Consider the following 144,179-nt stretch of genomic DNA (forward strand, 5'->3'; position numbering starts at 1 on the left):
CAATTAAGTGAGTACTTGCAAGTATAAGTCCTGTACATGTATAAACCCTGGGTTGGGGTGTAAGCTGAAGGCTGGCAACCTGTCATCCCTCTTCCTTTTAATTTGAAAGGTTTATTTCCCATTTTAAAGTTGGCTAGTCAGGATAAAATCATACTGATAGCTGAGTGATAGGCCAAGGTGCTACTTGTGAGCATAACTTCTCTCGGTGTCACCCTAGAGTTGTTCAACTCTTTTACGTTTCTCAGTTTCTCCCTTCTGCAGTCTAAAACCACGGTGAATGTTGAGAGCATTGGGTGTCCAACTTTTTCTGCAGGTCCCTGTGAAAGATTTAAATCTTAGGCAGGCAGTCTCTTTAAGGTGTAGATGAACATTCTCTCTCATGCTTTCCTTAATCCTTGTTCAATAATGTATCTTGCCTGAGAACTGGCCTTTCCTTAGGTCTGGAACTAATGACCACAGAGCACAAGGTCTTACTCATGGAAATGCTTTTCTTAGGCTCCATGTTAATAATTATAATTGTAACAAATTTTGCCTGGGAGCCTGTTTCTCAAGACTTGTACCCCTGATTACACAGCAACAGTATATCTTGCCCAGAGACATTGACCAGAACCCATTCTCCCTGGCCAATCTTGTGCCAAAGTAATCTTAGGATGTATGCCCTGGGAAAGGCTCTGGTGGAACTCTTACAACCTTGAGATATTTTTTTTTTATCAATTCTCAGCAGCAAGTTGAGAAGTATATAAGGTCCTGCTTAAACTAGTGAGGCGGGTACTCTTTCTACCCCCTTATGGTGTCTATGTCAGAAGCTTTCTCTGTCCTGTCACTCTAAGTAAAACTTTGCACACAAAGCTCTGAGTGACTGACTATCTTTGGTTCCAGAGTTAAACCTTCTGCTTCAGATACCACAAATCTGGTGGTGCCATTCACTGTAAGCTATTATCTGCAGAAGCAAATTTTAAATTAATAAATGAGTCTCTCTATGGGACCACGTGCATTCATCTCACATGCTAGTAAAGTAATGCTCAAAATTCTCCAAGCCAGGCTTCAGCAGTACATGAACCGTGAACTTCCTGATGTTCAAGCTGGTTTTAGAAAAGGCAGAGGAACCAGAGATCAAATTGCCAACATCTGCTGGATCATGGAAAAAGCAAGAGATTTCCAGAAATACATCTATTTCTGCCTTATTGACTATGCCAAAGCCTTTGACTGTGTGGGTCACAATAAACTGTGGAAAATTCTGAAAGGGATGGGAATACCAGACCACCTGACCTGCCTCTTGAGAAATCTGTATGCAGGTCAGGAAGCCACAGTTAGAACTGGACATGGAACAACAGACTGGTTTCAAATAGGAAAAGGAGTACATCAAGGCTGTTTATTGTCACCCTGCTTATTTAACTTCTATGCAGAGTACATCATGAGAAATGCTGGACTGGAAGAAACACAAGCTGGAATCAAGATTGCCAGGAGAAATATCAATAACATCAGATATGCAGATGACACCACCCTTATGGCAGAAAGTGAAGAGGAGCTAAAAAGCCTCTTGATGAAAGTGAAAGAAGAGAGTGAAAAAGTTGGCTTAAAGCTCAACATTCAGAAAATGAAGATCATGGCATCCGGTCCCATCACTTCATGGCAAATAGATGGGGAAACAGTGGAAACAGTGTCACACTTCATTTTTTGGGGCTCCAAAATTGCCACAGATGGTGATTGCAGCCATGAAATTAAAAGACGCTTACTCCTTGGAAGAAAAGTTATGACCAACCTAGATAGTATATTCAAAAGCAGGGACATTACTTTGCTGGCTAAGGTCCGTCTAGTCAAGGCTATGGTTTTTCCTGTGGTCATGTATGGATGTGAGAGTTGGACTGGGAAGAATGCTGAGCGCTGAAGAATTGATGCTTTTGAAGTGTGGTGTTGGAGAAGACTCTTGAGAGTCCCTTGGACTGCAAGGAGATCCAACCAGTCCATTCTGAAGGAGATCAACCCTGGGATTTCTTTGCAGGGAATGATGCTGAAGCTGAAACTCCAGTACTTTGGCCACCTCATGCGCAGAGTTAACTCATTGGAAAAGACTCTGATGCTGGGAGGGATTGGGGGCAGGAGGAGAAGGGGATGACCGAGGATGGGTTGGCTGGATGGCATCACGGACTCGGTGGACATGAGTCTGAGTGAACTCCAGAAGATGGTGATGGACAGGGAGGCCTGGCGTGCTGCGATTCATGGGGTCACAAAGAGTCGGACACAACTGAGCGCCTGAACTGAACTGAACTGATGGGACCACTACCCAGTATGTGGACTTGCCTCCAACACTCCCACCAGTTTCTTGGCTGCCTGAGAAAGCTGTCATCAGTTGGAAGATTTGTTTCATTTCTTTGAAGCTGGGAGCTCTCATTTGGTATCTATAATTTTTTCCAAAAAATTCTATTAAAGTAGCTGAATATAGGAAACACATCATCTCAGCCTCCTATTTAATCACTGAATCCAAACTACCCCAGTGTCTCTCAACTGAGCAAAAATCCTTGTAACTTTAATCCTTGTAAATTTTAATTTATATTTTAATTGCATTTTAATCCCTGTAAATTCCAGGGTAACCAGGGATCTTTTCTTGAAGTTAAATCCAAGGAAAGCCTACTCCTCAAAGTTAGTTTATCCACCGCCAAGTAATACTTAGCAATGTCACCAATTATAGAAGATCCAGGGCACAGAAGGCTTCCCCTTTTTCCATCCTGAGTTCTCCTCAGGTGCACCAATGGTGGATAGCTTGATCCTTGTAGTACTGAAATAGCAGTCAATTTTTTTTTCTTTACAGTCAACTTTTAAGATAAGACCACCTGAGGCTACAGATGATCCTTTTCAGGCATCTTTAACTCCTTGGTCAAAGGCCAAACTATAGGCTGTAGTTAAAGAATTCCTTAAAACCAGGATCCTCAAGTTTCTGTAAATGGACAACTTCCTCAGATTAGTGACTAAATATATTTTAAAAGTAGAAAATAAGATGAGAGGCAACTAATCTGACTAAACTCATGATCACAGCTGATATTCAGAAACTGGTAGAAATTGTTTTAGGCCACCTCTCATAAATTAAAATAGAACTATATATCCAGAAGGAAAAAAAAATGGAGATTGAGAATGATGTAGTTGAAGGCCACATGTTTCTAGATATTATAAAATGTATTCATAAATTTGTTAATCTAATTAATTCTGGTATGACAGACAGTTCATATGCCTACTTCTTAGTTTTTATTAGAAATTAAGGTTTCTAAAAGTTCAGAATTCTAACTAATGTATTTAATTAGGACTACTGGAAATAACAGAAGAAACAACTCTGCAAGGAAAAAAGGATGTGTCCTTGGCTAAGAAAAGTTATGAGATATGGGGATGTGATTTTGCTAAAAATAAAAACAAACAAAAGCCCCTCCTCCCCCTGCAAGTATTTGTTTCAGGATGAAACAGAGAAGGACAGATCACAGCATGCAGAACAGGGGGCAAGAAACTCACTATGAGTGGTCAAGCTGGCTAAAATTAAGTGAATTTGCACAGGTGCAGGAGGGCCTACATGAGCTATCCCACGTTGAAGGTCAGGAAGGGCGGCAGTGAAGAGATACCCCTCATCCAAGGTAAGGAGCACTGGCTGTGCTTGCTGGAGCAGCTGTGAAGAGATACCCCACGCCCAAGGTAAGAGAAACCCAAGTAAGATGGTAAGTGTTGCAAGAGGGCATCAGAGGGCAGACACACTGAAACCATAACTAGTCAATCTAATCACACTAGGACCACAGCCTTGTCTAACTCAATGAAACTAAGCCATGCCCTGTGGGCCCACCCAAGATGGGCGGGTCATGGTGGAGAGGTCTGACAGAATGTAGTCCACTGGAGAAGGGAATGGCAAACCACTTCAGTTTTCTTGCCTTGAGAACCCCATGAACAGTATAAAAAGGCAAAATGATAGGATACTGAAAGAGGAACTCCCCAGGTCAGTAGGTGCCAAATATGTTACTGGAGATCAGTGGAGAAATAACTCCAGAAAGAATGAAGGGATGAAGCCAAAGCAAAAACAATACCCAGCTGTGGATGTGACTGGTGATAGAAGCAAGATCCGATGCTGTAAAGAGCAATATTGAATAGGAACCTGGAATGTCAGGTCTATGAATCAAGGCAAATTGGAAGTAGTCAAACAAGAGATGGCAAGGGTGAACGTCGATATTCTAGGAATCAGTGAACTAAAATAAACTGGAATGGGTGAATTTAACTCAGATGACCATTACATCTACTACTGCGGGCAGGAATCCTTCAGAAGAAATGGAATAGTCATCATGGTCAACAAATCAGTCCGAAATGAAGTACTTGGATGCAATCTCAAAAACGACAGAATGATCTCTGTTCGTTTCCAAGGCAAACCATTCAATATCACACTTATCCAAGTCTATGCCCCAACCAGTAACGCTGAAGAAGCTGAAGTTGAACGGTTCTATGAAGACCTACAAGACCTTTTAGAACGAACACCAAAAAAAGATGTCCTTTTCATTATAGGGGACTGGAATGCAAAAGTAGGAAGTCAAAAAACACCTGGAATAACTGGCAAATTTGGCCTTGGAATGCAGAATGAAGCAGGGCAAAGACTAATAGAGTTTTGCCAAGAAAATGCACTGGTCATAGCAAACACCCTCTTCCAACAACACAAGAGAGGACTCTACACATGGACGTCACCAGATGCTAAACACTGAAATCAGATTGATTATATTCTTTGCAGCCAAAGATGGAGAAGCTCTATACAGTCAACAAAAACAAGACCAGGAGCTGACTGTGGCTCAGATCATGAACTCCTTATTACCAAATTCAGACTTAAATTGAAGAAAGTAGGGAAAACCTCTAGACCATTCAGATATGACCTTAATCAAATCCCTTATGATTATACAGTGGAAGTGAGAAATAGATTTAAGGGCCTAGATCTGATAGATAGAGTGCCTGATGAACTATGGAAGGAGGTTCATGACATTGTACAAGAGACAGGGATCAAGACCATCCCCATGGAAAAGAAATGCAAAAAAAAGCAAAATGGCTGTCTGGGGAGGCCTTACAAATAGCTGTGAAAAGAAGAGAAGCAAAAAGCAAAGGAGAAAAGGAAAGATATAAGCATCTGAATGCAGAGTTCCAAAGAATAGCAAGAAGAAATAAGAAAGCCTTCTTCAGCGATCAATGCAAAGAAATAGAGGAAAACAACAGAATGGGAAAGACTAGAGATCTCTTCAAGAAAATGAGAGATACCAAGGGAATATTTCATGAAAGATGGGCTCGATAAAGGACAGAAATGGTATGGACCTAACAGAAGCAGAAACTATTAAGAAGAGGTGGCAAGAATACACAGAAGAACTTTACAAAAAAGATCGTCACAGCCCGGATAATCATGATGGTGTGATCACTCATCTAGAGCCAGACATCCTAGAACGTGAAGTCAAGTGGGCCTTAGAAAGCATCACTACAAACAAAGCTAGTGGAGGCAATGGAATTCCAGTTGAGCTGTTTCAAATCCTGAAAGATGATGCTGTGAAAGTGCTGCACTCAATATGCCAGCAAATTTGGAAAACTCAGCAGCGGCCACAAGACTGGAAAAGGTCCGTTTTCATTCCAATTACAAAGAAAGGCAATGCCAAAGAATGCTCAAACTACCGCACAGTTGCACTCATCTCACACGCTAGTCAAGTAATGCTCAAAATTCTCCAAGTCAGGCTTCAGCAATACGTGAACCGTGAACTTCCTGATGTGCAAGTTGGTTTTAGAAAAGGCAGAGGAACCAGAGATCAAATTGCCAACGTCTGCTGGAGCATGGAAAAAGCAAGAGATTTCCAGAAATACATCTAGTTCTGCCTTATTGATTATGCCAAAGCCTTTGACTATGTGGGTCACAATAAACTGTGGAAAATTCTGAAAGAGATGGGAATACCAGACCACCTGACCTGCCTCTTGAGAAATCTGTATGCAGGTCAGGAAGCCACAGTTAGAACTGGACATGGAACAACAGACTGGTTCCAAATAGGAAAAGGAGTACGTCGAGGCTGCATATTGTCACTATGCTTATTTAACTTCTATGTAGAGTACATCATGAGAAACGCTGGGCTGGAAGAAGCACAAGCTGGAATCAAGATTGCCGGGAGAAATATCTATAACCTCAGATATGCAGATGACACCATCCTTATGGCAGAAAGTGAAGACGAACTAAAGAGCCTCTTGATGAAAGTGAAAGAGGAGAGTGAAAAAGTTGGCTTAAAGCTCAACACTCAGAAAACAAAGATCATGGCATCTGGTCCCATCACTTCATGGCAAATAGATGGGGAAATTGTAGAAACAGTGTCAGACTTTATTTTGGGGGGCTCCAAAATCACTGTAGATGGTGATTGCAGCCATGAAATTAAAAGATGCTTACTCCTTGGAAGAAAAGTTATGACCAACCTAGATAGCATATTCAAAAGCAGAGACATTACTTTGCCAACTAAAGTCCATCTAGTCAAGGCTATGGTTTTTCCTGTGGTCATGTATGGATGTGAGAGTTGGACTGTGAAGAATGCTGAGCGCTGAAGAATTGATGCTTTTGAACTGTGGTGTTGGAGAAGACTCTTGAGAGTCCCTTGGACTGCAAGGAGATCCAACCAGTCCATTCTGAAGGAGATCAGCTCTGGGATTTCTTTGGAAGGAATGATGCTAAAGCTGAAACTCCAGTACTTTGGCCACCTCATGCGAAGAGTTGACTCATTGGAAAAAACTCTGATGCTGGGAGGGATTGGGGGCAGGAGGAGAAGGGGACGACGGAGGATGAGATGGCTGGATGGCATCGCTGACTCGATGGACGTGAGTCTGAGTGAACTCCAGGAGTTGGTGATGGACAGGGAGGCCTGGCGTGCTGAGATTCATGGTGTTGCACAGAGTCTGACATGACTGAGCGACTGAACTGAACTGAACTATAAAGCTTATGAAATTAAGCTTTAATATTAATAGTATATTTAGGTAAAAATGAAACTTTATTTCTTTTTTACTTTCATCTATTAAAGGACAAAAGTTTTATGGACTGTTGGACTGCTTCTGAAAAGATCCTGAAAGATTTTCCCCCCTTTTAAGTAATCCACTTAGAGAGCCAAGGTGTCGTGTTTCATCAAAATAATTTTGCCTTTATCAGGTGTTTGACAATTTTCAGAAAACTAAGTCTTCCTAATATTAAGAGAGCTAAGTTTTGCTCACAACTATGCAACCTTTTGTATTTTCCTTTGAAATTTTTTTGTTGTCACGTTGGTCAAATAGGTGATTACGTATTGTTTCATAATGATCTGTCATCCTAGTTAATCAAATATCCTTACCTTTTTATTTTTTTGACAAGCTATCCCAAATCAAATTATATGTGAAGTCCTTTTGACCTCAAGTTTATCTGGGGACTTTTCAGAGGTCCCCAAAACATCTCAGAAGATTTTTGCTCTTTATGTAAAGAAAGATATTACATGAAGTAGCCTTATTTCACATGTTAAGTTATATTGGGGAGACTGTCAAATAAGTCATGCTAAAACTTCCTTAGATTATATTTTTGTCGCTTTCTTATTGGTGGTAGGGGAGAAGATCAAGATGGTGGAGTTAAAGCATGTGATACTCACCTGCTCCCCTGAACATACGAAAAATATATGAACATATGGAACAGTTCTCACTAAAAACTTAACTGGAAACTGACAGAAGAATTCCTATATAATCAAGCCTATAAGAAAGATACACACATAAGATACACATATAATTGAATAGGAAAGGGAAAAAAGGTGATGTGGTCAAGACCAACGCCTGGGAGGGGACTCAGAGGAAAAGTGAGATTGCAGATGAGAGTCCATGCAAAAGGAAATCAAAGAAAGTTGGGATAGTAATATTCATATCAGAAAAAAATAGACTTTAAAATGAAGATGATCACAAGAGACAGGAAAGGATACTACACAAGGATCAAAGTATCAATCCAGGAAAAAAATATAACAATTGTAAATATATGTGGACCCAACATAGAGGCACCTCAATAAATAAGGCAAATACTAACTGCCATCAAAGGGGAAATCAACAGTAACACAATACAACTGGGATATTATAACACCCTACTCACACTAATGGATAGATCATCCAGACCAAAAATTAATAAGGAAACACAAGCCTTAAATGACTTTTTAGATCAGATTGATTTTATATTTACAGGATAGTCCGTCCAAAGACAGCAGAAATTTACTTTCTTCTGAAGTGTACATGGAACATTCTCCAGGCTAGATCACACCTTGGGCCACGAGTTATGACTCGGCAAATTTAAGAGTATTGAAATCATATCAAGCCTCTTTTCTGAACCACGTCACTGTGAGAAATCAATTATAGGGAGGGAAAAACTGTAAAAACACATGAACGTTTGGAGGCTAAACGATATGTTACTAGACAACCAAAGGATCAATGAAGAAATCAGAGCAATTAAAAAAAAAAAGTACCTAGAGACAAATAACAGTGAAAACAAAATGATTCAAAACCTATGGGACACAGCAAAAGTAATCCTGAGAGGAAAGTTTATAGCAACACAACCTTACCTCAGGAAACAAACAACAACAACAAAAAATGCAAATAAACCACCGAACCTTACGCTTAGAGCAACTAGAGGAAGAAGAACAAACAAAACTGAAGTTAGCAGAGAGAAAGAAATCATAAAGAACAGAGCAAGAATAAATGAAATAGAGATGAAGAAAACAATAGCGAAGATCAATGAAACTAAAAATTGGTTCTTTGAGAAGATAAACCAAACTGATGAACCTGCAGCCAGACCCATTAGGAAGAAAAAGGAGAGGATCCAAATCAGCAAAATCAGAAATGAGAAAGGGGAAGTTGCCACGGAGACCTCAGGAACCCCAAGGGTCATGAGACTACTATGGACACCTATATGGAAGTAAAATGGGCAACCTAGAAGAGATGGATAAATGCTTAGAAAAGCACAACTTTCCAAGAGTGAGCCAGAAAAACATGAAAATATGAACAGACCAATCACAAGTACTGAAGTTAAAACTGTGACTAAAAATAGTCCCAACTGTTGACTAAAAACATTAGTCACAACCTGAAAATAGAGAGTTATTTTATTTGGTGGGAATGTTAAGGACTCTGATCCAGGGAGGCAGCATCTTAGTAGCCCTGAGAAAACTGTTACGAGGAGTCAGGAGAGGGATTCAGGCTATATACAAGTTTGCAACAAAGGGGGAAGGCAGTATGAGCATCAAAGATTATTGTTGAGGAAGGAAAACCAGACACCAAGCTAAGAAACTTATCTGGAAACCCACTCCAGTACTCATGCCTGGAAAATTCCCCATGGATGGAGAAGCCTGGTGGGCTACAGTCCATTGGCGTCGCAAAGAGTCGGACACGACTGAACGACTTCAATTCACTTCACTTCACTTCTATGTGTGGGAAAATGCAAGCCTCCAGACTCACTGAATTCATTCCTTTCATATGCACCTCCAGAGCCAAATCCTTGATTGTTTCTTGATTGTTCCCACCCTTAATACTTTGTTCACCAAAGAAGTGAACTCACTCACTTGTGTCCGACTCTGTGACCCCACGGACTATAGCCTGCCAGGCTCCTCCATCCATGGGCTCTTCCAGGCAAGAATACTGGAGTGGGTTGCCATTTCCTTCTCCAGGGGACTTTTCCCAACTCAGGGATCGAACCCAGGTCTCCTGCATTGCAGGCAGACTCTTTACGGCCTGGGTGGATGGCTGCTGCTTGTATTCCCCTGAATTCCTCAGAAACCACCATGGGGGTGGGGATGGCAGCGTCTGTTGGATCACAGGCATTGTTTTCCACTTGGGGAGACCTCATTCACATTTGGAGGTGGCTGTGACATTTCTTGCCTGCTGACATGGCAGGAAATATTTCACACAACAGACAAAAGTCCAGGACTAGATGGCTTCATAAGTGAATTCTATCAAACTATTAGAGAAGAGTTAGCATCTATCCTTCTCAAACTATTCTAAAAACTTGCAAAAGGAACACTCTCCTCTTTGTGTGAGGCCACAATCACCCTGATACAAAAACCAGATAAAAAGACCACACACAAAAAAAATATATATATAGGCCAATATAACTGATGAAAATAGATACAAATATCCTCAACAAAATACTAACAAACTGAATCCAACAACACGTTAAAATGATCATATACCATGCGCAAGGGTCATTTATCCCAAGAATAATTGATGAAAAAAATCAAAGATGGCACAAACAGCAGGGAAGATATCTCATGTTCTGAGATTGGAAGAATCAATATTTTCAAAAAGACTATACACCCAAAGTAATCTACAGATTCAATGTATTCCCTATCAAATCCAATAGCATATTTCACAGAATTAGAATAAAACACTTTACAATTTGTATGGAGACCAAAAAAGATAGTAAATAGCATGAACAACTTTGAGAAAGAAAAATGGAGCTGGAGAAATCAGGCTCTCCAACTTCAGACCATACTTCAAAGCTACAGTAATCAAGAAAGTATGGTATGAATGCAAAAAAAGAAATACAGATCAATGGAAGAGGGTAGACAGTCCAGAGATAAACCCTTGCACCCATAGTCACCTAATCTATGACAAACAAAACAAGAATATTCAACAGAGAAAAAACAGTCTCTTTAGTACGTGGTGCTGGGAAAACTGAACAGCTATATGTAAATCAAAGAAATGAGAACACACCCTAACACCCTACACAAAAATAAACTCAAAATGGATTAAAGACCTGGATGTAAAGCCAAATATTATAAAACTCTTAGAGAAAAACATAAGCAGAACACTCTCTGACATAAATCACAGCAAGATCCTTTTTGGTCCACCTCCTAGAATAATCAAAATAAAAACAAAAATAAACAAACAAGGCTTAATCAAACTTAAAAGCTTTTGCATAGCAAAGGAAACCATAAGTGAAATGAAAAGACAACCCTCAGAATGGGAGAAAATATTTGCAACGTATGCAACAAACAAGGGTTTCATCTCCAAAATACACAAATACCTCATGCATCTCAGTATCAATTAAAAAAAGAGCCACAATCAAAAACTGGGTGGAAGACCTAAATAGACATTTCTCCAAAGACAACATACAGATGGTTTAAAACCGCATGGAAAAGATGCTCAAAATCACCAAACATTAGGGAAATGAAAATCAAATGGCTGTTTGAGGAGGCCTGGCAAATAGCTGGGAAAAGAAAGGACCCAAAAGCAAAGGAGAAAAGAAAACATATACCCATTTGAATGCAGAGTTCCAAAGAATCGCAAGGAGAGATAAGAAAGCCTTACTCAGCGATCAATGGAAACAAATAGAGGAAAACAATAGAATAGGAAAGACTAGAGATCTGTTCAAAAAAATGAGAGATACCAAGAGAACATTTCATGCAAAGGTGTGATCAATAAAGGACAGAAGTGGTATGGAACTAACAGAAGCAGAAAATATTAAGGAGAGATGGCAAGAATACACAGAAGAACTATACAAAAAAAATCTTCACGACCCAGATAATCACGATGGTGTGATCACTCACATAGAGCCAGACATCCTAAAATGTGAAGTCAAGTGGGCCTTCAGCTCAGTTCAGTTCAGTTCAGTCACTCAGTTGTGTCTGACTCTTTGCGACCCCATGAATTGCAGCACGCCAGGCCTCCCTGTCCATCACCATCTCCTGGAGTTCATTCAGACTCACGTCCATTGAGCCCGTGATGCCATCCACCCATCTCATCCTGGGTTGTCCCCTTCTCCTCCTGCCCGCAATCCCTCCCAGCATCAGAGTCTTTTCCAAAGAGTCAACTCCACATGAGGTGGCCAAAGTACTGGAGCTTCAGCTTTAGCATCATTCCTTCAAAAGAAATCCCAGGGTTGTTCTCTTTCAGAATGGACTGGTTGGATCTCCTTGCAGTCCAAGGGACTCTCAAGAGTCTTCTCCAACACCAAAGTTCAAAAGCATCAATTCTTCAGCGCTCAGCATTCTTCCCAGTCCAACTCTCACATCCATACATGACTACTGGAGAAACCATAGCCTTGACTAGATGAACCTTAGTCGGCAAAGTAATGTCTCTGCTTTTGAATATGCTATCTAGGTTGGTCATAACTTTTCTTCCAAGGAGTAAGCGTCTTTTGATTTTATGGCTGCAGTCACCATCTGCAGTGATTTCGGAGCCCAAAAAAATAAAATCTGACACTGTTTCCACTGTTTCCCCATCTATTTGCCATGAAGTAATGGGACCAGATGCCATGATCTTGGTTTTCTGAATGTTGAGCTTTAAGCCAACTTTTTCACTCTCCTCTTTCACTTTCATCAAGTGGGCCTTAGGAAGTATCAAACTAGTAGAGGTGATGGAATTCCAGTTGAGCTATTTCAAATCCTGAAAGATGATGCTGTGAAAGTGCTGCACTCAATATGCCAGCAAATTTGGAATACTCAGCAGTAGCCACAGGACTGGAAAAGGTTAGTTTTCATTCCAATTCCAAAGAAAGACAATGCCAAAGAATTGCTCAAACTACCGCACAATTGCACTCATCTCACATGCTAGTAAAGTAATGCCCAAAATTCTCCAAGCCAGGCTTTAGCAATACGTGAACTGTGAACTGTGAACTTCCAGATGTTCAAGTTGGTTTTGGAAAAGGCAGAGGAATCAGAGAGCAAATTGCCAACATTTGCTGGATCATCAAAAAAGCAAGAGAGTTCCAGGAAAACATCTATTTCTGCTTTATTGACTATGCCAAAGCCTTTGACTGTGTGGATCACAATAAACTGTGGAAAATTCTGAAAGAGATGGGAATTCCAGACCACCTGACCTGTCTCTTGAGAAACTTCTATGCAGGTCAGGAAGCAACAGTTAGAACTGGACATGAAACAACAGACTGGTTCCAAATAGGAAAAGGAGTACGTCAAGGCTGTATATTGTCACCCTGCTTATTTAACATATATGCAGAGTACATCATGAGAGGAAGCACAAGCTGGAATCAAGATTGCCGGGAGAAATATCAATAACCTCATATATGCAGATGACACTACCCTTATGGCAGAAAGTGAAAAACTAAAGAGCCTCTTGATGAAAGTGAAAGAGGAGAGTGGAAAAGTTGGCTTAAAGCTCAATATTCAGAAAACTAAGATTATGGCATCTCGTCCCATCACATCATGGCAAATAGATGGGGAAACAGGGGAAACAGTGTCAGACTTTATTTTGAGGGGGCTCCAAAATCACTGCAGGTGGTGATTGCATGAAATTAAAAGACGCTTACTCCTTGGAAGGAAAGTTATGACCAACCTAGACAGCATATTCAAAAGCAAAGACATTACTTTGCCAACAAAGGTCCATTTAGTCAAAGCTATGGTTGTTCCAGTAGTCATGTATGGATATGAGATTTGGACTATAAAGAAAGCTGGATGCAGAAGAACTGATGGTTTTGAACTGTGGTGTTGGAGAAGACTCTTGAGAGTCCTTTGGACTGCAAGGAGATCCAACCAGTCCATCCTAAAGGAAATCAGTCCTGGGTGTTCATTGGAAGGACTGATGTTGAGACTAAAACTCCAATACTTTGGCCACCTGATGCAAAGAGCTGACTTGCCAGGGTCCAGCCCCAGTGGATCCAGGGAATTCGAAGCGGGAATGGCGTTGAAGAGGGAAAAAACTTATTTATTTATTAATATAAGACTAGATTAGGAAGAAATAGTGTAGTAGGAAAATTAAGTGGAGAAAAGAGGCTGAATAACTTGGTTTACGTGGAAAGCCAATAAGGTTCCAGACAAGGAGCTTGCACCATCTACATTAGGCCATGGGTGTCCATTTGAATATCGGAGAGTGCCCCGCTTGGGCTCTCTCTCTTACGGATCTTAGAAGCTGGGACAAGTAAGTAGACATGGCGAGCCTCCATGCCCCAGATGGGAATTCAGCCTGAAATTAGAGTAAAGAGGAGACACGGGGGAAACCAGTCCTTCCAATGACTGGCCCGGCCCCTATTGTCCAGAAAGGCCTTTTATACCTTTTTTTGTACATAGACATCAATGGATAATATAAAATTATGCAGTATCAGCAGCCCTGACTGTTATCAAAACCAGGCTTTCTTTCTGCATACCTAGTTGTATACACAAGTCTTAGGTGATTTACATCATCTTCTGGCCAGAGGGCCAATTAACATTTTACGGCCCTTTTCTGATAAGGGTTTGTCAACCAGAAGACTTATTTGTATTGTTCTTCCCAAAGTCTGGCGCCACTCTCAGAAAGCACTACATAAAGTTACATTCTTACATAGCAAAGATACAGCAATTTATAACAAGTAAAAGGAGTACAGTGATTTATAACAAAAGAAAAGTAATTAACTCAAAAGTCTAGTGTTGCTAACATCAAAACTACTATATATCCTAAATTGTACATAATGAAAGATACAGAGTCATGCAGGGGCTGCAGTCCTGACCCTTTCTGTATATCTTTTTGTATACAAAAGGTCTCAGGTGATTTACATTATCTTCTGGCCAAGAGGCTTGCTAACACTTTTTGGCTCTCTTCCTTAATGAATGTTAATCTCGTTTCCCCTGAAGTGTTTTTCTTTAATCTGCATCTCCTTAAAGCACTAAAGTTACATCTCTATAGAACAAAGGCTCAGTGGGTTAGCAAAGAAGGTACTTAACTCAAAAATCTAATGTTGCTACTTGTATTTTCTATATATCAACTATATCAACAAATAAAAGATATGAAAATTTGGCAGCAAGTATTGGCTCAACAATGAAACGCTTAATCAGTTTTATTCTAATGATCTTGACACCTCGGAAGCCCCTGCAATCCTAGGATTTTTTAAGCTTCCTATGCCTCCTGCGGTCAGGAGGCCTCGAACAATCATATGCGCAGCTGTACGAGTCCTGCAGGCAGGCTAGAAAGCCATCAGAGGGGTTTTTGGATTGAAACACTCGTATTATGCCCAGGAGATTTATTATCTAAAAGCTCTAATTTAATTTTTTCCAGAAAAAGGTGGTGGGAGGACAGCCCCCTGTTAATGACAGAAGAGTAGGTGGAAAGCATAACACAGTAAAGCAGGCAGACTCTGGTCTTGGTGGGTGGATGCTCAGGAAATTCCAGGGGAAACCCCTGAAGCCTGATCACATCCTTGCGTTTTGCCAGGCTTCCTTCCGCATGACTTTGTCACTGGTGGGATTCCTCACGCTGGCCCCCGGCACTGATTCATTTGAAAAGATCCTGATGTTGGGAAACACAGGAGGCAGGAGGAGAATGGGACGACAGAGGATGAGGTTGGATGGCATCACCAACTCAATGGACATGGGTTTGGGTGGACTCCGGGAATTGGTGATGGACAGGGAGGCCTGGAGTTCTGCAGTTCATGGGGTTGCAAAGAGTCGGACACGACTGAGTGACTGAACTGAACTGAACTGAAGTTAAAACTGAGATATCACCTCACAGTGGTAAGAATGGTCATCATCAAAAAATACAAACAATAAATTCTGGAGAGGATGTGGAGAAAATGGTACCCTCCTACACTCTTGGTGGAAATGTAAATTGGTACAGCCACTATGAAGAACAATAAGGAGGTTCTTTAAAAATTTAGAAATAGAGCTCCCATGTGATCCAGCAATCCCACTCCTGGTCATATATCCAGTGAAAGTGAAAGTCACTCAGTTGTGTCCAGCTCTTTGCAACCCCATGGACTATACAGTCCACGGAATTCTCCAGGTCAGAATCCTGGAGTGGGTAGCCTTTCCCTTCTCCAGGGGATCTTCCCAACCCAGAGATCAAACCCAGATTTCCTACATGACAGGCAGATTCTTTACCAGCCTAGCCACACCAGAAAAATATACAATTTGAAAAGAATTATACACCATAATGTTCATTTCAGAATTATTTACAATAACCAGGACATGGAACCAACCTATTATATATTCATCAACAGAGGAATAGCTAAAGAAGATGTGGTACCTATATACAATGGAATATCACTTGGTCATAAAAAGAGAAAACAATGCCATTTGCAGCCAACATGGACGGACCTAGAGATTGTCATACTGAGTGAAGCATGTCAGACAGAGAAAGGCAATGTCATATGGTATCACATATGCGTAATCTAAAAATGGCACAAACGAGTCTATTTACAAAACAGAAATAGAATCAGAGATGTAGAAAATAAACTGATGACTGCCAAGGGGGAAAGAGGGGAGAGGGGTGAATTGGGAGATTGGAATTGACACATACACGCTACTCTATATAAAATAGATGACTTACTGTATAGCATAGAGAGTTCTACTCAATATTCTGTAATGACTTATATGGGAAGAGAATCTAAAAATACTGGATATATGTGTGTATATACATATATATGCAAATACAAATATATATATATATATATATATATATATATATAACTGATTCATTTGCTGTATTGCAGAAACTAACACAACTTTGTAAATCAACTATACTCCAATAAAATTTTAGAAAAATATCAGCAAGAATCAATTACAGGAGATTAAATGATTCAGTGAGGATGACTATCATTTTTATGATTCTTTATGCTGGTTCTCTAATATTTTTTCTAGATATAAGGAAACTTTTCCTCTTAAGTTAAGTATGACTTAAAGTAATTTGGTACCTTCTAACTTTGTAGGAAGAACTGAAACATTCATCTTATTCTCTCTATCTGATCCTTCCAGAATTTGGAAACTCTTAGTGAGTATTCTTATTTTTGTGGCAATATAAGTATTTGAATAATTTCTATAAGATTCGATTTTGTTTATAACAGAACATAATTGAAAACATTTTTTGTAGTGCCAACACTTTGGTTGGAATACCCAGTTTGAAAATGTTCATAAATTCAGATATAAATAGACAAACTTTAAGGAACTGACTGATGTTATGGGAGCATAAATGTCCTTAAAAAACTAGTCCTTTGCCTATAGGTTTCTCAGTGGCTTTAGCAGATGAGTAGGGAAGGTCACTTCTTGGTGGCTGCAGGAACCTCAGGATATTTAGGAGACCTCAAGAAGAGAGCAATTTGCTCATATCTTTAGGCATTGAAGATGAGTCTGATGGTAATCTTTGGCTTGGCTTCCTGGCAGCAAGAGGCCTTTAAAAGTTCAATCTGAGACTCCTTATGAAAAAGTTTCAGCAAAGCAGATTTAAAAGACCCTATACGATAGTTCCAGATGGCTCACTGGTAAAGAATCTGCCGGCCGATACAGGAGACATATCAGATGCCGGTCTAATCCCTGAATCGGAAAAATTCCCTGGAGGAGTAAATGGCAACCCACTCCAGTATTCTGGCCTGTAAAAATCCATGGAACAAGGACACTCGTAGGCTATAGTCCATGGGGTCACGAAGAATTGGACATACATGGGGAAACAGTGTCAGACTTTACTTTGGGGGCTCCAAAATCACTGCAGATGGTGATTGCAGCCATGAAATTAAAAGACGCTTACTGCTTGGAAGGAAAGTTATGACCAACCCAAACAGCATATTGAAAAGCAGAGACATTACTTTGCCAACAAAGGTCCATCTAGTCAAGACTATGGTTTTTCCAGTGGTCATGTATGGATGTGAATGTTGGACTGTGAAGAAAGCTGAGCACTGAAGAATTGATGCTTTTGAACTGTGGTATTGGAGAAGACTCTTGAGAGTCCCTTGGACTGCAAGGAAATCCAACCAGTCCATCCTAAAGGAGATCAGTCCTGGGTGTTCTTTGGAAGAAATGACACTAAAGCTGAAACTCCAGTACTTTGGCCACCTCATGTGAAGAGTTGACTCATTGGAAAAGACTCTGATGCTGGGAGGGATTGGGGGCAGGAGGAGAAGGGGACGACAGAGGATGAGATGGTTGGATGGCATCACCGACTCGATGGAGGTGAGTTTGAGTGAACTCCAGGAGTTGGTGATGGACAGGGAGGCCTGGCATGCAGCAATTATTGGGGTCGCAAAGAGTCGGACACGACTGAGCGACTGAACTGAACTGAGCACTCACATACATACATATGATCTTTCACTATTCCTGTTGTGTGTAAGTCACTTCAGTTGTATCCAACTCTTTGTGACCCCATGGACTGTAGCCCACCAGGCTTCTCTGTCTACGGGATTCTCCAGGCAAGAATACTGGAGTGGGTTGCCATGCTCTCCTCCAGCGGATCTTCCCAACCCATGAATCAAACCCGCATCTCCTGTGACTGTGGCATTGCAGGCAGATTCTTTTACCACTGAGCCACTTATGAAGCCCTTTCTTGCTGCAATTATGTCAATAAAGAGGACAAATTTGCTGAACTAAGACTTAACTTGCTAACAAATTAGTCTTAATTTGGCGATCTTTGGTTAAAAGGGGGCTACTTCCAGAGAGAAAAATTACATTTTAGTAATAAACCTTTGTGGCTATTACATTTAAATGCTGTGCACAGTCTTTTAACATTTTGTTTTCCACCACTAACCTCAACTGGATCATGAATTCTAGTTTCCTCCTATTTGAGGACAACTCTTCAAACTAAAATTTTGAATTTTTCTCCCACCCTTCTGACATGGAATCATTAAGAACTAGGACTTCCCAGGTGGCTCTAGTGGTAAAGAATCCTCTTGTCAATACAGGAGATACAAGAGGTGGAAGTTTGATCCCTGCTTCAGGAAGATCCCCTGGAGTAGGAAGTTGCAACCCACTCCAGTACTCTTGCCTGGAGAATTCCATGGACAGAGGAGCCTGGCATGTTACAGTTCAGTTCATTTCAGTTCAGTCACTCAGTCGTGTCCGACTCTTTGCTACCCCATGAACTGCAGCACACCAGGCCTCCCTGTCCATCACCAACTCCCAGAGTCCACCCAAACCCATGTCCATTGAGTCGGTGATACCATCTAACCATCTCATCCTCTGTCATCCCCTTCTCCTCCTGACCTCAATCTTCCCTAACATCAGGGTCTTTTCAAATGAATCAGCTCTTCGCATCAGGTGGCCAAAGTATTGGAGTTTCCGATTAGATATCAGTCCTTCCAATGAACACCCAGGACTGATCTCCTTTAGGATGGACTGGTTGGATCTCCTTGCAGTCCAAAGGACTCTCAAGAGTCTTCTCCAACACCACAGTTCAAAAGCATCAATTCTTCAGCACTCAGCTTTCTTTATAGTCCAACTCTCACATCCATACATGAACACTGGAAAAACCATAGTCTTGACTAGACAGACCTTTGTTGGCAAAGTAATGTGTCTGCTTTTGAATATGCTATCTAGGTTGGTCATAACTTTCCTTCCAAGGAATAAGCGTCTTTTAATTTCATGGCTGCAATCACCACCTGCAGTGATTTTGGAGCCCCCCCCCAAAATAAAGTCAGTCACTGTTTCCACTGTTTCCCCATCTATTTGCCATGAAGTGATGGGACCGGATGCCATGATCTTAGTTTTCATAAGATTGCAAAGTGTCAGACATGACTGAGTGACTGTGCACAAACACTCCAAACTAACATTTTAAATTTTTTCTCCCACTTTTCTGATGTAGAATCACTGAGAACTAAAACTGACCTTTTTAAAAGCTGTTCAGGGTAATGTTGGACAAATTGATGTAAACTGCCTAGAGATCAGCATAGTGGTTCATGTGTGGACAATCTTTGTGCCTGCTGCTGTGCGGCTGCTCAGAAAGATGACTGGAGACATTCCAATTACAAATTAACAACACCTATCAATATGTCATTGTCTCCATGTCTTCACTCCATCTGAATGTCCTTTGAGCTGGACATCTAGAAATCTTGGCTGGTTTTCTTCAGAACTCAGAAACCAGGATTATAATTAGCTCCAGTCACTATTGTTCTCCTTTAGTTTTCACAGAAATGCTTAGTTGCTCGGTCGTGTATGACTCTTTGCTACCCCCATGGACTGTAGCCTGCTGAGCTCCTCTATCCATGGGATTTTTCAGGCAAAAATACTGGATTGGGTTGCCATTTCCTCCTCTAAGGGGTCTTCCCTTCCCAGGGATCAATGCCACATCTCCTGTGTCTCCAGAAATGCAGATCGATTACTTGCCCACTGAGCCATCAGGGAAGCCCTTCCACAGAAATGTCTCTTATTAAGTACCTGATTACTTGTACCACAGTTCTAACTTTGGGAGCCTGCCTTCATCCCCACCTCTTGAAATGAGACACAGCCATTTGACTGAACTGAACTATTCTGGGGACTAAGAGACTGGTTCAATAAGATGAAGCATCTACCAACTCAACTTCTGGACTGTGAATTTCTTGGAGAATTTTCAAAGGCTGGACTGAAGGTGATCAGAACAAGCCTCCACAAGATGTGCCACTTTGCATGTGGATTATTTTGAGCTAAAAGCTATCAAGACCCTGTAGGCAAGAGACACTTACACCCCTCACTTAACTACCTAAAAGAATTGAAACTGTGGGATGTGGGGCAGCGGGTGGGGGGGGTGGTGGGTAGTGGCGGGGAGTGGTGTTTCTCAGAATAAGAATCACTGCCAGTGATAAATTTTATCTGAGTGACCTATCTGTATAGCACGTCACAGATCTCACTAACAAACACTTGTTCTTCTTCCAATTGTCTTGAATATCTCCCTTCGAAGCCCCAGGTCTCTTCCCAGTCCCCTGGCTCAGAAGGACATGTATACTTTATTTTACCTACTGTCATTGAACTTCTGAAGTATGCAGGGTTCCTGATGTCTGAAATTATTTTCCTCCTCTTATTTGACTGTTAGACCAGCTGAAAGAAACTTTGAAGGGTGGAGAAATCTCTTCCCAACCTACTCCGGCATCTCCTCCCCCCCCCCCACACGCCATGCCCCCCTCCCTTGATCTCCACCTCCTGCCTGTGACTCTGCTCCAAGCAGGGGATGGGGAGTATGGGGCACCTGTCAGAGGACAACTCCAGGGTTTGGTCACAAGGTGATGGGGAGGGTGGAGCCTTGGATCCCAGATGACAGTGCTCTGCCAAGTAGTCACTGTGACCACTTTTCCAACACTCAGTTACTGTATCATGTGCCTATTTATGATTTCCATCTCATGGAGAAGACACTGAGGTGAGGACAGTGAAAAACAGAACAGCTGGCCAAACCAGAACTCAAACTAACTGTTCCCACCCAAACATAATGCCTGCTGGGGATGGGGTTACAGTTCTCCCCACCATGATTTTGGCATAATCTATAAAGTGCAGCAAGGATTAGGAAGGCAATTAAGAGGAGGGAAAATAGAGGTACCTCAGAGTGATCCTGAAGGCCACGTGGTGGACTGCCTGTTCCCAGCTACCTCATTTAACATGACAGCAAAAGTCTATCATTCAAGACACAAATGTACCTAAAGTGCTGGGGTGGATGGACTTGAATACATTTCCTGCCCCTCCTCCAGCCTCAATAAAGAAGAGAGGAGATGGGCAAAGCAGCTGGCCAGCTTCAGCTATAAAGAGAGGAAGGAGGAGCACAGGGGCAGAAAGAGCCTGCAAGACCCAGCCTCACCCCGGCTCTCCTCCAACACCCTGGCCCAGGACCAGCCATCTCCCCAGCATGCTGTCCCCTCCAAACCTCCTCCAGGAAGCCCTCCAGGGTCTTCCAAGCACCTCCAAACCACCAGAATAGATTCCCATGTGGTCAGAGCCACCACAGCCAAGTCCTGTTTCCCCACAGGGACATCCTGGGGGCAGCACAACTCTTGTCCCATCACCTCCAGCACAGAGCCTGGCACAGAGTCAGGGTTCAGTAGCTGTTAACTGATGAAAACTTGAGAATGGGGTGCAGGCAGCCTTGCAGCCTGGGGTGGGGTGGACCTGCTGTGTATGAGGAGAGTTACCTCTGTGGTCAGGCACTGGGCGGGGGGCGGGGGGGGGGGGACATATACATCTCCAGCAGCTTAGTATCCAAACCACCCTATGGACAGACCTATGAGAACCCACTGTGCAGGTCAGGAGCCCGGGGCTCTGAGTCAGGCTGTCAGGAGGTGTGCACTGCCCTGCTCCAGGAGTGAGGGCCTCGTCACACAGCAGGTGGAGGCGGAGTTGGGAGGAGCTGTTGAGCTGAGCTCTATATGCTGTGCTGTGGGTATCACGCATGTCGTCCATGGTAGAAGGCGGCAGCCATGTCCATGACAGTTACATCCCTGAGTTCTTTCCCTCAAAAGATCAAGAGGTCCTGCTTTGTTCCTGGAGCTGATCCAGCAAAGGACATAAGGGACCCATGTGGACCAAACACACAGGTTAATACAGAATAATATTCATCAGTAAATGCTATGGAGGCTGGATGGGAGGCCCACAGAAAATCTCTCAGAGATGAGGCGACATAAAGGGGGAATGGCACCTGCCAGACAGGAAGTGGGCGAAGATGCTTCCCAGCAGAGGGAGCAGCACCTCAAAGGGCCTGACCCGGGAAAGGGCTCAACCTGCAGGCAGGCCCTGAGCCTGCAGCTGTGGTGCTGGGAGGACGGGGCTCCTTCCAGGCCAGGAGCACAGAGGCCAGGACTCAGCAGAGGAAAAGGGTCGTGAGGATGGGGGGCAGCGGAGCTTCCAGCAGCTTCAGGGTGGACTGAGCAGAAGAGTGGGTGGGACGTGAGGCCAGAAAGGCAGAGGGAGACATGTGCTGGAGGGCCTAGGTGCAGGCTTCGGGTCAGGCTCCCAGAGGGCAGACAGGGCAGCCATGGAAGGCTGGAAGCTAGAGGATGCCGGGGCCCTGCTGCTGTTGGGTGGATCTTGGCACCGGGTGTAGCGCAGGCAGTCTGTCCATCAGGGCATCCTGAGCCCCCAGGCTGGTCACACACCCTAGAGGACAGACAGCGCTATGTCACAAAGAGCGCATGGAAGTGGTGCTGGTGGGCCCATCTTACAAACTCCCACGCAGCACAGAGGAGGGTCGGGCCGTTCTTTCTCTGGAACACCCAGCACGAGTCATGCTTCACGCTCTCAGGATTCACTATGGCCCAGATCAGGAAGAGGTCACAGGCCGCACACCCATGTGTGACACTGGGGACAAGCTGGCACTGCTGTGGGATCCTGCCAGGACCATGTGTTCTCATGGTGCCCGGGCTTAGTGTGCAGTTCCTGGTGCATCTCGTTGGAGCTGAACACATGTGCACCTGCCCTTTCGCTTGACAACACTTTGCTGCCAGGAACCAAGGTCATGTGTCCCAGAACCTCAAGTAGCCTCTTCCACTGGACCACTCAGCATGACAGAGCCTGACCCAGAAAGAACCGCTCCTGTGCCGTAGCCTGTCCCTGCAAGGAACCGATACCTTCTCTTGAAGTGTCTTAGTCACTCTGTCATGTCTGACTCTGTGACCCAAAGGACTGTAGCCCACCAGGCTCCCCTGTCCATGGATTTCTCCATACAAGAATACTGGAGTGAGTAGCCATTCCCTTCTCAAGGGGATCTTCCCTATCCAGGGACTGAACCACGGTCTCCTGCGTTGCAGGCGGATTCTTTACCATCTGAGCCACTTACTGGTAAAGAACCTGCCTGTCAATGCTGGGGATATAAGCAATTCAAGTTTGATCCCTGGGTTGGATAGATGCCCTGCAATAGGGCATGGCAACACACTGCAATATTCTTGCCTGGAGAGTCCCATGGACAGAAGTCCTGGAGTCCATAGGGTCCCCAAGAATTGGACTTGACTAAAGAGATTTAGCAAGCACCCAGTGAAGCACAGTGAGCCCTGAGGTTCTTACAGAAGCTGCCCTAAGCCCTAACTCTCCAGGAGCCTTCTGGTCTCCAGATCTGTGAGATAATACATGTCTGCTGTTTAAGACCCTCAATGGGAGGAAAGTGCAGGTCAAATCAGGTCAGGTGGGTACCAGGGAGGGGATGGGAGAGAGAGGATGGAGACCTGCTTGGAGACCGTGTTCTCCACATGTATTTGCTGAGGGAGAGGACACGGTGGCCAGAAGGGACAGTGAGTCTCAGGTCTGGCAGCGGTATTAAGAGCCACTCAGGCATTTGAGTGTCAGACAGAAGAGCCCACTCCCTTGCTCCTGAGCGAGGGGTACAGAGACCCCCAGGCAACACTCTGGCCCCTGCAGGTGCACCTCCGTACCAGCTGTCCTCCAGTAAGGAGATCCTGTGGTTGTCATCTCACGTGCATTCCCTCATGGGGCCCCAGCTCCTGTAAGGGCTTCCCATTTTACAGATGGGCTGCTGAGACCCAGAGAGCTTAGTCTTCTTCCCAAGGTCACTATCCCTGATCCAGATGTAATTTTGAGTTTCAGGCCTTTTTGCTCCTCCACTAGCTGTGCAACCTTGGGTTCAGTTCAGTTCAGTCACTCAGTCATGTCCGACTCTTTGGAACCCCATGAATTGCAGCATGCCAGGCTTCCTTGTCCATCACCAATTCCCAGAGTTCACCCAAACTCATGTCCATCGAGTCAGTGATGCCATCCAGCCATCTCATCCTCTGTCATCCCCTTCTCGTCCTGCTCCTAATCCCTCCCAGCATCAGAGTCTTTTCCGGTGAGTCAACTCTTTGCATGAGGTGGCCAAAATACTGAAGTTTCAGCTTTAACATCAGTTCTTCCAAAGAACACCCAGAACTGATCTGTTTTAGAATGGGCTGGTTGGATCTCCTTGCAGTCCAAAGGACTCTCAAGAGTCTTCTCCAACACCACAGTTCAAAAGCATCAATTCTTCAGCACTCAGCTTTCTTCACAGTCCAACTCTCACATCCATACATGACCACTGGAAAAACCATACCCTTGACTAGACAGACCTTTGTTGGCAAAGTAATGTATCTGCTTTTCAATATGCTATCTAGGTTGGTCATAACTTTCCTAACAAGGAGTAAGCGTCTTTTAATTTCATGGCTGCAATCACCAACTGCAGTGATTTTGGAGCCCAAAAAAATGAAGTCTGACACTGTTTCCACTATTTCCCCATCTATTTCCCATGAAGTGATGAGACCAGATGCCATGATCTTCGTTTTCTGAATGTTGAGCTTTAAGCCAACTTTTTCACTCTCCTCTTTCACTTTCATCAAGAGGCTTTTTAGTTCCTCTTCACTTTCTGCCATAAGGGTGGTGTCATCTGCATATCTGAGGTTATTGATATTTCTCCTGGCAATCTTGATTCCAGCTTGTGTTTCTTCCAGTCCAGCGTTTCTCATGATGTACTCTGCATAGACGTTAAATAAGCGGGGTAAAAATACACAGCATACTTGACATACTCCTATTTGGAACCAGTCTGTTGCTCCATGTCCAGTTCTAACTGTTGCTTCCTGACCTGCATACAGATTTCTCAAGAGGCAGGTCAGGTGGTCTGGTATTCCCATCTCTTTCAGAATGTTCCACAGTTTATTGTGATCCACACAGTCAAAGGCTTTGGCATAGTCAATAAAGCAGAAATAGATGCTTTTCTGGAACTCTCTTGCTTTTTCAATGATCCAGCAGATGTTGTCAATTTGATCTCTGGTTCCTCTGCCTTTTCTAAAACCAGCTTGAACATTAGGAATTTCACGGTTAACGTATTGCTGAAGTCTGGCTTGGAAATTTTTGAGCATTACTTTACTAGCATGTAAAAATCTCATGGACAGAGGAGTCTGGTAGACTACAGTCCATGGGGTTGCAAAGAGTCGGACTCGACTGAGTGACTTCACTTCACTTCACTTACTAGTGTGTGAGACGAGGGAAACTGTGCGGTAGTTTGAGCATTCTTTGGCATTGCAACCTCGGGTTGTCAGGTCCTATTTGTGGGAGCCCACTTTTCTCCTTAAAAGGGAGATAACAATTGCTATTGCAAGGCTCAGTCTGGGGTTTCATGTGAAGGAGAGTGTATCACGGTGGGCATCCTGGTGGTGGCAGGCCCCACACTGAGTATTACGTTTTGCAGGGCAGTGTCAAGGAGCCAGTCCAGTGGGTTGGGGGCAGGGAAGGGTAAGATGTCCAGTGGGAAATACCAGGAGAGGCCTAAGGGAAAGGCATGAGGACTGGGATGAGGAGAGCCAGGCCCTGCCAGAGGGAAGCTGGCTGTCCCCCCAGGGGAGGTGGCATTTGGGGTTTGTCTAAAGGCGTGTGGTCAGGAAACCGCAGATGGGAGCAGAGCGCTGCCAGGCAGTGAGCGAGTGCCACCTGCCTGCACTGCTCAGGTGACAGCATCTGTGTGGGCGTCACTCCTGGTTCCCTTCCCACTGCATCCACCAAAGGCTGAGGCCCAGTCAGCTGGCAGGAGGCCGGGCCCTGCAGGCAGGCAGACGTCCTCCAGCCCCTGAGCTGGCCGAGGAGATGGAGCCGCAGGGCTGGCTGCCTCTGCTCCTGCAGTTGGGCCTGATGTGGCCCCTGGGGGCTCTTTCTGAGCCCCGACTGAGGGTATTTGTGGTTCCCCACAGCCACATGGACATGGGCTGGCTGCACACCGTACAGGTAGGTGGCCCGAGTGACCCCTGCACACCTCTTGAAGCTGCGGTCCTTTTTCCATCTGGACTCCAGAGTGGGTTTGTGTCCTGGGTCTCTGCCATCAGGAGTCTCAGCCTGGGATCCATCACTACTGGGCTATGGACTGGCTGAGGGCTTCCCTGGTGGCTCGGATGGTAAAGAATCTGCCTACAGTGACAGAGACTCAGCTTTGATCCCTGGGTCAGGAAGTTCCCCTGGAGAATGGAATGGAAACCCACACCAATATTCTTGCCTGGAGAATTCTTTGGACAGAGGAGCCTGGCGGGATATAGTCGATGGGGCCACAAAGAGTTGGGCACAATGAGCAACTCACATGGGCTGGCTGTGGGCAGGGGTGAGAATGTGTCCCCTGCTGCAATGGGTGGAAGGTGTTCCTCAAATATTCCTTGAGTGAACGAATGAAACAGAGCAGAGGAAAAGAGGTCAGGACTGATTTCCATAAGTTTCTGGGGCAGGTAACTGAAATGATTACCCAGGCCTGCACAAGCTCTTTTCTGGAAGGAGGGAGGAAATAAGTGAATACGACCACTCTGTGATCGTGGATACAATACTTTCCATGAGACGTTAATAAGTGAGTCGCTCATTTTAAAGGGAGTTGGGCAGCAAGAGGCCCTGAGGCTGAAGGTTGAGTCTGGTCCCGGGTCACTGGGCAGCTGCCGGGGTCCAGCCCTGGTGGATCCAGGGTGATTCGAAGGTGGGGACAGAGTCAGCGTCCTTGGAAATAACTTATTTAATTACAGATAGAAAGGGATTAGAAAATTAGCAGAGAAAAAGAGGCTGAATAACTTGGTTCACATGGAATACCAATCACCATCTACGTGGGTCTTCCCATTCTCCCAAAGGAGAGGAGGCACTGAGGCCCCCCGGTCTGATCTTAGAAGCCCAGGAAAAATTAGGAGGCTTGGTGGTTACCCATGCACCAGATGGGAATTCGGCCAGAAAATAGTAGGAGAGAAAAAGAGGCTGAATAACTGGGTTTACGTGGGATACCAATAAAATTCCAAGACAAGGAATTTGCACCATCTACGTTGGGCCACCAGTGCCACTTGAATATCGGAAGGTGCCCCTCCTTGGGCTCCTTCTCGCGTGGGCTTGAAAGCCGGGACAAGTAAGCAGACATGGCGAGCACCCACGCTCCAGATGGGAATTCAGCCAGAAAAAACGGGGAGCTAGAAAGAAAGACACGGGGGAATCAGTCTTTCCGGAAACTGATCTGATTTCTTTATTTTTGGGTTTGCTTATATACCTTTTGTTACACATAGGGATGAATACAGAGTCACGTGGGGGTCAGCAGTCCTGACCTTTATCAAAATCAGGTGCTTTACATAAAAAAAGATCTTAGGGGTTTTACATCATCTTCTGGCCATGAGGCCTGCTGACATTTTACGACCCTTTCTTTCTGATAACCAAAAAACTTATTTTTTCCAAGGGTGTTTTTTTCTTAAACCAGGCACCACCCTCCAAATAAAGTTACATTCCTATAGGGTGAGGGTGTAGTGAGTTACAATCAAGAAAGGAATTTATTTAACCCACGGTTAACATGATTAATCTTAAAAGTTAATACTTATTTCTCCTATATGCTTAAAGGTTAATACTTATTTCTCCTATATGTTAGTTATATTCATTATAAGGGCAGGGAATATGGAGATTTAGCAGCAAACATCAGCCCAACAAATGAAAATCCTTTCACCAATGTTCCCCTTAAGATCTATTTAGTCTTAAGATAGTGATAAAGATACATTTTTACATAACAAGGACACCGTGATTTATAACAAAGTACAGTGATCTATTACAAAAGAGAAAATTCATTAACTCAAAAAGTCCAGTATTGCTAACCTTAAAAACTACCATATTTCCTTTTCTATATTCCAAATACATTGATTAATATATTCCCAGGTGCCTAAGGATATGGAGGCCTGGTGGCAATCATTGACTCAACAATGAGAAAAGTCCTATGCTAATTAAGATTCTCAAAATACTCCAAACTCTCTGTGCTGTTTATGGTTGAGAGGTAGTAAACAATCATGTGCATAGTGGCAGGAGTATGGATAATCCTGTCACACAAGCTAATTTGCCAGCAGAGAGGTTTGACCTGAGACACCCTTGTCACACCCAGGGCAGGGAATTAGCAGCAATTATTGGCACAACAAATGAAAAACCCTTCACCAATATAATTCCTAACCAACCCACTATACTAATAATTTCTAACTTCCCAAAAGAATTTGCCTTTAGTAAGTCTAAAACATCTCGTGCCTCTCAAGTTGGGAGGCTGTAAACAATCACATGTGGCCAGACGAGCCTATACAGGTGGGCTAGATAACCTTCAGAGGAGTTTGTAAGTTGAGACACTCTTGTCACGCCCAGGAATTTTTATTGACTTGGAGCTGCACATTTACTCCTTCTCTGAGAGAACTGGTGGGGAACAGCCCCCCATAAAGTCAGGTGTAGGTGAGAGCATGAAACAGTAAAGTAGATAGACTCTGGTTTGGGGGCAGATGCTCGGGAACAGGAGGTTTCCTGAGGCTTGATCACGCCTTTGCATATGCCAAGCCTCCTTCCTCATGACCTTTGCCGTGGGCGGAGTTCCTCATGCTGGCTCCCGGCAGGGAGCCTCTGTGGGTGGTCACCCACCTGTGTGTGGAACTGCTAACGTGTGGGGAAGCATGCTCGTCACCCCCAGTTTAGAGAAGGGACACTGTAGCCTGGGCTGGGGTGCTGCCCAAGTCAGCACACATCGCCGCCTTGCCCGCTCACCCCCTCCCAAGGCTCCTTGCATTCCTTTATCAGCATCTCTTGGAACCATGTTGAGCCAGTCTGATCCAGATGGGAGCAAACAGAGCTCCATCCTGGGAACTCCCACCCTCCGGGTGCAGGGGTAAATCGATCCAGAGAGATGCTCAAGCTGTCAGCTCCTCTCAGCCTCAGCCCTTGACACATGCTTCCCCATCATTTCATCCCAAGAAGGCCCATCAGGGTCCCTGGACCTCACTCCCAGGGCCCTGTTGTCGACTGGTCTGTCCTCCAAGGCAGGAGTGGTCAGCAGGCCCCTCTGGGCTGACCCAGGGCCTTGGCTGGACTGGCACGACCATCTGTCATGTAGAGTGTCTGTCTCCTCATGACTCTCCTCAGGGGCAGGCTCCCATCAAAAGTTGTCTGCCTGGGTCCTTGTCTCAGTGCAGGGCTCACCATGTGTCCATCAGAGTGGACACCAGGCTCCCTTGTTTGAGGAGCAGGGGCAGCCAATTGCAGGGCCTGGACAGGCTTGGGGGGAGCGCCAGTGGCCCCCAGACATCATGTCTCCCTGGACGTTCCTCCTCGGTCCCTGGTCCACGCCCTGTGGTTTCCCCCACGGGTCTGGAGTGATGGTCTCTCCCCCTCCCCACCCCAGGAGAGCATGCAGGCTTATGTCGCCAATGTCTACAACTCTGTGGTGGAGGCACTGACCCTTGAGAAGAAGCGCAAGTTCATCGCCGTGGAGCAGGAGTATTTCCGGCTGTGGTGGGATGGCGTTGCCTCGGACGGGCAGAAAGGCCGGGTAACGCTGCCCTCAGGGCGTCCTCACCAGGCAGATGAGAGCGGATGCCCTGGGGGTCCTGGGGACGACCCTTCAGGAAGCTCCTAGGTTGTGCTCCATGAGTCCAGGGTGGGGCTGCATAAACCAGGAGCCCCCAACCTGGCGGGGCTATACCCAGGGTTCATTTAGTACAGGTTTGTGGTCAGCCCCATGCCCAGGGGACAGGTTTGTGTTTGATCCTGCCTTTCCGGTTTTTCCTGAATAACTGAAGCTCTGGCAGCCCAGCGAGGCACTCAGCTGGTGTGAATGGGGTCACCTCTGACACTACGCGCTCTGGGGTGACCCTGTGTCCACACCTTCTGACTTCATTTGTGGATCTGCGTGGCCCCCATGGGCACAGAGCCCAGGACCTGCCAGGGGTGAAGGAATCCCTGTGGATTAGCCTCTGGGGCTGATTAACTCCACATCACAGGGGGTCAGAGGCCCTGGTCCATGGACGGGCAGCCTGGGGCCAGGTCCTCCCCGGTCCCTGTGTGATCACAGGTGGGGCAGGCTCTGCAGCTGCTGGTCCCACATCTGGAAGCAGGAGTGTCCTCCCTCCTCAGAGAGGCTGTGCCCAGAATGTGCCCAGGATGTACACACCTAGGGTGCCTGGGGCGTGGTCCCTTCCAGGCATCACCTGCCCTCAGAGCAGTCACTGATGGTAAAACTCAGAGGCCCAGCCACCTGCTCAAGGCAGAGAGCTCAGACGGTCAAGCCAGGTGTCCAGCAGGTCCCCAGAGGGGATGTGACCCTGCAGCCTGTGGAGCCGAGAGGATGGGCCTCCCATCTGATGGGCTCTGCCGTGGGCCAGGTGTGGGCTCAGGTTTGTACAGGTTACTCTAGTGACTCCTCCCCACAGCCTGCAAGGTGATGACCCTTATCCTACTGCACAGAGCTAGTCCAGGTTCAGAGAGGGCAGGCATCTGGCTCAAGGTCACACAGCTTATACCTGACAGGTGGGTTCTGGGTCAGTATTGTTAATCAAAGCATAGCTCTCTGGTGTCCACTGGGCAGTTCTTCCTTCTTTATATGGACACGCCTGGACACAAGTCCCTTAATCCTCCTCTCACAGCTAGGTGTGCTGGCTAAGACCTAGATAGGAAATTCAATAATATGTCCCTGAAAGTGAAAGTGAAGTCACTCAGTCGTGTCCGACTCTTTGCGATCCCATGGACTGTAGCCTACCAGGCTCCTCTGTCCATGGGATTTTCCAGGCAATAGTACTGGAGTGGATTGCCATTTCCTTCTCCAGGGGATCTTCCCAACCCAGGGGTTGAACCCGGGTCTCCTGCACTGTAGACAGATGCTTTACCATCTGAGCCACCAGGGAAGTCCCTGGAAACTAGCAATTTTCCGTGAGTTGTGTGGGCTGAATCCAGGTCCTGGATGGGGCCCAACATGAAGCAGGTAGGTGCACATTTGAAACAGTACACAGCAGGTGTCATTCCACATTTCTCAAATGAATGGTCTCCAAAGACAGTCCTTTCAGATCAGATCCACGCCACAGTCTGCCAGGAGCATGGTGTGCTCAGTGTCACGGTCTCTGACTGTATTTATGCTTCCACTCTTCCCTTCTTTCATGGATATACTTTATTTTTGTACCATGAGGTCTGTGGGTTGTTAGCTCCCTAGTTAAAGTAAAAAGGAAAGCAACTCAGTCATGTCCAACTCCTTGCAATCCCATGGACTGTATCCTGCCAGTCTTCTCTCTCTGCTGCTAAGTCACTTCAGTCGTGTCTGACCCTGTGTGACCCCATAGATGGCAGCCCACCAGGCTTCTCTGTCCATGGGATTTTCCAGGCAAGAGTACTGGAGTGGGGTACCATCGCCTTCTCCACCAGTCTCCTATGTACATGGAATTCTCCAGATAAGAATACTGGAGTGGATAGCCATTCCCTTCTCCAGGGATCAAACCTGAGTCTCCTGCATTGTAGGCAGATTCCCCACCACCTGAGACACCAGGGAAGCCCAAGAAGGGATCAGAGTCACATCCTCAGCACTGAAAGTGCATCCTACACACTGAAGTCCCAGGAAATTTCCTTCATTCCTGTATTCTAAAATATTTGCTAGGCAGGCATGTGCCAAATGCAATTTGAAGAGCATTCTACAAACGTACTAGCCTGAAACCATAAAAAATATGAAACAGAAATGCTCAGGAAGTGTTGGAAATTAGAGGATAAACTCCAGTATTCTTGCGTGGAGAATCCCATGGACAGAGGAGCCCAGTGGGGCACAGTCCACGGGGTCGCAAAGAGTCGGACATGACTGAGAACCTGAGCATGAATGCATGCGCACGTTACTAACGTGAAATAGCCTGAGTTGTGATCATTCTAGAGCAGTTGTAATGATCTTTTTCTTTCAAAAATGACCTGAACTATTCAGATAAAGGCATACAGTTGCTAACTTGTACTTTCAAATGGCTTAGAAAAAACTTACTGTGTGTAGTGACACAGGGGAGTGTTAACATAAAGAGGTAAAAAATATTAGCAATGAGATAATCTGGAAAAGGATCTATGGGAGTTTTTTGGTACAGTTCCTGCAAGTTTTCCATAATCTTGGCATCATTCAAAAGCAAAAGCTGTGGACATATGTACCAGTGTATACGCCTGATGAAGCAGCAGCCAGGGACGGGTGCTGTTCTCGGAGCTGGACACAGTGCTGACCAGGACAGACAGCGTTCTGCTTTTGCAGAATAAATGAGGCTATGGAGTTTGAAGGAAGGACCAAGAGATGCTATGGGCATATGCCCAGAAAATACAACTGGCTCAGCCTGGGAGGTGTAACCTGGCCTTTTCTCTCTGCCCACTATGCCAAGGTCCGCCAGCTCATGGCCGAAGGTCACCTGGAGTTTGTCCTTGGAGGCCAGGTCATGCACGATGAGGCTGTGACTCACTTTGATGACCAGATCCTCCAGCTCACAGGTTCGATTACCCTTTTGCAGATCAGGGTCCCTGTGGCCTCCTTCGGGGCTGGGACTGGGTGTCTGAGCCCTCGTCCTGGAGTCCATCTTCCCCTCTCAGCGGGAGACTGACCAGTCAGCACTGTGACTGCTGGCGCCGTGCCCATGTGTGCCTGAGTGCAGGGGCTGAGGGTGTGGATTCTAGACGACCCAGCCTGGCTGGTTCCTGACTCTGCTAACTCCCAACCCTGTGACCCTGGCACGTGATCCAGCCTCATTAGGGCTCGGTTCCCTCCTCTGTGAAAGTGCTTGATGGTGATGGAAGATCTACCTTAAAGGGGTGTCATCGAGATTCATTTCAGCTCAGTTCAGCCGCTCAGTCGTGTCCGACTCTTTGAGACCCCATGAACTGCAGCATGCCAGGCCTCCCTGTCCATCACCAACTCCCGGAGTTCACTCAAACTCACATCCATCGAGTCGGTGGTACCATCCAACCATCTTATCCTCTGTCTTCCCCTTCTCCTCCTGCCTCCAATCCCTCCCAGCATCAGGTTATCAAGATTAAATTGGGATAATTCCAACAGAGCACATAGTGTATGGGGTGTGGGTCCCTAGTAAATGATCAGTAAAGGTCAGGTGCCATCTCTGCCATCACCTCACCCACCAGCAACACCACCAACACCACCACTAACAGCTCAGCACGTCATTGCATCACTTCTAACACCAGCACCTCCAGCACCATCACCATCACAACCATACCACCAACATCACTATCTACACTTGCACCACCTCCAAACCAGTGTCACTACGACCACCAGCACCACCACTATCACCATCATCCCCTCCATCACCACTCACACTGGGGACTAATGGGCACAGTCCTCTCCATTTAACAAATGTTCTCTACACACATCACCTCACTCACCACTAAAGGCAGGGTGTGCTGGGGGCACCATGGCTTTCAGGCTCCTCTGCAGAATAGAGTATAGAATAGAGAATACAAGCAGAACAGAGAATACAGGAAGGACACAGAGTCAGTGGATGAGCCAGGATTGACTGCAGTGTGTGCTGAGCTCTACCCACACTCACTCCACTAAAGAGGGACTGTGTGTAGGACATCACGATTGCATTGGGGTTTCCTTTCCTCCAAATGTGTTCCTTTTTATGGCTGAGTAATATTCCATTGCATATATGTATCACAACTTCTTTATCCATGTCAACAGATATCTAGGCTGCTTCCATATCCTAGCTATTGCAAATAGTGCTACAGTGAACATTAGGGGTACATGTGTCTTTCATTGTTAGGGTATAGGAGTGCAAGGGATTTCAGTTTATTAATTTTATATCCCATAACTTTACTATATTCATTGATTCCCTCTAGTAATTTTCTGGTGGCATCTTTAGAGTTTTCTCTGTATATTATCATGTTATCAGAAAACTGTGAGAATTTTACTTCTTTTCCTGTCTGGATTCTTTTTTTCTTCTTCTTCTCTGATTGCTGTAGCTAAGACTTCCCAAACTATGTTGAATAATAGTGGCAAGAATGGGCACCCTTGTCTTATTCCTCATTTAGAGGAAATGCTTTCAGTTTCTCACTGTTGAGGATAATCCTTGCTATGGCTTTGTCGTATACATCCCCAAGTCCAAGGTCAGGGGCAGTAGCCGAGAGGAGCTACCCCACGTCCAAGGTCAGTGGTGGCGGCCGAGAGGAGCTACGCCACATCCAAGTTCAGTGGCGGACCAGAGGAGACACCTCACGTCCGAGGTCAGTGGCCAACGGGAGGAGCCACCCCACGCCCCAGGCCAGGGGTGGCGGCTGGGAGGAATAACCTGAGGAGCAGTGGCTGCACAGGCATAGGAGGGCCTAGAGGAGCTATCCCACGCTGAAGGTCAGGAAGGGCGGTGGTAAGGAGATATCCCTCGTTCAAGGTAAGGAGCAGCAGCTGTGCTTTGCTGGAGCAGCCGTGAAGACATGCCCCACGGCCAAGATAAGAGAAACCCAAGTAAGATGGCAGGTGTTGCAAGAGGGCATCAGAGAGCAGACACACTGAAACCATACTCACAGAAAACTAGTCAATCTAATCACACTAGGACCACAGCCTTGTCTAACTCAATGAAACCAAGCCATGCCCTGTGGGGCAACCCAAGACAGGAGGGTCATGGTGGAGAGGTCTGACAGAATGTGGTCCACTGGAGAAGGGAATGGCAAACCACTTCAGTATTCTTGCCTTGAGAACCCGATGAACACTATGAAAAGGCAACATGATAGGATACTGAAAGAGGAACTCCCCAGGTCAGTAGGTGCCCAATATGCTACTGGAGATCAGTGAAGAAATAACTCCAGAAAGAATGGAGGGATGAAGCCAAAGCAAAAACAATACCCAGCTGTGGATGTGACTGGTGATAGAAGCAAGATCCGATGCTATGAAGAGCAATATTGCATAGGAACCTGGAATGTCAGGTCCATGAATCAAGGCAAACTGGAAGTGGCCAAAAAAGAGATGGCAAGAGTGAACGTTGACATTCTAGGAATCAGCGAACTCAAATGGACTGGAATGGGTGAATTTAACTCAGATGACCATTATATCTACTACTGCGGGCAGGAATCCTTCAGAAGAAATGGAGTAGTCATCATGGTCAACAAAAGAGCCCGAAATGCAGTACTTGGATGCAATCTCAAAAATGACAGAATGATCTCTGTTCATCTCCAAGGCAAACCATTCAATATCACAGTTATCCAAATCTATGCCCCAACCAGTAATGCTGAAGAAACTGAAGTTGAACGGTTTTATGAAGACCTACAAGACCTTTTAGAATGAACACCCAAAAAAGATGTCCTTTTCATTATAGGGGACTGGAATGCAAAAGTAGGAAGTCAAGAAACACCTGGAGTAACAGGCAAATTTGGCCTTGGAATGCAGAATGAAGCAGGGCAAAGACTAATAGAGTTTTGTCAAGAAAATGCACTGGTCATAGCAAACATCGTCTTCCAACAACACAAGAGAAGACTCAACACAGGGACATCACCAGATGGTCAACACCGAAATCAGATTGATTATATTCTTTTCAGCCAAAGATGGAAAAGCTCTATATAGTCAACAAAAACAAGACCAGGGGCTGACTGTGGCTCAATCATGAACTCCTTATTACCAAATACAGACTCAAATTGAAGAAAGTAGGGAAAACCGCTAAACCATTCAGCTGTGACCTTAATCCAATCCTTTATGATTATACAGTGGAAGTGAGAAATAGATTTAAGGGCCTAAATCTGATAGATAGAGTGCCTGATGAACTATGGAATGAGGTTCATGACATTGTACAGGAGACAGGGATCAAGACCATCCCCATGGAAAAGAAATGCAAAAAAAGCAACATGGCTGTCTGGGGAGGCCTTACAAATAGTTGTGAAAAGAAGAGAGGCGAAAAGCCAAGGAGAAAAGGAAAGATATAAGCATCTGAATGCAGAGTTCCAGAGAATAGCAAGAAGAGATAAGAAAGCCTTCTTCAGTGATCAATGCAAAGAAATAGAGGAAAACAACAGAATGGGAAAGACTAGAGATCCCTTCAAGAAAAGTAGAGATACTGAGGGAACATTTCATGCAAAGATGGGCTCGATAAAGGACAGAAATGGTATGGACCTAACAGAAGCCGAAGATATTAAGAAGAGGTGACAAGAATACACAGAAGAACTGTACAAAAAAGATCTTCATGACCCAGATAATCATGATGGTGTGATCACTAATCTAGAGTCAGACATCATGGAATGTGAAGTCAAGTGGGCCTTGGAAAGCATCGCTATGAACAAAGGTAGTGGAGGTGATGGAATTCCAGTTGAGCTGTTTCAAATCCTGAAAGATGATGCTGTGAAAGTGCTGCACTCAATATGCCAGCAAATTTGGAAAACTCAGCACTGGCCACAGGACTGGAAAAGGTCCATTTTCATTCCAATCCCAAAGAAAGGCAATGCCAAAGAATGCTCAAACTACTGCACAACTGCACTCATCTCACATGCTAGTAAAGTAGTGCTCGAAATTCTCCAAGCCAGACTTCAGCAATACGTGAACCATGAACTTCCTGATGTTCAAGCAGGTTTTAGAAAAGGCAGAGGAACCAGAGATCAAATTGCCAACATCTGCTGGAGCATGGAAAAAGCAAGAGAGTTCCAGAAAAACATCTATTTCTGCTTTATTGACTATGCCAAAGCCTTTGACTGTGTGGATCACAAGAAACTGTGGAAAATTCTGAAAGAGATGGGAATACCAGACCACCTGACCTGCCTCTTGAGAAACCTGTATGCAGGTCAGGAAGCAACAGTTAGAACTGGACATGGAACAACAGACTGGTTCCAAATAGGAAAAGGTGTACTCAAAGCTGTATATTGTCACCCTGTTTTTTTAACTTCTATGCAGAGTACACCATGAGAAACGCTGGACTGGAAGAAGCACAAGCTGGAATCAAGATTTCTGGGAGAAATATCAATAACCTCAGATATGCAGATGACACCACCCTTATGGCAGAAAGTGAAGAGGAACTAAAGAGCCTCTTGATGAAAGTGAAAGAGGAGAGTGAAAAAGTTGGCCTAAAGCTCAACATTCAGAAAACGAAGATCATGGCATCTGGTCCCATCACTTCATGGCAAATAGATGGGGAAACAGTGGAAACACTGTCAGACTTTATTTTTGGGGGCCCCAAAATCACTGCAGATGGTGATTGCGGCCATGAAATTAAAAGATGCTTACTCCTTAGAAGAAAAGTTATGACAAACCTAGATAGCATATTCCAAAGCAGAGACATTACTTTGCCGACTAAGGTCCATCTAGTCAAGGCTATGGTTTTTCCTGTGGTCATGTATGGATGTGAGAGTTGGACTGTGAAGAAGGCTGAGCGCCAAAGAATTGATGGGTTTGAATTGTGGTGTTGGAGAAGACTCTTGAGAGTCCCTTGGACTGCAAGGAGATCCAACCAGTCCATTCTGAAGGAGATCAGCTCTGGGATTTCTTTGGAAGTGTGATGCTAAAGCTGAAACTCCAGTAGTTTGGCCACCTCATGTGAAGAGTTGACTCATTGGAAAAGACTCTGATGCTGGGAGGGATTGGAGGCAAGAGGAGAAGGGGACAACAGAGGATGAGATGGCTGGATGGCATCACTGACTCGATGGACGTGATTCTGAGTGAACTCCAGAAGTTGGTGATGGACAGGGAGGCCTGGCGTGCTGCGATTCATGGGGTTGCTTAGAGTCGGACACGACTGAGCGACTGAACTGAACTGATGCTCCTTCTATGTCTACTGTCTGAAGAGTTATAATAAATAAGTGTAGAATTTTGTCAAAAGCTTTCTCTTAATCTACTGAGATGACCAGGGACTTCCCTGGTGGCTCAGAGGGTAAAAGCGTCTGCCTACAATGGGGGAGACCCGGGTTCGATCCCTGGGTCGGGAAGATCCCCTGGAGAAGGAAATGGCACCCCACTCCAGTACTCTTGCCTGGAAAATCCCATGGATGGAGGAGCCTTGTGGGCTGCAGTCCATGGGGTCACAAAGAGTCGGACACGACTAAGTGACTTCACTTTCTTTCTTTCTTTCTTTCTTTCACTGAGATGACCATGTGGCTTTTATCTTTCATTGTGTTAAGATGGCATGTCATATTGATTGACTTGTCTCTCCTGTAATGGTAATATTCTGTACTGGAGAATCCTTGCATCCCTGAGATAAAGTCTACTTTATCATAAAGTATGATCTTTTTATTTTGTGTGTGTGTGTGTGTGTGTGTGTTTTTAAAAATTTAATTTTACTTGATTTTACTTTACAATACTGTATTGGTTTTGCCATACATTGACATGAATCTGCCACGGGTGTATACGAGCTCCCAATCCTGAACCCCCCTCCCACCTCCCACCCCATATCATCTCTCTGGATCATCCGCGTGCACCAGCCCCAAGCATCCTGTATCTTGTATCGAACATAGACTGGCACTTCATTTCTTGCATGATAGTATACATGTTTCAATGCCATTCTCCCAAATCATCCCACCCTCTCCCTCTCCCTCAGAGTCCAAAAGTCCGTTCTATACATCTGTGTCTCTTTTGCTGTCTCGCATACAGGGTCATCATTACCATCTTTCTAAATGTGTTGCTCGATTCAGTTGGCTAGAATTTTGTTGAGTATTTTTACATCTGTTTTCACCAGTGATATTGGTATGTATTTTTCTTTTTTGTGGCATCTTTGTCTGGTTTTGTTATCTGGGTATGGTAGCCACGTAGAATGAACTGGGATGATTTTTTCCTGTGCAATTTTCTGGAAGAGTTTGAGCAGGATAGGTAACAGCTGTTTTCAAAACTTTTGACAGAATTCACCTGTGGAGACATTCTTTTGCCCTGGGTGTTTCTCTGTTGAAAGATTTTGTGAATACAGTTTTGGGAATCTGTGCTTGTGACTGGCCTGTTCATATCTTCTATTTCTTTCTGGTTCAGTTTTGGAAAGTAATATTTTTCTAAGAATGTGTACATTTCTTCCATGTTGTCCATTTTATAGGCATATATTTCCTCATAGTAGTCTCTTATGATCTTTCGTATTTCTGTGTTGTCTAACTTCTTTTTCATTTTCAATTTTATTGATTTGAGTCTTTCTATTTTTTTTTGATGAGTCTGGCTAATGATTTATCAATTTTGTTTAGCTCCTCCAAGAATCGATTTTTGTTGTACTGATCTTTGCTATTGTCTATTTCATTTCTTTTTCGTTTATTTCCGTTCTGATGTTTATGATTTCTTTCCTTCTACTAACTTTGGGGGGTTTTGTTCTCCTTTTCTGTTGCTTTAGTGCAAAGTTAGATTGTTTGTTTGATGGCTCTCTTGTTCCTTGAGGTAGGCTTGTCTTGGTATAAACCTCCCTCTTGGCACTGCTTTTACTGCATCCCATGGGTTTTGAATCACTGTGTTTTCATCCTCCTAGGTCTTGATAAACACTCTTGAGACGTTGTTTCAGATATAATATCTCTATGAGGGGGTGGCAGTTTTCCCAGCAGCTCAGAGGACAGGATGAGCTAAGTGTGGGCAGCAGGCCCTGGGGATGCGAGCTCATCCCCTCCTTGAAGTGACACTTCCCAGCTGGGATTCTCAGCAGAGGCCTGGAAGAGAGGTGGGACACAAGGGGGTGTCCCCAGCCACCCCATCCTCTGGGAGGGAGCCCAGCTCCGGTCACATGGGGGCTGGGGCTCCCCTAACTGCAGTGACAGAAGCAAATGTCTCCAAGAGGGAAGGACACGCCTGGGACAGTCCTGCGAGGACTCTGCTGTCCTGGTTGTTCCTGCCCCAGCTCTCAGCTTGTGCCCACCCCGTCCCCCTCCCAATACCAGTAATCCCCTGTCTCCTGGGTGCCCCTCTGTTCCACTGCCCTGCTTCTCTCTGACTCCTCCTCAGCAGAGTTAAAAGCTGCTTAACATTCTCCTGAGGAGGAAAGAAGCAGGTCTCTCCAGCTGAGGTGGAGACCACAATTCCAGTGTCCCCTTGGCCTCTCAGGCACCTTGGCCCCTGCACTCTGGCCCTGCCCTCCATTACTGGGCAGGGATCCCGACCTGGTCTTTGTGGTCATTAGGACGCTGACTCAGCTGCATGAAGGTGACTGAGTGACAAGGACTCAAGCAAGAGGGAAGGTTACTTCTCTCAGCACAGGGCTGGGGCGTGGAGTCCACACTGCGGGCTGTTCTGGGCCTTCGGGGTCACTGCTCCACGGAGCAGTGAGGCTTCCAGCAGTGGCTCTGTTTTGCTCGGCCACCCTATATGGTGTCCCTGCCTTCCTTGCGAGGCTGAAGGTGCCTCACTCCCCTGAAATACCATATCAGTTGGGAAGGGGAGGGGAATGAAGGGAAGAGGGCAGTGCATCCTCGAGAACGTGGCCCTGAGCTACCCTCATCACTTCTGGGCACAGCCACTGTTCAGAACTCATCACGTGGTCTGTCATCGTCAGGAGGCAGGGGAATGCAGTTTCCTGCCAGGAGTCTGTTACCCTGTCCTAGTTAGGAGGGGCTGTGCGGTTCTGTTCCTAAAAGGCAGAGGGGAGAGTATATGTTGTACAAAGATTAATTGTTTTATGCATTAATCACCTGTTCATCTGGACCTCAGGAAGGTTTTCTAACAGTGTTGAGAAAACCTGAGGTACACTGAGTTGTCATTAAGACATTTACTGCTTCCTTACAAAGAAGGGGGAGGATTTAGGGACTGATTCTGCAGCCCACTGATGTTTCTCGTATTTCTCATATCCTTTCCCACATGATCACAGAATGGCTGCTACAGCTCCAGTCATCAGGAAAGGAAAAGGGTACAAGGGGACATTTCTTGCTGAATCTTTTTAAAATAGAAAATGTGCAAATTGTTGCCCTGAAACTCAGGCCGGTTAAGCCCATACATCTTTTCGGCTATAACTATTTGCATGCCCACTTCCAGTTCCCACAGAGGTGGAGAAAACAAGAATCGGGCAGAGGTGGACGTTCTTTCCATGACCTGTGGGACCAGTGCTAAGTCATCCCTTGGGTCTGGGTCAGTGTTCCCTGATTGAAGCAAGGATTCTGAGTGTGGAACTAGGGGCCAGCAAATCAGCAGCCATCAGACCTGCCCCCCTCAGGCAGATGATATGGGGACAGGGTGTGCCCTCCACAGATTGCTGAGCCCCCATCTCAGACCCCCAACCCCTAGTCTCCCCCCTCTTCTGCAGCTGCTCCGCCTCTGCTTCCTGAGCCCTCTGCTGTTCCCACTGGCCCCTGAGTTCTCAGAGCCCACCCCACGGCCAACCGCCCGGCTGTCTCTTTGCAGAAGGACACAGCTTTCTCTATGAAACATTTGGGGTCCGGCCGCAGCTCTCCTGGCAGGTGGACCCATTTGGCGCATCCTCCACAACCCCCACCCTCTTGGCCCTGGCGGGCTTCAATGCCCACGTCATCTCCAGGATCGACTACAACCTGAAGGAGGCCATGCAGGATAACCGGGTGAGTGGTGAGCGCATCTACTCATCCACTTTCTCATCGTCAGAACTGCTGCACCTATGGTGATCCATAACGAGCTCCCCATGTCTGGGGACATTCAAGCCGAGTTACAGACAGCCTGGCTGGCAGGCCCTGGCAGAGAGTCCTGCCCTGAGGAGGGTCAGATGAAGGTGCAGGGAGGCGCCGTCTGGAGGGCCGATTCCTCCGCCTCCTGTGGTTTTGGGAGGTCAGGGGGAACCTTGAGGAGGGGGCAGCAGAGGGGGATCTTGACCTGAACCCCTGAGGGCAGTGGGGGCGGTGAGGAGACTCAGGCAGGACCTGGAGGGGGGGAGCCGGAAGCCATGTCACCCCTGGGCACTCACTCCATCCCTCTGGGTTTGCAGCAGCTGCAGTTCGTGTGGCGAGGGTCCAGATCCCTGTCGGCGCAGCAAGAAATCTTCACACATGTCCTGGACCAGTTCGGCTACTGCTCGTGAGCACCTGCCTCGGGCCACTCCCCGTCCCACCACCCTCCCTGGACCACCTCAGCCACGCCCTTCATGGCCAGCCCTGAGGGCACGCACTGAGCACCCATCTTACAGAAAGAACAACTGAGGCCTGGACACCCAGCCAAGGTCCCGCAGCAGCAGCTGTACAGCAGCTGCACTGGGCTCTGGAGGCAGCACCAAGGCCTCCGTGTCCTCAGTCTCCCTGAGTCTGAGGATTTTGTAATACTGCTCTGTCTTTATATAGAATTTTATGATTCTGTTCATCACGATGTTTTTTGCATTATTTTATTTGAAAAGTGTGAAAATCTCATTATATTGTTACTGAGATTTTTACAAGTGCAGAATTTTGTGTGAAGGCAAGTATCTCACTTGCCTCATTCTGGTTGCAGCCCTGCTCAGGGTTCTTGGAATCAGAATTGAAGGGCACAAGGATGACCTGAAGAATGAGTGATCACATGAATTGCTCCTGATCCACGTGGAGGAAGTGGGGCCCGGAGGTTGTGGGCTCCACGGAACAGCTGAAAAAATAAGGGCTTGTAGGGTCATGTGCCCAAGGTCCTGCAGGGCTGAAAGGTGACGCCTTCTGTCCACATAGCTCTCATCTGCCCACTGCCCTCCGCCCTCTGATGGGAGACAGAGGCCCCGAGCAGGGTCTGCAGGCACAGTTGCTCTGGCCTTGCTAAGTCCTCCCGGCCTCCTAGGCCTCGGGCTGCTGCATTTCTCAGGGCTAGTCCGTAACACTCATCTCTCTCTCAGTGAGGGATTTTACTGGGATGGTGACCCAGTCTTCCCAGGCCCACCCACGGATGGCCTGTACCCCAGCATGGAAATCCCCATCACTGAGGACACCATCCCAAGCTTTCCCAGTCTCCTGGTGAACAACGTGTTGGCTCAAGCCGCCTGGTTCCGGACACCACACGTCCTCTGGCCCTGGGTAAGTGGGGGTCCCTGGCCCTGATCGCTCAGCTCTGCACGAGGGCTGCTTTCACGTGTCCGAGCCCAGCAGCTGGGGCCACCCCAGGACTGTGTGTCCTGTTCTAATCAGGCCCGTGTCCATCCAGGCAGTGGGCCATCCCAGCCCCGGCTCAGTCCTCCTTCCCGGCACCCCGACTCCTCACCCAGTCTACCAGCTCCTCGCCCCAACCCTGGATCACCCCAACAACCTCTGCCCCCCGTGCAGCCCCTCCCCCACGCAGGCTCCAGCCTCTCCCCAGCTCTCCCCTCCTTTCTCCTTCTCAATGCTGGGAGCAGAGGCTTCGGCCTGAATCCTTGGCTTCCTGCTCAGGGGCTGTGAGACTGGGAACACTCTGAGCCTCACTTTCCTCATCTGTGAAATGGGGATGGTGACAGGACCCGCTCCATAGGCTGGATTTGAGGTCAAGTGGGAAAGACACCCCCAGGGGACAGTGCCCAACACCCAGTCACCATTGTTGTCACAGCTAAACTATATGGAGCACCCCGTTTTATGGGATGTGTGTGTCTCCCCCATTTTCTCTGCCCCACTGAGCGTAAGGGCAGGGCCTGTGGTGTCCTGTCTACTCATAAAGGACTGAGAACCAGAGAGGTTAAGGAACCTTCCTGAGGCCACATCGGTACTTAGCAGGGCACCTAAGAAAGTGGAATTTGTGCTCAGAGGCGTCAGAAAAGCTCCCGAGCGAGAAAGCCACCTGTGCACGCACAGTCAGCATGCTGCGCATTACATCCTCTTGAAAGGTTATTGTTGAATTACGCCGCCAGGATTCTTGGCCCCCGGAGGAGAAGAATTCAATCCGGGGCCAGAGACGAGGCTTGATCGCTCAGAGCTTTTGTGTAACAAAGTTTTATTAAAGTATAAAGGAGATAGAGAAATCTTCTGACATAGGCATCAGAAGGGAGCAGAAAGAGTACCCCCCTGCTAGTCTTTAGCTGGATGTTATATAGTTATCAGCAGTCTGTTAATGAAAGAAAGGAATGTCTCAAAATTTAGAATGGCACCAGGCCCCTCACCCATAGGATGTATTTTGGAATAATCTTGGCTCCAAATGGTTCATCTTGGGCCATAAAAGGATTAACTTGAATCTTGAAGAAGGGCAGAGCACCATACAAATAGTGTCATTTGCATAGGTTAGAGGAACAGTATCGGTGTATAACATCAGAGTTTGGGGCAAATGCATAGTACATTAGCAGAGCCTAAGATAAACATTTCCATAAGAAAAGGCATTTGTTAACTTCAGGTGAAACCAGCTGTCATGGCAACACAGAATTTTAAGAGAAACCTCCTTTTAAATTTGTATAGAGAAGGAAAAATATCGCTACTTTGTTTCCTCCTGCCGCTTAAGAGAGAAAAAAAATGTCTGACATTTGCAGGCTATTTCCTCCATTTGGAGACCTCTGGCTTTCCTGCCTGTTACCCTCTCACTCTGACTTGTTTCTCAGATGGAAACATAACTTCTGATCTCCGTCAAACATTTGGCCTACCCTGCAGCCCGTCTTTGGATCTACCCATATGTTCTCTCCATACATGACGTTATTGTCCACGTATTTTCTGTTTTCCTTTAATTCACGTATACCTGAGACCATATAGTATTTCATCTTTCCTTGTCTGACTTGTTTCCTGAGCTTAATGCCCTGAAGTTTCATCCATGCTGTTGCAACCAGCAGGATTTCCTCTTTTCATGGTGAATAATACTGTGTACATATATGACATTTTCTTGATCTCGTCATCCATTGATGCACATGTAGGTTGATTCCATATTTCTTGCCGATTATAAATACAGCTGCAATGAACACAGGGTTGCAGAAGTCTTTTCAAGTTAGTGTTTTTGTTTTCTTTGAATAAATACAAAGAAGTGGGATGACTGTGTTAGGACCAAACTGAAGCCAGGACAGGCTCTAAGGGGCAGGCTAGGCCTGAGGTTTAGTCTCTAAGAAAGCTGAGGCACTGGGAACTCCCGCAGGCAGTGTAGCTCGACCAATCAGAAAAAAATCCCCGTAGCCCCCCGCCCGCACCAGACCTGAGCCAATCCGGATAGGGATGCGAGGTTTAAAAGTCCCGCACGCGTGTATGGTTTAACCAATCAGCTATGCTGTTACAGGAACAAAGAACCGTCTGTATAAAAGTAGATGTGATTCAGAGCTCGGGGCTCTCGTCAAGACTCCACTGCGCTGGATGAGACTTGAGCCCTAGGTCGAGCTAGCAATAAACCCCTTTATGCTTTTGCATTGCTGTGGATGTCTTATTCTCTCAGTTTTGGGGACTCGGACACTGGCCATAACATTTGGGGGCTCGTCCGGGATCCCATTAACTGGGAAGAATAACACTCTTCCGGCAGAAGGGGTTTCCTCACTAGGAGGAGAGATATCTAAACACCGGTGTTCTGGTTAAGACCAGCATGAGGCCGAGGCCCGGCATCGTGCTGGGGAGGTGGCTGGCTCTGTGGACGCCTTGTTGGGCGCAAAATCTATCGATATTGGTGAAAAAGCCAAGACTGACATCCTGACCACTCGGGGTACTCAGGGGCCAGCTTGCTTGCCAATGGACCAGACCTGGCGGCCGCAACCGGGACCCTTTTGTCCCTGGTCTCCTCCTGACGCGGACAACTGGCCAGAGTGCCCCGACTGATCAGATGCCTCATGACCTGCAACCAGGACTGGAAAAAGACATAATTTAAGGGACTGTCTCCAACATGGATGGAAGGACTTTTTTATCAGGAGAAACTACACTACACCAGGATGAGAAGACAACGACATCAGAGGGAGACAGCTTCCCCGAGATGCTGGACCTGATTCGTATGATCATTTATGTTTTCTTGGCTTCTTAGACCTTTGCATATAAGTCAAATGCTTTTCTATCATAGGCCTGATCCTATACTAGTTTTAAAAATCAATCCAATTGTTGGGCTTGTGGCCAATTACCTGTGTCTAGTTCTGGGTTACCTTGGTAAATTTCTCTACTACCAGACTCTAACTGGTTGGCCCTGAGAAAATTTACTTAAAAATTATAGTCATATTCAGGTCACTATGGTATTACGAGATAGGATCCCCTCACTGGGCCAATTAATAATGCCTGCTCTGACTCTGGCTATAAATTTGAGCTTTTTTCTACTACCCAAGCTCAATCAGAACAAGAAAAGTTTCCACAAAGACGGAAAAAATCTCCCACAATTATGGGATGGATTTATATAGATAATACCAGGCTACAATAATTTAGGTTTAAAGTCTCCTCTGTTGAAAAAAATAAATAAATAAGTAAATCATACTAAAGATAATCAGTCTAGTAACACTAAAAAACTGGGCTATGTGCCTTATAGATGGTGCCAATATATAATTTCCCTGGAAGATAAAGATTCTACAGGACAGACTAAATCAGATGACCTGAAGATATACTGGGCTACATCTAATGGAAGTTCTTAACATAAGTCTTACTTGTGACTTTACTAATACTGCTGGCTATGTTATTTGTATTTCCCCTGTCTTACAAAATTGCTGTTTCTTACACTGTCAAATGTGTGTATGAGGCCTCTAATAGAATAACATAGTCCCATATGAGATCAATGATGGTAACAGGGTAACTCTAGATATGGCAAGAAGCAACAAGAGGGAATATTTTCCTGGACCAAGAAGCTAATAAGACAGGTGGTCCAGAAAATTTTGGATACTGTTTTATGGCCTAATCCAGTAACAGCACATTGAGTGGCCTGTCAACAGAATCTTTACCAAACATGAGAATGGACATTCTCAGCACCAGGGGATAAAATGGTCATGAAGTGCCCCCACCCCTCATAATCATGGTCAAGTTTATGAGCAAAAAGGGGCTCTGCCAACTGAAGACTGACACTCGCTATCTGCATCTACAAAGATTAAATCATGGCTGCCGCAACAGCCGACTTTCAACGCCCCTAAAAAGAGTTCAGGGTGAAAATCAGGAATGAGGCACTCTGTGCTCTGAGAAAAACTGGCAGAACAGGCCATCAGATAGTTAGATCTTTTCAGGAGAAGATTTTATGAGTCCCAATTCTTGCATCTTCTTATACCTAGAGAAACACTGACGTCATTAACGGTAAAATCTGCTTTGGCTATTAAGAAATAGTTTACAATTAAAAGTCAAAATAGAGTAGCTACAGTTCAGATATCCTGGAAAATAACTAGGTGATGCTATGGGTGTTCTTTCACATTAGAGCTTGTATTGCTCCAAGCTGGGGCAGTCCTGTGCCCCATTTTGACAGGAAGTTATCATAGTCATTGTTGCCTAGTTCCCTAAAATTAAAACTGAGCGGGACTCTGTGGGGCTCTGGAGTACAGATCTGCTCTGTGTTCTCCATTTCTTGTCTATAGGATATAGACTTTGTTCAGCCTCCTTGGCCTTCCCTGAATTTCAAAGCTTGGATTAAAACAATTGCTAATCAGGGAAGGGAGGGGATACAAAAACAGAAACAATCAAAGGTTGGTACAGCCTCCAGACAGAGTCCTGGATCCTACTCAAAGAAATATGCATAACAATGTCTTTGAGCCCCGACCCAGGTGGAAGATGGTGACTTCAGACTAAACACAAGATTCTTGGAGCACTGCTCTGTTGCCTCACCACCAACCAATCAGAAGGGGTCACAAACCCTGCAACCCTCACCCCAAATGTTGCCTTCTGTTTCCGGGGACCAGAGATGACCATCCTGTTAGGTCTCTTGTTTGGCCCTTGTCTATTTCAATCTCTGAGAGGGGCCAACTAAATTGCTGCAACTACAAGGGTAGGAGCTGGTTTCAGATGTGGAAAACCCCAACTTAGATCAGGTAGAGAGACTTCTGCTCTGCTAGGCAGGCCTACGCCCATGCACAGCAGGAAGAAGTTACAGAAAAAAGAGACCTCCGCCCCGATTCCCAAAAAGTATCTTGAGTATGAAGTCTCTCAGGGGGCCTATGTGCTGTGTTAGGGGAAGAACGTTGTTTTTATGTGAATCACTCAGGGGTAATCAGGGAGTCCCTGGCCAAGATAAGAGCAGGGCTAAATCAGAAAAAAAAAAAAAAGAAAAGAAAAGAAAAATTTCTCAAAATTGATTTGAGTCCTGGTTCCAAGAGTCCCTGTGGTTAACAACGCTAATTTCCACTCTGGTGGGCCCTCTAATAGTGCTACTATTAATACTTACTTTTGGTCCATGCATAATAACTAAGCTTGTTGCCTTTGTAAAAGACCGCGTCAGTATGGTCCAACTGATGGTACTGAGGCAACAGTATCAGGCTCTGCCCCAAAATAAAGAGGAAGATTCCTCTATGTAGCTGAAGACAGAGGGGAATGTTAGGACCAAACTGAAGCCAGGACAGGCTCTAAGGGGCAGGCTAGGCCTGAGGTTTAGTCTCTAGGAAAGCTGAGGCACTGGGAACTCCCGCAGGCAGTGTAGCTCGATCAAACAGAAAAAATCCCCGTAGCCCCCCGCCCGCACCAGACCTGAGCCAATCCGGATAGGGATGCGAGGTTTAAAAGTCCCGCGCGCGTGTATGGTTTAACCAATCAGCTATGCTGTTACAGGAACAAAGAACCGTCTGTATAAAAGTAGATGTGATTCAGAGCTCGGGGCGCTCGTCAAGACTCCACTGTGCTGGATGAGACTTGAGCCCTAGGTCGAGCTAGCAATAAACCCCTTTATGCTTTTGCATTGCTGTGTGAAAGGTCAGGGCGAGGTCAGGACGAAAGGTCAGGGAAAGGTCAGGAGTGCTGAGGCATGCCCAGGCATGTCGGGACATGCCCCGGCAGAGGGCGCTGCAGACACACCCCGGAGATGGGCCAGCAACCAAGCCGACCAATCAGGAGCCGACACGAAGCCCTCGCCGTCCAATCAGGAACCGACACGGAGCCCTTGAACACCAATCACCCCTGAGCCCGCGTTTTCTTCCTTATATGGGAGCCCCGGCCCGGGCTATAAAACCCCTTCCCCACCCCTCACACCTCGCAGACTCCACAGACTCCCTTTACCCCGCAGACTCCCTTTGCTTCGCAGACCCCCCCTCGCTTCCCTGCTTACCCGCCCCCGGGAGTTCTGCCCGAGAGCGACCGCCCAATAAAAGGCCCTGTTCAACGGTCCATAGGGGTGGTTCCTTCTTCCCGCGGCGTTTCTTACACTGTGGATGTCTTATTCTCTCAGTTTTGGGGACTCGGACACTGGGCATAACAACTGAATCACGTGGTAGCTCTACCATTAGTTTTTCAAGGAACCTCCACACTGGTTTCCATAACTGCTGAAACAATTTACTTTTAAATCAACAGTGCATGAATGCTTAAATTTCTCCTTATCCTGATGCACATTGGTTGTTTCTTTTCACTTAGACAATAGCCATTCTAATAGGTGTGAGGTGGTACCTCTGTGTGGTTTTGATTTGCTCAGCATCTTTTCCTGTGTCTGTTGGCATCTTCATGTCTCCTTGGACAAATATCTATTCAGGACCTCTGCCTATTTTTTTACCTGGATTGTTTTCATTATTACTACTAATCTTTTTTTTTTTTTTTTAATGGAAGTCTTTGAAAAGACCAAACTTATTATTTTGGTCTTTTATTTATTTATTTTTTATTTTACTTTACAATACTGTATTGGTTTTGCCATACATCAACATGAATCCGCCAGAGGTGTACACGTGTTCCCCATCCTGAACCCCCCTCGCTCCTCTCTCCCCGTACCATCCCTCTGGGCCATCCCAGTGCACCAGCCCCGAGCATCCTGTATCCTGCATCGAACCTAGACTGGCGATTCGTTTCTTATGTGATATTATACATGTTTTAGTGCCATTCTCCCAAACCATCCCACCCTCGCCCTCTCCCTCAGAGTCCAAAAGACTGTTCTATACATCTGTGTCTCTTTTGCTGTCTTGCATACAGGGTTATCATTACCATCTTTCTAAATTCCATATATATGTGTTAGTATACTGTATTGGTGTTTTTCTTTCTGGCTTACTTCACTCTGTATAATAGGCTCCAGTTTCATCCACCTCATTAGAACTGATTCAAATGTATTCTTTTTAATGGCTGAGTGATACTCCATTGTGTATATGTACCACAGCTTTCTTATCCATTCGTCTGCTGATGGACATCTAGGTTGCTTCATGTCCTGGCTATTGTAAACAGTGCTGCGATGAACATTGGGGTACACGTGTCTCTTTCAATTCGGGTTTCCTCAGTGTGTATGCCCAGCAGTGGGATTGTGGGGTCATAAGGCAGTTCTATTTCCAGTTTTTTAAGGAATCTCCACACTGTTCTCCATAGTGGCTGTACTAGTTTGCATTCCCACCAACAGTGTAAGAGGGTTCCCTTTTCTCCACACCCTCTCCAGCATTTATTGCTTGTAGGCTTTTGAATCACAGATTCTGACTGGCATGAAATGGTACCTCATTGTGGTTTTGATTTGCATTTCTCTGATAATGAGTGATGTTGAGCATCTTTTCATGTGTTTGTTAGCCATCTGTATGTCTTCTTTGGAGAAATGTCTATTTAGTTCTTTGGCCCATTTTTTGATTGGGTCGTTTATTTTTCTGGAATTGAGCTGCAGGAGTTGCTTGTATATTTTTGAGATTAGTTCTTTGTCAGTTGCTTCATTTGCTACTATTTTCTCCCATTCTGAAGGCTGTCTTTTCACCTTGCTTATATTTTCCTTTGTTGTGTAGAAGCCTTTAATTTTAATTAGATCCCATTTGTTTATTTTTGCTTTTATTTCCAGTATTCTGGGAGGTGGGTCATAGAGGATCCTGCTGTGATTTATGTAGGAGAATGTTTTGCCTATGTTCTCCTCTAGGAGTTTTATAGTTTCTGGTCTTACGTTTAGATCTTTAATCCATTTTGAGTTTATTTTTGCGTATGGTGTTAGAAAGTGTTCTAGTTTCATTCTTTTACAAGTGGTTGACCAGTTTTCCCAGCACTGATCTATATGTGTTCTTATATACTTTGTGTATTATACCGTTTCAGATTTATGACTTGCAACTGTTTCATTTCATAGGCTGTCTTTATTTATGAAGTTTCTTCGCTGTGCAGAAGCTTTTAGTTTGATGCAGTCTTACTTGTTTATTATTCTCTGTGTTCTCTTTCCATGTGATGTCAAATCCAAAAACTCATCATCAAGATTGATGAGGAGGAATTTACAGTGTATGTTTTCTTCTGGAAGCCCTCGTAGTTCCAGGAGTTACAATCAAGTCTTTAATTAGCTTGACTTAACTGTTTGAGTACAGGACCGGCAGCAGTCCAACCTCATTCTACACCTGAGGATGTTCAGTTTTCATAAGACCATTTCCGGTAGAAGATGTCCTTTCCCCAGTTTATATTCTTGCCCTTTTGCTTTAATGTGATTACCATATACACACAGCTTTATTTCTGAGCTCTCTATTCTATCCCATTGATCTATCTGTATCTTTTATTGTCGGTACCAGACTGTTTAGATTGCTATGACTTGGCAATGAAGTATGAAATCAGGGTGTACGATGCTTCTGGTTTTGTTTTTCTTACTAAAGATTGCTCTGACCACTCATGGTCTTTGTGGTTCCCATAAATTTTAGGATTGGTTGTTCTGTTTTTGTGAAAAACGTCATTGGAATTTTAAAAGGTTTTGCCTTGAATCTGTAAATTGCTTTGGAAAACGCAGCCCTCCTCTTGCAGTCATGAGCTCAGAATATTTTCCCACTTAACTCGTGTCTTCCTCCATTTTGATCATCACGGCGTCGTCTAGTTTTCAGTGTGTAGGGCTGTCACCATCTCCGTGAAACGTATTCTTAGGCATTTTACCTTTCTGATGGAACTATCAAGAGGATTGCTTCCTTCACTTCTCTTTCTGATGGTTTGTTGTTAGTATGTGGAAACACTAGTCAGCAGGTGACTGTGTCTGTTTATATTCTATCCTGCAACTTTACTGCTGTTATTCACTTAAGATTAGTGCAGCCACTATGGAGAACAGTGTGGAGATTCCTTAAAAAAAACTGGAAATAGAACTGCCATACGACCCAGCAATCCCACTGCTGGGCATACACACCGAGGAAACCAGAACTGAAAGAGACACGTGTACCCCCGTGTTCATCACAGCACTGTTTACAATAGCCAGGACATGGAAGCAACCTAGGTGTCCACTGGCAGACGAATGGATAAGAAAGCTGTGGTACATATATACAATGCACTATTACTCAGCTATTAAAAAGAACACATTTGAATCAGTTCTAATGAGGTGGATGAAACTGGAGCCTATTATACAGAGTGAAGTAAGCCAGAAAGAAAAACACCTATACAGTATACTAAAACATATATATTGAATTTAGAAATATGGTAATGATGATCCTGTATGCAAGACAGCAAAGAGACACAGATGTATAGAACAGTCTTTTGGACTCTGAGGGAGAGGGCAAGGGTGGGATGGTTTGGGAGAATGGATTAAAACATATATATTATCATATGTGAAATGGATTGCCAGTCCAGGTTCGATGCATGATACAGGGTGCTGGGGGCTGGTGCACTGGGATGACCCAGAGGGATGGGATGGGGAGGGAGGTGGGAGGGGGGTTCAGGATGGGGAACACATGTACACCCGTGGTAGATTCTTGTCAGTGTATGGCAAAACCAATACAATATTGTAACGTAATTAGCCTCCAATTAAAATAAATAAATTTATATTTAAAAAAATTTTTAGATTTGTCTCTAGGGTTTTCTATAGTCACTATTTTTATGACATCATTACAGCAGCCATTAGTGAGAATTTTATTTCTTCTGTTCTGATTTCCATGCTTTTTCATTACTAATTGCTGCAGCTCTGATTTATAATACCACATTAAATAAGTGGTGAGTGGGATCATCCTTGTCTTTTTCCTGATCTCCCGGGAATAGTTTTACCTTTTCTTCCTTGAGTTGGTGTTAGCTGTCAGTTTGTCACATAAGGCCTCTACTATGTTGAGGTAATTTTCATCCACACCCACTTTGAGGAGAGTTTTTATCACAAATGGAATTTGAATTTTGTCTTATGCCTTTTCTGCATCTGTTGAGATGATCATATAATTTTTATCTCACATTTTCTCACTGATTGATTGAAGGATGTTGATCGATCCTTACATTCCTGGAATAAATTCCTTGCATTCTGCTTTATGATGACGCAATATCATCTTCAATACTGTTGATTTTGTTTGTTATTATATGTTGAGGATTTTTGCATCTATGTTCCTAGGATATATTCAGCTATAATTTTCTTTTCTTGAGGCTTCTTTGCCTGGCTTGGTGTCAGGGTAATCTTGGCATTGTAAAATTATATTGAAACCTTTCAGTCCCCTTCTAGTTTGTAAAAGAGACCAACAAGGATTTATATTCCCGAATCCTTGATGGCAATACCAGACCAGCTTACCTGCCTCCTGAGAAATTTGTATGCAGATCAAAAGCAACAGTTAGAACCGGACATGGAACAATGGACTTGTTCCAAATTGGGAAAGGAGTAAATCAAGGCTGTATATTGTCACCCTGCTCATTTAACTTATATGAAAAGTACGTCATGCAGAATGCCAGACTGGATGAAGCACAAGCTGGAATCAAGATTGCTTGGAGAAATATCAGTAACTTCAGATATGCAGATGGCACCACTCTTATGGAAGAAGTGAAGAGGAATTGAGGAGCTTCTTGAGGAAACTGAAAGAGGAGAATGAAAAACCTGGCTTAAAACTCAACATTCAAAACACTAAGATCATGGCATCTGGTTCCCATCACTTCATGGCAAAGAGATGGGAAACAATGGAAACACTGAAGGACTTTACTTTATTGGGCTCCAAAATCACTGCAGATGGTGACCGCAGCCATGAAAATAAAAGATGCTTGATTCTTGGAAGAAAAGTTATCACCAACTTAGAAAGCATATTTAAAAGCTGAGACATTCCTTTGCCAACAAAGGTTCATCTAGTCAAAGCTATGGTTTTTCCAGTAGTCATGTATGGATATGAGAGTTGTACCATAAAGAAGGCTGGGCACCAAAGAATTGATGCTTTTGAACTGTGGTGTTGGAGACAACTTTTGAGATTCCCTTGGACTACAAGGAGATCCAACCAGTCAATAGTAAAGGAAATCAGTCCTGAATGTTCATTGGAAGGGCTTTTCTGAAGCTAAAGCTCCAACACTTTGGCCTCCTGATGCAAAGACCTGACTCATTGGGAAAGACCTTTATGCTGGGAAAATTTGAAGGCAGGAGAAGGGGATGACAGAGGAGGAGATGGTTGAATGGCATCACCAACTCAATGCCATGAGTTTGAGTAAGCTCTGGGAGTTGGTGATGGGCAAGGAAGCCTAGTGTGGTGCAGTCCATGGGGGGTCTGAAAAAGTTGGACACAAGCGAGTGATTGAACTGACTGAATAAGGATTTGTATAAATTCTTCAACATTCGATAGACCTCGGCACTGAATGTTGATCTTTGCTTTCTTGAGAAGTATTTGGATCCTGGCTCAGTTTGGTTCTAGTATCCATTTGTTCAGGCTTTCTATTTACACATAATTCAGACTGGGCAGGTTATATATTTCCAGGAATTTATCAGTTTTTCTACTTTGACATCTTTCTGAGGATGGGATTAAGGTCAGTAAATTCAAGCAAGCCATTCTGCTTTTTATTCTTGTTTAGTATCTTATCATAATCAAGCTTATTGATAACTAATAGCAGTGCTGGGATTTAAGAAATTGTCAGGAAATGGAATCTGTCAGACACAGAAAACCAAAACCTAAATCATCACACTTATGTGGAATTTTACAAAACCAGTCTCACAGAGAAAGAGATCAGATTTCAGCAGCCAAAGGTGGCCCTGGAGAGTGTGCAGAATTGGGGAATGTTGAGAAAGGGTACAAAGCTGAAGCTGTAAGACAAACCAGTGCTGGGGAAACACCCTCAACATGGCAGAGAGGCAGACACACCCAGCACAGGGCCTGGGATCCATGCCCACTGCGGGGAGTGCAGGTGGTCATGGGGATAGGAGGGGCTCTCCCCGTGCAGGCTGGGCTCTGCACCCAGAAGGGCGTTGCTTCTGTCCCCGGGCCTGCAGGGATGTGACAGGCAGTTCTTCAACGCCTCACTGCAATTCACCAACATGGACCGTGTAATGGAGGAGGTCAACAAGTTCACATACCAGCACGGCATCTCGGTGCAGTACGCTACGCTGGGCAACTACTTCCAGGCTGTGCACGCTCACCAGCTCTCCTGGAAGGTCCGAGACCACCAAGACTTCCTGCCTTATTCCTCAGGTAGGAGCCTCTGGTGGGGGATCAGGGAGGGATTTGGTGCCAGGGAGGAAAGGGGCCCCCAAACTCAGTGCCTGCTCAGGCCTCTGCTTGGAGCCTGCTAGGGGCCCTGGGGGAGGTACAGGCCCTGACCCTCCTGCCTGACGCCCTCCACACTCTGCCCACTTCCTAGCTCCCGGAGCCTCTCACGCTGTCCACACGCAGCAGGTCCCGTCTCTGCCTTTTATTGCAGTGCTGCCAGAGGACTGGCCTGTGCCCACCTCCTCTTCCTGCAAAGTCCCAATTGTCCTGTAGTGTCGCCTCCTCTGATCCCCACGTGGTGCTTGTGGTAAAGAATCCACCTGCCAATGCAGGAGACGCAGGAGATGCAGGTTGGACCCCTGGGTAGGGAAGATCCCCTGGAGGAGGAAATGGCAACCCACTCCAGGATTCTTGCCTGGGAAATCCCATGGACAGAGGAGCCTGGTGGGCTACAGTCCATGGAGCCGCAGCATCGGACACGACTGAGCATGCATGCATGCATGTCACCTCCTCCAGGAAGCCTTTCCTGACCTTAAGTCTCGATCGGCTGTCTCCTCTTCCCCTCAGGGCCCTGCTTTTCACCTATTGCCACAGAGGCATTATTGGGGGACTTTGTCTCACACAAACCTGTGTCCTGGAGGCCAGGACGGGTTTGGCTGTGGCCGGCAAGGCTCAGGGTGAAAGGTCGTGGGCTGAGCCTTGTGGTGGGTTGTGTGCACCGTGGAACCGTTCTGTGTCAGGAAAGCGGGGACGTTCATCTTGGTTAGCGCATCCAGTGTGAGAATGAAGTGAGATGAGGAGAGCCCTTAGCCTAGTGCCTGGGCCAGAGCCAGAGCTCAGCAGATGCAGCTGTTAACACTGACAGCAGCATCTCCATCCTGGGAGGCCAGGTGCCATCCTGGACATGCTGTGGGCACTCCATGCTGAGGAAGCTAGCCCGGGGCCTGATGCCCTGAAGGAAGCCCAGCATCAGTGCCTCTTCCCTGTCCAGCCCCACCCACCTCCAAGCAGACCCTCTAGAAGGTCCAGCTCCTCTATCTGTAAGCCAGACAGGAATTATGCACACACAGCCTCCCACTGACAGCTGGGGAGACAGAAATGCCCTCCACAGCCCAGTCCAGCCCTTGCTCAGGGCATCTGCGGGGGAAGATGTTGGTGAAATTATTGAACATCTGAAACCCTTACTGCAAAGAATGCCTGAAAACCTTGAAGAATCCTTGTTGTCCTGCTCCCCTTTTCCAAAAAAAAGAGGAGCTGAGGGGTATCAGCATGGGGGGACCCCATGAACCAGGGCAGCCCAGGGACCCTGAGCAGGCCCTACCTCCCAGCCAGGTTTGCCCAGCCGTAGGTCCACGGTGGGATTACTCAGCAGGACAGGTCATTTTAGAAGGGAGAGGTGAAGTGTCTCTCTCCATGGACAGTTACGAGACCCAGGCTCACAGCAGCATCCACTGGCCGAACATCCTCCAGGGGACCAGGGTGCCTGAGCTGCGCCTCTCCAGGGCCTGTCCCCTGCCCACCCTCACCATTCAGCAGGCACAGTGTCTCAGCAGGGCTGGCCCCAGGCGGTGACTCAGATGCTCACCTGGGTTGAGCTCGCAGCTCCTGCCCCCACCGGCTTGGGTGGCTTTGGGTAAGTGACGTCTGAGGCTTGGTTTTATCATCCATAACATGGGTTTTCAGAGGACTGGAGGGACGCTCACATGGCAGTTCAAATACAACCTTCTCATTTCCTTCCCTTCCGAAGAGACAGCAGGATGGGCCTCCAGCTGCAGGGCTGGTTCTGGGCTGGGTGCCACCCTGACTGCCCCAGACCTGGATTTGCAGTGCCTCTCTGGCCTTGATCTTCTGCCTGAGTGGTGAGAAAGGGGAGCTACATACCTCTCAGGACACTTCCCTTAGGACCTCATCAGACTAGGGGAGGGCTGGCTCCTGGACTAGGTGAGAGGGGCTACAAGAATGTGGGTGGGGTTCCAACTGAGGTGGGTGAGACACTGCTGTGTGGGCGTGGTCACACTTGAGGTGGGAGGAGTGGTTACCAGGAGGCAGGAAGGAGTGTCTGTGTCTGGGTGGGAAGGTATGCTGAAAGGTCCAGTGAAAAGCAAGGTGGGTGTGGCCACCTAGCCTTCCTCTAGAAAGGCACCATTTAGTCAGAGACTAACTTTAAAGGAGGAGACTTGGTCCTGATCTGAGTGCAGGATTATCTTGGTAGCTTGGTCTAGTTGGGTCCCTGCTTAGAGCTGAGGCTGTGGTGAGCCGGTGCCTGACCTGTGTGCTCAGCTTCCGGGAGGAGCTGCGGAGGGCTCCTGTGTCCGGCCCCTCCGGCTGTAGCCTTTCCTCAGTCCTCCTGGCTTCCCTTCCTTGTCTAGCCAAGGTTCTCTGAGGGAAGAACAGAGAATGGAGGCAGAACCCAGGCTGGGGAGGAGGCGGGAGGAGGGAACAGTCAGGAGCCCTGAACCACCTGCTTAGACACATCCCAGCCCCAAGGTGCTCAGACTCTCTCCCCTTCCACCAGCCTCACACTCTTAGTCCAGGGTCAGGACAGAGGCTCCAGGGCTCTCCCAGATCCCACCCTGCGGCCATCCTTCCCTGTTGAGCATCCAGAGAGAACTGCTGAAATGCATGCCTTCCAGGACCCACTTTTTCTCCAGAGGCACACAGGGGCTGCCAGTACTCCAGCTCTTCCCCTCTGGGTCCCTCAGTCCTCACCTTCATCCCTCTCCCTCCTCCCCTGAGGTGCTCAGGGCCTTTCCCCACAGGCCGTACCAAGTGTTCAGGTGCACACTGAATTCTTGTCATCACTGTGCTTCAGCGCCCGGACCTCAGCCCAGCCTGACCCTGCCAGCTGCGCAGCCATCCAGGGATCTTGTACCATTGCTGACCTGGCTGGAACAGGAGCCCTGAGATCACTCCTCTGACCTAGGCTGTGTCCCTGGGGACCCAGGCAGATCTGTCTCTGACCTCATCTTCCTCAGCATTTCCCAGATGAGGCTCAGGGGCCTCCGTGGGCAGGACCTCACACCCACTACTGACCTTTTGCTTCTAGAAATATTTCACGCCTGGACCGGATTCTACGCCTCCCGAAGTGGTCTCAAGGGGCTGGCGAGGAGAGCCAGCGCTCTGCTGTACGCCGGGGAGTCCATGTTCACACGCTACGTGCTGTTGGCTCCCCACCGGTTCCTGGACCCGGCCTGGGGCCTGCAGCAGCTCCAGCAGCTCCGCTGGGCAGTCTCCGAGGTAATGCAATGCCTCCCAGAGACAGGTCAGGATTGGACCCTGCTGGGCTGTGTGCTTCTCCCTCCCTAGGTCAGCACACCTCCTTGTCCCTGGTCACTACAGGTCCACTCTACAGATGAGAATACTGAGGTCGCCTTGGTCACAAGACTTGTACATGTTGAAGCTGCCCCAAGGCTAGGACCATGGCCTGCCAGGGTTCAGCTTGTGGTTCAATAAGATTCAGAGCCAGATTGACCCAGAGGGGAAAGGGCAAAGTGGAGTAGCACTGATGTCCAACAATCCAAGGCTGGGCTCAAATCTCAGCTCAGTTCTGTGACCTCAGGCTACTGAGTTTCCCTCTCTGAGCTTTGTTGCAGAAGCCAGTACTTGAGAAACCAAGCACCACATTCAGAGAGTTGGAGAAGTCAGGTTTACTATGCTGGCAGGCCTGGAGGAGTTAGCACTCTAAGCTGTGATCCCCAAACAAAGGGGTTACAGAGTTTTTAAACATGGACAGGAATGACTCTGTGGGTTTGCAGGGGCTGGGAGATTGCAAAGAGCAGGACAAGAGTGAGTGAGATAAGCTCCAGTTCCTAGTATTGTGAGTCCCCACTTTCTGAGACTATGTGACCTGCATGATCCAGACTTTGCAAGGAGCAAGCTGAGTTACAGAGGCAGAAGGAGCAGGAGGTTAAGTAAAACTTGAACTTATCCTCTGCATTCCCCCACCTCGTGATGCTTCTGTCATTCATTGTAGAAAGCATCATCTCGTGTTTTGGTAGGATATTCAAAGCTCCCTTTGTTTAAGGGGTATATTGAGCTATTACCATTTGTAACTTTATGGACTCAATTCTAGAGTTTATGAACTGGGTAACAGCACTGAGAATACGAGGGCCAAACAAGAGTGCCACAGAGAACGTGAAAAGAGGACGGGTTTAAGGGAGAAGCCATGATGTCCAGCCCCATATATGGTTCCAATGACCCAAGAAATTCGCTCGTTCCTCTCTCTTTTTCATCATTCATTCCCTTAGATATTAGGCCGTGTCCCTGACTATTCCTGATCGGTTTACATAAAAGCGGCAGTCTTTGTTCAAGAAGAGGCAGAGTCCTCCCTTTTCAGCTGTCAGTAAATCTAGTCCTCTCCTATTCTGTAAAGCTACCTTAGCCAGAGAATCTGTTTGGTCCTGTAAAGCCACTAAAGATTTGGCTGCTCTCTCAATGTTGTCTGTGAAGTCCTTGCATAGTGTATGGTAGGAGGTGGTTGATGAAACAATTCCTCCTACTCCCGTACCTATCCCAGGAGTAATTGCCAGACCAGCTAGTAGAGGTATAGACTGGATGGCTCTTTTTGACCATGTCTTTGCTGCCAGAGGTAAGGTGGAAGTCTGGCTGTTAGGGGCAATATTCATCGGTGGAGTGAGGAAAGCTAAGATGCAGATACCCATCCAATTGACTGGTAGGCATAAGCAAGCATCTGTCCCACAAAGAAAAGGCCTTGATGGGGGCAGCACCATATTGTGTTTGTGGGAGGATGAGTGGGCCACTCACCTTTTAAAGGTTGATTACATTGGTCCCTGGCTAAATTGCCTACAGGTTCAGTTCCTGCATTATTTGTAAAGCGTTCTGGAGCCTTTTGAGTTAACTCAGTTGTCCTTAAGACTGGCCCTTGTAAGGGTGAACACATAGGAGGTCCCATGGCTGTTGCATTAGTCAATGGTACTGGTGTAGCTAAGTACCGTGGCACTCCTTAGGATAAGCAAAGCCAGCAATCCCTGACCAGCTGGAGGATGGTGTCTTTGAGAAGGCGATGGGTTGCACTGAGAACCTGGTACAGACGAGGGTCTAAAGGGGAGTTTACTCTGTAACCTGAGTCATACTGAGAGCCTGAGTTTTCAGGGCAAAGTCGGTCCGTGATTTTGTCTGTCAGCATTATTGTTGCTGTCCAGTAGGTTTTTCCATTTATTTGCAGACACACCTGTTCTCTTTTATTACGTCTGTGTGGTATTTGGGGGTAAATGGAGGCACGGGGGCATGATGGCAATGGCATGGTATCACGATACCCCTGGGGCTTGGACCACCTGGTGGGGGAAGGTAGCAGCAATGGGGGACATGAATGGAGAACATTTTGGTGCCCGGGCCTCTGGATATACGTCACATGGTTAAGAAGGCAGTAGGTGACCAACCTATAGGATTGGCTATCTATACATTGTTCAAGCTGATGATTAAGGAAGCAGTTTTCCAAGGGTTGACTGTAATGTTGACCGGTGCATGATGGGTAAGGAATGGCACCATCTGTTACAGCAAGGGACAGCAAAAGGTTGCAAAGCAGCCTGCACATAACAGATAACTGAACACTAGCAAAAGGTTTTCTCCCCATCTTTGGGTTGTCATGGCTATAGCAACTGAGCCTATCGTGAAGGGGGTCAGCTATACTGTGAGCGATTTAGTTAGTAGGGAGAACTGATCCTAAGAGACGTGATCTCTGAGGCTTCCCACTCAGTGAGATAACAGACAGCCAACGGCAGCTTCTGACCCAAATCCCAGTCTTGGAGTGCGACTGAAGCTAGTCCTGGAGTGAAGAGCACAGCAGTAACTCCAATCAGGGATAAAGACCAAGGTTGACAGTGAAAATCCATTGATATTTTGATAGCCAGACCCTCAAGCTTTCGCCGGGGGATGACCAGTCAGCTGTCGGAGTGTGGCTGGAACAGTCCTCAAGCTTCTGGTGTGCGTTGACTAGCCAGCTTCTGAAGCGCTAGGGCAGAGCTCAGCGCCCTTGGTGGGTGAGGGCCGCTGTATCTGGAACCGACCTTGAGGGGATTTTCAGAGTCCTGAACTGCTTTCCAGATGTCCTCATCACAGGAAGCCACCGCTTGACTCTGGTGTGCCGGATCCAAGGGATGAAGTCTGTAACTTTAAGAGCAGTAAGGGTTGCCAGGACGACAGTGGGAGGGCCTGTCCCATCTTGTGGAAGTGGTTCTTTTTCCAGTCTTTAACCCATAGCTCATCTTCGGGCTGATAGAGACGAATCCAATTGCCCGAAGGAATGGGGGTCCTTTCTAAGCTTTCTTGGGCTATATGGCGGAAGACTTTTCCCAGAGCCTGGACGTGTCAGTACACCTCCAGGTCAGCTGGTTGTTGGGGGTTTCCCTTGAGTTTTCCTATCACTGGGGGCATTTTCCCATATGAGATCTCAAGGAGAGAATTGCCTGAGGACCACAAGATACATCTGACTCAGACTAAGGCTAGCGGCGACATGTCGACCCTAGATAACTGAGTCTCCTGACAGTGTTTGGCTAATGTAGTCCTGAGGGTCCGATTCATGTGCTCAGCTTTCCCTGAGCTCTGTGGCTTGTAAGTGGTGGGACCCTTCTTCCATTCGATTCCCAGTGTCCTGGATAAAGTTTGCATTATCAGACACAAAAGCTGGCCCATCGTCAGACCCTATGGAGCGAGGCAGCCTGTATCTCGGGATTATGCCTCTTAGTAGGGCCTTGGACACTCCTTGTGTCTGTCCAGTGCGTGTGGGGTAGGCTTCAGCCCATTCCTAGTAGGTGCAGACTACCACAGGTAAGTACTAATAGCCCCTATGCCGCTTGACTTCAGTGAAGCCCACTTCTAGATCTTCGAAGGGCAGAGTCCCAACTGTCTGCACCTCTGGGTTAGGTCTTGGTCCTTGGCTGGCGTTGTTTTGTGTACAAGTTACACCTCTAGTACTGATCTGGGCACACAGGATCGGGAGCTTAAAAATAAAACAGTAGCAGCTCAGTAAGCTCTCCAGCACAGTTTTTCCTAGATGAGTTGTCTCGTGATGTTGTTTTACCAGCTGGACGGCATGATTGCTGGGGACGAGTCTTTGGTCTGGGAGCTTCCACCAGCCCTCCTTTTCTTTTATTCCTCCATCATTTAGAGCCCATTGGTCTTCTTTCTTCATATATCTCAGGGACAGAGGCAATTCTGGTGCCAAGAAGACCTTAAAGGTGGCCTCAGGGCTGACTCTGGGGATTGGTTGGGTCGCTGCCTCCCTGGCTGCCTGGTCAGCCGACCAATTTTCCTTTGCTGATTGGATCAGTTCCTCGCTGACGGCCTTTACAATGGATGACTGCTATTTGGAAAGGCTTCCAGACTGCGTCTAACAACTAAAGGATTTCTTTTCTGTTTTTAATCTCTTTTCCCCTGCTGTCAATAGTCCCCTTTCTTTATAAATGGCTTCATGTACACGTAGAATATCCAAGGCATACCTTGTATCAGTATAGATGCTGACTCGTCTCCCTTTGGTGTGCCTTAGCACCTGGGCGAATGCCCGTAGCTCAGCCCGTTGTGCTGACCACCCTTGGGCAAGGCCTCAGCCTTCACTTTCTCAGCAGTTGTTACGGCAGAGCCTTCTTTGTGCTGCCTTTCTTGGATGAAACTGCTTTTGTCAGTGAGCAGTTCCAGTTCTGGGTTCTGGAGGGGAAGGTCCATCAGGTCCGACCTGCTCAAGTGAATTTCATCTGTGACCTCCTTTTAGTTATGGTTGGGGGTTCCCACTTACACAGGTAAAATGGTGGCAGAGTTCAGCGTCCGCACAGTCTCGAGTTGTACCTGTTTGTTTTCCCAGAGCTGTCCTTTATAGTGAATCATCCTAGAGTTGGTCAGTCACTTATGGCCCTGGCTGTTCATCAGGGCAGTAACAACATGGGGAACCTTTACTTTCATATTTTGTCCTAGAGTAAGCTTATCTGCTTCTCTGGCCAAAATCACAGTGGCAGCTAATGCCCGGAGGCATGGTGGCCATCCCACAGCCACTGGACCCAGTCGCTTTGACAGGTATGTGGCCGGGCACTGCCGTGGCCTGTTTGTGTGAGGAGCCCCACTGCAGTGCAATTTTTCTCATGTACAAGGAGGTTAAAGTCCTGTGTCACATTTGGCAGCCCTGATGCAGGAACAGTGGTCTAGAGTCTCTTTTTCTCCTTGAAGGCCTTTTCCTGTTAAGGTTGCCACTCCAGGGGGTCCTTACCACTCTGTTGTGGCTTTCAACAAAGGCTTGGCAATTTCAGAGAAACTCAGTATCCAGATCCAGCAGAATCCAGCCCGAGGAACTCACGGACTTCTTTCTTGGTGTTCTGCCGAGGTAGTGAGCAGATGGCCTGCTTCCTCTCCGGTCCCAGTGCCCGATGCCCTTTTCAGATGGCAATCCCCAGGTACTTGACTTCCTATATACAGATGTGACCTTTTCCATGACACCTTGTACCCTGTGCTGGAAAGAAAAGTCAACAGGGATTTAGTGCCTTTCCAGCAATCCCCTGGGTGGGACTGGCTAGCCACAGGACATCCACATACTGGAGCAGGGTGCAATTGAAAGTTTCTCTGTAAAAGGCAGCAAGGTCTTCAGCCAGGGCTTTACCAAACAGGGTAGGTGAGTTTTTGAAGCCTTGCGGCAGTCGGGTCCAAGTCAGCTGTGTCTTCCTCCCAGTAGGTGGGTCTTCCCTTTCAAAGGCAAAGAAGGGCTGGCTGGCAGGGTGGTGAGAGCCAGAGCCAGAAGGATGTAGCCTTGTGATCGAAGAAGGTGAACCAGCCTGTGTGAGAGGGCAAGAGACGCAGGAGAAGGTAGGGATCTGGGACCACTGGATGGACGGTGACCACTGCACTGGTGATGTCACAGAGGCCCTGGACAGGGCGGTGGTCATTCCCTCCAGACTCTTTGACTGGTGAGAGCGGGGTGTTCCAGGGACACTGACATTCCGTTAGGATCTCGGCACCTTGTAGGCACTGGATGTGGTCCCAAATTCCCAGGCATGCCTCCTGTAGGTACTGGATATTATTTCTAACAAGAGCGGCTCCTGGCCTCAGGTCCACTACAGTGGGGACATGGTTTGTAGCCAAACCTGGGGATTCCTTCTCTTCCCAGACATCAGAGAATTCTATTAGCAAGCTGGTGGGATTTATTTTTTCCCTCCGTAAGTTGCAGAGATTCCATTCATCTTCCCTGGGCATAGTCACGGCCTTCATCAGAGCTGACTGGCTCCCCAGAGTGAGGCTCGTAGGCTTTCCAGGGGCAAAGGTGATTTGTGCCCCCAGGTTTGTCAGCAAGTCTCTACCCAGCCAGGGAATGGGGCGTTCAGGTAAGTAGAGAAATTCATGAGTCACCAGATGGCCCCCTAGCTGACACGAATGGGCCTTGCAAAATGAGCAGGCTGCCGTGTCCCTGTGGCCCCAGCAATAGCTGCTGTTCGGCCTGTGAGGGGAGCCAGAGGTGTGGTTACCATGGCGTGTTCAGCTCCAGTATCCGCCATAAAAGTCATTGATTGGCTTCCTACTTTCATCGTGACCAGGATTAGCGAGCCCAGTCTTCCTTAGTCTGATTCTGCTCCAGCCAGGCCAACAAGGTTTTGGAGAGCCCGCTCAGGCTGGTACCTTCCTTTTTGGATTGACCAAACTTCTTCAGCCCTTTAGATGTCCTCTGTGACTGTGGCACTCAATCCTGCAGAGGCCAGTCTCTTTGCAATGCACTGGTCGTGGTGTGGAGCTGGTCTCTTCTTAGTTTCCCCTTTCCATGAGGGAACATTCTGTTTCACTTGATCTGAGCTCCTCAATGATGCTGCTAGCAGGGCTGCTTTCTGTTTCATTAATTTATCTGATTCTCGTTGGGCTTCATGCTCTAGGTTCACAAAGACTTTATTTGCTACCTCCAGTAGGTGTGAGGGATTCATCCCAGTGAAGCCTTCCAGCTTTTGGAGCTTTCGCTGGGTGTCTGCACAGGATTGAGCCACAAGGGCAGCGTTAATCATCGGTTGATTCTCTGTTGTCTTGGGGACGAACAGGTTGTATGTCCAGACTGCTTCACACAGTTTTTCGTAGAAATTGGTGGGAATTTCATCTGCTTTTTTTGACGGGTGTTGTACTTTTGGACATATTAGTGGGCTTTTTGGCTCCTGCTTGAAATCCATGTAGAAAGGTATCACAGTAGTGACCCAGGGTTTCTTATCCTTCTCTGAAATTGAAATCCCAACTAGGCCTCATCTCTGGCATCAATTCTTGTGCCCATCCTTCGGCATCTGAGACCTCTGTGGATACTTGTCCTCGGAGCCATTTTTGGGCATCTGTTGAGATGAGTCACCTTTCTTCAGTGGTGAAGAGAGACATAAGGGGCTGGTGACAGTCATCCCATGTAGGCTGACGGGTGTGGAAAATGGACCCTAGGAGGTCAGTCATAGCCAGTGGTTTATCAGAGTATGCTGGGTTATGGTGTTTCCAGTTGAGGAGATCAGTAGGGCTGAAGGGCTGGTGATAGAGGAGGGAGTGTCCAGGCTGGACTGAGCCTCATCCACTTGTTGAGGACCTTGAGTTTCTTGCAGTGGTGTCTCGCGGGCTGTGGCCAGCTGGTTAGGTTGTTTGGCTGAACAGAGCCGCTTCCCTACTGGCTCAGGGCTGGTGTCTTGCTTATGAGGTGGTGCGGGGGACATGGAGGGAGGTGCACTGTCTGGCAATGGGTCTGGCGCTGACTGTGCCGGGGCATCTGGAGTCAGGGGAATGTATGGCGGGGGCAGCTGTGGGTCTTTCACTGGATCTCCCTGGAATATATGTTTTTTCTCTTCTTCTTTCTTTTTCTGAGTTCTGGTTGGGGAACAAATACCCTACTCTGTCCCTATCCGTTCATGCAAAATCTTGCCCATGGGGGCAGGATCTGTGCTATTAGAAGCCAGGGTTCTATGTATGGGGGCTTCCTTGGTGGCTCAGAGGGTAAAGCGTTTGCCTGCAATGCAGGAGACCTGGGCTCGATCCCTGGATCAGGAAGATCCTCTGGAAAAGGAAATGGCAACCCACTTCGGTACCCTTTCCTGTAAAATCCCATGGATAGAGAAGCCTGGAGTCCCAATGACTACCTGGTTCACTGCTTGGACAGTGGGAAGGTCAGGATTGCCCTCTGGCAGCCATCCAACATCAAAGCATAGCCAACTGAGCTCACGTAAGTTAAGTTTCCTGGGGGTCATCTTGACTCCATAATCTCCTGCAAAGCCCTTCTTAAAGTTCTTTATCATGCAATTTAATACTGTTGCTTTAGAGGAACTGCCACCTATGCTGACAAGTGTAATCTACCTGGCAGGATTTTGAGGAAAACCTAATCTCTTACCTGTCAGCTCAAGGAGTCAGTCGACAGAAGAAAAACCAGTAACCAATAATTTCTCCCTCACTGTATATCCCTCCCTGGTGCAAAGACAAGCAAGGGTGGGTGGCCCATCAAAAGAGAATACCATTCAGGTGACTGCTTGGCTGCGTCCATGGGGGGAACTTAGGTGCCTCTTAGCATTGGCAGATCAGTATATACCCCTGATCCAGTTTTGTCTCACAATGAGGAATTGGGTCCCTCAGAGCAGACACCACCTTGAGCCACATGAGGTCACCATGGAACTGCAAGTTAGGGCCCACACGGACTCCGTAGCCATGAAGGCCGTGAAGCCACGCAATTGAGCCGGAAGTACAAGCGAAACACATTCATTCACATTCCTGTCTCATCCTCCAGGCTGCTCTCTTGAGGGAGATTTAAGATGCCTCTGAACTTTGGCAGGTCGGTATAAACTGCCAACCCAGACCAGCCCCACAGGGAGGGATCAAATCCCCCACAGGCTGGCCCTGCCTTTCAGCCTTGTGAGGCCATCACAGAACTGCAGGTTTTGGATGTTCTCAGGCTCTGTAGTCCGAGGACTGCGTAGCTCACTTCCACTTCCTTCAATCAGCAATCATGCATAGACAGTAATTCAAGAGGTTATCACAATACCTCCCTTCTCCTGAGTCCCCAGGTCTCCCTATCTGATGCTCGCTTCCTGGGATCTCCAAGGAGGTGATCAGTCTCCTCTTCTCCCCGTTAGGGTAGGGCCTGACTGGGGACTGGCTGCGGGGCCTTACTTAATCCTGTGGCCGTTCCTGGTGAGTTGGTCCATTCCTCCAATGAGTCCGGACAGGGCTCAGCCACCTGGAGAGTCAGAACGCTGGTCCGAAAGAGAACCCAGAATACCATCAGGTGGTGTGACACCTCATCCATTTCAGGGCTCCTCCACTCCAACCCAGCCGAGCACCCAGTCTGGTGGCTCAGGGGATGGAATGGTTGCAATCTTGCTGGGGCCTCCAGAAATGTTGCAGAAACCAGTACTCGAGAAACCAAGCGCCACACTCAGAGAGTTGGAGAACTTAGGTTTTCCAGAGGAGTTAACACTTCAAGCTCTGAGCCCCGAACACGGGGCATACAGAGTTTTTATACACAGTGACGGTTAAGTGCATTTGCAGGGGGCTGGGCGATTGCAAAGAGCAGGACAAGAGTGAGTGAAATATGATCCAGTTCCTAGTGCGAGTCCCCACTTTCTGAGACTACATGACCTATATGATCCAGACGTTGCAAGGAGCATGCTGAGTTACAGAGGCAGAAGGAGCAGGAGGTTATGTAAAATTTTAACTTTTCCTCTTCCCCTAGGTCAGCACACCTCCCAGTCCCTGGTCACTACACGTCCACTTTATAGATGAGAGCACAAAGGTCGCCTTTGATCACAAGACACATGCATGATGAAGCTGCCCCAGGGCTAGGACCACGGCCTGCCTGGGTCAAGCTTGTGGTTAAGGAAGATATACAGCCAGATTGCCGCAGAGAGAAAAGGGCAAAGTGGAGCAGCATTGATGTCCAGCAATCCAATGCTGGGCTCAGATCTCAGCTCACTTCTGTGAGCTCAGGCTATTGACTTGCCCTCTCTGAGCTCTAATTTCCTCCTTGGAAAATGAGAACCCTATATCCAAATCAATAATACACATAAGTTGTTGGGCTCTGTGCTGCCACAAAGGAAGTTGTTTGTAACTCTGCATCTTACTTGTCCCCACTGTACAGATGGGAAAACCGAGGCTGAAGATCTCCTACAACGTGTCTCTTCACTACTCAGAAATGGGCCACACTGCTCATGACATTCATAGTCACTAAAAAGAATTACTGGCAGGACTAGTCATTGTGCGGGGGTGTGAAGGGGATTGACTTTAGCATCCATCAGAGCGGGTGGCCATGTGGCTTCACCTCACGGGGACTCAAGTTTCCCTTCTGTGAAGAGGAGGTCATCCAACCCTACATGGTGCAGACAAGTAATAGGCCGTGTATGGGGCTTTTCTGGAGCAGGTTATCAGCACTTATTGAAAGGTTGTTGCTGAACCATGAAAAACACTGGTTTCTTGGCCTCTGGAGGAGAATTCAATCTGGGGCCAGAGATGAGTCTTGATCACTCAGAGCTTTTGTGTAATAAAGTTTTATTAAAGTGTAAAAGAGATAGAGATCAGAAGGGGGCAGAAAGAGTATCCCCCTGCCAGTCTTTAGCTGGATGTTATATAGCTACTAGAAATCTGATAATTAGAGAAAGGAAATGTCTCAAAACTCAGAGAATGGCACCAGGCCCCTCACCCACAACATTCACTGAGATAACATTAGCACCAGGTGAGTCATCCAGGGCCATGAAACAATTGACATGAATCTTGAAGAAAGGCAGATTTTCATACACATATACAGTTTCATTAACATAGATTAGGAGAACAATGTATGAGTATAACATACTGGTTTGTCGAGTGGGTTCTGAGTCTTTAGGGGGAACCAACTTGAAGACAGAGTCTAGGGTAAATGCACAGTACATGAACATAGCTTAAGACAAACATTTCCATAAGAAAAATGCATTGGTTAGCTCAAGGTTGGAGAAAAGTTAAGTTCAGGTGGAACCAGGTGTCATCATGGAAACACAGAATTTTAAGAGAAACCTCTTTTTAAATTTGTATAGAGACGGGGAAAAAATATAACACTAGTTTGTTTCCTTCTGCCCCTTAAGAGAGAGATAAAAATGTTTGACACTCTTCCGTTTGGAGACCCCTGGCCTTCCTGCTTGTTACCCTCTCATTATGGGATGACTGGGTCATGGAGGGAAGCTGGGGGTGGTCCTTTTTGGAAGTTTTCTGTCCAGAGTCAGGGACACAGTTATGTGTTTTCCCAAGGTCAAAAACACTTGGGCAAGTGCATCGACCTCTCTGACTTCAGTTTCCTCTTCTGTAAAGTGGGAGGAACCCCCAATTCTCCAGCAGCTGCTGCTGAGAGGGAAGGGGAGTCAGGGCCCAGTGGGTGTCAGGACAGCAGGTGCTGAGCAGAGGCCGGCCTGACCCCACTCTTGTCCTGTTCCTGTGGGGTCCAGGTCCAGCACCATGACGCCATCACCGGGACTCACGCCGTCAAGGTTGGTGACATGTTTGTGGAGCACCTGAGCACTGGGATGCAAGGGGTGGACAAGCTGATGGCCTCCATCATCCAGGACAGGTCTCCAGCCCACTCAGGTATGCGAGGCCCCTGGGGGTACAGTGGGCCATGGCAGGCGTCTGCCGGGTTGCACTGCCCAGCTCTGCTCTCTGCTCTGTGTCTGTGTGCAGTCCCATCCTACTTTCAGAGTCTGGAAGGGCCCTGGGGACCAGGGGTGCAGCATCCAGGAACTCTGCCCATGCAGACTGGTGTTGGGAGGGGAAGACTTTCTCAGTAACGGACTTAGAACTGGGTTCTTCCGGTTCCTAGTGGGGCTGGCTATTCCCATGAGCTCAGACGAGTGACTGACTCCCCAAGCAAGGTGTAGGTGGAGACCCCAGAAAGGCATCCAGCCATGGGAGCTGCCTGGGCAGAGGCCGGGGACTGGACCGTGTGTGCGGTGTTCAGGGATCTGGGAGTCACTGGACATGCTCTCATCCTGGGGCACATCTGGTGGAGGACGGAGCAGAAAGAGAATCCAGGTTCATACCAAAGAGACCTCCAGTGCTGACCTTGGTGATTGACCTTGACCCTTCAAGCTCCAGAGAACTTGCTGTACATTTCCGAGCTCTCAAGCTTTGGAACCAGGCCTTAGAACATGGGTCATCTTGGACAGCTGACCCTTCTCTCTGCACCTCAGTGTCTGCACCAGTAAAGTGGGCTGACAGGAAGAGATGAGTGAGGAGCTCATGGACCCTCATCTCTGGGTGGACACTCTCTCACCCATCCTGGGAACCAGGACCCAGCTTGAAAAGATGAGGAGGGGCTTGGACGTCAGAGCCCATGTTTCTGCTTGTCCTTCCCCTTGGACTCTGCAGAGCTGGTCCCACCTGCTTCAGTTTCTCTTGTTCTGAGGGGCACCAGGGGTGAGGGGTGGGTCAGGTGGCTTCACTAGAGCCTGTTCTCTGTGTGCAGGCCCAGAGCCTGGAGGTCACTTTGCGGTGGTCTACAACCCACTGGCCTGGACGGTCACCACCATCATCACTCTGACTGTGGGCTTCCCTAATGTCAGCATCACAGACGAGTCAGGCCGCGCTGTGCCTGCACAGGTAAGGGGGACATCCCGTCTATGGTACATGCCCTGTTGCTGCCCCTGCTCTGTGCAGGGCCCCCAGATGTGGGCATCTAAAGGGAAGAGGTGACACGCTATCCTCACTGTGAGGAGTGTCCGATGGCTGAGTCACCATCAGGGTCAGTGGACCCACCCAAGGACTGACCCTGGGCTTTGGGCATCTGAGTTGACCAGAAGTCTGCTCTACTCTTCCTGCCCTGGAAAGTCTCATGGTATCTTCAGCTCCATGGGAGGCATCCACCCATGTCCAGCCTCCCATTGGGAATATATATATATATATATATATATGTTCCTGTGTACATTTCTACTTCTCATGGGGAAGCCAGCAATAGTCTTCATTGTACATCTTTATGGAGGTGCTGTCATAGGGGCAGGCCCCAGCTATGACACCCACATCCTGTGTGGTCCCTCCTCATCTCCTTCCCAGACCTGAGCTAGACTTGGTTCTAGAGGTGACCCTACTGTTACCAAGCCAGCCATTTCTTGAAGAGGTGAGAGAGGCAATGCCATCAGTCCATCATTCCGGGCCCGGCCCCAGATGAATGCTCATCCCCGGACTCTGGAACCATCCTGGGATTCAAGAAACAGACACAGAAATGGACAGTTAAGGTGTGAGGTGATGACCTGGCAGGCAGGGCAGCGATCCTTAGCTGAGACAGAGGAGCAAGATTCCTCTATGCCAGGGTTGGGAGACACGAGGGTGTTGGGTTGAGTAGACCCAACACATAACATCCCCCTCCCCACCCAAAGGCACCGCCCACTAAACGCTCTAAATGCTCTTAAATACTACTGAACACCTAATATGTGCCAGGCATTACTCCAGGCACCGGGGAAACTTTAATAATCACGTAGACAATGATCCCTGCTCTCATGGGGCTTCTAGTCCAGTGGGGGATGCAGGAAAGAAGAAAATAAGAACGTGCAGGAGTGACAGGTGACAACTGTGGAGGAAATCCTTCAGGACAGGTTCGGGGTGTGAGGTGGCAACAGGTGTCTTCTTTAGCTCAGAGAAAGGCCGTGCTGGAGACTGTGAAGTGAACGTGAGATTCTTCATAGATTCCCCCAAACCCTCTGCACGGGACTCAGAAATGACACGTGTTCCCTAGAAAGTGAAGGACCTCCTGCATGGACCCAGTGTCCTCATTCAACTCCCTTCCTTGAATCAGATGACATGGAGATGGAGAAAGTCCTGCAGGATAATCTGGAAACCTCCCTCCTTGGGAAAATTGGAGGATTAAGAGACAAGGGAGCCCCCTTCAAAGAGGTGAAGGGAACAGCATGAACAGTGGCTCAGAGGCAGGAACAGGAGGGAATGTGCGAAGAGGACAGGTGGTTTGCAGCCCCGATGGAGAAAGACGAAGGAGGGAGAAGAGGTTGAACCCTTTTGAGCAGGGAGAGTGCAGGAGGGGAGCCAGCTCAGCCCCGTGTTGAGTGACACAACTGTCTCTGTGCAGAGCAAGCACTCCGTCCGCCAGGTGTGTAAGCCCAGGATTTCCAAGGAGACTGAGGCACCTTCCGTCCCTGACATCCATCATTCATCTTGTCCCTCAGGCCTTTCAGGTCCAGAGTTCAAAGGAGATGCCCTCTGCCTATGACTTGCACGTGCTGACCACGATCCCAGGACTCAGTTACCAGCACTACAGCATCCGGCCCAGCAGGAGTTCCCAGGAGGCCACTGGGGAGACTGCACCCTTTGTGGCCAGCACCCAGCATTTTGGACACAGACTCAGGAGGCGTGGTGGACAAGTGGGCTGCCACCTGGTACCTGTGGAGAATGACTGCTACACCGTGTTCTTGGGCACAGATACCAACCTAATGCACAGCATCTGGGAGAGGTGAGGTGCAGTCATTGCTGCCTCTGAGGCCAGGAGGACCCTGGACCTGGGCAGGTGATGCCCCACAGGGGTCTCCATTTCCTCAGCTGCAGGGCGAGGGTGTGATGGTGGGGGGGCTCCCTGCAGTACAAACAGGTTCATGTCTAGTTGTGGGAATCTAAATCAGGTCTATACAGCCTTTCTTGAACTTGTTTATTCCAAAGATTTTAATCCTCAGAAAATGGGGTATTTACTAACACACCCTGGGAAAATATACTAATCATGAGATCAAGTTTTTTAAAACTGAGAGCCACATGAAATCCATCTATTCACCCATGGTCCCATCCACTATGCATTCACACAACCACTTATCTACGCATCTAACCTTCCTGGTTTCCATATATCATCCATCCACCCTCCATCCACCCAACCATCCATCCAGCCATGCATCATCCATCCATCCATCTGTCCGTCCACCCATCCACTGGACTATTCACTCACCACCAGCTATTCGTTGGGAGCAGAGAGGGCAGCTGAGCCCCAGGAAAGGCCCCCAGAGTTTGAAGTCAGCACTGTCCATGGTGAGGTCACACCATAGGCAGTTTCGATACCTCTTCAGCTCTTTGTCCAATGCACCTACTTCTGTTTCTTGATGTGATCTCCTAACAGGAGCAGTTTGCCAGGGAGAGGGGCAAGGAACCTGGGGTGGGGGGCCGGGCACCGGGCAGAAAGTGAGGTAAGGAAAGAGAAGGAAGAGGCAGCCAGAGAAAGGGAGGAGGACAGGGCACATTGGTCTGAGGTGAGTGTCACCTGCAGCTCAGCCCTGTCATCTGTCAGCAGTCTGCAAGCACAGACCTGGACTTGGGGCTCCCTCCTCCAGTCAGCCCACAGGTCCTTCTTGAGAGGGCATGAGGCACATAGTCAGGGCTGACTACAGAGAGTGTGGTGGAGCAGAAGAAATGGGCTGTCACCCCAGCAGGCTGTGAGTGACTGCCCCCCCTCCTCCGAGGGGTCATGCTTTGAAAGGTGGAGTCTGCAGGCCAGCTTAAGCTCTGTCATCTCTCAGGCCCCATGCCCCTTCGGCAACACCCCTGAACAGCCAGGTCCACCTCGCCACCCCATTCTTCCCTCCCTCAGGAACCCCGTCCCTAAGCCAGGACCCCACACGGCGCTCCCCAGGGGGAGGGCACGTGTCCTGCTGGCCACCTTCTTTACCCTGTTTGTCTTCAGGTGCTTTTGTCTCTGGGGAGGACAGCGTGTTCCTTATGGGGCCGCTCCACATCCCACTAGGGGAACCACCAGTGCCCGCTGCAGAGTCAAAGAGGGGAGGCTGCGGGGACTGAGAAAGGGTGGTGCAGAGTGGGCATGGCAGGGATGAGGCCCCTGGAGCCAGATGTGAGGCCGAAGGGCAGGAGGGAGTCTGTGGGTCAGAGGAGGGGGCAGTGGTTCCTGGGAAGGACCCACATGTGCAAAGCCAAGGCAGGGAGCCAGCATGTGCACAGACCACCCCAGGGCAGTTTTGCGGGAGGAGGGCCTTTGTTCTTTTATATACATCAAGGGTGTTGCTGAAATTCGCATACCGTCCGGGTCATCACTTTACACTGTACACATCTGTGCTGTTCCCTGTGATCACAGCGTGGTACAGGCATCTCCACACAGGTTAGGACATTTACATCACCCCCAGGAGAATCCTCACATGTCGTCTTTTCACCTCCTTCTTCCCTGCTGGCTCAGGTGGTAAAGAATCCAGCTGCAATGCAAGAGACCTGGGTTCAACCCCTGGATTGGGAAGATCCCCTGAAGAAGGACATGGCAACTCACCCCAGTAATCTTGCCTGGAAAATCCCATGGACAAAGGAGCCTGACAGGCTAGAGTCCATGGGGTTGCAAAGAGTCAGACACCACTGAGCAACTAAGCACACACACAGGGCTACCCAGCTAGTAGAATCTTCTGGACTTGCTTAGCTTAGAGATTTCATTCAATGGAATCACACCCTATGGGGCCCTTTGGAGCCTGGTATCCTTCACACGGTTGTTGTTGTTCTGTTGCTACCGCATGTCCCACTTTGTGACCCTATCAATTGCAGTGCCCCAGGCTCCTCTCTCCTCAACTCCCTCCAGGAGTTCACTCATATTCATGTCCATTGAGTCAGTGATGCCATCCAACCATCTCATCCTCTGTCACCCCCTTCTCCTCCTACCGTCAATCTTTCTCAGCATCAGAGTCTCTTCCAATGAGTCTGCCCTTCTCATCAGCTGGCCAACGTATTGAAGCTTCAACTTTAGCATCAGTCCTTCCAATGCATGTTCAGGGTTGATTTGCGGTTTGATCTCCTTGCAGTCCAAGGGACTCTCAAGAGTCTTCCCAAGCACCACAATTTGAAAGCATCAAATCTATGCCTTTATGGTCCACTTCTCCCATCTTTGCATGACTATTGGGAAAACCATAGCTTTGACTATACAGACCTTTGTCGGCAAAGTGCTATCTCTGCTTTTTTAGTATGCTGTCTAGGTTTGTCATAGCTTTCCTTCCAAGGAACAAGTGTATTTAAATTTCTTGGCTGCAGTCACCATCTGCAGTGATTTTGGAGGTAGAAATTAAGTCTGTCACTGTTTCCATTTTTCTCTCTTCTATTTGCCATGACGTGATGAGACCAGATGCCATAACCTTAGTTTTTGAATGTTCAGATTTAAGCCATCTTTTTCACTCTCGTCCTTCACCCTTATCAAAAGGATCTTTAGTTCCTCTTCATTCTCTACCATTAGAGTGGTATCAGCTGCATATTGCAATGCAGGAGACTCAAGTTCAATTCCTAGGTCGAGAAGATACCCTGGCGAAGGAATAGGCTACCCACTCCTGTATTCTTGGGCTTCCCTTGTGGCTCAGCAGGTAAAGAATCCACCTGAAATGCAGGAGACCTGGGTGTAATATCTGGTTTTGAAGATCCCCTGGAGAAGGGAAAAACTACTCACTCCAGGATTCTGGCCTGGAGAATTCCATGGACTGTAAAGTACACGGGGTTGCAAAGAGTTGGACACAACTAGGGATTTTCACTTTCCCTTTCATCTGCACATCTCAGATTGTTGTTCTGATGGCAGTCTTGATTCCAGCTTGTCGTTCATCCAGCCTGACGTTTTGCATGATGTACTCTTCCACGCAGCATCATATTTCCAAGTTTCACTCACATTGCAGTGTGAGTGAGACCGAGCTCCTCTGTGGGGCTGATTTATATTCCATTGACAGATATCCCTGGGTTCATTTATCCAGTCCTCACCTCATGGACATGTGGGTGGTTTTCATTCTGGGGCTTTTGAAAATAAGTCCACTGTGAATGTGCATGTTTAAGATTTTGTGTTGACGAAAGCTTTCCTTTCTCTTGGGTCATTCCTAGGAGTGAAATTGTTTGGTCACAGGAAACTGTATGTTTACCACTTTGAGAAATTGTTGGACTGTGTCCCACCCAGCTGCACCATTTTTCAATCTTATCCAAAATTAGGAGGGTCTGATTTCCCCATATCCCCCCTACATTTGTATTAGCTGCCCATTCCATATAGCTACCCTAGTGTATGTGATGTGCTATTTCATTGTGGCTTTGATTTCCAGCCCTACGGGCTGTAGATGTTAAGCATCCACTCATGGGCCTCTTGCCCATTTGTGCATCTTCTCTGGTGCAATGTCTTTTTAGATCCTTTGCCCATCTCAAAAATGGGCCATTCTTTACTGTGGAGTTGTAAGAGTTCTTTCAACTTAGGAAGAATTACTATGAACAAACCTTGTGAAGGTGATGGAATTCCAGCTGATCAATTTAAAATCCTAAAAGATGATGTTGTTATAGTGCTGCACTCAGTATGTTAGCAAATTTGAAAAACTCAGCAGAGGCCGTAGGACCTTAAAAGGTCAGCTTTCATTCCAGCCCCAAAGAGGGGCAATGCCAGAGAATGTTCCAACTACTGTACAGTTGCTCTCATTTCACATGCTGGTAAGGATGTATCCAAAATCCTTTAAGCTAGGCTTCAGTGGTATGTGAACTGAGAACTTCCCAGAACCAGAGGTCAAATTGCCAACGTATGTCGGATCAGGGAAAAAGCAAGGGAATTCCAGAAAAACATCTATTTCTGCTTCATTAATTATACTAAAGCCTTGGATTTGCATCAGAAGAAACTGTGGAGAACTCTTAAAGAAATAGGAACAGCAGACCACCTTACCTATCTCATGAGAAAACTGTATACAACTCAAGAAGCAACAGTTAGAACTGGACGTGGAATAACCAACTGGTTCAAAATTGGGGAAGGAGTTCCTCATGGCTATATAGTGTCACTTTGACTATTTAACTTATATGCACAGTGCATCCCGTGAAATGCCAGGCTGAATGAACCACAAGGGGGAATCTAGATTGCCAGGAGAAATATCAACAATCTCAGATATGCAGATGATACTACTATAAAGGCAGAAAGTGAAGGAGGAACCTAAGAGCCTTTTGATGAAGGTGAAAGAGGAGAGTGAAAAAGTTGGCCTAAAACTCAACATTCAAAACACTAAGATTATGGCATCGGATCCCATCATGTCTTGGCAAATAAAAACAGGAAAAATGGAGAGAGTGACAGATTTTATTTTCTTGGGCTTCAAAAATTACTGCAGCAGGTCATGATGTAACAGGAAATTAAAGACCCTTGTTCCATGGCAAAAAAGCTATGTGAAATCTGCACAGTATATTAAAAAATAGAGATATCATTTTACCAACAAATATCCGTATACTTAAAGCTTTGGTCTTTGCAGTAGTCTTGTGAGGGTTTGAGAGTTGGACCATAAAGAAAACTGAGTGCTGAAAAATTGATGTTTTTGAAGTGTGGTACTGCAAAAGACTCTTGAGAGTTCATTGGACTGCAAGGAGATCAAACTAGTCAATCTAAAAGGGAATTAACCCCTGATATCCATTGGAAAGACTGATGCTTAAGCTGAAGCTCAAATACTTTGATCATGTGATGGGAAGAGCCCATTAATTGGAAAAGATCTTGATGCTGGGAAAGATGGAAGGCAAAAGGAGAAGGGGACAGCAGAGGGTGAGACGGTTAGATAGCGTCACCAACTCAATGGACATGAATTTGAGCAAACTCCAGGAGATAGTGAAGGGCAGGGAAACCTTGTGTGCTTTAGTGCATGGGGTCAGAAGATTCAGACATGACTTAGCAACTGAACAACAGCAACAACCAGGAAAGGGACAGGATCTGATGTCATGTGAGCTCTGGTGGGTCCATACCGCTCTTCTCCAAACCAAGTGCATGAGCTTCACTGAGTGAGCTCACAAATGTCACTACTGCACTTAGGAGGTTGTTTGTGTTCCCCCCTTGGCCCAGGCTGGCATCTCCAGAGGCTCTATCAGCCTGGGTCCCAGAATGAGGATGAGATGGCCATGACATGACACTCTTTTCTCTTTCCTTTCTGTGCAGGCGGAGTAACCGAACAGTACGGGTGACCCAGAGTTTCATGGAGTATCATGTGAAGAGTGATGTCAATCATGGCCCCATTTCAGACAATTATGTGTTTACACCCAGCGGTGCAGCAGAGCCAGCGTGGGAAGCTGTGAGGATGGAGATCGGGGAGGGGCTGCTGCTGACTGAGATCCGGCAGTACTTCTACAGGTGAGGGCGGCCCCCTGCTTGTGCTCAGCTCATGGAGGTGCTCACAGGCAGGGGATTGAGGAAATGAGGGCCCGTCATGCTTCAGACACCCAGCTCCTGGACCTGGGCTTGGCACACGGTTCTTCCTCCATGGAAGTTCGATGAAGCCATGAGCTGCTCCAGTCTCTGCAGTCCTGCTCTGCTTGCCTGAGCTGTGTCACCTTGGTGGTACCTAAATCCAGAGGCAGGACAGGAGCCCATGGTGACAGAGATGAGAGCAGGTCTTGTATTTTCATAAGCAGGACAGATAGAGCCGCCCAGGTATGACTGGGTCATCAGAACCTTCAGAGAACTGGGTTGCTCCTGTTCTATTGCCTAAGCAAGCTCCCTGTACCCCTGGCGGCAGGAAGGATGGAGGGAGGGAAATGGAAGGAGAGGAAGGAAGAAAGAAGGGCGGGGAGTCCAGAAGCCTCCCAAGTTTTGACCCACCTCTCCTGCTTCTCCTCCAGGGAGGTGAACGACAGTGAGCCCACATTCGCCATCTTCTCCCAGCTGGCCCGCAGTTCCCAGGACTCTGACGGGGAGCTGCTCTGCCATCGCATAGAGCAGGAGTACCGGGCGGGCCCCTTAGAGCTGAACCGCGAGGCCATCCTGAGGACAAGCACTGATCTGAACATGGGGCGGGTCCTCCACTCGGACAACAACAGCTTCCAGATGCAGCGCAGGCCCTACCGGCAGAACGTGTGGAACACCATCGCTCAGGTACACCCTGAGCTGTCCTGGGGTGTGGCAGCCACAGATCCAGTCCTGGTGGGCATTTTCCAGAAGGCAGGAGAGCCCCCTTAGGTCTAGAGCATCTCCCAGAACCCCGCTGCCCTGTGTCTGCCCCTAGGGGCTGCGCCCCAGGCATGTTCAGACCTGGTCTCAGAGTCTGGGGCCGCCGTGTGTGAGGTGTGTCCCTGAGGTTTCCTATGTCCACCGCGGGTCCTACTCAGTCAGTGGGTGACCCACTGGGGGTTGCTTGAGGATTAAGCACGTGGTATCTGGCTAGGCCTGAATGGGGTGTGACCCTTCTCTGCTGCTCTGAGCTGAGCCAAAGCCTGGCTGCCAGGGAGGGCTGAGCAGGGGCTGAACTCCAAAATCAGTCAGCTCCCAGGGCCTCGCCCTCCAAAAGCGTGACCTCGGCTGAGTCCCTGGGTGTCCCTGGGCCTCAGTGCTCTCCTGGGAAGTGAAGTGTGCTGAGCGCTGGGATGATCCAGGGAGCAGTGCCGTGCTGACCACCCCCTGAGCCTCCGTCCCTGTTAGTTGTCTCTCCTTCCACTGGGGCCCTGAGAATGGGTGTGGTTCCTCCCTGCTCTGTCTTCCTTGAACCTCTGTCCCTTCAACTCTGCAGCTGTTCCTCACCCACTGTGGCCTGGGCTCCAGAGAGTCTGGGGAAATCAGCCCAGGACATCTTGCTGCAGTAGAACAAACAAATAGGAAAAAAAGGTTGTGTGAGCACTTTCCTGCCCAGACACCAGCCCCTTTCTATTTGGAACCCCTGGCTGGGGGCCATCCCTGGCTGGACTGGAACAGATGCCTCATTGTCTCCCTGCACCAGGGGGACCTTTTGGGCACATTTTATAGATGGGGAAACCGAGGCTTGGCCAGGTTGGGTCCCCCAGGGCATAAGGGCAGTGGAGCTGGATTTGAAACCCAGTGTGTCCATCTCAAAAGTCAGAGCCCCCCTCCCCCCCATCACTACTGTGCCACCCTGAGCTGCTGCTCTGCATATGAGGAGGCCACCTGGGGCCAGAGGGAGACCCCAGACCTGCTGGCTGACCTGGCCCTCTGCTCCCACCACCAGCCTGCCAATGTTTCTGTCCACAGAATTACTACCCCATGGTCCAATCGGCTTTCATCGAGGACTTACCAAGCAGACTGGTGCTGCTGTCCGAGCAAGCGCATGGCATCTCCAGCCAAGGGAACGGGCAGGTGGAGGTAGGAGGAGGCCCCTCTGGTCACACTCGGGGACCCCAGGGCCCAGGCAGGCCCAGTCAGACAGTTGCCCCCTGTAGGTCATGCTCCACCGGCGGCTGTGGAACAATGACAAGTGGGCCCTGGACAATGACCTCACACTGAACGACTCCTCAGTTGTCCACCCAGTGTTCTGGCTCCTGCTGGGACCCAAGACACTCACCAGTGGCCTGAGCCAGAGGAGCAGGCTGGCGCTGCAGCACCAGCCCGTCGTGATGCTCAGAGAGATGAACGGTGAGGTGGGGGGTCCTTTCAGTGCACCTGTCATCACTGCCCAGGGTGAGGTGACCTGTCTATCGCTGGAGCTGAGCTGGTGCCTGCAGGGATCTGGGCTACTATGGGGCAGAAACTGACCAGGGACATCAGGTCTAAGCCCCTCCTTGTAAACATGGGCATCCTGAGGTTAAAGAAGTTTCAGTGACTTGCTCAAGGTCATACAGCTAGTATGAGGAAATGAAACTCCTCTTTCAAGAGCAGAGATCTCAGAGAAAGGTTCTGATTGGCCCCAATCGAATCATGTGACCCGAGCCTGACGAATCCCTGTGGCCTGGGAACTGAAAGGGGATGGCAGCTCCAGATGGAACCCAGAGATGAACAGAGGATCTCCTGGAAGAGAAGGGCTCAGTCCCTCTGGGCAGAGGCAGTGATAGATGACAGCACGGGAGCTGGCTTCCCAGAATTGTTCACAGAGCAGGTCTCTGTGTAAACTCGCTGCATTTTCTGGAAGAAATGGCATCTTCTCTCTGGTCTCAGTCTCCCCGTCTGCAGTTTTGAAAGGGATTTGCACCAGCAGGTGCTTCCAGCTGCCTGCGGTGTGGTTGAGGGAAAGAGGTCAGATTAAATGGGGGCCTTAGTATGGAGAGCTAAGAATGCTGAGAGGAGAGTTTGGCCCAAAGCCTCTTCTTGTTGTCCATCTGCCTTGCAGAAACTGCCCACAGAGGCAGTTGGAATGGTTCTTGGAAGCAAGAGGCTGTGACACTCCCCTCAAGCGTCCACCTGCAGATCCTCAGCATCCCCGGCTGGAAATACAGCTCGAACCACACAGAGCACCTGCGGACTCTCCAGAAAGGTGAGGCAGGTGTTCAGGTGTCCAGACTCACTCCTGTCTCCACATGTCAGCCAGTCCCCAGCCCTTCACCGTACAAAGGACTCTCCTCAGAGTCGTCCAGGCTCTGTGAGTTCACCTGGTTCCCTTATCTGCCCAAAGAAGAATCTGAGGCCCTCAGGGAGGCAGGTCACTCAGCAAGCAGGAACAAGGTGCGTCTGGATGACATCAGATGCTGCGACTGTGTACAGAGGGAAGCCCCCAGCAAGGGATCAGGGAGGGCTTCCTGGAGGAGGAAACAACTGCCAGGAACCCATTATTCATATTGGGGTTGCTGCACCTTATCTGCTCCCTTAACTCCACGCTTCTCAAAAGATGGACTGACTGTGCCTCAGCCACTCCCCTGCTCCAAGAGACCCACCAAGGGCTGGCACACTCCAAGTGTCTGTGAAATGAGAAGGTGGAAAAAGGCAGAGGCCAAAGGTCATCTTTGTACCTGATAGAGGAGTGTTGCCAACTGTGGCTCAACTCTGTAGACATGAGAATTCTAACACTGACCCACAGCATCTCCACTTGCCGCAAAAGGTGAGATGGGGGAGCCTCACCTGTGGTGACAGAGCCTCCCCTACTGTTACGTGTGTCAGGCTAAGTGCACTGAGAACGCGTCTTCCAGGGACAGCTTGTGCCAAAGAGGAGGCCAAGGGGGCTGGGCTGGGCAAGTCCATCCTCCTAGAGAGACATCGGTAGAGACTGAATCAAGGGAGCCACAGGGGATGGCGTGAGGCCTGCTGCCTCTCATCATGCTTGAATCCTCAAGGAATCTCCACCAGCATGATCATTGCCATCATTATCATTATCTTCACCATTATTGTCATCACCATCACAGTCATAACCACCATACCATCATCACCATCATCACCATCACCACATTCGCCATCACCGCCACCATCACCATCAGCATCACCATCACCATCATCACCATCACCACCATCATCACCATCAGCGTCACCATCACCATCATCACCACACCATCATCACCATCATCACCATCAGTGTCACCATCGCCATCACCAGCACACCATCATCACCATCACCAGCACACCATCATCACCATCACCACAATCGCCATCACCACCATCATCACCATCAGTGACACCATCACCACAATCACCATCACCACAATTGCCATCACTGCCATCATCACCATCACAATTGCCATCACCACCATCACCACAATCAGCACAATTGCCATCACCACCATCACCATCATCACCACAATCACCATCACCATTATCATCACCATCAGTGTCACCATCACCATCAGTACCATCACCACAATCACCACACCATCATCACCATCACCACCATCATCACCATCACCACCATCATCACCATCACCACCATCATCACCATCACCATTATCACCATCATCACCACCATTGCCACCATCACCATCACCACCATCACCACCACCATCACCATCATCACCACCATCATCACCATCACCACCATCATCACCATCACCATCATCATCACCATCACCATCATCACCACCATCAGCATCATCATCACCACCATCATCACCATCAAAATCATCACCGTCACCACAATCACCATCGTTATCACCACACCATCATCACCACCACCATCACCATCATCATCATCACCACCACCACCATCACCATCACCATCACCATCACCACCATCACTATCATCACCATCACCATCACCATCACCACCATCACCATCATCACCACACCATCATCACCATCATTACCACCATCATTACTATCACCACCATCACTACAATCACCATGACCACCATCACCACCGTCACTGCCATCACCAACATTATTACCATCACCATCATCACCACCACCACCATCACACCATCAGGACCATCATCATCATCACCATCACCACAATCACCACCATCACCACAATCACCACCATCATTATCATCATCACGGTCATCATCACTACCATCACACCATCAGGACCATCACCATCATCACCGTCACCGCCATCATCACCAACATCACCATCTTCATCACCATTATCCTGGTCAACTTCATGTTCCGCTCTGAGAAGTCCTTCCCTGATTCTAGAGCTCCAGTTCCTAATCTCAGCATTTGAATGGAGACAAGAGACATTACAGACCTCTTGGACTGCAGTAACAAGGAGCCCACATGCTCTCAGTCCTCACACAGCACAGGTCATTTCGTCCCTGTGCTCTATGGGGTTGGCAGCATGGGTCTTCTCATTTGGTCACTGAGGACCCAGCAGGTGGAAGCTGTATTACAACACATTTCCTAGGTCTTGGTGGCAATGACCTGACACATCAACCCTGAAGATGGCACCTCATCTTCAGGGTTATGAGGCCATACCACCCTTCACAGTGGCCAAGCCAGAGAGAATCTTCCAGAGAACTGGAAGGTGGAAGGACGAGCCCAGTGAAGACCCCATCAGTGAATAAGAATCAGCGCCGGCTTCAGTGTGGGTGGTGGGAGGCAGTCACTTTGGTGCACCTCAGGTGGAATCCTGCCCCTTCCTTCTTTATGCACACCAGCTGCGTGCCTGGGCAAGTGCCTGCCCCTCTCTGAGCCTTATTTGGTCATCTGAGAAGTGGGGCTGTGTTAGCTGCCTCCGAGGGAGGGTGAAGATGTGAAAGGGAGGTGAGAGTGTAAAGTGCCAGGCCAAGGCTGTGTCCTCATGCCACCTTCTTCTGTCCCCAAGACCAAAAGCACGAGCCCAAGGCAGACCTCTGCCGTGTCCTGCTTCAGCTCCAGCACCTGTATGAGGTGGACCAGGACCCCGTGCTGTCTCGGCCTGTGACAGTGAACCTGAGGGCAACCTGCCCCTCCCATGTACTGTGACATCACTGAGTCAGGCCCCCAGGAGGAGGCACCCTCAGGAGACAAACCCTGGTGACTGGGTGTTTGCTGGGGCAGCCACACCTGCCTGCCACCTGCTGGAAGTGCTGATCCAGCTCAGCACTTCAGAGCAGCTCCTTTCAGCCTCAGTTCCTCATCTGTAAAATGGGACTGCCCCTCCTCCCATCGGGACTTCCACTACAATGAATGTGGGGGATGCTGGGCCCGGGCCCCGGTGTGGCTGCCCTTCTTCGTCGGGTTCTCTGCTCAGATCTGGGGTCCGGGTGCTCACCCCTCCCTGTGCTCTGTCCTGAAGTCTGTGCTGTGGTGTCCACGGAGGAGCGCTCACTAACAGGGACGTGGGACATGAGGATGATGAGCCGCTGGACCTGGAGCACGAGGGACACTCACCGCCACAGAGGTTCGGACGCCCTGGTCCTAACCACGCCCCGGGTCCCCAGCCTGACCCCCAGCCAGACCCCAACTCTGCCCCTAAGGCCTGTGTGACCTTGAAGTGGTGCCCTCCTGCCCCAAGTCTAGGTCTTCCTGCATCTACCACAGAAGATTCACGAAGTCTTCAGGAGAGTCATCACACAGACTATGTATGTAGGTTGTGTGTGCATGAGTCCGAGGCCACACACCGTCTCCCTGCCTTGGGTGAACCTCATCTTTTTTTTTAGGTGAGCCTCATCTTGCAAGCCGGAGAAGGCAATGGCACCCCACTCCAGTAGTCTTGCTTGGAAAATCCCATGTATGGAGGAGCCTGGTGGGCTGCAGTCCATGGGGTCGCTGAGAGTTGGACAGGACTCAGTGACTTCACTTTCACTTTTCACTTTCATGCATTGGAGAAGGAAATGGCAACCCACTCCAGTGTTCTTGCCTGGAGAAGCCCAGGGACGGAGGAGAGGAGCCTGGTGGGCTGCCGTGTATGGGGTCGCAGAGTCGGACATGGCTGAAGCGACTTAGCAGCAGCAGCAGCATCTTGCAAGCGTACCCTCAGGGGTTCTGACATTCGCCCTGCTGTGCATTGCACTGTGACACACGGTTAGCTCCTGCAAACCTCCACCTCCTTTACTACTCTGTCTGTGCTGTTACCCCTACCTAGAATGCCCTTGTCCCCTTTATGTGGGCATCTCCTCATGGGGCTCTTCCAGGTCCAGGGCCGAATCCGGGGCCTCCTCTGCTCTCCCCTCTCCCTTAGTTTGCTCTGACCCATTTAGCTCCTCTTTGTCTACTGCACACGGCATAGTCTGGCTACATAAGTAGACACTTTGTCAGTCTTGACAGACGGATTGATAGAAGGCTGGTTAGTTGGGAAAAAGGGGTATAAAGAAGGGTGGAAGGTAAGTGAATGCTGGACAGGTGGGTGATTGAGTGATAGGTGGTTGGAAGGATGAAAGGAAGGAAGAAAAGAAGATGGATGGGTAATGGATGGGTGATGGATGGGTAATGGATGGGTGATGGATGGGTGGATGGGTGGATGGATGAGGAAAGGAACGATGGAAGGAAGGAAAGAAGATAGAAGATGGACTGTTGAGTAGATGGGGAGTGGATGGATGATTAAATGATGAATGTTTTGATGGATAGATTGAGGCATGGATAGAAGGATGGATGGATGACCATGTTTCAGCCCAAGGAGGAAGCCTAAACCCTAGGGTGTGACCCCTCAGTGGAGTCCATTGAGATCAAGGGCAGGGCCCACTAATGGCCTTACTGATACAGCTCTTAGGAACTGAGTTCCACACCCTATGGGAATAGGAGGCCAAGAGGGACCAGGGCCCCCTCATGGCCTCAGTGAGAAAACTCTTATGCACATATACAGGGCCACAACCCATGGAGATATGAGGCCAAGTGGGGCCAGGACCCCCTGTACATGCCTTCACTGTGCTGTCCCTCAGAGGAGGCCAGAAATGAAAGAGTCCCCCCGGCAGTGCAGTCCTGTCAAGAGGGGTCAGCTGAGGGTTATAACCACCGTGGGAGCCACAGACGCAGCAGGAGCCGTGTTGCCAGGGGGATGCGGGAGGAGGGGACCTGGGGAAGCAGGTGGTCCAGGGGCCAGGCTGGACTGACCCTCTCTGCTCCCAGGCAACTCCAGTCGGCCCTCGCCACCACCAGGAGGCCCCGAGGTCACCATCTACCCGAAGGAGATCCAGACATTCTTCATTCACTTTCAAGAGCAATGAACCCTTGGCAGACTCTTGGTCCCAGGACACAGAAAAGCAGCCTAGAGGGATGAGGGGAAAGCTGCCAATCTGGTGGGCTAACAGCAGGAAATGGATGGATGGGGGGTGTTCTGACTTCTTAAATAAAATTGCATTAAGGACCTGTGTCTTCCCCTGCCCACTGGAGCCAGCCCTCTCTCTCCTCTCCTATCACAGGCGGTAGCTTCACTCACGCTCACACTCCTGCTTCACCTGCAAGAATCAAAGCCAGGAAGTTCTCCCAAAGACAGAAGGAAATAATCTCCAGTGATACGAAAATGCCTGCAGCCTTGCTAGATCTCAGCAAGTCCACCAGTATTAACAGTGGCCCTGCTGTGTGACTAGTGACCTGAGGTGCCAGGAGCCAGCACAGTGGGGACAAGAGGACTTCACGGCCCATGGTTTCTGTGTTGGGAAAGCTGTGGAAAGGTTATTCCTGGCTGGATCTGTAGAAACACCTCACAGATACAGCTTGAGGCCCCCTCTTCCTGTAGGGTCCCCTGCATCCTGCACTGGGAAATATCATCTGCACTCCCTGCAAAAAAGAAATGCAGACAGGAAATCTATCATTGAGCTGGGGCAGACATATTGAGGAGTCTGTTTGGGGTGACACAGGCACCCAGCAGAGGGCTTCTTGTGGTGGCCCCAATCCTCTCTCAGGTTGGATTTTTTCCCTAAACAGAACAAGGCAAACACAGCAGCTATATGCAGGAAGCTGTGTCCAGTCTCCTCTTCCAGAGGAGTCTTGAAAAAGTTGAGGATGGTTGAGAAAAGAGACCACAGGGCACTATCCTCTGGGAGGTGAGGCAGGCAGCTGTGATGGATGCTAAGCCTATTTCAGCATTATCAATTGTTGGGAAGGGTGATGTCCATTAGCACTCATGGGGCTGACTGAGGTCAAGGGGCCCTCTGATCTTTTGCTGCCTTGACCTGGAATGGCAAGAGGTGGGGTGGCCAAGCAGAGCCTTTGGGGGTCATTCCAAGAAAACCCCCAAAACTCCCATCTGGGCTGTTGGTGGAGCCAAACTCCCGGGTGCAGGGGATGTCAGGATTGTAGGGGGCTCTCAGGAGATATCTAACCAGGTCACTTCTAACAGGACACCTCACCTGGACCCTTGGAGGGGCACCTGGGGATGACACCAGATCACAGCCCACAGGCTGTCAGGATCTGTTTGCAACAGAGGTCCTCACACAGAGTCTGGGACCAGCCAGGTGTCCCAGACCCTAGAGCTTCTTCAGATCTTAGAAAGAGATCAATGGTACCTGTCCTGTATCACAGAGCGCCCAACACTGGATCTAGGGCAGCACCCATGATCACAGGCTCAGTGTGTCTCCCCAAAATTTGTATGCTGAAGTCCTAACCCCTAGCACCTCAGAATGTGGTTATACTTGGAGATATGGTCTTTAAAGAGGCAATTAACATAAAAGAAGTTATCTTGTTGTTGTTGTTCAGTCACTAAATAATGTCCAACTCTTTGCGACCCCAGCACTTTGGACTGCAGCACTCCAGGTCTCCCTGTCCTTCACCATCTCCCAGGGTTTGCCCAAGTTCATGTCCATCAAATCGGTGATGCTGTCCAATCATCTCATCCTCTGCCACCCTTTCTCCTTTTGCCTTCAACCTTTCCCAGCATCAGGGTTTTGTCCAATGAGTCAGCTCTTTCAATGAGATATTAGGGTGGGTCCCAAGCCAGGCTGACTGGTGTCCTTGTGAGAAAAGAAGACCAGGGCACAGATGCACAGAGAAATGACTGTGAAGACACAGTGAGAAGATGGTCGTCTACACATCCAGGAGAGAGGCCTCAGAAGGAAAACAACTCTGTCCACGTCTTGGTCTTGGACTTCCAGCCTTCAGAACTGTGAGATAACAAAATCCTGTTGACTGGCCCACCCAGTCCCTGTTACTTTGTTATGCTGACCCTGGCAAAGTCACACGAACACTTACATTTACACAGTGAGGACATGATATACACAGGAAGTAGCGTGAGTAAGTGCTACGAATGCCCGCACATCCACCAGGCCATGTTTACCAGCAAAGAAGTTAAAAAGCAATATTTCATTTTCAGAGCTTTTTTAGGTTTCAGAACTACAGCTGAACAGGTGTGGACCACTGTAAATTCATAATCAATTTAGAATAACTATTGAATCATAAAATGTACTTATTAACCTAAAGTCAATTCTCAGTTTCTACTAATATAAATTTTAGAGGATTTAGTTAACAAATCCCTCCAAGTATCACCAAGGAAGGGCAGACACCAGAGGGACACATGAGCCTTGAACTTATTCATATCCATGATAAATCTCCAGGGGAAGACCTGGGAGGGTATTCTGAGCATCAGGCTCTGATGGACCCTGCGGGGAGGGACCCACTGATTGGCTTAGAAAAACGTGCTTCACACATAGTTGAAAAAGTGAATCCGAGTGTAACCAAAAGCAAAGATCCAGCTGCCTGATGCTCAAAAGCCAATAAAGAAGCAAGGATAGTGGAAAGTAAAACTTGCTTTATTTTGGAGCCCCACAACCAGAGGGGTAGGGGGAGGACAGATGCCTGTCCAAAGGCTGACTCCCTGCCACCGACAATCAGTGGGCAAAAGCTTTTATAGACAGAGGGAAGGGGCTACATGAAGAAACAGCACAGTCAGCTCTGACCATCATCTTGAAATCCATTCTTTAGCATCAGCTTGGTTGTTTTAAGCACAGTTAATCTTCAGTTCTCGCAGTGCTTTGTTCCCATTTCCTTGAGGCCAGTTCTTGGAATTGCGGCCGCCTATGTCATAGCTACAGTCTGGTCATGTAGTTACCTTCTTCCACCCGGTGGGGGTTTCAGTATCTACGAGAAAGCTCACAGAATATGGCTCAGAATATTAGTCCTTAAGAAGGAACTAACGGTCCCTGGCTCTGCTTAATGACAAAACTATAATTATTTAGTCTTATTCCTTTGTTTCTGCATTTTCTCACTTCTGTGATTAAACTTGGCTAAGTGTTTCCACAGACAAAAGGCAAACAGAGGACATATAGGGAGGGGGACCGACCATAGGGCCTGGCTCCATGTCAAGAACACCCTCACATTAGTTTTCTTAGAGCTACTGTAACAGAGTACTTCAAACTAGGCGGTTTTAAAAAAAGAAAAAATGTAATTTATTTTATCACATTTCTGGAGGCCAGGAGTCTGAAATTACGGTGTCTGTGGGGCCAGATTCTCTGAGGCTCATGGGAAAGGTTGTTTCTCACCAATTCCAGCTTCTGGTGACTTCCAGCAATTCTTACGTCACTTCCCATTCTTCCCCTGTTTTCACATAGCCATCTTCCCTTTGTGCACCCCCCCCCCCCACCCCTTCTTTTAAGGACATAAAAGCAGTCATATGGGATTAGGGCCCTGCCCTGTGCCATCAGGACCTCATTTTAACTCGATTACATCCACAAATATTCTATTCCCAGATAAGGTGCTGTTCACATACACAGAGCATTAGAGCTTCAGCAAATCTCTGGGGAGGTACAGTTCAAAGAACTGCAACCCAACATGGTAAAGTTTGTGTCCCGGTAGGTGTGGAGAGATTTCCAAGCGCCAAAATATTCTGGGAGAGCCTAGTGAAAATTTCCAAGACATGCCCAAGACCTGTTTTTCAGGAACAGATGGGACTAACAGATCATGGTATTTGTTTTTGAGCAAGTTGTGGCATTGTTTGTGACAGCTGTAAATTGTGAATAACCCAAATATCCCTTGACAGCCAGATGAGGAAAGTGTGCAGTTGGTCTCAAAGTGTGACCCCAAGACCAGCAGTACCAGCATTGCCTGGGGAGCTGTGAGAAATACAAACCATCAGACCCTACTCCAGATCAAATAAATCCAAAACTCTAGAGTTTGGGCCCAAAAATATGTGTTTCAACAAGTTCTACCGGTTTTTCTGATGCACACTCAAATCTGAGAACTGCTGCCACAGAACACTCCCCACCATGGTGGCGCTAGTGGTAAAGAACTCCTCTGTCAGTGCGGGAGACATAAGAGACTCGAGTCGGATCCCTGGGTCAGGAAGATCCCCTGGAGGTGGGCATGTCTGAAGAATCCCATGGACAGAGGAGGCTGGTGGGCTAGAGTCCAAAGGGTCACAAGGAGTCAGACACAACTGAATCAACTTAGCACACATGCACGCACACACATGCCTACGCACATCAACACAGGTGAGTCTCATATATAAAACTGGTAAAAGAAGCAAGATACAAACAAATAATTATGATTCCACTTATATAAAGTTCAAAAGGGGGGGAACTATACCATATTATGATTACATTTATAGCTGATAAAACAATAAAAGCCAAAAATAAATAAATAACCAAAAGTCACAAAAGGGGTTATCTCTAATGGGGAGTGGGAGGGCTGGATGAAGAAGAGCTGTCTCATGACTTCCCTGGTGGCCCAGTGGTTGAGAATCCACCTGCCAGTGCAGGGGACAGGAGTTCAGGCCTTGATCCAGGAAGATCCCGCATGCCTCAGAGCAACTAAGCCTGTGCACCACAACTACTGAAGCCCTCCCACTCTAAAGTCCATGCTTGGCAACAAGATAAGCCACTGCAGTGAGAAATCTGTGCTGCAAAAAAGAGTGACCCTCGAGGGGGGGCGGTCCTAAGATGGCAGAGGAATAGGATGGGGAGACCACTTTCTCCCCCACAAATTCATCAAAAGACCCTTTGAACGCTGAGCAAATTCCACAAAACAACTTCTATATGCTGGCAGAGGACACCAGGCACCCAGAAAGGCAGCCCATGGTCTTCAAAAGGAGATAGGACAAAAGATAAAAGATAAAGAGACAAAAGAGTTAGGGACGGAGACCCATCCGGGGAGGAAGTCGTTCAAGAGGAGAAGTTTCCAAACACCAGGAAATCCTCTCACCAGCGGGTCTGTGGGGAGTTCTGGAATCTCAGAGGGCAACACAACTGGGAGGAAAAATAAATAAAAACCCCACAGAGTGTGTGCCTAACGGCAACTCCCAGTGGAGGAGTAACCCAGACACTCGCACCCGCCACCAGCAAGCGGGGGCTGAACAAGGAGGCGCGGGCTGCATTGCTTAGGGAAGGGACCGGGCCTGAATGCCCTGGGGACAATCTGAGGGAGCTACTGTGACACAGCAATCTAAACTGTGGGATAGCCAGAGAGGAAAAAAGAGAGAGAACGTTCCCACGAAAAGCTATAAACTAAGGCACTGGCGGGCCTGCTCACAGAAGAAAGGACTGAGCGAATCCCAGAGGAGAGCTAGCCAGCTGCGGACCAGCCCTTCCCCCGCTGGAGGCAGAGAGGCAGGCAGCCTACAGCCAGAGCCAGAAAGGGGCAATCTCGTCCCCAGAGACAGCATCCTCTACCAAACTGCGAGCAGGCTCCCAGTTGCTAACCAAGTCTTCGTAGGATCCTGGATGGTTGACATCCACAGGGAGGGTCACAGTCAGAGATCAGCTCCCCAGAGGAGACATATGGCACACCTGAGACAGCGCTCCCCCAGGGCACCCAGGAAACCAAGCGGCTGTGACTGGGAAGGTGATAAGACACACCGCCCCACGGAGAGTGCACGCGCCAAGTACCTGGTCACCTGAGCTGCTCCAACCTGGAAAGGGCATGAAATGCAGGCCCAACCGAGTCTGTGCCTTTGTGGAGTACCCGAGAACCTGAACCTGAGTGGCTTAGACCTGGGAAGTGCACACCACCCAGGGCCCACTTTAGACAGTTCCCCTGCAAAGCAACCTGGACCCTGAGCAGTGTGGACTGGGAAAGCACACACAGCGTGAGCAGGGGCAAACCCAGTGTGGCCAAGACACTGCGAGCACTCCCCACACACACCAGTGACATTTGTTTGCAGTGTTCCTCCCTCCCCACAGCACGACTGAACAAGCGAGCCCTAATAAGTAACCACCTTCACCCCCTTGTGTCACGGCGGAAATTAGACACTGAAGAGACTTGCAAACAGCAGAAGCCAAAATAAGCAGAGAGAACCACTTTGGAAGCGACAGGCGCAACAGATTAAAACCCTGTAGTTAGCACTAACTACATTGGAAGGGGCCTATAGACCTTGAGAAGTATAAGTTGGAACAAGGAACTATCTGAAACTAAACTGATCTAACATTGCCCACAACAGCTCCAGAGAAATTCCTAGATATATTTTTACTATTATCATTTTTTTAGTTTTTAATTTTTTTATTTCTAAGTCCTTTGTTACTTCTTTAATTTTCATTTTTATAACCTACTGTTAACTTGCAAGAAAGAAAACCTATTTTAAAAGCAAATTTCATATATATTTTTTATAATTTTTGTGATTTTTTTTTTAATATTGTGTTTTTGAGAGTCTAACCTCTACTCTAGATTTTTAATCTTTGCTTTTTGGTATTTGATATCAATTTTCTACCTTTAAAAATCCAATTTTCAGTACCCATTTTTACCTAGGAGTGGGATTACTGGCTTGATTGCCCTCTCGCCCTTTTGACTCTCCTTTTTCTCCTCTAGGTCACCTCTATCGCCTCCCTCCCCCTTCTCTTCTCTACCCAAATCTGTGAATCTCTTTGGCTGTTCCAGGCTGTGGAGAACACTTTGAGAACTGATCATGGGCTAGCTCTGTCTCTCTCCTTCTGACCACCCCACTCTCCTCCTAATGGTCATCTCTATCTCCCTCCTCCCTCTTCTCTTCTCCATGTAACTCAGCAAACCTTTCTGGGTGTTCCTCACTGCGGAGAATCTTTCACCATTAACCTAGATGTTTTATCATTGATGCTGTATGGATGGAGAAGTCTTGAGGCTACTGAAAGAATAAGACTGAAAAACAGAGGTTCAGTTCAGTTCAGTTCAGTTCAGTTCAGTTCAGTTCAGTCGCTCAGTCGTGTCCGACTCTTTGCGACCCCATGAATCGCACCAAGCCAGGCCTCCCTGTCCCTACCATCTCCCGGAGTTCACTCAGACTCACGTCCATCGAGTCAGTGATGTCATCCAGCCATCTCATCCTCGGTCGTCCCCTTCTCCTCCTGCCCCCAATCCCTCCCAGCATCAGAGTCTTTTCCAAAGAGTCAACTCTTCGCATGAGATGCCCAAAGTACTGGAGCTTCAGCTTTAGCATCATTCCTTCCAAAGAAATCCCAGGGTTGATCTCCTTCAGAATGCACTGGTTGGATCTCCTTGCAGGCCAAGGGACTCTCAAGAGTCTTCTCCAACACCACAGTTCAAAAGCATCAATTCTTTGGCGCTCAGCCTTCTTCACAGTCCAACTCTTACATCCATACATGATCACAGGAAAAACCATAGCCTTGACTAGACAGACCTTAGTCGGCAAAGTAATGTACTATCTAGTTTGCTCATAACTTTTCTTCCAAGTAGTAAGCGTCTTTTGATTTCATGGCTGCAGTCACCATCTGCAGTGATTTTGGAGCCCAAAAAAATGAAGTCTGACACTGTTTCCACTGTTTCCCCATCTATTTCCCATGAAGTGATGGGACCAGACACCATGATCTTGGTTTTCTGAATGTTGAGCTTTAAGCCAACTTTTTCACTCTCCTCTTTCACCTTCATCAAGAGGCTTTTAAGCTCCTCTTCACTTTCTGCCATAAAGGTGGTGTCATCTGCATATCTGAGGTTGTCGATATTTCTCCCGGCAATCTTGATTACAGCTTGTGTTTCTTCCAGCCCAGCGTTGCTTATGATGTACTCTCCATAGAAGTTAAAGAAGCAGGGTGGCAACATACAGCCTTGACGTACTCCTTTTCCTATTTGGAACCAGTCTGTTGTTCCATGTCCAGTTCTAACTGTGGCTTCCTGACCTGCATACAGATTTCTCAAGAGGCAGGTCAGGTGGTCTGGTATTCCCATCTCTCTCAGAATTTTCCACAGTTGATTGTGATCCACACAGTCAAAGGCTTTGGCATAGTCAATAAAGCAGAAATAGATGTTTTTCTGGAACTCTCTTGCTTTTTCCACGATCCAGCGGATGTTGGCAATTTGATCTCCGGTTCCTCTGCCTTTTCTAAAACCAGCTTGAACATCAGGAAGTTCACTGTTCACGTATTGCTGAAGGCTGGCTTGGAGAATTTTGAGCACTACTCTACTAGCATGTGAGATGAGTGCAATTGTGCAGTAGTTTGACCATTCTTTGGCATTGCCTTTCTTTGGGATTGGAATGAAAACGGACCTTTTCCAGTCCTGTGGCCACTGCTGAGTTTTCCAAATGTGCTGGCATATTGAGTGCAGCACTTTCACAACATCATCTTTCAGGATTTGAAATATCTCAACTGGAATTCCGTTGCCTCCACTAGCATTGTTCGTAGTGATGCTTTCTAAGGCCCACTTGACTTCACATTCCAGGATGTCTGGCTCTAGATGAGTGATTACACCATCGTGATTATATTGGTCATGAAGATCTTTTTTGTACAGTTCTTCCGTGTATTCTTGCCACCTCTTCTTAATATCTTCGGCTTCTGTTAGGTCCATACCATTTCTGTCCTTTATCAACCCATCTTTGCATGAAATGCTCCCCTGGTATCTCTAATTTTCTTGAAGAGATCTCTAGTCTTTCCCATTCTGTTGTTTTCCTCTATTTCTTTGCATTGATCACTGAAGAAGGCTTTCTTATCTCTTCTTGCTATTCTTTGGAACTCTGCATTCAGATGCTTATATCTTTCCTTTTCTCCTTGGCTTTTTGCCTCTCTTCTTTTCACAGCTATTTGTAAGGCTTCCCCAGACAGCCATTTTGTTTTCTTGCATTTCTTTTCCACGGGGATGGTCTTGATCCCTGTCTCCTGTACAATGTCACGAACCTCATTCCATAGTTCATCAGGCACTCTATCTATCAGATCTAGGCCCTTAAATCTGTTTCTCACTTTCACTGTATAACCATAAGGGATTTGGTTGAGGTCATACGTGAATGGTTTAGCGGTTTTCCCTACTTTCTTCAATTTAAGTCTGAACTTGGTAATAAGGAGTTCATGATCTGAGCCACAGTCAGCTCCTGGTCTTGTTTTTGTTGACTGTATAGAGCTTCTCCATCTTTGGCTGCAAAGAATATAATCAATCTGATTTCGGTGTTGACCATTTGGTGATGTCCATGTGTAGAGTCATCACCTTGTAGCCATCATGGTCAACAAAAGAGTCCGAAATGCAGTACTTGGATGCAATCTCAAAAACGCAGAATGATCTCTGTTTGTCTCCAAGGCAAACCATTCAATATCACACTTATCCAAGTCTATGCCCCAACCAGTAACACTGAAGAAGCTGAATTTGAATGGTTCTATGAAGACCTACAAGACCTTTTAGAATGAACACCCAAAAAAGATGTCCTTTTCATTATAGGGGACTGGAATGCAAAAGTAGGAAGTCAAGAAACACCTGGAGTAATAGGAAAATTTGGCCTTGGAATGCCTAATGAAGTACGGCAAAGACTAATAGAGTTTTGCCAAGAAAATGCGCTGGTCATAGCAAACACTGTCTTCCAACAACACAAGAGAAGACTCTACACATGGACATCACCAGATGGTCAACACTGAAATCAGATTGATTATATTCTTTGCAGCCAAAGATGGAGAAGCTCTATACCATCAACAAAAACAAGACCAGGAGCTAACTGTGGCTCAGATCATGAACTCCTTATTTAGAACCACCTTATGACCCAGCAATTCCACTACTGGGCACACACACCAATGAAACCAGAATTGAAAGAGACACGTGTACCCCAATGTTCATCGCAGCACTGTTTATAATAGCCACACATGGAAGCAACCTAGATGTCCATCAGCAGACGAATGGATAAGAAAGCTGTGGTACATATACACAATGGAGTATTACTCACCATTAAAAAGAATACATTTGAACCAGTTCTAATGAGGTGGATGAAACTGGAGCCTATTATACAGAGTGAAGTAAGCCAGAAAGAAAAACACCAATACAGTATACTAATGCATAAAAATGGAATTTAGAAAGATGGTAGCAATAACCTTGTATGCGAGACAGCAAAAGAGACACAGATGTACAGAACAGTCTTTTCAACTCTGTGCGAGAGGGAGAGGGCGGGATGATTTGGGAGAATGGCATTGAAACATCTATAATATCATATATGAAACGAATCACCAGTCCAGGTTTGATGCATGATACAAGATGCTTGGAACTGGTGCACTGGGATAACCCAGAGGGATGGTATGGGGAGGGAGGTGGGAGGGAGGTTCAGGATGAGGAACACGTGTATACTCTTCGCGGATTCATGTTGATGTATGGCAAAACCAATACAATATTGTAAAGTAATTAACCTCCAATTAAAATAAATAAATTTATATTTTAAAATAGACCATGTCCATCGAGTCAGTGATGCCATGCAACCATCTCATCCTCTGTCATCCCCTTCTCCTCCTGTACGCAATCCCTCCCAGCATCAGAGTCTTTTCCAATGAGTCAACTCGTCGCATAAGGTGGCCAAACTACTGGGGTTTCAGCTTTAGCAACATTCCTTCCAAAGAAATCCCAGGGCTGATCTCGTTCAGAATGGACTGGTTGGATCTCCTTGCAGTCCAAGGGACTCTCAAGAGTCTTCTCCAACACCACACTTCAAAAGCATCCATTCTTCGGCACTCAGCCTTCTTCACAGTCCAACTCTCACATCCATACATGATCATTGGAAAAACCATAGCCTTGACTAGACGCACCTTTGTTGGCAAAGTAATGTCTCTGCTTTTCAATATACTATCTAGGTTGGTCATAACTTTCCTTCCAAGGAGTAAGCGTCTTTTAATTTCATGGCTGCAGTCACCATCTGCAGTGATTTTGGAGCCCCCCCCCCCAAAATAAAGTCTGACACTGTTTCCACTGTTTCCCCATCTATTTCCCATGAAGTGATGGGACCAGATGCCATGATCTTCGTTTTCTGAATGTCGAGCTTTAAGCCAACTTTTTCACTGTCCTCTTTCACCTTCATCAAGAGGCTCTTAGTTCCTCTTCAATTTCTGCCATAAGGGTGGTGTCATCTGCATATCTGAGGTTATTGATATTTCTCCCAGCTTGATTCCGGCTTGATTTCAGCTTGTGCTTTTTCCAGCCCAGCGTTTCTCATGATGTACTCTGCACAGAAGTTAAATAAGCGGGGTGACAATATACAGCCTTGACGTACTCCTTTTCCTAATTGGAACCAGTCTGTTGTTCTATGTCCAGTCCTACTATGTCCAGTCCTAACTGTTTGCTTCCTGACCTGTATATAGGTTTCTCAAGAGGCAGGTCAGGTGGTCAGGCATTCCCATCTCTTTCAGAATTTTCCACAGTTTATTGTGATCCACACAGTCAAAGGCTTTTGCATAGTCAATAAAGCAGAAATAGATGTTTTTTCTGGAACTCTCTTGCTTTTTCAATGATACAGCGGATGGTGGCTATCTTGGTCACTTCCAAATTTTAGCAATTATGAATAAAAGGGGCTTCCTGGTGGCTCAGACAGTAAAGAATCAGCCTGCAATGCAGGAGACCGGGTTTCAATCCCTGGGTCAGGAGGATCCCCTGGAGAAGGGAATGGCAACCCACTCCAGTATTCTTGCCTGGAGAAGTCCATGGACAGAGGAACCTTGCGGGCTACAGTCCAAAGCGAAAGTGAAGTCGCTCAGTCGTGTCCGACTCTTTGGACTGTTGTCTACCAGGCTCCTCTGTCCATGGGATTTTCCAGGCAAGAATATTGGAGTGGGTTGCCATTTCCTTCTCCAGGAGATCTTCCCGATCAACAATAACCAACACACACACACACACACACACACCCAGACGCTTTACCATCTGAGCCACCAGGGAGTACAGTCCAAAGGGGTGGTCACAAAAGAGTTAGAAACGACTTGGGGACTAAACAATTAACAACCCCCCCCCCCACACACACACACACACCACCCCCACCAGTCCAAAGGGGGGGGGTCACAAAAGAGTGACGCACACACACACACCACCCCACCACCCCCTTCAGGAGACACACTTTGGACCCAGGCCCAAAGCCAACGTAGCTGCCGGATGGAGGTTTGTGGATGAAAGCGGAGCGAGACAAGAGGGAGTGTTGCCTGCCCCTGCGTGGGTTGCGGAGGCGAGCGCAGCGCGAGGGTAACGGTAGGGAGAAGACGAGAGCCCACGTGCACACTGCGTGGGTTAGCAGCGGCGGACCGCACGGGGTGAAGGGGGAGGGAGAGAAGGGAGCGCGTGCGTGTGCGTCTGCGCGTCCGTGTGTAACAGAAGGACGCAGCCCGGAGGTGAAGGGGTAGAGAGAGCTCGGATGCGCGCGCGGGAGGCCGCAGTAAAGCGAGTTGCGTCGCCCCCTACTGACGTGCGCGAGCCCGCAGCTAGTTCCGCCAGCGGCGTGACCGTAAAGAGGCACGGCGGTGTCGTGAAAGGGGCCGCAACACGCAGGGCGCTGGTTGACGGCTGAGCCTCCATTTTGTCCTCCGCTTCTCTGCTCGTAAGTCGCTCGTCTTCCGTGGCTTCTGTGAGGCGAAAAGTTTAAAAGGGGTGAAAGTTTTAAAGAATATTCTGGAAGTGTGTTGGTAAGCCCCGCGGGTCTCCATTTTCTCTCTGCAGCCGCCTCGCGTCCTGTGGTTCGGGAAGAGCGGGGAAGATGCGGCCCTTGGACATCGTGGAGCTGGCGGAACCGGAGGAGGTGGAGGTGCTGGAGCCCGAGGAGGACTTCGAGCAGTTCCTGCTGCCGGTCATCAACGAGATGCGCGAGGACATCGCGGCGCTCTCCCGCGAGCACGGGCGGGCCCACCTGCGGAACCGGAGCAAGCTGTGGGAAATGGACAATATGCTCATCCAGATAAAGACGCAGGTGGAGGCCTCGGAGGAGAGCGCGCTCAACCATCTGCAGAATCCGGACGACGGAGTCGAGGGCCGGGGGACCAAACGGTGCGAGAAGGCGGAGGAGAAGGCCAAGGAGATCGCGAAGATGGCAGAGATGCTGGTGGAGCTGGTGCGGCGGATAGAGAAGAGCGAGTCGTCCTGAAGGAGGGTCGGCGGTAAGGCGGGGGGTGGGGGCGGCACGGGGGTCCCTGCGGTTGCCCGACGGTTGGGTCGGCCTCGGGGATGTTTGTTTACAGGGGATGCCCGGCGGGTGGGAGTTGGGAGAAGAGAATAGACTTCTACTCAAGTTTTTACGTTAGGAGGTGTTAGGGCGTACCGTTTGTTTACTCTTAAATTGGCAAATGGGGGGAAAGCCGGTTGGTTGGTTTTGACTTAGTAAGTGGTTGAAAGTTAAAATCACGGTTACTAGGATAACCGCTAGGATAATAAACAAAAATCACAGTATAGGCCATCAAGCAGACGGGGATAGAGATAACAGAATTAGCAGAGAGAAGGCCATTATTGGACGGTCCCAGATTTTGCTGGAAGGAGTCAAATGGCCTCCGGAAGAGATGGTTTCCTGCGAGGCTGAATTCGTAATGTTGTTAGGTTGTTTTTTTCCCACTTCGGATTAACCTGTTAATGGTGAGTTTCTCCCATTTTCACTTCAGATGTACAGCCAATGGATTCTGGTCAACTGATGGAGATTGGCTGACACCCTGGAGAAGCTGAAACCAGAGAGCCTTTTGTTTCCTCTTTCTTTCTCCCCACCCCACCCCCCCTTCTGTCTATACTCTGTTCTCACTTACACTACGTTTCTGCTATGGTCTGTGGTTAATGACCTCAATTTCAGTTTTGACTGTTAAATGTTTTTGTTTGGGAGGTATCTTTTATTTGGAAAATGCACTCACAAGAGTTAGGGCCTAGATTGTAAGCTCTTGCAGCAGCCACATTTGTTCCTGGGCTTTCGTTGTTCCTAAGTTTTGAGGTGCTTTGCTCTTTCTTGTGTGACCTGATAGCTCCCTGGAACTTTGGGTCTGTGTGTGACAGATGAGACTCAAGAGTTGGGGTTCTCCGGCTCTGAAGGTCCTGAAGGAACTACATTATTTCTGGAAGATGAGTCCATGCAGCGATTGCTGAAGAAGCTGAAGAAGGGACCAGACTTCAACTGGGAATGTGACTGGAGCTGATCTGGCTGGGACTGATGAACCAGAAGAAGGGCTGGAGGATGATATTATGTTTGGGGACTTTGATTTCTGTGAGAGACCAAAGGAGGAGAAATGTATTTTGTTCAAAGTTTTAAGTTTTATGCGGCACACCGTCTGATGTAACCTGTCTGGTCAGCTCGTTCGGAAAAGATAACTCAGCTTTATGTGACACGGAACCTAGAATAGGACACAAGCTAGGTCTCCGTATTCTCTGTAATGGTTGTGATACCCTGATACATTTCAGGGGGTTCTGGACATGAAAGCGATATTTGCAAAGGTCCTTAAGGGTCTGGGGAAGAAAAGCAAGGGCTGTTTTGGACCCTAAACTGGACAGGGACTAGGTATCTTCAAGATTCGTAAATTGTCTAGCTGTAAGTTCATTTCAGTAGCAGACCTGACAAGCATTTGAGGTCAAAACCCTACCGTGTGTTTAAAAAAAATTTACCATGTTAATAAAAGTATTCATTTGCTTGGAAAAACAAAAGACCTGAAAGATTATTGACTAAGAAGTTTTGTTTCTTTAAGAATGAAATTTAATGTTATCATCGCTTACGGTTTTTGAGGCTCTCAGTAAGCCTGGCTCATAGGGAAGGTTCATTGCTGCGTGTGACACACAAGAGTGCAGTTGTCATTCTAGCGGGTGGAGGGGGTGGTTGTAGGGCCCCCACCTTCCCGCAGGTCCAAATCCAGGGCTACTCAAGGTCCTTGTTAGGTGACAGCACAGTCGGCCCTTCAACCCTCAGTACCCACGATTCTGCATCCTGCAGAACTTAGCCGCGCTCCAGTCTTCACCTTAAAGTCTCATTCCTGGGGAATCCAGTTGATGGCAAGTATGAAACAGTAGTAAACCAAGGGTCACAGCCAGATATGGTGCCTTAGAGCACTGAGGGGAGGAAGGTGAGGAAAGCACTTCAGAGCAAGTAACTGGTGAACTTGGCCTTGAAGGATGGGTGCAGTGTCCAAGGAGGAGAGAATGAGAACATCCCACACACACGGAATAACATGGGAAAAAGGCAGAGTTCTAGGAGTGGGGAAGCGTGGGCGTGATGAATGGAGAACCAGGAAAAAGAGTCGCGCAAAATCTGCATTCGGTGCATTTGCCAAAACTAGGCCGTTGATGCTGTACAGTGCTGCTAACTAGACTACACCTCATTCTCATTTGGCTGGTTTCCCACTAACACTTTTTTCTGTCAGGGTATCACATTGTATTTGGTGATTTATTTTTAAAAGAGGTAATATAAATGGCCCAGAATTCAAAAGAAAAGTGACCCTCTCCTTAGCTTCCCAGTTCCCCTTGAGGATGACCATTCACTAGTGTCTTTTATCAGTTCAATTCAGTTCAGTCGCTCAGTCATGTCCGACTGTTTGCAACCCCATGGACAGCAGCATGTCAGGCTTCCCTATCCATCACCAACTCCCAGAGCTTGCTCAAACTCATGTCCATTGAGTCGGTGGTGCCATCCAACCGTCTCGTCCTCTGTCGGCCCCTTCTCCTCCTTCAGTGCCTTCTTTCCCAGCATCAGGGTCTTGTGTAGCCTTCCAAATGTGTGTGTCTGAACATATACATATATAGCTCTCCAACCTTTTTATTTTGCATAAATAGGAACACACTCATCTATGACTGTCCTTTGACTTTTATTCCACCTAAAACTAGTTTGGCAGTTAACCCTAGCCAAACGTCCAGGCCTGCATTCTTTTTTTAAAGACTGGATTTTGTTCACTGAACTATGAAGTCAGAGGTGGTTTCTTACATACCCAGAAGTTTGAGAATTGCCCTAGATTATTTTCAATCCTTAATTCGTCTTTCTTGTGATTTCACTGACAGAGTGCAGCCAATAATTCCCAATTTCTCCGGTTGCTGAAATCAGTCCTGGCTTGCTAGCAACTGGAGTAATTCAATCTTGCTTTTTCTAAGCAAAGAATGGTAAGCCATCCTGACGGGCAGTCTGATAGGGCTGTATAATGTTAGACTGAATCTAGGGTTGCCAGAATTTTTACCATGGATCCATATGTCCGTCCTGGGCCCCAGGCTGTTCAGAGGTAGGTCATAGACAGCTGTGCAAAAAGGCTTGTTGGGGTCCTTGGACAGGTTCCTGTTTGCAGAGGCCCACTGAAGCTGGAACCTATCTTTACTCAGATGTGACAAGTGACCTTTTGTATCAAAGTGCTATTACAGAAAGAAGCATGAGGGCTGTGGGAGCATGGGGTCTGGAGAGGCATTCAGAAGGAGATAAACATGGTTATTTCGTAATAGAACATCTGATGAGAGGTGCAGAATGTTCAAAGTCTGCTGGTCCTACTTGATCACAGTCAGGCTGGGGAGATCAAAAAGTCGTGCTACAGAGGCTTTGACATCTGGTTTCATCAGCTGAGATGGCCCCAGGGAGGAAAGAAGATGTAATTCTAGTGGACACTTCAGAAGTACTGGCAATAGCCAAGGACACTATCAACTCTGAGGCAGGGTGTGTGGGGAGCATGAGTGAAAGTCCGACTCCAGGTGAAGGAAGGTGGGTCAGGTGTTTCTAACCTTGCCAAAGATAAAAGCTCGGAATCCACGGGCTGGAGGAAGGAGACCTGGCTCCCAGTCAGCCCGCTGCAGCGCTCTGTGATCTTGGGCAAGTATTGGCTTGTCTCTGAGGTTTCCAGCCCCAGGTTTCTGTGTGACTCCCTTTTGTCATTCAGTTGCTCAGTCATGTCCAACTCTGCGACTCCATGGACAGCAGCACTCCAAGCTCCCCTGTCCTCCACTATCTCCCAGAGTTTGTTCAGATTCATGTTCATTGAGTCGATGATGCCATCTCATCCTCTGCTGCCCTCTTCTTTTACCCTCACCCTTTCCCAGCAGCAGGGTCTTTTCCAGTAAATCGGCTCTTCACATCAGGTGGACAAAGTATTGGAGTTAGCTTCAGCATCAGTCCTTCCTATAAATGTTCAGGGTTGATTTCCTTTAGGATTGACTGTTTTGATCTTGTTGTCCAAGGGACTCTCAAGAGTCTTCTCCAGCACCACAATTAGAAAACATAAATTCTTTGGCATAAAGCTCATCTGAGGTAAAGATGCATAGAGGTCCTGAGTACTGTTGAAATACATTCCAGTTCTTCACCTTGCATGCATCTGGCCCCTGGCAGTTATGTCGGGCTGTGTGTGTGTGTGTGAGTTGTGAGGGTGTGTATGTGTGTGTGTGAGTTGTGAGGGAAACATCCAAGCTGAATTCTCCAACGTGAGACCCTCCAGAACTCTTTCTTCTGGCTCAGGGACACAACTTTCCAGATGGTGGTCGACGGTCAGCCTGTGTTCCTTGCCAGCCAATGATGAACATGTCACACAAACAAGGGAAAACTTTGCTTGTTTTAAGCCACTGAGATTTGGAAATTGTTAGGATGACACAGTCTAGACTGAGATGACTGATACTTTCATTATTTTCCTTTCCTGTGTCTTTATGAAAGCCTTGTCCTTCTCTCTGAGGCCTGTGTATTCACTTATCCTCACATCTCCCACTAGCTCAGGGCATTGTCCAGAAAAAAAAAAAAATTATCTTTCTCTTTCTTTCCTTTGTAGCTGTTTTCTCTCCTCTGCTCTCTAATGACACCAAGGAAAATCCATCCTCCCCCTCCCAGGCAGCAGATAAACATGAGTTTTCACCATCTTCCAGAAACAAGTGGGGATTTGTTATCTGCTTAACGCTGTGGCCAGAAAAATCTAAGTCCAAACAGGGCTTGCTTCTGCTGCTGCTGGAAGTAAGCCCCACCCCTGGTCCTTTCTATTTCCCTTTCTCTGTAGCTCTTTTCTCCTGATTTATATCCCCATTCCTTCTTCCTTCAAGCTCTCTGTGACTCATAAAATCCTCCATTCTGTTATTGCCAGACTCATCCATATTCTTTGACTCTTCAAACAAAGTTTCTTTACCACGTGTAACAGCTGAGACTGGACTCCCCCTCTCCCCCCAAGCCTTGGGCTTTCCTGCAGCCCCACTGGTGATGGTTCCAACATCCAGTCAAGGGCTGCATTTTTCAACAGAGAGAAGTGGAGGGCAAAAAGAGAAAAGGAGTAAGAGGTTGGGGTTACGACAAGGGTGTTGTTTCAACCATGACCATGCACACTAAGTGGACGAGCAGGGGAGAAAGCTGTTTCAGTGAGCTGAGGGCCTGGTGAGGTTTAAAAAGGGTCCCTGGTGGTCCGGTGGTTAAGAATCTGGCTTGCAATGCAGGGGACATGGGCTTGTTCTCTGGTGGGGGAACTAAAATCCCAAATGCCTGCTCACCGCAACTACTGAGTCCTTGCACCACAACGAAAGATCCTGCATGAGGCAACCAAGATCCCAAGTGTCCCAACTAAGACCCAAGGCAGTCAAATAAATAAGGTAAAATGACGCTATAGTGGAAATGGTGGAAAGGACAGGGTTGTGATCAGAAAGGACTGAGCAGGTACTAAGCAGGTTTGGGGGCAGTACCAAGCCTTAAGTCACGCTTAGGAGTGAGTGACAGAAGCAAGCCCTGTTTGGACTTAGATTTTTCTGGCCACAGCATTAAGCAGATAACAAATCCCCACTTGTTTTTGGAAGATGGTGAAAATATGTTTATCTGCTGCCTGGAAGGGGGAGGATGGATTTGCCTTGGGGAGAGCAAACAGCTACAAAGGAAAGAAAGAGAGAGTTTTTGTTGGGTTGGGTTTTTTTTTTTTTTTTTTTTTTTTTTTTTTTTTTTTGGACAATGCCCTGAGCTAGTGGGAACTGCTTATTGGATACGAAGAGACTGAGGACCTGGGGCCCCAGGTGTGGGATGGTGGCTGTGAGAGCATGGAACTCAGCTAGGATGATGGTGGCAGGGTATGGGGTGGGCAAGAGGGCCAGGGCCAGGTGCGAAACCTGCAGTGAGTGCGGGATCCGGGGCAGTGGGGGAGGGGCTTGGAGGATGACAAAGGAAGAGGACTGTCAGATGAGCAGCAAGCACTCCAAAGGCACGTCTGTCCCATTAGACGGGGAAGGTAGCAGCAGTGTAGCCACCGCCAGGGGAGGGGCACACACGAGGACACAGGGAACTGAGCAGCTTTCCCTCCATGGGCCTGAGTACAGAGCTGGCACAATTCTCCATGGACAGTCCAGCCAGGGGCAAGATGGGGGGGTGGGGAGCCAGGTACATGCAAGCTGTGGCTCACCAGCTCCGACAAGCCCAGGAGAGGGTTTGGGGGAGGAGAGCTTTATGGGAAATTGTCAGAAGAATAGCACCCGGGGCTGACATCTACTTGCATCATCCACAGGAGAAACAGGGGTGACAGGCAGTCCTGAACTCTGCCTCCCTCAGGAAGGAGGGTGCGCCCTTGGTGTGAACCCTATTCTTGTTTAGTCACTAAGTCATGCCCAACTCTTTGGGGCCCCATGGACTGTAGCCTGCCAGGCTCCTCTGTCCCTGGGACTTCCCAGGCAAGAATACTGGCATGGGTTGGAGTGGGAATTGGGAGGGAGGTTCAGGACGGAGGGGACATACGTATACCTGTGGCTGATTCATGTTGACGTATGGCAGAAACCAACACATTATGGTAAAGCAGAAAGTGAACGTGTTAGTCGCTCTGTCACGTCTGACTCTTTGTGACCTCATGAACTGTAGCCAGGTTCCTCTGTCCATGGGATTCTCCAGGTAGGAATACTGGAGTGGGTAGCCATTCCCTTCTCCAGGGGATCTTTCCAACCCAGGTATGGAACCCCAGTCTCCTGTACTACAGGCAGATTCCTTACCATCTGAGCCACCATGGAAGCCCCAATCATCCTCCAATTAAAAATAAATAAAATTTTTTAAAAGTTAAAAAAAAACGGAATGGGTTACCATTTCCTCCTCCAGGGAATCTTCCCAGCCCAGGGATCAAACTTGCGTCTCCTGCTTGGTATGTGGACTCTTTACCACTGAGCCACTGGGGAAGCCCCGTGAACAGTATGGTGGAGAAAGCGAGGCTGTGGTTCCAGAATAGCTTCCTTGAAGGTCTAGGAGGCCACCACCACTGTCATTTGGGGTGGACAAGGGCAAGGATTTCTGCACCCCAACCTGAAACAGCTATAAGAGATGGCTCCAGAAGAAGTTGTCTTCCAGATGAGATGAGACCGAGGCCCCAAGATTTTCTTCAAGTGTCTCCTTTAAAGGTGCTTCCCCAGATGGTGAATGCCTGCCAAGCAACAAAGACCAAAGGATTACTGTCTCCTTCCTATCAAGGCAACTGCTTCACACAGACATCAGGGGGCTGAAAGAGTCGGGAGGGACAGGGCACAGAGACCCCTAAACAAAACCCAAGCGTCTTCATGAGATTTTTGTCTGTGATTACCTTCCCATTAGAATTGACCTGACCGGAAGTAAACAGGAAGCATCCTTGGGTATTGAAGACATGACATCACCAAAGAAATTCCAGACCAGGTGTGCTAAACCCTGGAGGAACTCCTGAGTCTGGCACTTGCAGCAGCAAGAAGCAGGCTTCCAAAGCTACATTACCCCCCAAAAGGGTGCACTCCCCCAGGGTGTATTTCATCTGTGGCCTGAGAAGTCAAAAGACAAGGAAGAGCCTCCCTGCATAGGTCCTCTTACACAGCAAAGCAGGAGGCACTTGATGGCTGAGCTGGGGCTTTGCCCTCCTCCTGTGGACTCTGCTGGCTGTGTGCTGAATGTTCTTCCCTTTCCTGAATGGAACTTGTAATCAGTGGTCTTTTACCAACTCCGAGGCAGCAGGTTTCCTCCAAAGGGAGTGATCCCCGAGAGACAAGGAGAAAGCACAGGTGAAAATTGCAGTCTTTTATTTGTTTGTAACAGCACCTCGGGAACTCCTGGGATCTTAGTTCCCCAACCAGGGATGGAACCCAAGGAGATCTAACCAGTCCATCCTAAAAGAAATCAATCCTGAATATTCTTTGGAAGAACTGATGCTGAAGCTGAAACTCCAATACTTTGTCCACCTGATGTGAAGAGCCAATTCATTGGAAAAGACCCTGATGCTGGGAAAGATTGAAGGCAGGAGAAGGGGGCGACAGAGGGTTAGACGGTTGAATGGCATCATTGACTCATTGGACATGAGTATGAGTAAACTCTGGGAAATGGTGAAGGACAGGGAAGCCTGGCATGCTGCAGTCCATGGGGTTGCAAAGAATCAAACAGGTCTTAGCGACAGAACAGTAACAACACCTGAGCAGTCAGAGCACAGAGTCCTAACCCTGGATTGCCAGAAATTCCCCCAAAGCTCCAGTCTTTTGACAACTCAGTATCACAAGTGAAATATACCATCGGTTCTGCTTTGCTCTGTCAGCAACAGGCCAGAACAACATTCCAAGGAAAGGGGAATCAAGTTTCACCTCTGGGGAATTCCCTTATGGTCCAGTGGTTAGGACTCAGAGCTTCCCTTACTGTGGGCTGGGGTTCAATCCCTGGTCAGGGAATTAAGATCGCACAAGCTACATGGCACGGCCAGAAAAAAAGTTCCACCCCTCAGCAAGGGAAATAGCAAGGAATTTGTGGACACATTAAAACCACCGCAGCTATTATCATTACAATCTGATGAAATGTTTTTAAGACATCATAGATTTGAAAGAGTCTAGAGATAAATTATCAGCATTAGTAGTAGAGTTTAGTACTTAGCAAGTAGCAAGTTTTCAAGTTTTCTAGAAACAAAATCAGTATTTAAAAGTAAGTAGTGTTTCTATTTACCACGAACAAAGAGAAAATATACTTTCTTTTCTTTTTTCTCTTTTTTGGCCACGCTGCATGGCTTGTGGGATCTTGAATGCAGGCCCTCGGCAGTGAAAACTGTGGGGCCATAACTACTGGACAGCCAGGGAATTCTCAAAGAAATATATTTTCTGAAAGGTATTGTGTGTAAAAAAAAAAAAATCCAAAAACACTTTTTAAAAATTTTTATTCAAGTATAATTGATTTATAATACTGTGTTAGCTTCAGATGTACAGCAAAGTGATTCAGTTATATATAACTTTTTCAGACTATTTCCCACTATAAGTTATTAAAAATAGTTGCTTGTACTATACAATATATTGTTTATATATTGTATATGTAGTGGTGTGTATCTGTTAATCCCACACTCGTAATTTATCCCTCTCCTCTCGCCACATTTTCCCTTTGGTTTTCTGTGTCTATGTTGGTTTTCTATGTCTGTGAGTCTGTTTCTGTTTCATAAATAAATGCAGTTATATTATTTTTTAGATTTTTTAGATTCCACATATAAGTGATATTTGTCTTTCTCTGTCTGATTTGTTTCACTCGGTATGATCATCTCTAGTTGCAACCATGTTGCTGCAAATGGCATTATTCCTTTATTTTTTTATAGCTGGGTCATGTTTCATTGTATATACAAACCACATCTTTTTTTGGTTTTCTCTTTTCTTTCTTGTTTAATTTATTTTTTTATTGAAGGATAATTGCTTTACAGAATTTTGCTGTTTTCTGTCAAACCTCGACATGAACCAGTCATAGGTATACATACATCCCCTCCCTCTTGAACCCCCCTCCCACCTCCCTCCCCATCCCACACCTCTAGGTTGATACAGAGCCCCTGTCTGAGTTTCCTGAGCCATATGGCAAATTCCCGTTGGCTACCTATTTTACATATTGTACCATATCTTTGTTATCCCTTCATCTGTTGTTGGGCATTTAGGTTACTTCCATGTCCTGGCTATTTTAAATAGTGCTTCTATGAGCACTGAGGTACAAGTATCTTTTTTAATTAGAGTTGTCTATTTATGTACACCAGGAATGGGATTGCTGGACTATGAGTGAGTGAGTGAAGTCGCTCAGTCGTGTCCGACTCTTTGCGACCCCATGGACTGTAGCCTATCAGGCTCCTCTGTCCATGGGATTTTCCAAGGCAAGAGTGCTGGAGTGGATTGCCATTTCCTTCTCCAGGGGATCTTCCCGACTCAGGAATCGAACCCGGGTCTCCTGCATTGCAGGCAGACGCTTTACCGTCTGAGCCACCAGTGGCTGCACACTCCCACTAACAAGGTAGGAGTTTTCCCTTATCTCGACCCTCTCTCCAGCATTTCTTGTTTATAGATCTTTGGATGATGGCCATTCTGACTGGCATAAAGTGATACCTCATTGTAGTTTTGATTTGCATTTCTCCAGCAATTAGGGAAGTTGAGCATATTTTCATGTACCTGTTGGCCACCTGAATGTCTCCTTTGCAGACATATCTATGTCTTCTACCCATGTTTTGCTTGGGTTGTTTGATTTTCTGATATTGAGCTGCATGAGCTATCTGTATATTTTGGAAATCAATCCCTGACAGCCACTTCACTTGTGAATATTTTCTCCCAGTCTGTAAGTTGCCTTTTCATTTTGCTTATGGTTTCCTTTGCTGTGAAAAACCTTTCAGATTTGATAAGGTCCCACATGCTTATTCAAAACCATTTTTAACAATATATTATTTTCCTTTGGATACCATAATTGCCACAAACTGAGTGGCTTAAAATAGTACAGATTGGGGCTTCCCTGGTGGCCCAGTGGTGAAGAGTCTGCCTGCCAACGCAGGAGACTCGGGTTCTATCTGTGACCCGGGAAGACCCCACATGCCTTGCAGCAGCTAGGCCGGTGCACCACGGGTTTGAGCCTGTGCTCTAGAGCCCAGGAGGCATAACTGCTGAGCGCACGTGACCCAACTACTGAAGCCTGAGCGCCCTAGAGCCCATGCTCTGCCGCAAGAGCAGCCACCGCAGTGGGGAGCCTGTGCACACAACTAGAGAAAAAGCTCACGTGCAGCAATGAAGACTCACCACAGCCAAAAATTAGTTAATTAATTTCAAATAGTAATAATAATCGTCATTGGTTCTCTCACAGTTCTGCAAGGTAGAAATCAGAAGTACAGATGCTGGCAGGGCCATGCTCCCTCTGAAGGATCTAGGAGAGAATCTCTCTGTGCCCCCTCAGCTTCTGGTGACAGCTGGCACTCTGTGGCCTCCCTTGGCTTGTGGCTGCATCAGCCCCATCTCTGCCTCTGTTGTCGCGTGGCCACCTTCCCAGTGTTTCTGTGTCTTTGCTTGGCCTTCACATTGGACACCTATCATGGACTGAGGGCCCACTCTAAGCTGGTAAGATCTCATCTTGCCTCATTACATCTGCAAAGACCTCTTTTCAACACAGTCACATTCTGAGGGTCAGAGAGGATATGAATTTGGGGAAAGATCACTAATCAATCCAGCACAAATAGTAACTAGGAAATTTTAACCAAACGGATGTAACATCTTCATGCATAAAATTATAAAATTCTATGAAAATACATTGTTGTTGTTGTCGCAAGTATAGAAAAGCCCATGCACCTATGAAGACCCATTGCAGCCAGAAAATAATTACTTAACCTTTTAAAAGTCAGGACATTTCTAAGGAAGAACCAGGAAAGGAACTTGCCATACTTAACCAGATATCAATACCTACCATAAAGCTAATTTAGTTGTCATCATTAAAAAGAAGTCTACAAATAATAAAAGTTGGACAGTGCGTGGAGAAAAAGGAAGCCTCCTACACTGTTAGTGGGGATATAAATTGGTGCAGCCACTGTGGAAAATGGTGTGGAGTTTCCTAAAAAACTGAAAATGAAGTTACCATATGACCCAGCAATCCCACTCCTGGGCTTATATAAGGAGAAAACTCTAATTTGAAAAGACACATGCAGCCCATGTTCATAGCAGCACTATTTATGATAGCTAAGACCTGGAAACAACCTAAGTGTCCATCGACAGATAAATTGATAAAGATGATATGATATGTATACTGTTGTTCATTATTCAGTCGCTAAATTGTGTCCAATTCTTTGCAACCCCAGGGACTGCAGCACACCAGACTCCTCTGTCCTCCACTATCTCCCAGAGTTTGCTCAAATTTATGTCCATTGAGTTGGTGATGCCATCCAACCATCTCATCCTCTGCCAACCACTTCTCCTTATATAAATACACACAGACAATGGAATATTACTCAGCCATAAAAAGAATGAAACGTTGCCATTTGCAGTGATATGGATGGACCTAGAGACTATCATACTAAATGAAGTAAGTCAGACAAAGACAAGTATCATATGACATTACTCATATGTGGAATCTAAAAAGCAATTATACAAATGAACGTATGTACAAAACAGAAACAAACTCACATAGGAAACCAACTTATGGTTACCAAAGGCAAAAGGGAGGGAGGGCTAAATTAGGAGTCTGGGATTAGCAAATGCAAACTCCTATATATGAAATAGATAAACACATAGCACAGGGAATGCGATTCCCTATCTTGTAACAAACTACAATGGAAAGAATCTGAAAAAGAATAGAAAAAATAAATTCATATGTTGAAGCTCTGACCCCAAATGTGACTAAGACTTTGTCTAACATTTGGGCTGTTATAACAAAATATCATAGACTGGGTAGTTGATAAGCCACAGAAATTTATTTATCACAGTTCAAAGGTCACAAAGGGTTGTACACGACTTGGCAACTGAACAACCACAATGAAAGCTAAATCCTCAGCATTAGTTAAATCCTCCACTGGACCCTGTGGTTATTACAGCCGTTTGGTTATTACAGTCCAGTCCGGACAAGAGTAATAGAGTGGGTTGCCATTTCCTTCTCCAAGGGATCTTCCCTACGCAGAGATTGAACTCAGGCCTCCCGCATTGCAGGCAGACATTTTACTGTCTGAGCCACCAGGGAAGCTTCAGCATTAGTAACAGAGTTTATCTAGGTTTCTAGAAACAAAATTATCTGGAAGTCTAAGATCAAGGCACCAGCATGGTTGAGTTTTGCTGAGTCTCTTTTCCTAGTTTATAGCTAGAGCCTTCTCTCTAAATCCTCCCATAGTGGGAAAGGTTAGAACATACTGGGTGGTCTCACTGATAACAGCATTAATCCCATTTACGGGGACTCTACCTTGCCAACTTTAACAATATAATAGTCAGTTATTTTACCAGCAGAACTGAGCTGATTTAAGAAAAGCCAGGGGAAGAAAAAAAGAAAAGAAAAGCCAGGGGAATTGCATTTGGAATATAGAAACTATGGTGTACCACAGGCAAATTCAGACAACAAGGAAGACGAACTTGCTTTTATAGGGGAAAAGGGATCTTTGGGAAAGGCTATAATAACCAGAGTCCAGTGGAGGAACCAGGAGTCCAGTCCAAAGTGTGGAGGTTTCTTACCTGTTGGGGTGCTACAGTCTCTGGTTGGCTGGACTGTCCTCTGGTGGAGAGAAGTTTTCTTCTTACTGCTGGATAGTAAAGTAGGCAATACCGTCTTGCCTGAGAGGTAGGCATGGGTCTTTTCCTGTTTGGAGTTCTTGGCAATGCATGGTCTGTCCTGACTCCAGTTTCAGCTCAGGATGCTTTCTTTAATCAACTCCACAACCCTCATTACCTCCCTCCCAATTCTTTCATATAGGAAGTCAAGATTTCTTTTTCCATATTTACTTATTTGGCTCCACTGGGTCTTAGTTGCCGCGCACGGGATCCTGATCGTCACTGCGGCACGTGACTTCTTAGTTGCAGCATGTGGGATCTAGTTCCTTGACCAGAGATTGAACATGGACCACCTGCACTGGGAGCGTGGAGTGTTAGCCACTGAACCACCAGGGAAGTCCCAGGACTTAACATGTCAACATATGGATTTTGGGAGAAACACAAACAGCCAGAACATGGTAACCAGGTAGCCTATAAAGAGGTAGTTGAGGTTAAGCCCAGCTGCGAGGGATCACGCGGCAGAAGCGCGCCGGCTCCGACGGACCTCGCAGAAGCATGGACGAAAGGAGCTACCCCATGTCTGAGGTCTGGGGCAGCGGACAAGAGGAGCTACCTTGCATCTGAGGTCAGGGGTGGCGGCCGTGAGTGCCGGGCTGTGACGGCACAGGAGTGGCCAAGAGGAGCTACCCCCAACCTGAGGCCAAGGTAAGGAGCAGCAGCTGTGCTTTGCTGGAGCAGCCATGAAGAGATACCCCACGTCCAAGGTAAGAGAAACCCAAGTAAGATGGTAGGTGTTGCAAGAGGGCATCAGAGGGCAGACACTGAAACCATACTCACAGAAAACTACTCAATCTAATCACACTAGGACCACAGCCTCGTCTAACTCAATGAAACCAAGCCATGCCCTGTGGGGCAACCCAAGATAGGCGGGTCATGGTGGAGAGGCCTGACAGAATGTGGTCCACTGGAGAAGGGAATGGCAAACCACTTCAGTATTCTTGCCTTGAGAACCCCATGAACAGTATGAAAAGGCAAAATGATAGGATACTGAAAGAGGAACTCCCCAGGTCAGTAGGTGCCCAATATGCTACTGGAGATCAGTGGAGAAATAACTCCAGAAAGAAGGGATGGAACCAAAGCAAAAACAATACACAGCTGTGGATGTGACTGGTGATAGAAGCAAGGTCTGATGCTGTAAAGAGCAATATTGCATAGGAACCTGGAATGTCAGGTCCATGAATCAAGGCAAACTGGAACTGGTCAAACAAGAGATGGCAAGAGTGAACATCAACATTCTAGGAATCCGCGAACTAAAATGGACTGGAATGGGTGAATTTAACTCAGATGACTGTTATATCTACTACTGTGGGCAGGAATCCCTCAGAAGAAATGGAGTAGCCATTGTGGTCAACAAGAGTCCAAAATGCAGGACTTGGTTGCAATCTCAAAAACGACAGAATGATCTCTGTTCATTTCCAAGGCAAACCATTCAATATCACAGTAATCCAAGTCTATGCCCCAACCAGGAACACTGAAGAAGCTAAAGTTGAACAGTTCTATGAAGATCTATAAGATCTTTTAGAATGAACACTCAAAAAAAGATGTCCTTTTCATTATAGGAGACTGGATTGCAAAAGAAGGAAGTCAAGAAACACCTGGAATAACAGGCAAATTTGGCCTTGGAATATGGAATGAAGCAGGGCAAAGACTAATAGAGTTTTGCCAAGAAAATGTACTGGTCATAGCAAACAACCTCTTCCAACAACACAAGAGAAGACTCTACACACGGACATCACCAGATGGTCAACACTGAAATCAGATTGATTATATTCTTTGCAGCCAAAGATGGAGAAGCTCTATACACTCAGCAAAAACAGGACTGGGAGCTGACTATGGCTCAGATGATGAACTCCTTATTGCCAAATTGCGACTTAAATTGCAGAAAGTAGGGAAAACCACTAGACCATTCAGGTATGACCTAAATCAAATCTCTTATGATTATACAGTGGAAGTGACTAATAATAGATTTAAGGGACTAGATCTGATAGATAGAGTGCCTGATGAACTACGGAATGAGGTTCATGACATTGTACAGGAGACAGGGATCAAGACCATCCCCATGGAAAAGAAACACAAAAAAGCAAAATGGCTGTCTGGGGAGGCCTTACAATAGCTGTGAAAAGAGAAGCAAAAAGCAAAGGAGAAAAGGAAAGATATAAGTATCTGAATCCAGAGTTCCAAAGAATAGTAAGGAGAGATAAGAAAGCCTTCCTCAGCAATCAATGCAAAGAAATAGAGGAAAACAACAGAATGGGAAAGACTAGAGATCTCTTCAAGAAAATTAGAGATACCAAGGGAACATTTCATGCAAATATGGGCTCGATAAAGGACCGAAATGGTATGGACCTAACAGAAGCAGAAGATATTAAGAAGAGGTGGCAAGAATACACAGAAGAACTGTACAAAAAATATCTTCACGACCCAGATAGTCACGATGGTGTGATCACTCACCTAGAGCCAGACATCCTGGAATGTGAAGTCAAGTGGGCCTTAGAAAGCATCACTACGAACAAAGCTAGTGGAGGTGATGGAATTCCAGTTGAGCTATTTCAAATCCTGAAAGATGATGCTGTGAAAGTGCTGCACTCAATATGCCAGCAAATTTGGAAAACTCATCAGTGGCCACAGGACTGGAAAAGGTCCGTTTTCATTCCAATTCCAAAGAAAGGCAATGCCAAAGAATGCTCAAACTACTGCACAATTGCACTCTTCTCACACGCTAGTAAAGTAATGCTCAAAATTCTCCAAGCCAGGCTTCAGCAATACGTGAACCGTGAAGTTCCTGATGTTCAAGCTGGTTTTTTGAAAAGGCAGAGGAATCTGAGATCAAATTGCCAACATCTGCTGGATCATGGAAAAAGCAAGAGAGTTCCAGAAAAATATCTATTTCTGCTTTACGACTATGCCAAAGCCTTTGACTGTGTGGATCACAAGCAACTGTGGAAAATTCTGAAACAGATGGGAATACCAGACCACCTGACCTGCCTCTAGAGAAATCTATATGCAGGTCAGGAAGCAACAGTTAGAACTGGACATGGAACAACAGCCTGGTTCCAAATAGGAAAGGGAGTATGTCAAGGCTGTATATTGTCACCCTGCTTCTTTAACTTCTATGCAGAGTACATCATGAGAAACGCTGGGCTGGAAGAAGCACAAGCTGGAATCAGGATTGCTGGGAGAAATATCAATAACCTCAGATATGCAGATGACACCACCCTTATGGCAGAAAGTGAAGAGGAACTAAAGAGCCTCTTGATGAAAGTGAAAGAGGAGAGTGAAAAAGTTGGCTTAAAGCTCAACATTCAGAAAATGAAGATCATGGCATCTGGTCCCATCATTTCATGGGAGATAGATGGGGAAATGGTGGAAACAGTGGCTGACTTTATTTTGGGGGGCTCCAAAATCACTGCAGATGGTGATTGCAGCCATGAAATTAAAAGATGCTTCCTCCTTGCAAGAAAAGTTGTGAGCAACCTAGATAGCATATTCAAAAGCAGAGACTTTACTTTGCCGACTAAGGTCCATCTAGTCAAGGCTATGGTTTTTCCAGTGGTCATTTATAGATGTGAGAGTTAGACTGTGAAGAAAGCTGAGTGCCGAAGAATTGATGCTTTTGAACTGTGGGGTTGGAGAAGACCTTGAGAGTCCCTTGGACTGCAAGGAGATCCAACCAGTCCATTCTGAAGGTGATCAGCCCTGGGATTTCTTTGGAAGGAATGATGCTAAAGCTGAAACTCCAGTACTTTGGCCACTTCATGCGATGAGTTGACTCACTGGAAAAGACTCTGATGCTGAAGGGATTGGGGGCAGGAGGAAGAGGGGTCAACAGAGGATGAGATGGCTGAATGGCGTCACTGACTCGATGGACGTGAGTCTGAGGGAACTCCGGGAGTTGGTGATGGACAGGGAGGCCTGGCGTGCTGCGATTCATGGGGTCGCAAAGAGTCGGACACGACTGAGCGACTGATCTGAACTGAAGTGAACTGAGGTTAAGTGAGGCCATAAGGGTGGAATCCCAATCTGATATGACTCGTGTTCTTAGAAGGAGAAGAAGAGCTACTAAGGATGCTCGTGCACAGAGGAAAGCCATGTGAGGAAACAGCAAGAAGACGGCCATCTACACGCCAAGGAGAGAGAATCCAGAGAAACCAACCTGCCCTCACCTTGATCCTGGACTTCCACCCACCAGAACTGTAAGGGTATAAATTTCTGTTGTTTAAACCGCCCATTCCGTGCTATTCTACTGTGGCAGCCCTAGCTGACTATTACATACAACATATCCAGAAAGTGTGCGTGCTACATCACTTCAGTCACGTCCGACTCTTTGTGACCTCAGGGACTGTACCCCACCAGGACGCTCTGTCCATGAGATTCTCCAGGCAAGAATACTGGAGTGGGTTGTCGTGCCCTCCTCCAGATCTTCCCAACCCAGAGATCAAACTCCCACCTCTTATGTCTCTTGCATTGGCAGGCGGGTTCTCTGCCACTAGCGCCAGCTGGGAAGCCCGTATCCAGAAGAGGTAAACGCAGAGAAACAGAAAGTAAACTAGTGATCGCCAGGGGGTGAGGCGAAGGGGAACATGGGGTTATTACTTAATGGGTAATGAGTGTTCTTCTCGGGTGATGAAAAGTAGAGAGCTAAAAAAATGTTTAAGAAAACAAAAACAAAAAACTAGAGAGCTGGCAGTCACATAACATTGTGGCTACACTAAACGTCACTGAATTCTACACTTTAAACTGATTAACTGCACGTGACATGAATTTCACCTCAATTTTTTTTAAGCTAGGGCACACTAATTCACAGACACAGAAAGGTAGAATGGTGGCTACCAGCGATTGGGGGAAGTAAATTAGGAATTATTATTGGTTGATAGGTCCAATTTGGTTTTAATTTGGAAAGATGAAAAAGTCTAGAGATGGATGGTAGTAATACTTCGGCCACCTGATGGGAAGAACTGATTGATTGAAAAAGATCCTTGTGCTGGGAAAAATTCAAAGCAAGAGAAGAAGGGGGCAGCAGAGGTTGAAATGGTTGGATAACGTCACTTACACAATGGAGATGAATTTGAACAAATTCCAGGAGATAGTGGATGACAGAGGACCCTGGCATGCTATAATCCATGAAGTCACTAAGAGTCAAAAACAACTTAGCGACTGAACAACAAATGGTTGTGTAACAACGTGAATACACTTAATGCCACTGATATGCTCACTTTTAAATGGTTTAAATGGCAGGTTTTATGTTATGCATACTTAACCATAATTTTTTTTTAATTTTTAACTACAATCTTGCATTTATCAAAGAAAACTTAGAGTGAAAAGTTGAACCACATACTCTCTACTATCTTCTCAACTTTTCTGTAAACCAAAAAGTGTCTTATAAAGGCTATTTTTAAAACTAGTCAAATCTCAGTTGGTAGAAGATATTTGCCACATACATCTTAGCAAAAGAGAGAGAGAGGAGGGAGAGAGTCAAAGATAAGTGAAAAGAGAGGTCAGAGAATAATAAAGCTGTGAGAAGGCACTGGGGGGGCGGGGGGGGTTTATTCACTTTCCTGTATCCTTAGGCTCATGACCAACTTTCTTCCAACTTCATACAAGTGTTCCGCAGACTAAACTTCTAGCCCCACTTCCAATAGCTCCCTCCTGCACTAGTTTTCTATTGCTGCTGTAACAAATTACAAATTCAGCAGCTCTAAACAACACAGTTTATTTTAACAGTTCTGAAAACCCAAAGTCCAGGTCAATTTAGCAGTTTTCTCTGCTTTGGTTCTGACAAGATCAAAGGCAAGGTGTTAGGGGCTTTGCTGGTGGCTCAGTGATAAAAGAACCCACCTGCCGAAGCAGGAGACACCGGTTTGATCTCTGATCTGGGAAGATTCCATGAGTCGTAAAGCAGCTAAGCCAGTGCACCACAGCTACTGAGCCTGTGCTCTAGAGCCCAAGACCTGAACTACTGAAGCCTGAGCCTAGAACCCATGCTCTCCAACAAGAGAAGCCGCCTTGGTAACAAGCCTGTGCATGGCAAATACGGGAAAGCTCATGTAGCAATGAAGATCCTCCACAGCCAAAAATAAGTGAACAAAAATATAAAAAGCAAGGTGTTAGCTAACAGGCCTCTTATCAGGAGGCTCGGGGATGTAGGCTCATTCAGGTTCGTTCAGGTTGTTGGCAGAATCCCATCGGTCCTGGAATGTAGGACTAAGGTCTCCACATTCTTGCTGGCTGTTGGTTGGGGCCACCCTTGGTTCCTAGACGACTCTCTCATCCTTTTTAGGCTCTTGGGTTTTCAATAACAGGCATTTTTAGATCATTTGTAGGCAGTTACTGTTTCACTCTGATTCTTTCACAAATATGCCTCCTTTTACAAGAGATTCACAGAAAGAATCCTGGCACATACTGTAGAATATTAGTTTCTGATAAGGTTTTGGGTCTTACCATTGAACTGGGCATAGTGACAGTTTACCATCTGCAGATGATTAATCACTCCTGTAAGATTCCTCCTGATGAGGATCCATGTCTGTTTTGAAGACTTCCTATGACTCACTTTCTAAAATGACTCCTTGTTTTTGTTTTTACAACTCAGTTTTAATTTTTTAACACCAAAAACATTTTGTACTGGGGTATAGCAGATTAACAATGTTGAGGTAGTTTCAGGTGAACAGCACAGGGGCTCAGCCATACATATATATGCATCCATTCTCCCCCAAGACGCCCCTCCCATCCAGGCTGCCATATAACATTGAGCAGAGTTCCATGTGCTATACAGCAGGCCCTTGTTGATTATCCATTCTAAATGTTTCAGTGTGTACATGACCCTCCCCAAATCCCTAACCATCCCTTCCCCCCGGCAACCATAAGTTCATTTTCTAAGTCTTGAGTCTCTGTTTTATAAGCAAGTTCATGTGCATGATTTCTTTTTAGATTCCACATATAAGGGGTGTTCATATGATATCTCTCTCCATCTGACTTACTTCATTCAGTATGACACTCTCTAGGCCCATCCATGTTGCTGCAAATGGCTTTATTTCATTCTTTTTAATGACCAAGTAATATTCCTAAAATGGCTGCTTGTCGTTCAAACGTGGCCATAAGCTCTCTAGGGGCACACCTCTCACACAGCACTGCTCTCTCTCCTCTGTGAGACATAACTCTCTGGGACTGAGCCTTCCCAGCACAAAATGGAGAGGATACCAATGCCAAATACCCAAAAGATTGCTCACCAATGCTTTCTAAGGAAAGATCTTGATCGAAAGGGAGAAATGTGAAAGGAAAACGTCAAAATGGAGTCATTATTGCTCAGAGAGCTCTAAAATGAAGCTGGAGGCCATTAAGGAAGTGTGACTTAATGTGCACTTTGTAAGGATGGAACCCGACATTTGACCTGATGAAGTGTCCAGAACACCTGTCAGAAACTCAAGATACTTATCAGAACCTTATCCTAAAATAACTCGTGACAGTCCATCTACTTATCCAACCCTTAACCTGAAACAGCTTGTGATTCCTTAAGGATAAATATTTTCACATCAGAGCTGATCAAGTCTTGCCAGGCAATTTTTAACAACAAGCGTAAAGCTTTTTGTCCTTACAAGCCCCTGACTCTTTCTCTTCCTCAGAACACACTTTCAAGGTTACCCTGAACCTGTGTGTCCCAAACTGCAATTCTTAAGATCCCAAATGAAGTCTTTTCTTATTTTCTTATTGCAGTAGTTTATTTTGGTTGACACCCTACCTGTGGCTGCGCATCTCAGACCGAGTCATGGCACCTCAAATCATTCTCATGCTTTAAATTTGCCCAAAGTCTCTCAGATGACAAGTTGTGAGGCTAACTAGAGCCAGCATCAGCACATCCGATTATCTCATGCTTGGGATATCTCTGATTCTTCCTGCTTTCCTTTTCTACCTCACTTCTTTAAATCCAGCCCCAAAACATTCTTTGCTTTAAAGGGCAGAGATTGCATCCACTCGGATGATCCAGGCCAGTCTCTTTATTTTATGATCTTTAATTTTAATTACATCCACAAAGTCCTTTTTGCTGTGTAATATATTCATAATTACCAAATATGTTATGTAATTCATCATATATTCTCAGGTTCCAGGGATCAGGAACATGGACATCTTTCGGGGCCACTCTGCCTCCTACACTTCCATAGAGGTCTTGGTTCCCAACACCACTAGGTACGGGAGGAGACACTGAGGCCCAGAGAGCTATCTTCCAGCCATTACCTAATTTGCCCAGATACTCCCAGCCAGCAAGTAGTGGGGTTAGGAACCAAACCTCAGATCTGTCTAAAGCCAACACTTTGCCCTCAACCACCACATTCTACAGTCTAACAATAATGCCACTTATCTGCCTCATACTGTAGCAAGTTTATGATGCACTTTTGCACCCATTTTCTCACCTAATCCAGTCAATAGCCCTGATGGGCATTCTGAAGTGGGAATACCAGCTCCACTTGGTTGTCAACTGAAAGAAAAGTCCTCAATGTAACATTGTGAGTTCAGTTTTATTCAGGCCCTTACTGAGGACTATAGCCCAGGAACCAGCCCCCTCAGATGGCTGAAGAACTGGTCCAGTGAGGCAACGGAGGAGGTAAGGCTATATATGAATTTTTCGCTCGGGGGGAGGGGGAAATCATGTTTCAAATATCAAAAGATACTGCTAATCACAAAGAAGAGACATATCAAGTTAATGAAAATTTTCCTTAGATATGCAACTTAACAGTCTGGGAGTTGAGACTTCCCTGGTGGTACAGTGGTTAAGAATCTGCCTGCCAGTGCAGGGGACGTGGATTCAATCGCTGGTCCAGGAAGATGCCACATATCTGGGAGAAAGTAAGCCAGTACGCCACAACTACTGAGCCCATGCATCTAGAGCCCATGCTCTGCAACAAGAGAAGCTGCTACAGTGAGTAGCCCCTGACACCAGCAACTGGAGAATAGCTCCTGCTCCAAGCAACTAGAGAAAGCCAGCATGCAGCAAAGAGACAGAGCGCATCCAAAAGTACAATAAATTAATTTTTAAAAAAATCTAGGGGTTGGTATATCCAAAGCACAAAATGCTTTCCATTTTTCCATCCTGAATTCCTCTCAGAGCACAGCACAGTGAGGTGAGATGGCAACCAAAGGCGTTGACAGAACTGCAATGACAGGCAGCATTCATTTCCTTTACATGATTTACTGGGGCTTTCCCAGGTGGCAGTAGGGGTAAAGAAACCACGTGCTAATGCAGGGGACATTAGACACGAGGGTTCCATCCCTGGGTCGGGAACATCCCCTGGAGGAGGGCATGCCAACTCACTCCAGTATTCCTGCCTGGAAAATCCCCTGGAGAGCAGAGCCTGGCGGCTACAGTCCGTGGCGTCAGAGTCGGACACGACTGAGTGACTAACATTTTCACATGATTTACTGGAAAACTGAGGCCCAAGTCCACAGCATTTGTGCAAACAGGATCCTCCACCCCACACAGAATATTTATTGTATGTCTGGAAGCCACGGGACTAGAACATAAACTTATCCACTTATTCCTTCCCAGTAGTTAGTTAGCGCTCTCCTCACAGACTTTAGTTTGGTAAGGATTTCGTTTTAATAAACTCTCCCTGAGGACCCGCTCTATGCCAGGTTTGGGCTGAGGCACCAGACCAGCCTTTGCGTTGGAGAGTTTACAGAGATGGGAAGGGAAGGCAGCCATGGGCTTCACAGCCCTGGCTTACCAGGGCTTGGTGTAACTCAGTTTCTGCTGTGGAAACATCACTTTTGCAACTCAGAGTTAAAACCCACGTCCTCAAGACCCAACCCAAAGGAAAGGACACGACTAGGAATGAGCGAGCACAGATACCCATTTGCCTCACTCCAACCCGTACCCAGATAGGGGTGGCTCAGCGTTTCCACCCGGGGCGTGGCCGTAAAGGGGTCCCAGGGTGTCGTGAAAGGGGCTGCAAAGCCACACAGCGCCGGTCCATAGTGGGGGCCATTTTGGGTGTGGCTCTCGCTGCTTTGAGGCGAAAGGCAAAGCTGTATCAAAAAGCGAACAAAACTCAAGAACCTGTTGCCCGTCACAGTAGCGCTTCGCCGAGCTCAGCACCGCTCCCGCCGCGCCTCTCGGGCACGGCGACGGGACCCCAGGCCGTGGGGTGTGGCGGGCCGGTGCCGCCCGTGGGCGCGGACCCGGGCGGAGCACCGGAAGACGCCGGGGAGGGGGTGGGGTGACCCGCGCTCCCTGCCGCCCGCCGGGAAGTCGGCGCCCGCGAGCGCGCGCATCTGAGGGCGGGAGGGCGAGGGGTTGCCCGAGCGGGAGCGCGAGATGGGGGCCTGAGAGGCGCGCCCCGCCCCGCCGTGCTGTGCCTTAGCGGAGGAGAAAGTGATGCGGCTGTGGGAGGAGAGGGCGGAGGAGGCAGTGGAGACCCCGCTGACTGGGCGGGGGGCTGTGGAGCCACCCCAGAGGATGCGTGGGCGCAGGCGTGACTGGGGCCCTGGGGCGGGTGGATCATGGACTGGTTTGCCCTGCGTGGGTTTGTCCACACGGGGCGGTGGGCGAGCCTGGGTGAGACCTTACTGAGCAGCTCTCTTACATATCGGTTTCCATTTCAACCTTGGCCATATGGACTTAAAAATATTCACAACCCAAAAGTTGAGAGTTGTGTTTTATTCAGTGGAAAATTTTAGAATTTCAAGCCCAGAAGACAGTTCTCTCAAGTGACCCTGAGAGAACTGCTCCAAGGAGGCAAGGTAAGGGAGCCAGGTTACATGGAAGTTTTGCAACGAAGGGCAGGTCGTCTGAATGTCAGAAGATTATTGTAAACTAAAGAAAACCAGATACCTCAAGTTAAGGAATGTAGTGCTTTTCTGTACTGGGGAAGATACAAGAGTCTGGGCTCACTGAACTCATGTGTGTGTTACACGCCTCACCTGTCTGGGGCCAGTGTACTGTGTTCACATCCTGTTTCCTCAGGGCTCTCTGGGTTGCAGCCCAATGGCTGCTACATGGCAGGTCTTCTTTCCTCCCTGAGTTCTCCCAGGCTGACCGGCTAGCTCACCATCCACAATGGCTGCAATCTCTGATGACTCTGACAACCTTTGTTTACTGATAATCCATTGCAGGAACCATCCCATTTCTCAGCAGTTAAAATAATTTCATGTGTTGTGAAACGTGAAGACCACTTCTAGTAAAAATATTTGCAGAATGTGGACTGGCTCAGGCTTCCCCAGTAGCTCAGCAGTAGAAAATCTGCCTGCAGTACAGGAGACACAAGTTCAATCCCTGGGTTGGGAAGATCCCCTGGAGGAGGTAATGACTACCCACTCCAATGTTCTTGCCTGGAGAATCCCATGGACAGAGGAGCCTGGTGGCCTACAGTCCATAGGGTCACAAACAGTCGGATATGACTGAAGCAACTGATCATGGACTGGCTCAGAAACTGGAGTGAAGAACCCTGGTCTCAGGGCCAAAAAAAAAAAAAAAAATGGGAGTGTTAGAGACCGGCTGCATGAGCCTACAGCTTCTCATATGTCCTCAGAGCAAGTGGTAGCATTCCCAGGAGTGATCAGGGTTGCCTGTCTGCCTCTTTGAAAAGAGACTCAAGAATTTATGTTGTATTGATGAACTTGCCCCAGTCTAGGTTACCGCTGGTCGACCCTGTTCAGCTGGTAGGGACTGACTTCTTGGAGAGGATGAAGCAGGAGCCTTTTCACTTTCTCTCTCCACATTTCCGTCTGTGTATTCACCCCTTAAACACTAAATCTCCAGTACTAGTGTGGTAGATGGTTTCAGTATTAGGTTGTCATATGAGAGATTTGACTAAGTACATTTAGTTTGGGAAAGATCACTTGTAACTAAATAATGTTACATCAAGGAACAGGGCCTAGACTGTAAGCTGCTGTGAGGTCCTGTTTTTGTTATTGTGATTTTATTGTATTTTTAAAGCTTGAACATATATTCTTGCAACTTCCATGATGGTCCATTGGTTGAGAATCCACTTTGCAATGGAAGAGACATGAGTTCAATCCCTGATCAGGGAACTAAGATCCCACAAGCCATGGAGCAGCTAAGTCCATGTACTCCAGAGCCTGCATGAGGCAATAAAGATGATGCAGCCAAATAAATAAAATATTTTTAATTAAAAATTTTTGAAAAGAAAGTATATTCTTACATTATGTTATAAAGCATTAAAATTGCTCCCCAGAATTTGGGACCCAAGAAAGAGACTTGAGGCCAGAGTTCTATAAGAAAAAAGGCGCTACTTGGCTGCAGATGTGGAAGCAAGAACTGAGCCTTCACACCACAACTAGAGAATCCATGCACCACAACTAGCACACCATCACAACACAACTGGAGAATCCATGCGGTACAACTGCTGAGGCCTCACACCACAACTGGAGAATCCAGTCACCACAACTGTTGAGCCCTTACGCCATAACTAGAGAATCCACGAACCACAACTTCTAGGTCCTCAGACCACAGTGTAGAATCCATACATCTCAACTGCTGAGGCCTCACACCACAGCTGGAGAATCCAGTCACCACAATGAGAGATCCCACATGACAACCAGGATCCCGCATGCCACGACTAAGACCTGATGCAGCCAAATAAATAAATGCTAACAAAAAAAAAAAAAAAAGTGATTCAAACAACAAGGGCAAGACTCCGTTAGCACGTACTGTTTTGTTCCTAATAAACACTTCACTTGTTTCACTGCTTTCCATCTCGTGGGAATTCATTTCTACACAGCTGACAGATCAGGGTCTCATCGCCACTGTCACTGGTGGTCTAGTGGCCAGGATTCAGCACCCTCACTGCTGCAGACTGAGTTCAGTCTCTGGCCAGGAAATCAAAATTCTGCTTTAAGCTGCAGCAGGCCAAAGTCACCTGAGATCAGGCCCAGTGCTCAAATGCCTAGGTCAGCCAGGTAGGCAATGCTAGTGGGCACTGGGTGACCGAAAGCCAAGCGCTCCCGGGGGGAGGACTGAAGGGGCATGGCCCTGGGTGAGGGTAAAGCTCTCTTGTTTCTTCCACTCCTCCTGACCACATAACACCAATGTTAGACGATTATGGCTGAGCATGAACTGGGGTGGGTGGGGTTGGGGGGCGTTTGTGCTGAGGCAGGAGCACTTTCTTTCCTAGATCAGCCTGCTCAGAAGGTCAATGCTGGAGCAAGGGAGAATCATCCACTCCCAACTCCTCTCTCAACCTCTCTCTGCTTCTTCACTGCTGTTACCCTGACACCCACACAGTCACACTGCTGCAAAGAAGACCTGGGGTGCCCAAGCCTGGAGGGTGGAAAGGAAAATACCCTTGACCTGGTCAGGGACACAAGGTTCCTTCTGCATGATGTAATTCACAATCTCCTTTTGGGAAGGAACTCACTGTCCTGATAAAAGTGGTTTCTGCTAAATTTTTAATAGAGTTCAGATTTGGTCTTGGAAAGTAGTTATCCACCCGCAGAGAGAACGGTTGGCTGACAGAGGTCAGGCACTTAGTGATCTTTAACTGGGTGTTCTTTTCTACTTGTGTTCACACTAACAGTGGTGATCAAACCACTTCCATTCTAATCCCTGGAAAGATCTCCAGCAAGAAAGGTCTTTTTGTGGGACCTCTTTAGCTTTCATAAGTTTGAGAACAAAACTTCAAACTTTGGGAAGAACACATATTCATAATCAAATTCAGGGGAAAAGCTTTTTTTCTTAGCAAAGAGGTGGAAACGGAGGTTGTGACTATGCTGCTGTGGATCAGCCCTGTGCAGGCACTGCCCTGTCCCTGGCTGCCACAGGCTTTCCTGTCTCCATGAAGGTGGCCCCAGACCCACCCCTTTCTGTCCCGTGTCTTGACCCAGCAGGTCTGAGAGCTGTTCTGTGGGTCTGACAGACTCTTTTCTTGAAAGAACTTTAGTCAACATCCTCTGTTGTTTATTTGCTAATTCACGTCTGACTCTTTTGCGACTCTAATACTTTGGCCACCTGACACGAAGCACCAACTCTTTGGAAAAGACCCTGATGCTGGTAAAGATTAAGGACAGGAGAAGGGGGCAACAGAAGATGAGGTGATTGGATGGCATCACTGACTTAATGGAATGGAGTTTGAGTAAACTCTGGGAGATGGTGAAGGACAGGAAAGTGCTTCTGTTCGTGGGGTCTTGAAGAGTCAGACAAGACTTAGCAACTGAACAATAACAATGGACTGCAGCCCACCAGGCTCCTTCTGTCCATGGACTTTTCCAGGAAAGAATACTGGTGAAGTGAAGTGAAGTCGCTCAGTCGTGTCCAACTCTTTGCGACCCCATGGACTGTAGCCTACCAGGTTCCTTTGTCCATGGGATTTTCCAAGCAATAGTACTGGAGTGGATTGCCATTTCCTTCTCCAGGCAATCTTCCCAACCCAGGGATCGAACCCAGGTCTCCCACATTGTAGACAGATGCTTTACTGTCTAAGCCAACACTGGAGTGGGTTGCTATTTCCTTCTCCAATGGATCTTCATGACCCAGGGATCAAACCCGTGTCTCTTGCATTGGCAGGTGGATTCTTTACCACTACACCACTAGGGAAGCCCCAGTGTTCTCTGAGCCCTCTTTAATGCTATGGCCTCAGGTTTCATCCTTCAATCTGCCTAACCCAACTGTAGCAAATATCAACCAAAACACTTAGAAAGGCTGCAAACAAGAAAAAAAAACTTATTTGAAGTCTTAAGAATTACAATTCAGGAGATATATTCAGGTATTAATAAAACCAAGAGTGTTCCAGGGGCTTATACAGGCAAGGCCACAGGTGGCTAAAGTTGCTTGGTGAGGATGTTGATGGATTCTGATAGAAGTCATGGAACATTTGTCCTTAAAGGAATCACAAGTTGTTTTTGGACAAGGTCCGATAAGTAGACAGACTGTCAGGAGCTATTTTACGAGTTATTTTAGTGTAAGTTTCAGATAAGTATCTTGGGTTCCTGGCAGGTGTTCTAGACGGCTTCCTTAGGAAAACAAGTGCTCAAAAGGTCAGGTTCACCCAGGCTGAGACGCGTATGCCACACTTCCTCAGCGGCCTCCCTGCTTTGTATTACAGTCTCGGAGCAATACCAACTTTTTTTAAAAATTATTCATTTTTTAACTGAAGGATAATTGCTTTACAGAATTTTGTTTTTTTCTGTCAAACCTCAACATGAATCAGCCATAGGTACACAAGAGGGAGGAGATACATGTATACCAACTTTGTTTTGATTTTCAGAGTTGAGCCAGTCTCTCTCCCCGATTGCAACAGACCTGAATAGTCTTCCTTCCATTTTAACAAGCATCAGAATCTTTTCTTCAACGGGCCCTCTGACACGAAGGGTCATCTGTAACCCTTTCTTGGGAGTGCAGGCCCGTCCTCTGAGGAGGGGCCCTGGGGCGGGGGTGGGGTGGGGGGCAGCACCCATTCTTGTCGGGCTTGCTGATGAGTTACTCCAGCAGGAGCCGCCCCGGTGCCTGCTGACCCTTCAGGGGTGGGGAGAACGGCTCCCGCCTGATGTCTTGGCCCTCCTCCCACAGTCACAGAGCTTAAAGTGAGTGATAGAGCGTCAGTGGTGGGGCTTGGCTGTGGAGCGAGCACCTTCCCTTTGTGTTGCTGATCGGGTCCCCAGTTAAGGCGTTGCTTCCAGAGGTTTGTCCTCCCCAGACCTCACCCTATGAGGGAATCAGTCATCCAGCACGTGAGTGAGGCTGACCTTTCCCTGCTCCCCAAATGATCACCAGCAGGGCCACACCGAGCCTCCCTCACAGGAGACCTGGGAAAAGGCAGCTCATCCAAAGGAGAACCCTGGGAAGCACCAGGCTGGTGCTGAGTAGGTCGCCTGAGTTCATCTCCCCATCACCCTGACCTCCAGGTCCCATCCAGGCTCTCCCTTGACATCCAACGTTGGGCAGCTGGGGCCCTGCAGGCTTTCCCAGGAACAAATGCCTCCCCCACTGGGGAGGGGAGGAAGTGTGCAAACCTGACCTAGATCCTGTGATCAGAAGCATTCCTGGGAATGCTCCTGCACTGTAGGTGGGAATGTAATTTGGTACAGCCTCTATGGAGAACAGTATGGAGGTTTCTCAAAAGACTAGAAGTAGAGCTACTGTATGACCGTGCAGTCCCAATCCTAGGCATATATCCAGAGAAAAACATGGCCTGAATAGATCCATGCACCTCAGTGTTCATTGCAGCACTGCTTACAACAGCCAAGACGTGGAAGCAATCTAGACGGCCGTTGACAGAGGAATGTATAGGGAAGGTGTGGTGCACATATACAATGGAATATCACTCAGCCATTAAAAGGAATGAAATCATGCCTTTCGCAGCAACGTGGATGGACCTGGAGGGTGTCACACTGCGCGAAGTATGTCAGACAGAGAAGGAGAAATAGACGACATCCCTCATGTGTGCAATCTGAAAAGAAATGATACAAATTAACTTACAAAACAGGAGACTCACAGACTTAGAAAAGGAGCTTATGGTTGCTGCGGGGAGGGGATAGTTAGGGACTTTGGAAAGGTCATGTACACACTGCTATGCTTAAAATGGATAACCAACAAGGACGTATGGTATAGCACATAGAACTATGCTCAGTGTTACGTGTCAGCCTGGTTGGGAGGGGTTTTGGGGGAGAATGAATACATGTGTATGTATGGCTGAATCCCTTTGCTGTTCACCTGAAACTACCACAACATTGTTCATCAACTATACCCTGTTACAAAATGATTTGATGTTAAAAAATAAAATTAAAATTAAAAAAAAGAAAAGAAGTATTCCTGACACACACACAGAGCCCCAGGGGAGGCTTGCTTGTCTGACCCTGCAAGTACTGTGGGTTTAGAGAGCATCACCCAGGGGACAAGCTGGGGGGCTCCATCCGGGGCAGGACAGGCTTGTTGGGGGAACATGGAGAGGGTTAGGGAGGATGGTGGGGGCACGAAAAAGAAGGTCTAGAAAGCAGAAGGGACAGAAAGGGTCAAGACCCTGCTGCTCTGAGAGAGCCAGCCCTGGGAAGGGAGGCCAGCGAGCCCAGGACTGGACTTGCTGCCAGGGGCTGGGGACGAGGGGCTTCCGAACAGGGAAGAGCTGTGGCCAGGCTGACCCTGGTAACATGGGGTTGGAGCCCCAGTTTACCCGTGACCCGGATTCTTCCTCTGCAGGGGGCTCATGGGGGAGAGAGGGGTGGGAAACCCCAGAGGAGGAGGCCTGGGGACACAGGGACCAAAGCCAGGAACCTCTCCAAGGCCCCCTCAGAACCATCCCTCTCCGGGGCTCCCTGCCCTACCATCTGCCTGCCGCCTTGCTCCTGGTTCCCAGGCTGCCTGGTGCTAGCAGGACTGAAAGGAGCAGTGACAGGAGGAGGCCCTGTCCTGGCACTTGTCTGCCCACAGCTCTCCAGCCTGGAGCCTACAAGGGCCGCCTTCCTCCACCTCCCCTCCCACCTCCCCGCCCCTGCCCTTTCCTCACCTCCCTCCTCCTCTCTGCTCTTCCTGCTCTGGGCCCCTTCTTCACCCCTCCTCCTGCCCCACCACACTCCACCTACCCACCCTCTAAAGGGACTAAGCTGAATCTTGCAAATGGAAGCCTGAGATTTTCAGCCTAAAGTGTCGCTTCAAAGACTGAGCACGGGGCTTCCCTGGCAGTCCAGCGTAAGAATCCGCCTTGCAATGCAGGGAGCATCAGTTCAACCCCAGGTCGGCTGCACGTGCTGTGGGTGAAGCCCCCGCACCGCAACTAGAGAAGAGCCTCTGTGCAGCAACAAGGACCCAGCACAGCCAAAAATAAATATACAGCCACGTGGAGGGAAGACGTGCCCCCAGTACAGACTCTCTCTCTCCCTTCCGTCTTTTCCCCGTGCAAAAGTTGATGCGATTGAACTTCTAATTTATATGCATTTTAATTTCTTTTCAAACTCAGTATTATCACCTGCATTCTCAAGCTCTGGCACTCTCTGAACACCCCGTGCCATATGGGGGAATCCCAGGAACACATTTTGAAAACCTGTGGATGATTAAGTATTCTTAAACTCGGATAACATCAGAAGCACTAGGGGGACTTCCCTGGCCATCCTGCCATTAAGACTCTGAGCTTCCGACGTAGGGGGCTTGGGCTCAATCCCTGCTGGGGGAACTAAGCTCCTGCATGCCACTGGGGTGTGGTCCCCAAAAAGGATAACCAGGTAACTTGGATTAAAAAAAAAAAGTAAGGGGTCAGTAACAAATCATTCAGTCATGTCAGACTCTTCAAGACCCCATGAACTGTGGTCCACCAGGCTCCTCTGTCCATGGAATTCTCTAGGCAAGAATACTGGAGTGGGCAGCCATTCCCTTCTCCAGGGGATCTTCCCAACCCAGAGATTAAACCCCAGTCTCCTGCAGTGCAGGCAGAATCTTGACTGTCGACCCACCTGGGAAGCCCTTCAATACACCTGGCCTGCAGCTGGTGTTGAAGCCCAGGACAGCCGGAGGAGCTCCAGGCTCAGCAGTGCCCAGAGTCTTGTGTGCAGCCCAACGCCTGGCACAGTCAGAGCTTCATGCATGCTGCTGACTGCCAAGCTACAAACTTCCAGAGCCTCCCTTCCCAGGTATCCTGCCACGTGGAGACCCTGCTCAGTGTACCGTGGAATTTGTGGCTGCAGCACTGGGCTGGCAGTGGCCCCTGCTGCTGCTTTCCGGATCTGCACCGTGGTGGTGCTTGGTCCTCACTTGCCCACTGACGTCACAGGAGCAGGCTATCAGAGGCACCCCCACCACCTGGCCTTCCAAAGACCCTGGGGCCCACGAGCTGGGTGCCTGAGCAAGGCAGAGAGCAGCCCTGGGCCTTATTTACTTCATCTGTAAGCTGGGGTGATGTCTGTTCCCTGCCAGGTAGTTGTGAGGAATAGAGCTAGCTTGGTGCCAGCAGGAGATGGGTGCTCAATAAACCTAACGCAGAGAATTTTAATGAAGTAACATCCACAGAGCGAGTGGCACACCAATGACAGAGGACCGAGGGGGCGCACGTCCTGGGAATACTCATGTTACAGCATGTCGTACGGCCCAAAGGCAATCCCCTTCCAAACATGAAGGTTAAGGTAAATATTGCATCCTGCACTGCAAAACACAATTCAAGCTTGGCCTAAAAACAAGCAAACAAACAAAAAACCCTAGAGATTGCTTCCTGTGACGTCACAGACGTCAGGGCTGCTCACAGCTTCTCGGAGTCCCAGTGCTCTTTTAGGGTCCTGGCTCCAAGTCCATGTGACGGCAAAGACAGCACAAACTCTGCCAAGGCCCAGCACTGCCCAGGCACGCTCATCGCGGACGCCAAGCCCATCTCCTCTGGACCGGAAGGTACAGGGATGCTGTGGGCAACCGGCCCAAGGACCCGGACGCACGGATGGAGGCCGCGAGGTGGACTTTGGCCAGTTCACAGCATCGCAGCTGCACTCCAGCCAGCTGGTCCCAGGCACTTTGAGCAGGGAGAATTCAACAGATGCCCTGAAGATCCAGATTCCTGAAGGGTGACCAGGCAGGATCAAGCAGCAGGCCCCGGCTACCAGAAAGCCCTTGTTGATAATTATTTCCCTGGGCTGAGCCCAATGATGCCTCTCTGATTAATAAAATCCTCATGAAATAGCACTGGTCTCAGAGAAACTGATGGTTTCCTTAAACCTCGGTGTTAGGCGAAGCACGCTGACTGAAACCGCCCACCCTAGCCAGGCACCATAGTAACCAATTGCATGAGTTGTTTTACCACAGGAGCTCCTGGTAAGGAACATGGAACTAATAAGCCACCACCAACGGGAAGATTTCGGGGAAAGGTCCAAAGGAGACACCACGTGTCCAACCACCTCCCAGAATCCTTCTCTCTGGCATCCATCTTGGCTGAACAAGGTGTGCACCACCAGGAAGGACTGAGTCAGAATGATTTGCTAAAGACAACCCAGAAACTAATCCCATCACCATAAAACCCAAGACCTCAAGCCATGTGGCAGAGCTGTTCTCCTGGGTTCCCTTACCCTACTGCTCTCCATCCAGGCGCCCTTTCCCAGTAAAGTCTCTTGCTTTGTCAGCACATGTGTCTCCTCGGACAATTCATTTCCGAGTGTTTGACAAAAGCCCAGTTTCGGGCCCTGGAAGGGGTCCCCTTTCCTGCAACATCAGCACCACTCCCAACACATACACACAGCAAATAATCCGCTGATTTATCACTTAATGCTCACTGCCTGCCCAGCAGAGAGACAGAGATACAAACAACACAGAATCCACTCACAGGTCATTTCCCGAGTGCCTGCCATGTGCCAGCCTGATGGCAGAGGTACAGTCCCTAGCTTTTGCTGATTCATCAGCACAAAGTGAGCACCACGCTGTACTGAACCCAAGGGAAGCACATGGAACCCAAGTACATCGATCTAGTCAGTCAGTCATGTAGCCACTCATCAAACCCTGGCCCCTGCATCTCTCCAAACACGTTTTTTTCAAATAACATATTCTTGGTACAATGCCTTTTTTTTTTTTTTTTTTGCCACCAAAACCATAAAACACAATGTGTATGCTCAGTCATGTCTGACTCTTTGTGACCCCACAGACTGTAGCCCACCAGGCTCCTCTGTCCATGGAATTCCCCAGGCAAGAATACTGGAGTGGGTTGCCATTTCCTCCTCCAGGGGAGCTTCCACAATAACAAAGAAATGAAGAAATGAATTACAAGTGAGGATTAAAATCACCAGTGAAAAACTGCCCAGATAGGTGCCTTTACAATTTTATGAAACTGTCTTTAGAAAGTAACCCATGATGCAAGTAAGCTTTTGGGTCAATAATTTACCCTGGTTTTGAGATTCCTTTTTTTTTTTTTCCTTTAAATACCCAGCAGCTGAAGTCTATTCTTAACGTTTGAAGACATATTCACCAGAGTAGAGATGATCATCACCGAGAGATCCTGGACTTGGTTGATGAACTAGTCAAATCTGAGGCTTTGGTTGATTCCTCGATTGGGAAGGGATGGCCCCTGCTGTCATTGTTGTTATTATTTACTTACCCTGGTTGTATCAGGTCTTAGTTGCAGCATACAGGATCTTTGGTTGAGGTGTGTGTGGACTCAGTAGTTGCGTCGTGGGCTTAGTTGCCCTGAAGCACGTGTAATCTTAGTTTCCAGCAAGAAATCAAACCACATCCTGTCCAGTGGGTTCATCTATGAAATGAATGGTGGCTGCTTGTTTTCCTAAGCTCGATGGTGGAGAAATATCTGATTTGGGTTAAAATTTTTTTTCATCTGTTAGCAACCCAAATGTCCATCTACAGATAAATAAATGAGCAAAATGTGGTCTGCTCGCATGATGGACTGTTACTCAGCCTTCAGAAGGAAGGAATCCTAACACATGCAGGAAACTGAATGAAGTGAATGAAGCCTGAAGACATTATTCTGGGTGAAACAAGCCAGTCATGAAAAAGACAAGTTCTGTGCAATTCCACTTACATGAGGTCCCTGGAGTCATCAAATCCACAGAGACATAAAGTGGAGTGGTAGGGACCAGGGGCAGGAGTGATGTTGTCTAATGGGTTTAATGCATCCGTTTTGCAAGATGAAAAGTTTTGGAGATTGTTTGCATGATGATATGAATACATGTAACAATACTGAACTGCATGTACTCTTAGAAATGGTTAAGATGGTAAATTTTATTTTTTTTAATCACCATAAAAAATTCTCCTTTGACCCAGTAGTCTAAGGTTAAAAATGGAATTCATTTCTGGGAAATTATCTGAGCACAAACAGATGATGATAATAGCCTGGGATTATAAATGTGAGCCCCCAAATCTGTAATTTGTAATCCTACCAGTGGGGTGGATGCACTGCCCAGGACCCTTTTCCCAACTGGGACTCCAAATTGCTGTTACTTGGGACTTTCTAGCACTATTCAAGTCTGAATATAGAAATTGGCCTAATTTGGTGCTGTATATACGCTATCACTTCTCTCTGTGGTTTCAAATCTGAAATGAAAGTAAAACTGTTGGCAAAACAACTGAGTTGGAGAAAGTCTAAGGCACTGCTCTCCTTCACAGCTTCCTCACCCAGAAACAGCCAATTATAATTGTTACAAGGCAGTTCATGGCGATATCTGATGCCAAATGTTTTGGAGTTGGACAAATCCAGAACTGGTTCCTAGTTCCTCCAATTAGTTGCTCAGTTGTCCAGTTACTTGGACAAGTTGGTTAACCTGAACACATCTCTCTGGATCTGAATGTCCACCTACCACCCTAAGGCGGGCATGAGGCATATGATCCTTAGTAATCATATGATCCGCATGGTTCATAACAATTGTATGGCATAATTTATCCTAGATTTTACACCTCTTGTCTTGATGTGATTGTTAATAGTGTCCCGTTTCACTCCCCAAACTTTCCTAGTTTGGTAAATTGGACTTTATTAAAATTATGAACTTCTATTTACCAAAAGACACTATTAATAGAAGGGGAAAAAAAGTCACCACTAAGAGAGTGAAAAGTCACATTGCAGAGTGGAAGAAGATATTTTCAATAGATATTTCTGACAAGTGTTGCTGTTGTTGTTTAGTCACTAGGTCATGTCTGACTCTTTTCCACCCCATGGACTGCAGCCTGCCAGACTCCTCTGTCCATGGGATTTCCCAGGTAAGAATATTGGAATGGGTTGCCATTTCATTCTCCAGAGTATCTTCCTGACCCAAGGATCAAACCCACGTCTCCTGCATTGACAAAAGATTCTTTACCACTGAGCCATCAGGGAAGCCCTATTTTCAAGCTGTATTGAGAATTTCTACAGATCAATGAGAAAAAGAAAACTCAATATTTAAAAGGTGGAAAGACTTGAACTGGCACTTCACAAAAGGGAATATCCAAATAGCCCATGTTTGTTTTAAAAGGTGGGCCTCGCAGGTAGCCCTAGTAGTAAAGAACACGCCTGCCAATGAACGAGGCATAAAAGATGCAGGTTTGATCCCAGGGTCGGGAAGATCCCCTGGAGGAGGGCATGGCAACCCACTCCAGTATTCTCCCCTAGAGAATTCCATGGGCAGAAGAGCCTGGCAGACTACAGTCCCTAATGTAGCAAAGAGTTGGACAGGACGGAAGCACCTTAGCACACAGGCATGAATGTTAAAAGGTGCTCAACTTCGTGATTCAACAGGGAAATGCAAATTAAAACCACAATGAGATAGTGCAATGCATCCACTAGAATGGATAAATGTAAAATGTTGACAATTCCAAGTCATGCCAGTGGACGTAGGTTGTATAAGAATTTCCAGTCACAGAGTATTGCAGAAAGGAGTGATTTTATTAAGAACAAAGAGCAGAGATACTGTGGGCACTGCAAGCCTTGTGGGTGAACACGTCCTGATAGGCCAGGAAGACTCAATGCTTTTTGTGGATCAGTAGACAATTTTTAGCCTCAAGACAAAAAAAAAACAAAAATCCTGCTGGAAAGTTGACATCAGGTGATTGATTAGGGCACTATAGGGTAAGTACCAGCGTGGGCATTTTTGCCTAATTTGGGGTCAGGAAGTCTGTTGGTGATTATCACAGCGGGGTGGGGGGGGGAGGGACAGTGCTTTTGGCAATGGTTGCAGTACACTCAGCAATACGTGAACCGTGAAGTTCCAGATGTTCAAGCTGGTTTTAGAAAAGGCAGAGGAACCACAGATCAAATTGCCAACATCTGCTGGAGCATGGAAAAAGCAAGAGAGTTCCAGAAAAACATCTATTTCTGCTTTATTGACTATGCCAAAGCCTTTGACTGTGTGGATCACAATCAACTGTGGAAAATTCTGAGAGAGATGGGAATACCAGACCACCTGACCTGCTTCTTGAGAAATCTGTATGCAGGTCAGGAAGCCACAGTTAGAACTGGACATGGAACAACAGACTGGTTCCAAATAGGAAAAGGAGTACGTCAAGGCTGTATATTGTCACCCTGCTTATTTAACTTCTATGCAGCGTACATCATGAGAAACGCTGGGCTGGAAGAAACACAAGCTGGAATCAAGATTGTCAGGAGAAATATCAATAACCTCAGATATGCAGATGACACCACCCTTATGGCAGAAAGTGAAGAGGAGCTAAAAAGCCTCTTGATGAAAGTGAAAGAGGAGAGTGAAAAGTTGGCTTAAAGCTCAACATTCAGAAAATGAAGATCATGGAATCCGGTCCCATCACTTCATGGGAAATAGATGGAGAAACAGTGGAAACAGTGTCAGACTTTATTTTTGGGGGCTCCAAAATCACTGCAGATGGTGACTGCAGCCATGAAATTAAAAGACGCTTACTCCTTGCAAGAAAAGTTATGAGCAACCTTGATAGCATATTCAAAAGCAGAGATATTGCTTTACCGACTAAGGTCCATCTAGTCAAGGCTATGGTTTTTCCTGTGGTCATGTATGGATGTGGGAGTTGGACTGTGAAGAAGGCTGAGTGCCAAAGAATGGATACTTTTGAACTGTGGTGTTGGAGAAGACTCTTGAGAGTCCCTTGGACTGCAAGGAGATCCAACCAGTGCATTCTGAAGGAGATCAACCCTGGGATTTCTTTGGAAGGAATGATGCTAAAGCTGAAACTCCAGTACTTTGGCCACCTCATGTGAAGAGCTGACTCATTAGCAAAGACTCTGATTCTGGGAGGGATTGGGGGCAGGAGGAGAAGGGGACGACAGAGGATGAGATGGCTGGATGGCATCACTGACTCGGTGGACATGAGTCTGAGTTAACTCCGGGAGTTGGTGATGGACAGGGAGGACTGGTGTGTTGCAATTCATGGGGTCACAAAGAGTTGGACATGACTGAGCGATGGAACTGAACTGAACAGTAGATTTTGGAGGTGTCCTTGGTTCTGGGCCTCACACCTGTGGTCTTGGTGAGGATTCTACACTGGGGAAGATGTGGAGCATCTGAGACACTCATGCTTTGCCACACAGCATGTGGGATCTAGTTCCCCACCAGGGACTGAACCCATGCCCCCCCGCCTTGGAAGCACGGAGTTTTAACCACTGGACCACCAGGCAAGTACCCAGGAATGCTCGTACACTCCTGATGGGTGTCTTAGTCTGCTCAGACTACAAAACACCACAGCCTAAATCACAGGCTTTCCCCCTTCACAGTTCTGGAGCTAGAAGTCCATGATTAAAGTGCCAGCATATTCATTGTCTGGTGAGTCCTCTCTTCCTGGCTTGTGGATAGCCACACTTTTGCTGCAGGCCTCACACGACCTTTTTGTGCATGTATAGGTGGGGATGGGATGGGAAGAGAGAGGGCAGTGAGCTCAGGTGTCTCTTCTTACAAGGACACTAATCCTATCAGATTAGTACTCCATTCTTATGACCTCATTTAACCTTAATCACTTCCTTACTCCAAATACAGTCACCCTGAGTGTTAGGGCTTCAGCATATGATTTGGGGGAAATGCATACATTCAGTCCAGTCCATAAATATGAATGTAAATTGCTACAACTTTGGGAAATTATTTGTCAGTGACTGCTGCTGCTGCTGCTGCTAAGTCGCTTCAGTCATGTCCAACTCTGTGTGACCCCATAGACAGCAGCCCACCAGGTTCCCCCCATCCCTGGGATTCTCCAGGCAAGAAAACTGGAGTGGGTTGCCATTTCCTTCCCCAATGCAAGAAAGTGAAAAGTGAAAGTGAAGTCGTTCAGTCGTGTCCGACTCTTAGCGACCCCATGGACTGCAGCCTACCAGGCTCCCCTGTCCATGGGATTTTTCAGGAAAGAGTTCTGGAGTGGGGTGCCATTGCCTCCTCCTTGGCAGTGACTACAGATCGGCTAAAGAAGCCACCTGCCAATGCTGGAGCTGAGGGTCTGATCCCTGGGTCAGGAAGATCCCCTGGAGAAAGAAATGGCAACCCACTCCAGTATTCTTGCCTGAGAAATCCCATGGACAGAGAAGCCTGGCAGGCTACAGTTCATGGGATCACAAAAGAGTCACACATGACTTAGCGACTAAGCACCAAGCGCAGGCGGCAGCAGTGAGCCGGCGCACTAAGCGCGGCTGAAAGGAGTTACCCCACGTCCGAGGTCAGGGGCAGCGGCCTAGAGTGCCAGGCTGCGAAGGCGCAGGAATGGCTGAGAGAAGCTACCCTGCGTCTGAGATCAGGGGCGGCCGGGAGAAGCCACCTCGTACCCGAGGCCAGGGCCGACGGCCGGGAGGAGCAACCCAAGGAGCAGTGGCTGCGCAGGCACAGCAGGGCCTAGGGGAGCTATCCCACGTTGAAGGTCAGGAACAGCGGTGGTAAGGAGATACCCCTCGTCCAAGGTAAGGAGCAGCGACTGTGCTTTGCTGGAGCAGCCGTGAAGACATACCCCACGCCCAAGCTAAGAGAAACCCAAGTAAGATAGGTGTTGCAAGAGGGCGTCAGAGGGCAGACACACTGAAACCATACTCACAGAAAACTAGTCAATCTAATCACACTAGGACCACAGCCTTGTCTAACTCAGTGAAACCAAGCCATGCCTGCAGGGCAATCCAAGATGGGCGGGTCATGGTGGAGAGGCCTGACAGAACGTGGTCCACTGGAGAAGGGGATGGCAAGCCACTTCAGTATTCTTGCCTTGAGAACCCCATGAACAGTAGGAAAAGGCAAAATGATAGGATACGGAAAGAGGAACTCCCCAGGTCAGTAGGTGCCCAATATGCTACTGGAGATCAGTGGAGAAATAACTCCAGAAAGAATGAAGAGATGGAGCCAAAGCAAAATCAATACCCAGCTGTGGATGCGACTGGTGATAGAAGCAAGATCCGATGCTGTGAAGAGCAGTATTGCATAGGAACCTGGAATATCAGGTCCATGAATCAAGGCAAATTGGAAGTGGTCAAACAAGAGATGGCAAGGGTGAACGTCGACATCCTAGGAATCAGCGAACTAAAATGGACTGGAATGGGTGAATTTAACTCAGATGACCATTATATCTACTACTGCGGGCAGAAATCCCTCAGAAGAAATGGAGTAGCCGTCATGGTCAACAAAAGAGTCCGAAATGCAGTACTTGGATGCAATCTCAAAAATGACAAAATGATCTCTGTTCATCTCCAAGGCAAACCATTCAATATCACAGTTATCCAAGTCTATGCCCCAACCAGTAACGCTGAAGAAACTGAAGTTGAACGGTTTTATGAAAACCTACAACACCTTTTAGAACTAACACCCAAAAAAGATGTCCTTTTCATTATAGGGGACTGGAATGCAAAAGTAGGAAGTCAGGAAACACCTGGAGTAACTGGCAAATTTGGCCTTGGAATGTAGAATGAAACGGGGCAAAGACTAATAGAATTTTGCCAAGAATGTACTGGTCATAGCAAACACCCTCTTCCAACAACACAGGAGAAGACTCTACACATGGATGTCACCAGATGGTCAACACCGAAATCAGATTGATTATATTCTTTGCAGCCAAAGATGGAGAAGCTCTATACAGTCAACAAAAACAAGACCAGGGGCTGACTGTGGCTCAGATCATGAACTCCTTATTGCCAAATTCAGATTTAAATTGAAGAGTAGGGAAAACCACTAGACCATTCAGGTATGACCTAAATCAAATCCTTTATGATTATACAAAGGAAGTGAGAAATAGATTTAAGGGCCTAGATCTGATAGAGTGCCTGAAGAACTATGGAATGAGGTTCGTGACATTGTACAGGAGACAGGGATCAAGACCATCCCCATGGAAAAGAAATGCAAAAAAGCAAAATGGCTGTCTGGGGAGGCCTTACAAATAGCTGTGAAAAGAAGAGAGGCAAAAAGCAAAGGAGAAAAGGAAAGATATAAGTATCTGAATGCAGAGTTCCAAAGAATAGCAAGAAGAGATAAGAAAGCCTTCCTCAGTGATCAATGCAAAGAAATAGAGGAAAACAACAGAATGGGAAAGACTAGAGAACTCTTCAAGAAAATTAGAGATACCAAGGGAACATTTCATGCAAAATGGGCTCGATAAAGGATCGAAATGGTATGGACCTAACAGAAGCAGAAGATATTAAGAAGAGGTGGCAAGAATACACAGAAGAACTGTACAAAAAAGATCTTCACGACCCAGATAATCATGATGATGTGATCACTCATCTAGAGCCAGACATCTTGGAATGTGAAGTCAAGTGGGCCTTAGAAAGCATCACTATGAACAAAGCTAGTGGAGGTGATGGAATTCCAGTTGAGCTGTTTCAAACCCTGAAAGATGATGCTGTGAAAGTGCTGCACTCGATATGCCAGCAAACTTGGAAAACTCAGCAGTGGCCACAGGACTGGAAAAGGTCCGTTTTCATTCCAATCCCAAAGAAAGGCAATGCCAAAGAATGCTCAAACTACCGTACAAATGCACTCATCTCACATGCTAGTAAAGTAATGCTCAAAATTCTCCAAGCCAGGCTTCAGCAATACGTGAACCGTGAACTTCCTGATGTTCAAGCTGGTTTTAGAAAAGGCAGAGGAACCAGAGATCAAATTGCCAACATCTGCTGGATCATGGAAAAAGCAAGAGAGTTCCAGAAAAACATCTATTTCTGCTTTATTGACTATGCCAAAGCCTTTGACTGTGTGGATCACAATCAACTGTGGAAAATTCTGAGAGAGATGGGAATACCAGACCACCTGACCTGCCTCTTGAGAAATCTGTATGCAGGTCAGGAAGCCACAGTTAGAACTGGACATGGAACAACAGACTGGTTCCAAATAGGAAAAGGAGTACGTCAAGGCTGTATATTGTCATCCTGCTTACTTAACTTCTATGCAGAGCACATCATGAGAAATGCTGGGCTGGAAGAAACACAGGCTGGAATCAAGATTGTCAGGAGAAATATCAATAACCTCAGATATGCAGATGACACCACCCTTATGGCAGAAATTGAAGAGGAGCTAAAGAGCCTCTTGATGAAAGTGAAAAGGGAGAGTGAAAAAGTTGGCTTAAAGCTCAACATTCAGAAAACGAAGATCATGGCATCTGGTCCCATCACTTTATGGGAAATAGATGGGGAAACAGTGGAAATAGTGTCAGACTTTATTTTGGGGGGCTCCAAAATCACTGCAGATGGTGACTGCAGCCATGAAATTAAAAGACGCTTACTCCTTGCAAGGAAAGTTATGAGCAACCTAGATAGCATATTCAAAAGCAGAGACATTGCTTTGCCGACTAAGGTCCGTCTAGTCAAGGCTATGGTTTTTCCTGTGGTCATGTACGGATGTGAGAGTTGGACTGTGAAGAAGGCTGAGTGCCGAAGAATGGATGCTTTTGAACTGTGGTGTTGGAGAAGACTCTTGAGAGTCCCTTGGACTGCATGGAGATCCAACCAGTCCATTCTAAAGGAGATCAGCCCTGGGATTTCTTTGGAAGGAATGATGCTAAAGCTGAAGCTCCAGTACTTTGGACACCTCATGCGAAGAGTTGACTCACTGGAAAAGACTCTGATGCTGGGAGGGATTGGGGGCAGGAGGAGAAGGGGACGACAGAGGATGAGATGGCTGGATGACATCACGGACTCAACGCACGTGAGTCTGAGTGAACTCTGGGAGCTGGTGATGGACAGGGAGGCCTGGCATGCTGTGATTCATGGGGTCACAAAGAGTCACACATGACTGAGCGACTGAACTGAACTGAAGACTAAACGTATACCAAGCCTGTGACCTAGCAGATTTAATGCCTTGGTTAAGATTTCAGACACTTTGAGCACATGTGTCCAGAAAAAGATATATAGATGAATATTCATAGCTGCTTTATGATAATTTCCCTAAAGCTAAAACAACATAAATGTTCATAGGTAAGAGAATAAATAAATAAAACAAATAAATTGTAGTATACTCCTTCAATGGTAAGCTAACCATCTATTGCTGTAACAGATTACCCCTAAAGCTAGCAGATGAAGACAACAGATATTTATTATCTCACATAGTTTCAGCTCAGGACATTTAATTAGGTTGCAGTCAAGGTAGCAGTTAGGTCTGAAGCCATCTCTGGGCTTGAATGGGGCTGGAGGATCCACTTCCAAGATGGCTGACTCCTGCGGTTATTGGAAGGAAGCTGTTTTTTGCTGGCTGTTGGTAAAAGACCTCAGTTTCTTGCTATGTAGATTCCTTCATAGATATCCACAAGAAGTAAGAGCAAGTGATTTGAGAGTATGAGATAATGAGACAAGCTGGGACCTGGGACCATTTGCTGCAGAGCTTGCACCTGGACAAATGGTCTCCTCCAGCAACAAAGCATGAAGAAACCATTTGTTGCTATTGTTTAGTTGCCAAGTCATGTCCGACGCTTTGTGACACCATAGACTGCTGAATGCCAGGCTTTCATGTCCTTCACTTCCTCTGAGAGTTTGCTCAAGTTCATGTCCATTGAGTCAATGATAACCATCTCATCCTCTCCCACCCATTTCTCCCTTTCTATAAGGAACTAAAAATAACTGTGTACGTGAGCAGCTGGGGCAAATGATGCACAACAATATACAGAAAAAAAAAAAAGACTCGAAGTCCAACTGCCACTTTTGAAGGGCAGGGAGCAAACACAGGGTGTCAAGAGCAAAAGCAGGGCACGCCCGGCACACAGCGCCACTGGAGGGGTGGGCAAACCACCTGAGCCAACCCCTGCCCAACAACCTTCTAAAGACCCTACTGTCTGACTGTGAGGCTCTGAGAGGCACACAATGGACCTCTTTAAAACGCTGTTTTTCTGGCTGAACAGTACATTGAGTGGCCATCTTTTATTTTTCTGAGTTTTTTTTTTTTTAAGATTTTACATCATTTGCCTCTCTGTTTTCTAAGTTTTCTCCATTCAACGCGTGATGATCGAGCAACTGGAAAATGGGGGAAATTTTTTTAGAGAAAGATGATGTTTTCTTATTTGACAATAAATTAGGCAACAAAAGGGGAAGTGTTTGATGAAATACAATTACTTTTAGGTCAGGACAGAAAAAAATTTAAATACAGTTTGGGCCACTATGTCTATTTGGGCCACATTCGCTCTTCAGTGTGCACTGCGCCTCTGCACTGCACATCAACCAGACTCCCTCAGAAGACACGGGAGTGCCTGCTTGCAAAAAAAAAAAAAAAGTAGTTTTTTCCTGTCACAAGCAAGGTAACTCTTTAGGAAAAAACATTCTTTCTCAATACTGTGAGGGGTCAGGATGACCCACAACTTGCCTTGCACGTGCAGATCTGGACTATGTAAACTGTAAATATGTTACTTTGGTGTATAATCCTTTGTCTCAAAACTAAATAATTGTGCTTTTATCTCTTACTAGTGGAACAATCCTCAGAGCTTTCTGAAAGACTGTCTCCCAGGTTATAATATAATCCTTGGGTTGGCTTGAATAAAATTTTCCA

General features: G+C 47.2%; 2 protein-coding genes across 2 annotated transcripts; both read left to right on the forward strand.

Moving 5' to 3' along the window:
* Nucleotides 1–26,192: 26,192 nt before the first annotated feature.
* LOC138082026 (epididymis-specific alpha-mannosidase-like) lies at nucleotides 26,193–86,605 on the forward strand. The gene is given in 19 exon segments (XM_068975238.1): nucleotides 26,193–26,330; nucleotides 29,752–29,898; nucleotides 32,735–32,840; nucleotides 41,620–41,792; nucleotides 42,173–42,316; nucleotides 43,038–43,211; nucleotides 55,267–55,465; nucleotides 58,530–58,720; nucleotides 69,883–70,021; nucleotides 70,899–71,032; nucleotides 72,616–72,890; nucleotides 78,318–78,509; nucleotides 78,998–79,250; nucleotides 80,358–80,468; nucleotides 80,546–80,788; nucleotides 81,468–81,584; nucleotides 84,294–84,417; nucleotides 84,742–84,843; nucleotides 86,508–86,605. Coding segments are annotated over 19 exon segments (3,060 nt in total).
* A 12,402-nt stretch (nucleotides 86,606–99,007) lies between these two features.
* LOC138082018 (MORF4 family-associated protein 1) lies at nucleotides 99,008–101,098 on the forward strand. The gene is made up of 3 exons (XM_068975229.1): nucleotides 99,008–99,048; nucleotides 99,168–99,601; nucleotides 100,097–101,098. The coding sequence occupies exon 2, from the start codon at nucleotides 99,205–99,207 to the stop codon at nucleotides 99,586–99,588; it is 384 nt and encodes a 127-aa protein (XP_068831330.1). The 5' UTR covers nucleotides 99,008–99,048; nucleotides 99,168–99,204; the 3' UTR covers nucleotides 99,589–99,601; nucleotides 100,097–101,098.
* Nucleotides 101,099–144,179: the final 43,081 nt, after the last annotated feature.

This window comes from Capricornis sumatraensis, chromosome 7 (genome assembly GCF_032405125.1).
Source record: "Capricornis sumatraensis isolate serow.1 chromosome 7, serow.2, whole genome shotgun sequence".
Taxonomy (NCBI): Eukaryota; Metazoa; Chordata; class Mammalia; order Artiodactyla; family Bovidae; genus Capricornis; species Capricornis sumatraensis.

Excerpts from the sequence above, each read along its gene's own strand:
- LOC138082018 (XM_068975229.1), top strand. The coding sequence starts at position 99,205 with ATGCGGCCCTTGGACATCGTGGAGCTGGCGGAACCGGAGGAGGTGGAG.